This window comes from Primulina eburnea, chromosome 17 (genome assembly GCF_022965805.1).
Source record: "Primulina eburnea isolate SZY01 chromosome 17, ASM2296580v1, whole genome shotgun sequence".
NCBI lineage: Eukaryota > Viridiplantae > Streptophyta > Magnoliopsida > Lamiales > Gesneriaceae > Primulina > Primulina eburnea.
The window spans coordinates 3,650,258-3,776,197 of NC_133117.1; the positions used below are offsets into that span (position 1 = coordinate 3,650,258).

Genomic DNA, 125,940 nt, shown 5'->3' on the forward strand with positions numbered 1-125,940 from the left:
ATATTGATTGACTTTTGACGATGAAATGCATATATTAAAGATGTAATACTAAAAAATTTATACAAATAGTACCTAATTTGATCATACATATACTTTATCATTTTAAGACTCAATTTTGATTGTTTTAGCATATAAAAAAATATAGTTTCAAGTAATATTAAGTGACTTTTGATGTGTTATTTGTGAAGTTAAAATGTGATATCTAAATTGGTACTTATATTATTAATTCGAATGTACCAATACTTGATTTTACCCTCTAAATACTAAAATTCAATTAATTTTTTATGTCAAAATATATAGTTTGAAGGTAATATTGAGTTGTCTTTGATGATGATATTCGTGAAGTAAAATGTGATACCTAAATTATTACAAATAATACCTAATTCGAGTCACGAAATACTTGATTGTACCATTTAAAGACTCATATTTGATTATTGTTCAAAAAATATAGTTTGCAATTAATATTTTCTATGGTGTCATTCATGAAATAAAAATGTGATACCTGAATTGGTATAAAAAATACCTAATTCGAGTTACAAATAGTTGATTTTACCCTTAAATACGCATATCCGATTATTTGGGGAGTTCAAAATGAATAATTTGAAGTTAATATTGAGTGACATTTGATAATGATATTCGTGAAGTAAAAATGTGATGCTTAATTTAATAGTAATAGTACCTAATTCGACTCCATGGATATTATCGAGTGGCCTTTGGTAATGACACCAACAAAAGTTATTAACTTCAAACTATATTCTTTTACATTCCTCAAGTAAAAATGTGATGCCTAAAAATGTGACATATTATTATTTGATAATGACATCCGTGAATTATAAATGTGAAAATCTAAAAATGTGAAATTAAAAATGTTTAATTTGACATCTCAAATAATAGAATATGAGTATTTATGAGGTAAAAATCAACTATTTGTAACTCGAATTAGGTTTTCATTATACCAATTTATGTATCGCATTTTACTTCAAGACCATAAAAAATATTAACTTCAGACTACATTTTTTGACATCATCAAATAATCAATTTGAGTTTCTAAATGGTAAAATCGAGTATTTCGTGACTTGAATTAGGCATTATTTGTATTAATTTAGATATCACGTTTTTACTTCACGAATATCATAATCAAATATCACTCAATATTATCTTCAAACTATATATTTTGACATAAAAATAATTGAATTTTAGTATTTAGGAAGTAAAATCAAGAATTCTACACTCGAATTAGATACTATATGTATCAATTTAGGTATTATATAACTTCACAAATGACACATTTAAAGTACTCAATATTACTTGGAATATTTTTATATGCCAAAATAATCAAAATTGATCTTCAAATGGTAAAATCAAGTATATGTATTAGCGAATTATGTACTATTTGTACCAATTTAGGTACCACATCTATAATTCACTAATATCATAATCAAATATCACTCAATATTAACTTCAAACTATATATAATGGTAAAATCAAGTATTTGTGGACTCATATTATGTCGTATTTTGTATAAATTTAGGTATCAAAATTTTTTTCCATGAATGTGATCATCAATGACACTCAATATTAACTTTTAACTGTATTTTGATATCTTCCAATAATTGGATATGAGTATTTAGTGAGTAAAAGCATGTATTTGTAAACTCTAATTAGATACTCTTTGTACCAATATAGGTATCACATTTTAACTTCACAAATGACAACATCAAAAGTCCACTTAATATTATTTAAAATTAAGTATTTTCTTACACATTTGAAGTATTCAAATAGCCAAATCAAATATTTGGAACCCCAAAATAGGTACTTTATTGGTCAAAATAGGTATTTTTCCCAATTCAATGATTAGTGAGAACCTGTGTTTTTTCAAAAATTAGATGACATGAATAAGTCATTCTAACGCAATTTCAATGAAAATAGTAACAATTACAGAATTTATGGTGATTGCTCAAAAATTCAATATTTCTTACACATTTGAAATATTCAAAAAGCCAAATTAAGCATTTGTAACTCCAAAATAGGTATTTTGTAAGTCAAAATAAATATCTAATTTTATTTTAATATGAGTGGTGAATTATGTTTTTTTTATATAATAAAATGACATGAATAAGTTATCATAATTGATTTTTCATGAAAAGACCAACAATGACCGAATTTGTGGTGATTACTCGAAAATATTGTATTTTCTTATATATTTTGAGTATTCAAAAAGATAATCAAGTATTCGAAACCCCGTAATAGGTACTTTGTATGTCAAAATAAGTATTTACTCTAATTCTATGATAATTGAAAAACAATTTTTTTAAAAAAATTATATTTTAGATGAAAAAAAATGTGTAATTTTTGTGGATAAAATTAAATATTTTTTAAAATAATAAAAGGGTAAAATTGTAACTTTTGGTTTGTAGGTAGTTGAAACTAAACTTATATCATTGTCAGGTACTAAATATTAAAAAAATGTGATGAGGTACTGAATTTGAATTTAAAGATGTGCAGATGGATTTTTCACTAATTTACCCTTAAAATAACACATATAATTATAACGATGAAAGTATAAATATATAATTAGAATGTAAAAATATACATATATGGACCATATTATTCTTTCTTTCAAGATATTATAAAACAAAATATATTTGTCAACAAAACGATATATTTTTCATAAAAAAACACACACACACACACACATAGATATATATATATATATATATATATATATATATAAATATATATTTATGTATTTCTAACAAATAAAAAAATGAAACATTTTGTCACCGAAAATTAAATTGTTGTTATATATATACTTTTACGATTTTGATATTTTATATTGTTAATATATAATTTTAATATGTTATATATTTTTTTTTATAAAAATTTTAATTTTTTTGAAATCGAAAAAAATGGACACAATACAAACAGAGGACGAGATCAGGGGTCAATAAAAAATATACGATCCATTTAAAATTTAATTAAATAAAAGAGATTTTGACTTTTTTAAATCGAGAAAAAAGGAGTTGAATATGTTAGTTAGATAAGATCATTAATTAGCTCGTTAAAAAAATAAAAGTGGGCCACTCTTCTACTTCTAATTTTTTATTATTTTTTAAAAATAATTTTTTAAAAAAAAATAAAAAAATGGAAGAGATTGTTTTTGTTTGATGCCAACTGGTGGGGGAAAGTCAATCTGTTATCAGATTCCAGCACTAGCAAAGGCAGGAATAGTTCTTGTTGTGTAAGTCTACTAATTTTAAAAGTGCGGATTTTTTTTTATAAAGCTCGCATTTAAAAATGACATTGAAAATAATCTTTTTAATTGGCAATAAAATTAATGTAGTTTAAAATAACTACCATCATCCAAAAGCAACGTAAACGTAAACGTGTAAAAATCCTAAAATGATCAACGTATGAAAATATTCATCTCATCTCAAATCTCATAAATCAAAATGCGGAAAACATGTGGTCCTCGGGTCATGTCGCCGCACTAGATCTGCCTACTCAGAGTTCGGCACCTCCAGTCTCCTCATCATGAAGCTCACCTGCATCACACACGTCTAGTGAGTCTAAATACTCAGCACACCTGTACCAGGAATAACAAGTACATATACAGGCACACAACAGTGAAAAATATCATACTCAACATATCTTTCATGAACTTAAAAACATGAACATAAACATTTCGTATAAAATCATGCCGTGTCGAATCATATCATCTCATATCATCGTATACGTAAACATTTTCTTTTTTATTGAATTCAGTTAATTAGTTGTGACTTTCGTATCAGCTCTATCGATGGATCCATCTACGTATAACCACAGTACTGGGCGACGGAGACACCAGCGACACTCTCACCCGTCAACTGGGCCTTGGCCTACCATATCATCATATCATGTCAATAGAAATACGATCGTCGGGCTCCCTCTGGGGCCTTCTCCCGTAAACGAGCTCTCTTTGGGGCCTTTTTCCTCACGATATCTCCAATCATATCATCGTATTAGTCACAACCAATTCCCATCATTAAAAAAAAAATCATCATATTCACCACTTAATAAAACATGCATATACGTAACTTTTTTTTTAAACCAAGCATGCAACGTATTTATCATAATTGCATAAAAATCGTAAACATGATGCATAAACATTTAAAACATGATAAAATGTGCTCAGAGCGCTGCCTTGACCAAAATCTCATCCCGGGTGCAAAATGACCATTTTGCCCCTAGAAACCCAAAAATTTCCTTTTTTCCCCTAGACGTAAAATTTCACGGTTTTGACATTTTCTTAATTCCATTGTCTCTAACATGTCCCAAATAATTATTTAAGCCTACAAGATTTTTTTCATATTTTTATTTGGCTTAAATCGATGAGTTTTAAATTAATCTTTAAATATAACATATTAACGCGTTTTTAATCCCGAGTTAAACCAAACCTTAGCATAAAATTCCCAAATTAAAAACTTAGACTTCTAATAATTATTTGAGCTTAAATATAATTTTTCATAATTTTATTATGCTTAAATCTAGGCGTTTCAATTAATTCTTTAATTAACCTTTCGTGCGTCGACTAAATCCCGGATAAATCCAAAACTCGTTATTTTGATCCGAAACTTACCACACTCTTAAAAATGTCCCAAAACATATTTAAAATCATCCCTAGACGTAAACTCGAGCCTATTTAATAACTTGACCGAATTGTTTTAAAACTTAGACCGGGGTCTCGATTTTAACCCGAATCGATCCGAAACTTAACCAAATTTTTCCCAACTTCTTACCACCCATTATAAACACTAAAAAGGTCCTAAAACCATCAAGACTCAGCCCTTAAACATCTCTGAAAGGACCTAAAAGTTGCTGGTCTGTTTCAGCTATCCTCTTATCAAGTCCTCATAGCACCAACCAGGGGTGGAGCTATGTAAGGGGCTGGGTTGGGCTCCAGCCCCACCTAGTTTTTTTTTTTAAAGAATAAATATGTTTTATTTTTTAAAAAAAATTGATTAGTCCCAAGGTTTAATCTTTTTTTTTTATTATCTTTTTTTCACTTATCTGCTGCGTCATATCTATTCTTCTATATCAAACTATCACAATTTTCATTACTTTAAATGCTCGTAACTTCATCATCGATCGACAGTTTCCAAAATCGCTTGTAGATTCAGAAAGCCCACAACATAAGCTTTGTTTTAATACCAAATTTTCGAAGTTTCTTTGTCGTCTTGAAATCATCCGTCGCCCATCGGTCGTCGTTTCACCGAAAATCATGAGGAAATCTTAGTGTTAGACTTTCTACAGCTCGTTCTTGTTGTTCTTAGTTAGATTTCGAATTTAAAGGTAATTTCATATTTTAATGTTACGAAATTTGGATATTTTGTTTTTTTTTGAATTTTGATAATAGATATATATTAAATTGTTGATTGCAGGTACTATATTTGAGCTGATTGATGATATTGATAATTTTTTGGAATGTATTTGAGTATTATTTCGAATTTCCAGATTTTGGGGACTGTCGATTTTTAGTGTTGATTATTTATTATTTGGATATTTAAATGCTATAGAAAATATAAATGAGAATTTATGGAATTTTGTAGGAATTTTTTAGCAATGAAACTTGTTAAAACAGCTCTTCGTAACAAGATGGAAGCAGAGTTTTTCGGAGATACTATGGTAATCTACATCGAACGAGATTTGGTTGAAAAAATTGATAGTGATTAATAATTTACGAGTTTTATTCTAAGAAGAATCGCATGGCACAACTTCAGTAGTGTTTTAGCTCCATGTTTTTGAAGGTATGCAATATTAAATACTTTTATTTTATGTTTTCATTATGTCAATGTTTACATAATTTTTATTTTAAATTTTTTAGTTAATTATTTATTTTATTAAATACAACATGAGACGGAGCCAGACCCAGGTAATTTTGAATCCTGGCTCCGCCCCTGGCACGAACCGAACTCCACCAGCCCCATGCTCGCACCAGTTCGCACCAGCCTTGAACTAGCCTACCATGGACCTAGACTAGACCCTAAAGAACCTACCTGACCCACGGACCCGCCTCCATGCAAGCTGGAAATCGCGATCGACCGCTCATCCTCAAGAACCACAAAGCGCAACTCTTTCTCCTAAGCTCGCTCGATCGGTTTCATGGGTGGCTCCAGCAGTGTTCAAGCCATCCTCAGCCATGACTCAGACCCCACATGGCCTGGTTTAAGCCTTGGATCGCCCCTTGTACCGCCGGCTCCAACCATTCACGCGATCTCCTCAAAATTTAAGTCAACCTAAAGCCAAACTCCTCTCGGCTCTCTCTAAGACCAGCACTCCAAGGATTCCAACCTGTTGACAGCATGCTCAACGACACTAACCCACCAGCAACAACACAGCACAGTCATCCCTTTGCACAAAACGTGGAAATGTGAGTGGTAGAAACAAGAAATACATATACTTGTAGCAAAACCGAAAAATCTCCTTGTAACTCGTTGGATCGAGACTTTCACACCCAATAAAACACACAACAGCATGTATATGACGTAAATGATGCAGAAATAAAAGTACGGGGCGTGCCTTGGTGATTTCTACGCAAGAACATTGAAGAACGGACGTCGGGAGAGCGCCAGATGAATTTTCTCTTGAAGGAATGAGCTTGGCCGAGCTTCTATGGAGTTTGCTGTTGGAAACCATTGAAATTGTTGAATGGAAGAGGGGTTGTCGGCTGGTGATATAGTAATTGATGTAGGGTAGCAATTATAATATTTAATTAATTATTAATCAAATAGCTAATGGCCCTAAATGGTTTAAATAAAAGATTAAAAGAGTTTTAGGTCCAACGAGCTTAAAAGTTGGCTCATCAAATTCAAACACACTCTCGAAAAATATTTCGTGTTGGAAAGTTTTTGAAAATATTAGCTGAACCCTCAAAAGTTCCCCGATTCGCTAAAATTTGTGTACCGTTAAAAATTAAAATAACGCGGGTAAAAATACCTAAAAATTCCCAATTCTTGAAAAATACCTTTAAAACATCTTATATTAATTAATAAAAATTAATCTTGTAATAAAAATAATTTTTCTGAAAATTCTCCGATCTCCGTTCCTCGTTCAAGCGCGAAATGAAACTTAAAAATCTTTAATGCATGAACCTTTAAAATTTCATGAATTAAATTCTACCATGTATGAATTATGCATAAAATATTTAAACACAAATTAATGAAATAAAAATGCGTTTAAAACTTTGAAACAAGTTAATAAAATAATACAAAAGAAATTTAATAACTTGCATGCATGTGATTTACGTGACTCTTCAAATTTTCGGGACGTTACATGTTGTCAGTCCTTTGATAGGTGAATGTGAAAAATGTCACGCCCCGGGACGGAGGTTGGTTGACACCGGCGTTGTTCTCCAATTTACATTCGAAAACAACAAGCCTCAGAAGAATTACAAAATTCAGAAACCAGTCTTTTATTCATAAATACTGAATATTTCAATGTCTGATACAAACTCGAATAATTAATGTTTTACAGCGGAAATGTAAAACAACCAGACACCACAATGTCTTACAGACGCAGCGGAAAACAGCATAAATAAAACTGAGAATTAACAATCTTCTTCACCAGCCCCAGAACTGGATCTGCTCCTCTTCTTCTAGCCTTTCTTCATCGTTCTTATCTGAGATGTTTTGGTGGGTGAGTGATATGGTTGTCACTCAGTAAGCGGGGGGCGGGAATAACTCCTAGTTTTCGAAGTCATTTTCATACAGAACAGTAATACGAAAATATACAGAAATTCTTATTTTTATAACAGAAATCAGTGTTCAGTATTCAGGAATCAGTAATCAGTATTCAGTAATCGGAAATCGGTAGTTTATCAAATAAGCACTGAGCACGTTCGTGAATTTCATGGCTAAAATGATATCAGTCCCCTATATGTTCTCTCCTCTAAGGGGTGAGGCCAGTAATCAGTAATCAGTAATGTTCAGAATATATATTCCTACCATTAGTTCACTAAGTTTCAGTGCTTCGAAATCAGATATCAGGAATCAAGAATATACTTTGCTTTAAAACAAAGTCATCAAACAGTTTTTGTCACGCCCCGAGCCCAGACCCGCGCCTGCGTGACTGCACAATGAGCCCCTATAGCATTTACTTCGTATTCGTCCTCGCTTTACGAAAATGATTAACCCAAGTTGCTATAGAAGTCCATTGTAAGCCATTATAAACTCATTTTAATTCTTTCATTTTTAAGATGTGGGACAAGGTATCACATTCACCCCTCCTTCAGAACGCGACGTCCTCGTCGCGGCCTGAACCCTCGATCCACCAGCACCGAGAATCTAGAGGTGGCTCCTACAGGTTCAAGAGGTGGCTCCCGTCATGTAGCACTTTGCCCCGCAGGTTCAAGAGGTTGCTCCCATGCACGTAGCACTTTGCCCCGTATAGCACTTATTTCTCGGTGTTCCATGCTGGTGACCGGCTCTGATACCATTCTGTCACGCCCCGAGCCCGGGCCCGCGACTGCGTGACTGCACAATGGGCCCCTATAGCAACTACTTCGTATTCGTACTCGCTTTACGAAAATGATTAACCCAAGTTGCTATAGAAGTCCATTGTAAGCCATTATAAACTCATTTTAATTCTTTCATTTTTAAGATGTGGGACAAGGTATCACAGTTTTCAAGATATTTATATATAAGCCCACTTACAGTAATTTGCTACAAGTGTTTCGGTTGAAATCTGCTTGTTCTTGCTACTGGTTTCTGCTGCTCGAAAATCAGCACACTCTTAGCTCAAATATTTCAAGTGACAACTCAAGATTTGGTAAACCAATTCAGGTGTTTAAGAGTGTTATTTATAAGCCAAACTCTGACTGTTAGCCTCCCAATTAATGACCATAATCTGACATTAACAGCCTTTATTCCATGTTAATGTTTCAGTTACAAGTCCAAGCTGAATCAGTAACTGACTGCTGCTTCCTCGCTCTACTGCTGCTAGATTCTGTCTGCTGGATTCTAATCTGCTGATTTTTGGTCTGCTGAAAAATGCCATCTTCTGAAATATGAGTTGCTGGCTTGCTGATGATATTATGCTGCTGATAGTATGCTTGCTACTGCTGGAATTTCAGGTTCTCACAAAAAAACCCTTGTTGATATATTTCTTCTAAGCTTAGGGATCATATTATTCTTTCTTGCGTTCAAGATATTATAAAACAAAGCATATTTGTCAACAAAACGATATATTTTTCCATAAGAAAACACATATATTTATTTATTTTCTAACGAAATAAAACAAATGAAACCTTTCTTTTTAGGAAAATTAAATTTATGTTTATGATTTTTTTTTATCAAAATTCAGTTTTAATATATTATATTTGTTTTTTTAATGTATTATTTTTTAAAGTAACCTATTTTTATAAGGATTAAAATTGTAAAAAAATGGACACAATACAAACGGAGGATGAGATTAGCAACAACGGGTGAGTTAAAAGGGGAATAATTTGTTTGGAGAAATTAAGGAACCCTAATTTCCGAATTGAAAATGCATAGGGAGAACGACTATGGAAGAGAAGAAAGTTTCTGTCTTTGTTTTGTGAGACATTTAATTGTCGTTGGCTGATATACATACATTTTGGGGTTTTGGGTTTCAAACATCCGCTGTCGCTGGACTCTATTTGCGGGGCTGCGAAGCAGGTGTTCAAGAAGTAAGCATTTGTTGATGGGCGTTGTTAATGGAACGTATCTGATCGTCATAAGTAAAATTTGAGGCATGGATAGTAACTACTTTTTGCCTCTCATGGCATACCAATTTTTCCCCAAAATACCCATTCCTCATAAATATTTTTGAAATAAAACAGAGCATAATAAATTATTGATCGAAAAAACATAATGAATTAGAAATTCAATTAAATAAAAATACTCTATTCTGATTATATTTCATACAAAATTTAGTATATATAAATATAATACTATATTTTAGATAAAAAAAAATTAATTTACATGCACAAATTATGTGTTTACATTGTGTGGTGCTTGCATTAGCTGGAAATCTCAATTACAACACATTGTTGCTCTTTCAACCACCGAATCTGAGTATGTTGCTGTCACTGAAGCTTTAAAAGAAGCTATTTGGTTGAAAGGTCTTATTTCTGAAATTGGTTTTCTTGAAGGTGAAGTTGTAGTATTTTCTGATAGTCAGTCTAGTATACAACTGTGTAAGAATCCTGTTTTTCATGATAGAACTAAACATATTGATGTTAGATTCCACTACATTCGTGATGTGATTGCAAAAGGCATAGTCTATCTTGAAAAAATTCCTTCTCAATTTAATCCTGCTGATATGGGAACTAAGTGTTTTTCTGTGGATAAATTCAGATCTTGTTTAAAAATTTTAAATTTTGATACTTCTGATTGATGTGTTCTGTTTCTGTTATTTGACGTAGCTTACTTGGTGTTTGCTATAAATTGACACTTGTACTAACTTTGTGTTTTCTGCAAGTGGGGCGATGATGATGACTGTAGGTGACTCTCCTGATACAGTGAACCGGCGTTGGGCCGAAAGGTGGAGAATTGTTGGGTTTTGTTTTTGGCCCAACTCGTATTTCCCTAACCCACTTACCTTAGCCCAGCCCATTAGGTATGATTGCACCCTTGTTTTATTACCCTTATTGTTTCCGGCAGCCATATATACGAGGAGTGAGAGAAATCAGTTGTAAAAGAAAGGTAGAGGCAGAAAAAGCTCTGTGCGTGCTCTGTTCTTTCTCTCTGGACCGTGTCTTCTTGCTTAGTGTTTGAGCTTCTCTAATCTATCCCCTTCCTCTCTATTTTTTCTCCAGTGAAACATTAGAGAGTTTTGTGTGAGTTGATAGGTGCTGCTTCGGTTCTCTGTGGTTCTGAAACAGTGCACGCCTCCAGCTTTGTGTTGGGTGCTGCGTGGTTATAGAGATGGGGTTGTAATCTGGAAATCTTTGTGGTCTTCGCCGTGGTTCATTGTGTTCTTGGGAGAGGCCGTATCAGTTTGTCTGAGCCTCGTTCAATTGCATATATCATAGCTACATATATATGCTGCTGTATTTTTGTTGCTAGTTGGTTGCAGGTTGCTACGGAGCAAAAAGGCACGAACTAGACGATCGATACTTAACAGTGGTATCAGAGCCATTGGTTACTGTCCACCTTGCTGCCGCCGCGCCGTCAGTTCGTCGGAATCTGAAACTCTTACCTAGAGTTTCGCTCTGGTATATTGACTGGAACCTCTTTTTACTGTTTTCGTAGCGTAACCGCTTGCCGCGGATTTATGTGCTGGGATTTGCTGCTGGTAGAAACCTAGGATTTAAGTGCTTGTTGGTTACTGTTGTGTTTCCATTTTCGTGGCTAAAATATGTTTCCGCTGTGTTTGTTTTGATTTTGTGTGATTTAAATTTTTCTATGTGAAAATTTGCTATTTTTGAGACTAACTGTGGTGTTTTTTGGAAATGGCTATGACTGGATATAATCTCGAACTTTTTAACGGAAAAACAGATTTTTCAATATGACAACAAAAAATGAAAGGTATTTTGATACAACAAAAGGTTTTCAAAGCGATCGACCTTTCATATTCTGCTACCTAAACTGCTGAGAAAAAGGCTGAAAATGATGAGTTTGCTTATTTCATCCCGCGGTTCGCTTCAAAGACCTGTTGGATGATCCATACTCTGATCTTTGTGAGTATCTTAAATCATTTGGGAATATTTGTGCTATAGTCTACTGCCTTGAGTGGACAATTTGTGATGGAAAAGTTGGAAGTCATTTTATTTGTCACAGATGGCAAGTATTGTGAGGTGGTTGTCAACCACCAGTCCCGATGAGCTGAAAAGTAGACTGGGTGCCGAAGATACTACAACATCAGAAGTCGTTGGACCCAAACCAGATGGTTTATCCCGATCATCCTCGACACTGAATCCAGTAGTGTCACAAACCTATGATGACAATCCTGGTATCAGTATTAAATCAGATGCTCCTATTACCCAGGTGACAGTTCTACCACCGGTTCCTTCTTTCTTGGAGTTTATTAACAGCAAAAAAGCAATAGAAAACAAATTTTCGATGCTTAAAAACCACTGAAGTGATGGGGTTGGCCGAGCTATGGAGAAGAAGAGTATGTTTCAGTAGTTTTTACAGAATGTGGAACTTGCATGTTTTCTTTATAAATCACAACTGTTTGCTTCTGTTATGTTTGGGTTAGATGCAAAAGTGTGAGCCAATCACGGCTGTAAGAACACTATGCCTTAGTTCCATTTCATTCCCCAAATATTTCCCATCTTTCATATTTCGAAACAAAACATTATTCACATTTTTGTTTTCTTTCCCTGTTTTTGGAAAATATATTCTCTCCTTTCACATCTTTTTAAATAATCATTACTCCTCTTTGGGTGTTTTCTATATTTTTTCCATCTACTCATTTATTAGTCGAGTTGATAGCACATTTGTGATCTGTTTTGTTCTCTTCCAATATAAGCACGACACTTGACAAGAAGAACAAATGAAATAAAAAATCTCGATTTTAACCAAGATTTCTACTTGTAAACTTTAAGTACGCCTCGTATCGTGATGGGCATGGTGAAGAGCTTGTTTCTTCCGGCCATCACGAAGAGCTTGTTTCTTCCATTTCCGTATTCGGAAAGGGTGATACATCACATAGTAGTTTGTGGTCGCATTGTGGAGTTTAAGTCGATCCTAGCAGGTGGGCAATGGATATCTGTAAACCCACCTGCCAGATGCCAGGATCGAATTTTCAGTATCAAGGTATAGAAAAAATGATATCTCAGTGTTTATGAAAAGTTATTTGTTTATTCCATTTAAGAATACTTGTAACATATGGTTGATCTGTTCCTTTCATAGACCTTGTACAATATATCTTCTTATCATTTCCTTCTTAAAGAAATGGCTATTGTAAAGCGAGATGGCTTCTCCTTAGACAAATGCTCAGACAATTTTTATGCATACTTCTCAAATACCACATAGTAATTCATGACCCTGCTCAAATGGCTGGCCAACATTGGCTTAATCACAGCCCGAACACTATCCGCGACAAATTTTGCACATCTACATTTTTCGAAATTTTTTCGCCTTGGCTAGGCTCCCATGGGACTGCAAAAACGTCCATCTTGTCCAATTTGAAGGACCCTTCGTCGCCGATTATTGTCTCAACTTCTCGTGGGCACGGGATGTATATAGGCACGTTAAAAGAATACAGATCATCTTTCTCGACTCGTCCCTGTCATTTTATGCACATTAACACAGTGTATACACAGTGGCTCCATGCAATTCAGGAGAAAGATATACGTGCCCCGAGGGTAATAGATTTTCTTGCAACCATGGACCAAATACCAAAACTAAATCCTGCACTAAACAATCATGGCCCTATATATAAATCAAATTTAATTAGAAAACTAAATCGAAATCATACCGATATAACTTATTTTTTTTAAAAAAAAACCAAAAGTTAACTCAACCAAACTTCCAAAATAGTTCGGTCTGGTCTGTTATTTCGGTTTAAACGAACATTTTTACATCCCTGGATGAATTGCGAATCTGCATCCAATTTATGACGAAATGACTAAACCATCCCATTCTCTCCCAAAAAAATAATGAGTTGTTAAGATTTGATGTGTTTTTGGATTGAGAGTTTAAACCCCTTCAGGTTAATATTATAATAAAATTACATAGACATGTATGTGCGCGACTAGAGGTTCAATTCTTTTCCCTCAAATGAAACATATATATGTTATTTATATTTTATAGAACCATTACCTCGACGACCATTTCATGAAGTGTTTCGGCAACAATTGTGAAATGTGCATTTTCAACCATGGAAGAAGCATCTTCGATACGTCGACCCGACAATGACAACACCATACGCCCACCGCGGATCATTTCCCCACCTCTAATACTTACAAATTTGAAGAAGTCTCTTTGAAATTGGTTTGCATATGCTTCCAATACGTTCACGGGACTTGTCATGGCTATGTATATATTTTCCTTGTTATTGCTCTCAAGTCCTTCGGGAACCTGTCATTTTTAACGCCAAATATTTTCTATTATTATGCAAGATAAGAATTGAAAGATAAAGTCTAATAATATTAATGGGGGAGTGCATGTACATATAGAATTATATGATATTCGACAATACTAAGTTAAAACTATTTAAAAAACACATAAAAATTGTTGGTATCACGTGCGGCAACTTGAGATATAAATATGAAAATAACAAGCCACGTAGTACATAAAATAAAATGCTATCGAATGAGGATATGGAAGGAAAAGATTGAAGAACTAATTACAAATATAGAAATGGCGTCTTTCATTATTGTCCCGTCGCTCCGGAAAATGAACCGCTGCTGTTCAAATCTAGTTGTTTATGTCATGATTTCACATCAGCTTCTGGTTCCGCATTCGACTAAAGTATTAATTTAAATCCAAATTTTATCGCTGTAACCATGAGTTCCTCTAGTCTAGTGGAGGAAATTTTTTTAGACTATACATCAGAAAGGATAAGAATTAAGTAAGCTGTCTGTATACTTACGGATATTTTATGATTTCAGCATCTTTTCTTTTACATGGTGTTATCAGGTGAATGCTAATGTTTATAAAAACATTTTTTCAGCAGACTTAGTTTTTTGGCACTTTGGTTTCAGCTGCCAAAATCCTCATCCTCAATTACATAACTTTTCGTTTAGGGGAGATGTGTTAGGTTGTAATCTCCGTCTCTCGTATATAAAAAAGAAAATAGAAGTCAGGATGAACATATTTTCTGCGGCTGATCTGATCAATTAGAACCGAAAAACAAAAGGGTGTTTTAAAAAAGTCGAGATTATTTTGCACTATTAATATGACATAATTTGTGAACTAAAATCAACCTTTTTTCCTTAACCAACGCCATCAATGTTTAGGTTGATTTTTTTTTTTTGGGTCTCCTCTTAGACTTGGACTGACGTGATACATGCCTTGGACTCATCATATCATTTTCGAGTCTGGTTTTAATCAACTCTGATGCAATGGTCCCTTCCCCGACACTTACAATTCTGGATTAACAATGAAACATCCAAGACTATGAAACGTTTGTCTGAGGTAATTAGAAAATATTGGAGCCTCTTAAATGCTTGACCCACTTGCCAAGACTTATCTTGTCCTCAATTGAACTGAGTCCTCGTCCACGGTCGTGACAATGATGATTGCAATTATCATTACATTCATTTTTTTAAAAAGGTTACCGGTAGTGGTAAACTCCTTATATGAGTCAAACCTCTTGACTCGGATGAGAAGGTAGATCGAAATATGTGCACGAGTAGACAGGGATACGAGGGAGATCACATCAAACACCGACCCAGAGCATATCTCATCCCCGCAATATTCGAGGGAGAATATGTTCCATCCGAGAATCGATCCTGCGACGCCGAGGAATATCAACTCACGTCACATCAAACCTTACCAACTCTTCTATGCCTTGGAGCCTATTATCTTTACATTCATGCTTTTGTGTAAGTTGTATTTGTGAGTATGTACACTAAATTTTTTAGGTTATTTTTATATGTAAAAAATTAAAAGTGAGTTTTTAAAAAATTTGTCCATTTTATGATATTTTATATATATCCTGGTTATTTGTAAATATTTGGTAAATAAAAGATATCATGGTAATTGTTTCTGTAAAATAGGGGAGTATGATACTTATTTATTGAAGTAACATGTAATTATTTTTCAATAGCAAGATATACCATGACGCCAAAATTGTCGATCTTATGTGCTCGGTCTTAATAGAGTATGGAGCTTTTATCACATTTATTCCATGAATAGATTTGAAACAAACTAGGAAGGCTCGTGATTTATCATACGTAGCTCATTATTTTTGTATAGCCATAAAAATATGATATCAACTCAAAATATTTTCTTATTGCTAATGAATTCGGTATTGACATAATTTTGTAAAATACCAAAAAGGAGGAAATTATAGGAACATTTCAACTCTTGGTGATTTAACAAGGCTAGTGATTCAACGGATATATAAAGAACCTAACCTAATTGAATTCAAGAAGGAAAATTGAATATTCATCAAAAGAAGTTTTCCAAAGAGTCTAACTAATTACAGAGCCAGCCTGATAAAGCATAAGAATGATACTTATAGCCAAACCGATTCAAGGATACTGATAAAGTCCAACTGGTAGTCTATCTAAGTCGATCGGTCAATCCAAATCCAAACATTCCTCGAAGAATCAGTATAATCAGTGATAAATGATCAAAGCCTAGCTGAAATAACGGATAAAGTTTTTTGTACCAATAATCACTAAATCTTAACATAATGTTAGGTTACTACGCACTATCAGTACATGCCAGAAAGGACGATGACATCACAACAACGATATCTGTATTTGGTAACGGAAATAATATTGAAATATTATCGTTGCAACTAAAATATAAATAGATCAATTGAACAAGATCTGATTACCCAGTTATATAATCGATCTCAGAACTTTTGAAAGCCAACTGGTCTTATTTGAAAATGCTTTCTATGAGTCAAACTGAAAAACTAACACATGTTGATAAGTTATGATCTGATCATTATGATGATCAAATTTGTGCATAGAATTTTCTTGTGAAGTCTGTGTAATTGGAAGTAAGAAGTATTATTGCTCAAATAATTTTAGATTGCATTTTACTAAGAGTTTCAGTTAGACAGTGTCAAGTTCTACTGAAATGAGTGAATTCAAATTACTTGTAATTACAAAAATCTTTTAGTGCAATCCTTTCGTGATGAATAAGAAGTGATGTAGGAGTATTAAAGTCTTCAAACATTAAGAAACAACTTTGTGCCTATTTACTTATCAGTTTACCTACCTTAAATACTATTCAGTATAACCCAAGTGATTTTCTTAATAAGTCATTTGTTCGAACAATCTCAATCAATCTACTTTCGTACATTTTATACAAATTAACTTACTAAGAACGCAACTGATAAGAATATAATTTCAGCATTGCTAACTCGGACGAAATAATTTGTGGCTCTAAATTTATTTATCCGCTCTAAATTTATTTCCGATCTTAACATTATACAAAATTTTTAAAATTTTAAAAGATCTGTACTAAACTATTGTAAAAAAGGATCACTGATGAGTGATGAGATTAAATAAAATTGTTTTTTAATTTTCCAAATAAAACTTACAGTTTATATTTAATTATTATTATGTTGTAATATTATCTATTTTTATAAAATATTCTGATTCTTATTAACATGTTTTTTAATTGTTAATCTTTATTATAAAATTGTTGATATAACCAGCAATAATATGGTCTAGCGGTATGTGAAAATCGAGTCAAACTAATCCGAACCATAAAAATTGAATCAAATCGTAATTGTTTGCGTTGGTTTTTAATCAATCGCGATATTTATCTTTTATTAAAATTGGTCATTCAAACCGAAAAATTGGTTTGATTCAATTAAGGGTTTAGTTAAAAATCTTAACATACCGATTATTAATATGACTATAATATATAATTATTTATAAAAAATTGAATTAAAATCTTACATAACAAATGTTGTAACATTTAGGAAAAATTGTGATTTTAAGCATGTAAGTTTGTATATTTTACATTTTAGTCATGTAACTTGTCTAAATATGATTTTCATCCACTAACTTGGAATTTTTTGGTTCGGTCATTATTTGACTGAAATCATTAAACACATCGAATAATGACTATTTGGCACCGACATTCTCCTAAATTACTTACATGACAAGAATAAAGTCTATATGTTATACATTAAAATCTATTTAAGGTACAATCTATATATATATAAAAGCAGAGTTTTTGCCAAAAATAGTAATTTCCCGCCAAAATGTCATTTCTAGAAAAAGAAAATATTGACATATGTATACTGCAATAAATTATCACTTCAATTATTGTTTGCATTGATTTTATCAATTCACTTAATTCAATTTTGAATTTAATTAATTTTTATATTAATTCAAATGTAATTTATGTATTATATGTTTTTTATTTTTTTACTCAAATTAAAACTAAACTCTATTAAAAATGTAAACTATATTAAAATTTGTGCAGTGATTATATCAATCAGTTTAATTAAAAACTGTATAAATAAATTTAAAATACAAATGATTGCAATGTTCGATATCACTCATTAGATAAATTTATTCAATAATACATTTTGCTATTTTAAATAATTTCCTACCCGAATTACTTATTAAAAAAGAAATACAATTTTTAATTAGTTTATTTAATTTTTCTAAAAAAAATTTGGTTGAGCGTTAAAAGTTATTACTACAACAAGGTTTTTCAATAGATATTAAGTTATCATTTAATAATCATATTTTTTTTATCACAAATACATATTATTTCGAAATTACCTTAATTTGAAAGAACTAATGCATTGTAGTTTTCTTCCAAAACCATATGTCTTCTTAAAAATTCAAATAAGAGAGCACAAGAAAATTTAAAAAGATAGATTCAAAAGAGTTTCAAATAAACATTAAATTACTCTCAATAAACATGTATAGTACCCCTCAATAATAAAAAAATGTTTGATACTCAATGCATGCAATTCGAGATTTCCATAATTGGAAATAGTTAATGTATGATATAATTCTGTCAGAAGCATCCAAGTATAATTTTTGTCCCATTATGATGTCTTATTTGAATTTTAAATTATAAATAATGCAATATTGCATATTATATTAGAAATCAATTTTATTCTATTTATCTTACTAAATTTATCTACTCCAAAATTGAATTCTGAAACGACTTCTCTTTTATATGAGTTAAATCCTTCCAAGCTATAATGTTCGTTTAAATTTAGATTGTTATTTGTTATGAACTACATACATATGAAACAACGAGACATTAAGTTTGAAATCTATTTTTCATGATCGAAAAGTAAAAAATATTATTTTCTATTTGTACAAAATTTTAATTATTACATATTACTAATGTGATAATTTTCTTCTATATTACAAAGTTCACGGATACATGATAATATAAAATGTCTCATAATGGAAATGATTATACCAATTCTAAAGAAAGTAAGCATCTTATTAGAAGAAACCTTATAAAATTTATTTACATTGTGACCGACGATTTCGGTTGAGAATAATCCTAGCAAGCGGACTAGGTCAAGTTATAGTAAATGGACGAACAGTCCAAGTATCGATCCCACAGAGACTATTATTTAAGTACCAAGAATTTATTATTTGATTTAATCTAGGCAACGATAAAAAGTGATTTGATGATTATTTAAATTAATTAAATTGAACTAATTTATGATAAGTAGATGACTAGAATCAGATTAACAGAAACGCTTGGAATTCGGGGGTTTTCGAATTTAAATAAAGTGACCGGGACACACAACGGTAACAAACTCAGATTTTATCACGCACTGGAATAATTTAACCACAGGTTATTCGCTGTCACGATGCAATTCTCTAATTTAATTATAAATCTATTTCTAGAATTTATAATCCTATTTTCATTTAACAGTCCAATTATTTCTAATTGAATTTAATTAAACAAAAACGCATTTAACAATGATAGAATCGCAGCTGTCGCCTAAAATCGCACACTGAAATCGAATACTATTTCTAGTCGATTTAACCGTGTGTTGATTAATATTTTTGAAGCTAAATTCAATCTATTTTCTTTCGAGTCAAGATCAAACAACAAACATGCAATTAATTGGCCAAATTAAAAGCATGAAAATTATGCAAATATTAATCAATAACAAGAAACAATTTTATTAATCAAACGATCCAATGAATAAACAAATCAATCGTTTGTCCCAATCGTGGTCCCGATCAACAGAGAAACTACTCCATAAATTCAAAACTAAAATCAAATCTAATGTTTGAATTCATGTCTGAAATTACGAAAATAAAAGAGAAGAGAAAATCTCAGTGATGATGTGCGGGTCTTGCGTGTGAAGCGCGCGATTTCCTCTCGTCTCTCCCGATTTTCTCCCAAGCCGTCACCGTCTTCAAGAGTCAGGAAATTTTTCGCCTTTTCTCCCAAAAGTCGGCTGCTAAGGGTTCTGCCTCCCAAAAAAGTCCCCCTCAATCTCTAAATTTCTTTCCTTTATTCTTCCAAATCTTCGCGAAATCTGATCTCAAACTAGGGTACACGGACCCCGTGTCTACCTCCGGCTTTGGGTCCGTGTAGTCGCGATTTAATTATATGTCTGGGAGATGCTGGACACGGACCCCGTGTAGGGGTCCGGGTGAAGGTCCGGATGATGGCGCAATTTTCTTTTCTCGGTTGTTTCTTGACACGGACCCCTGCACGGGGTCCGTCTTTGGGTCCGGAGTGGCTCGAATAAATTATTCTCTTGGCTTCTTTAGACACGGACCCTTGCATGGGGTCCGTGTATGTGTCTGGACTTTGGCCCTTTCTCTTGTTTTTCCTATTTCTCCGGGTATTTCTGACGTGGCCTTGCGAAGTTTGACTTTTCTTTCTTTTCTTTGGCTTTTATCATCTTTTGGTCAAACCTGCAAATAGCCATAATGAGACGAATTAAGCGCAAAACCCGGAATAAAAACGCCAGATAAGCTCGAATACGACAAAATAAAGACCCTAAAACGCTATATAATTCGTGCTTATCAACTTCCCCACACTTAACCTTTGTTCGTCCTCGAACAAATCAGACAAAGATAAGGATGAGAAATATTTCAGATTCAGAATTCAAGTAACACAATCAAAACTTCTCAATTTGTCAAATCCATTCACCCCCAGTCAAAAGATCACGCTTTGCATATCACAAGATTCGTTTTCGTCACAATTCAAAATTCAAACATTTACCCAGTAAAGATCAACAGAACAAGATGTGTGTAGTGTGCAGGTCAGACTCGTACTCATCTCCAGCTACTTGGTTTCATGATCACTTATTTTCATTTGTTATCGAAACGCCCCATATGCTTGACTTTCATACCCCTCTCTACTAAATGTTGAACGACAGTGACTTGGTTAATAGGTCTTTTTAAGCTTATAACGTAAGGCCAAGGCTCACGGCTACAATAAAAGGTAGGGAATCCAAAAGTGAGATACAATAAACATTATTCCTGTAGCACATTCATTCAATTTTCGACCCGTCAACAGTTATTGTCTTTTCATCAATTCCAGAGCTCTAGCGTCTCCTTTTCTTTCTCATTGTCCACCAACTTTCACCCACAAAATTTTGTTTCGGGTGCTTTCAACACTATACATTTTCCTCCTTTTTCCTTTTCTTTCCACTTTTTTTTTTTTTTTTTTTTTTTCATGAATAAAAATTCATCGACTCCTTCACACATATCTCTTCAATCTATTGGAGTATTTCAAACATTTCAATGTGCACAGGAGTTTTATTTCTCTCACATTTAGGTAGGAAAAAGTGTATAGGCTATGATTCAGGTAGTTGATGTGGGACATTGAATAACTGACGAATGGGGGCTAACTGTGTGTCATTGACACACACCATTCGATTTTTCCAGGCTCAAAAGGGGTTGCTAGGGGCAATGAATGATGTGTCGGTCAGGCTTGAAAGGCTCAAACGGTCCAAAGATCGCCTAAATCATCCCTAAGTCACCATCGTTCGTATTTTCGCTTCGAGGGCTAATCAGACAAGTTCTAGGGATCGTTGTTCGATATATATATATATATATTTTTTATTTTTTATTTATTTTTTTTTTTTAGTTCACAATTCACCCATTCACTATCAATGAGTAAAAATTTGACCACGTGCATTGAACAAAATGTTGATACAAAACTGGTTCATGTTAGACTCTCTCCTTGAAACTACGACTCCTCTCACTCAATACTAGGCATGAAGCAATTTTCCGGGTGATCCCAAAATCTAACAAATTAATCCGATTATCAAGTGAAACACGAGTTCTTAGTCTACAAATAGTGCCATCCTACGTGAAAAGTGTTGTTAAGTGTTGTGCAACGATGTGTAACAAAACTGACTCACCCCCACACTTTGAACTCGACACTGCCCTCAGTGTAAAACAATATAAACAGAACTATAGAGAATGTGAAAGCAAAAAAAACACTTCCCTGGTTAGATGTCGAGTACGTGGTGGACAGAGGTAAAGATCAGCAACTCCTGAAAGAAAGACATCGAATGCACCAAACCCAAAAACGTAAAATGGAAAAGATAAAGCACGCAAACACTTTAATAAATTCCAAAATAGCGTACACATAAAGAGCATGTCCACAAATATCAACACAGCATACGAATGAAATGATAAAGTCCAGAAATGTGAATACAGTCCTCCACACAGTCTAACAAAATAAAGCTCCTAATCGTCGGCGGAGTCCGCATCCAAATCCTCCATGTCGTCAAGGCCAGATCTGTCATAGGGGGGCGCGGAGACATCGTCAGCAGAGGGCGGAATCCCTAGATGATGCTCAATGCGAGCCATTCTGGTGCTGAGGTTGTCCAAGGCATCAAACAATGACGAGTAAACCTGATGTCTACTCCCCGAGGCTCTCTGTCGTGGTGGCACATGACCCTGAGGGTCGGCGCGATCATCGAAGCCCGCTTCTTCCCGTGCACGATCGTCCCAAGCTCGGTCATCGATGGCGGGTGGAGGTACCGGTGGGTCACGGGGGTGCGGAGTGATATGTCGACTCGAAGGGTTACGGTACCAAGCACCCTGGCGGAAGATGAAGTACATGCCCTGCATAGCCTGGGGGGTGAGCATCTGTGTAGAAGTGGGGAGGAGGGATGTCTCGCCACTGAGATCTACGCCGTGGGCCGATAGAATCCGGGAGATGATAATCGGAAAAGGGGCATATGGCCGCTTGTTCTTTGTGGGGTCAACATGCGCGACAGAGCGCATATGACCGAGAATGATCGACGTGACCGGAATCGCAGGTATGGCCCCCAATCCATTCAGCAGCTTGTCAATAATGTACAAGTCCAAAATGCGGACCTCGTTGTTCCCGGCCTTCCTCGGCAAGATGTTCGCTCCCGTGAAATAACAGATGATGCGATCGAGCAACGGGAGGGAAGTAGGAAGGACGCTCGAGCGAGAACCCGTCGGAGAAGTGAAATAGTGAAGGCGACGTCGGGCCTCGGGGATCCGAAACGTGATGTCGGAGAAGAAAATGTCTAGCTGATTGTGGCTCACCGGAGGGCCCTCATTTGGCACATTCAACAGATTGGCAAGAGTGGCAGTGTCGAACTCGATTAGCACCCCCTTGACGAAAGTGCGGACTCGCTGCAATCCAGTAATGCCCTTGTCTTCGAAGTTGGCATAGAATTGCCACACCAATTCAGGAAAGTAGGGGCCGGTGATGTCCAACAGCGATCCCCAACCAAATTTATCAAATTCGGCTCGGATGGGTACCTCGGCGTCAATCCGTGGGTGGATGGATTTTTCAACAATCATCGCATTCTCGTGGAGTGCCGAAAACCATTCAAAATTTTCGAGGCTTGTGAATCTGGAGGCATCATAGGGGGATGAGGTACCGGCTCGGGCGCGCTTACTGATTTGTTTGCGGGGTGGCATATTGATTCCAGCGATGATATCTGAAATTCCAACAATTCAATAACAATAATCCAATACACCAATCTCAAATTCCCCGACAAACACGTACACCAATCCAATAATTCACCACAACAGAACGAATTCACTCCAACTGATCCCAACACAATGAAGGAAACCAATGCCCTTGCTAGTCAACTCACATTAAACAATGCTCAACAACAATATATCCGGAGAGTAGACCCAATGCAAAAACAACGCAAATCTCAACAATCCAAACAATAATCGAACTCAATCACACTAAGTTAACTCGTATGGATTAGCATGAATCTCCTAACACTGATAATCGCCAATTTGAGAGAAACGGAGTAGCCACGCTCACCGTAACTCGAAGATGATGACACGGTGAAGGGGTGTATTCCGGCGGTGGTCGGCGGCGGCGTGAGGGGCGGCGGCGCGACGGCAGTGGTGGCGCAAGGCGGCGGTGTGAGTGGTGGTATGAATTTTGGGGGTTTAGGGATTGGGGAGGGTCTGCGCGTTTTTATTCTGAGAATTCGCGAATTTAGAAGGCACGGACCCCGTGTAGGGGTCCGTCCTTAGGTCCGTGCTGATGCGCAAATGTGAAAATTCTGGAAATGCTAAACACGGACCCCGTGTAGGGGTCCGTCCAGAGGTCCGTGCAGACTCGGGATATTGGTTCTTTCGAAAATCTAAACACACGGACCCCGTGTAGGGGTCCGGGGCAGGGTCCGTTCAGACTCGGTATTTTCACCCCAAATTTTTTTTTTTTTTTTATTTTTTTTATTTTTTTTATTTTTTTTTTTTTTGAAAATAAATCCCTACGCACTCTAGACCCAACACATAATGCAAACCAGGAAAGAATAATTCGAGACATCTGCACAACAAAATTTAAACGCAACCAAGCACACAAGATGCAGGAATTGTACAGAAACTTCCCTGGCCTAATTGGCGTTCTGAATCCGTCGTTTTTATAGAATCCCATGCCTTATAAATCCCGCCACCGGTGAATAAGTTACCTGCACCACCAAACACTGAGATCAGCTCACGAGATAAGAATAAAACAAAACGAAAATTAAAATAAAAACGAAAATAAAAAACAAAACACTGGGTTGCCTCCCAGCAAGCGCTAAATTTATAGTCTATAGCCCGACTGTACTCCCTTATTTAGTTTGGATCCTGCAGATCCACAGTGGTTTGCACGTCGGGGATTGTACCTCCATGGTAAACTTTCAGCCTATGCCCATTTACCTTGAACGCTCCGGTAGCTTCGCTAGTGATCTCCACTGTCCCATAAGGAAACACTTGCGTGATGGTGTATGGTCCTGACCACCGTGAACGCAACTTACCTGGCATCAACTTCAGTCGAGAATTGTATAGTAGTACATGTTGTCCCACCACAAATTCTCGACCAACAATGTTCTGATCATGCCAGCGTTTGGTTTTCTCTTTGTAAAGCTTGGCATTCTCATACGCCTCCAACCGAAACTCATCCAATTCATTCAACTGCAGCACTCTATCATCACCTGTGGCTTTAGCATCAAAATTCAAAAATTTAGTCGCCCAGTAAGCCTTATGTTCAAGTTCAACAGGTAGGTGACACGATTTCCCATACAGCAATTTAAAAGGAGACATGCCAATGGGGGTTTTGAACGCAGTGCGGTACGCCCAAAGTGCATCGTCGAGTTTTCTAGACCATTCTTTCCTCGAAGCACCGACAGTCTTCTCAAGAATGCGTTTCAGTTCTCTATTTGAAACCTCGACTTGGCCACTAGTTTGGGGGTGATAAGGTGTTGCCACCTTATGTCGGACCCCATACTTAGCCAACAGACTGTCAAACTGACGATTACAAAAATGCGTACCTCCATCGCTAATAATGGCTCTAGGTGTGCCGAAACGTGAGAAAATATTTTTCATAAGAAATTGAACAACAACCCTAGAGTCATTAGTTTTGCATGCAGTAGCCTCTACCCATTTAGACACATAGTCCACAGCCACCAAAATGTACTTGTTCCCAAAAGAAACCGGGAACGGCCCCATGAAATCTATACCCCAAACATCAAATATCTCACAAACCAAAATATTATTAAGAGGCATTTCATGTCTTCTAGAGATATTACCTGTGCGCTGACAATTTGAACATTTTGTAACATATTCATGCGCATCCTTAAACAAAGTAGGCCAATAAAAACAAGACTGGAGGACTTTGGACGCAGTTCTAGTTGCTCCAAAATGGCCCCCAGACGGACCAGCATGACAATGAAACAAAATTTCACTTACCTCTTCCTGGGGAACACATCTACGGATTATACCGTCTGCACATATTCTAAACAAATAAGGATCCTCCCACAAATAATATTTCAGATCTGAGAAAAACTTCTTCTTTTGTTGATAAGTAAAATGGGGAGGTATGAACTTACTTGATAGATAATTAACAAAATCGGCATACCATGGTAAACTGTCGATTGCAAAGAGTTGCTCGTCTGGGAAGTCATCACGAATAATTGCATTACCTGAACTTGGATTCTCCAAACGAGAAAGATGGTCTGCAACCTGGTTCTCTGTTCCCTTCCTATCGATGATGTCCAAATCGAATTCCTGCAAAAGAAGAATCCAACGAATTAGCCTTGGCTTTGCATCCTTTTTAGCCATCAAGTATTTCAAGGCGGAATGGTCAGTATGCACGACTACTTTGCTCCCTATCAGATACGATCTAAACTTATCAAGAGCAAAAACCACGGCAAGAAGCTCCTTCTCTGTAGTGGCATAGTTCAGTTGGGCGGCTGACAGTGTCATACTAGCATAGTAGATGACATGAATGCATTTATCCCGTTTTTGGCCCAACACTGCCCCTAGAGCTGTGTCACTTGCATCACACATCACCTCAAATGGCGACCCCCAATCAGGTGCTATCATCACTGGTGCGGTGATCAACTTCTCCTTCAGGACCTGAAATGCCTGCACACACTCATCAGAAATATCAAATTTCACATCTTTTATCAGTAAATTGGTCAGTGGCTTAGAAATGCAGGAAAAATCTTTGATAAAACGTCTATAAAACCCTGCATGTCCTAAAAAACTACGCACTCCTCGGATGTTTGTTGGGGTAGGGAGTTTCTCTATCACTTCAATCTTAGCCTTATCAACCTCGATTCCATTTTCAGAAATTTTATGCCCCAACACGATCCCCTCTCTCACCATAAAGTGGCATTTTTCCCAGTTCAGCACCAAATTTGACTCCTCACATCTCTCCAAAACTTTAGACAAATTAATCAAACAAGTATCGAATGAAGAGCCAAATACAGAAAAATCGTCCATAAATATTTCAATGAAATCCTCAATCATATCATGGAAAATTGCCATCATGCATCGTTGGAAGGTTGCTGGTGCATTACATAGACCGAATGGCATTCGTTTATATGCAAATGTCCCATAAGGACAAGTAAAAGTGGTTTTCTCCTGATCTTCAGGGTCAATAGGAATTTGCATATAACCTGAATAACCATCCAGGAAACAGTAAAAAGGATGCCCAGCTAACCTTTCCAACATTTGATCAATAAAAGGGAGGGGGAAGTGGTCTTTACGGGTGGCGTCATTAAGTTTTCTATAATCAATGCAAACACGCCACCCTGTAACAGTTCTAGTAGGGATTAATTCATTATTCTCATTCTTGACAACAGTGATCCCACCCTTTTTCGGAACTACTTGCACTGGACTAACCCACCTACTATCAGAAATCGGGTAAATAATACCTGCGTCCAGTAGCTTAATCACCTCTTTCTTTACCACCTCTTGCATAGCTGGGTTCAGTCGTCTTTGAGGTTGGGTAGAAGTCTTGTGGTCAGTCTCCATCAGAATTTTGTGCATGCACATGGATGAACTGATCCCTTTGATGTCTGCAATGCTCCAACCAATTGCTTTGATATTATCCCTCAGAACTCGCAGCAGCTTTTCTTCCTCCAAACCTGTCAAGATAGATGAAACAATTACTGGCAGTTTATCATTGTCAAGCAAAAATAAATATTTCAAATGAGAGGGAAGAGGTTTCATCTCTAAGATTGGGGCTTCTTCAATGGATGACCTTAAAGGTCTTGGGACATGCCCAAGCTCCCCAATCCTAGAGTTTACCGTTCTCGAGATCGGTCTGCCTGCTTCCAGATAAAGCATGTATTCCTTAACATCATCATTCTCCAACTCTCCTGAACATGAATCAGTCAAACAAAACTCCAAAGGATCTTCACCGATCAATTCCTGCAAACTGCACTCAACAAGTTCGTCAGTAGCATCAATTCTAAAACAATCAGATTTATCATTAGGATATTTGATGGACTGAAAAACATTAAACACCACACTCTCATCATTCAGTCTCAATACCAACTCACCCTTTTGTACATCTATCAGAGCTTTCCCAGTGGCTAAAAATGGTCTTCCTAAAATTAGAGGAATCTCACGATCCTCTTCCATGTCTAACACAACAAAATCCACTGGAAAAATAAACTTGTCAACTTTCACCAACACATCCTCTACAACTCCCCTAGGAAATTTAATTGATCTATCAGCTAACTGTAGAGAAATTGTAGTTGGTTTCACTTCACCTATTCCTAGTTTCTCAAAACATGAATAAGGCATCAAATTAATACTTGCACCTAAATCACACAAGGCTTTAGCAAAAAATGAAGTTCCTATGGTACAAGGGATAGAGAAACTACCTGGATCCTTAAGCTTTGGAGGTAATTTATTTTGTAAAATAGCAGAACATTCCTCCGAAAGCTTAACTGTCTCAAAGTCAACCAATTTCCTCTTGTTTGATAAGATTTCTTTAAGAAATTTTGCATAAGAGGGCAATTGAGCTAAAGCTTCTGCAAATGGGATATTTATGTGCAGCTTTTTGAAAATTTCAAGGAATTTTGAAAATTGAGTATCCAATTGCAGTTGCTTAGCTCGTTGGGGAAAAGGGAGCGAATTAATATCAATATTGGAGTTCAAGTTTAGGGACTTACCTTTCTCCTTCGTGTCATTGGATCCTTGCTTTGATAATTCCTTCTCCTTCGCATAATTATCGACATCAACCACCTCTTGCTTTATAGGAGACGTCACCGTGACTGCATTGACACCTTTAGGATTCTTTTCCGTGTCACTAGGTAGTGAACCCGGAGCTCGTGTAGACATTTGTGTCGCTAGCTGTCCTAGTTGAGTCTCCACTCTTTGCATCATGGCATCATGATTTTGCCATCTCATCTCATTCCCTGCTATGTACTTTGCAAGCATGTCCTCAAGGTTTGACTTGCCATCTTGTGGCTTAAAACCGGGTGGCATAGAAGGTCCAGCACCTTGTGGAGGTTTAGGTGGTTGTTGAGGAGGCCTTTGCTGTGTAGGATGCTGTGGAGGATTAAACTGTAATGGCACAACAGCATTTTCTGACTGTCTCCACCCGAAATTTGGATGATTCCTCCAGCCTGGATTGTACGAGAAACTGTATGGATTGTTCTGCTGACGCCCCTGGTTTCCCAAATAATTTACTGAATCCCCTCCAAAACACTGTATTTCCTCACAAGGAATATCCGGCATGAATGGCATGTCGCAAGATGGGCCACCACCCATTTCAGCATTTCCTTGGATCTGATTCACTGACTTGACTGGTATTGACTTCTGCGCTTGTAACTGTGACATCTGATGTGTCAATCCATCAAGTTTTGCTGTAATCGCTGTCAAAGCATCCATCTCAAGGAATCCTACTTTCTTCTCCCTGCGGTTGTCTTGCCAACCCACATTGCTCTCGGCCATATTAGATATGATTTCGAGCGCTGCGGTTGGCGTTTTCCTGTATAGACTCCCATTTGCTGCCGCATCAAGCATAGATCAAACAGAAGGATCTACCCCATAGTAAAATGTCTCCACCTGTTGGCCTACTGAAAAACCATGTCTCGGGCACATTCTCAACATCTTTTTAAACCTCGCCCATGCTGAATTCAGTGATTCCCCATCTCTCTGTCTAAATGAAGTGATTTCATTTCGCAGTTGTGTAATCTTAGTAGGGGGAAAATACCTGTGCATGAAGAACTCAACTAGCCCATCCCAAGTAGTGATAGAACCAGCTGGAAGGTCGCGAAGCCACTCCATAGCTTCTCCTTGCAAGGAGAATGGAAATAGTCTGAGTCGTATGGCATCAGTACTCACCCCATTGCACTTGATCGTATCACAGATTGAGAGAAAATTCTCCAGATGTGCATTGGGGTCTTCAGATGGTGCTCCACCGAACTTTACTTGCATTTGGATCATCTGGATGATGCCTGGCTTCAGCTCGAATGAATTTGCCTGAATCGTAGGGCGGATGATACTAGACCCATAACCTCCAAATGCTGGCCGATGAAGTTCCATCAACGTACGTTCATCATCTTCTCCGGCCATTCCTTCGAATTCTGGTTTAAGATCTATTTCAGGTTCTGCTTCAGACTCGGACTCAAAAGACAGGTTGTTGTTCCTTCGATTTCTGCGGATGCTGCGAAGGGTGCTTTCAATCTCCAGATCAAGTGGCACTAGATTTTTGACGTCCTGAGCACGGTTCATATAACACGAGCTAACCCCTGAAATCAAAAATTTAATTGCACAATTTAAGCCCCAAAAGAGTATATAATAAGAAAAACTGAAACAAAATTAATTAAAATACTAAAGAATAGAATAACTGAAAAATTTAAAACTAAGAATAAAAGCCTAGTCTCAAACAAATAATTTATCCTAATATTAAATAAATAGTCCCCGGCAACGGCGCCAAAAACTTGACCGACGATTTCGGTTGGGAATAATCCTAGCAAGCGGACTAGGTCAAGTTATAGTAAATGGACGAACAGTCCAAGTATCGATCCCACAGAGACTATTATTTAAGTACCAAGAATTTATTATTTGATTTAATCTAGGCAACGATAAAAAGTGATTTGATGATTATTTAAATTAATTAAATTGAACTAATTTATGATAAGTAGATGACTAGAATCAGATTAACAGAAACGCTTGGAATTCGGGGGTTTTCGAATTTAAATAAAGTGACCGGGACACACAACGGTAACAAACTCAGATTTTATCACGCACTGGAATAATTTAACCACAGGTTATTCGCTGTCACGATGCAATTCTCTAATTTAATTATAAATCTATTTCTAGAATTTATAATCCTATTTTCATTTAACAGTCCAATTATTTCTAATTGAATTTAATTAAACAAAAACGCATTTAACAATGATAGAATCGCAGCTGTCGCCTAAAATCGCACACTGAAATCGAATACTATTTCTAGTCGATTTAACCGTGTGTTGATTAATATTTTTGAAGCTAAATTCAATCTATTTTCTTTCGAGTCAAGATCAAACAACAAACATGCAATTAATTGGCCAAATTAAAAGCATGAAAATTATGCAAATATTAATCAATAACAAGAAACAATTTTATTAATCAAACGATCCAATGAATAAACAAATCAATCGTTTGTCCCAATCGTGGTCCCGATCAACAGAGAAACTACTCCATAAATTCAAAACTAAAATCAAATCTAATGTTTGAATTCATGTCTGAAATTACGAAAATAAAAGAGAAGAGAAAATCTCAGTGATGATGTGCGGGTCTTGCGTGTGAAGCGCGCGATTTCCTCTCGTCTCTCCCGATTTTCTCCCAAGCCGTCACCGTCTTCAAGAGTCAGGAAATTTTTCGCCTTTTCTCCCAAAAGTCGGCTGCTAAGGGTTCTGCCTCCCAAAAAAGTCCCCCTCAATCTCTAAATTTCTTTCCTTTATTCTTCCAAATCTTCGCGAAATCTGATCTCAAACTAGGGTACACGGACCCCGTGTCTACCTCCGGCTTTGGGTCCGTGTAGTCGCGATTTAATTATATGTCTGGGAGATGCTGGACACGGACCCCGTGTAGGGGTCCGGGTGAAGGTCCGGATGATGGCGCAATTTTCTTTTCTCGGTTGTTTCTTGACACGGACCCCTGCACGGGGTCCGTCTTTGGGTCCGGAGTGGCTCGAATAAATTATTCTCTTGGCTTCTTTAGACACGGACCCTTGCATGGGGTCCGTGTATGTGTCTGGACTTTGGCCCTTTCTCTTGTTTTTCCTATTTCTCCGGGTATTTCTGACGTGGCCTTGCGAAGTTTGACTTTTCTTTCTTTTCTTTGGCTTTTATCATCTTTTGGTCAAACCTGCAAATAGCCATAATGAGACGAATTAAGCGCAAAACCCGGAATAAAAACGCCAGATAAGCTCGAATACGACAAAATAAAGACCCTAAAACGCTATATAATTCGTGCTTATCACATTGTTATGGAATACACATAGTAAATGTTAATAAAATAAATTTTCTGATTTATACATAATTTATTTATGATCACAAGTTTCATTTTCCATTTGGAATAATAGGTTGTTGTGTATATTATGAATAGATTATGTAAATAAAATCACAACACATCTGGACAAAGATATCGATGAAACAATTATTGTTATCATTCAAATGTGTCAAACACATGTCATGTCACAAAATTGTTTGTGAATGTGGATTTAGACAAAATTACTGAATTGTTAAAAAAGTATTTCTCATTAATTTTAATGAATATGATTTAAAAAAAAATTATCACATGTTAAAAAATAATAATATATAGCTTCTAGAAAATTAAATAATTAAATATGTATTAAGGTTGGTGGTCGACATCAATACACTAAACACGATGAGTATCATGTCATCGCCTTAGGCTAACACAATCTAAAATGACAAAAACTTGTGTGAGACGGTCTCACGGGTCATATTTGTGAGACAGATCTCTTATTTGGGTCATCCATGAAAAAGTATTATTTTTTATGCTAAAAATATTTCTTTTTATTGTGAATCTGGGTATGGTTGATCCGTTTCACAGATTAGGATCCGTGAGACGGTCTCACATGAGACCCACTCATCTAAAATTTTGATATATGATAGTGATTATTAGCCAAAAAATTAATCGACATACGTTATATTAAGAAAAAATTTTAAATTAACGAAAAAATAATTTTTATTTTTATTTTTTTATAAATATATTGATTTTTAAATTTAAATATCTATTCATTTTTCACCAATTTTTAATAATATCATCCCGTGCATCGCACGGGTTAAATACTAGTAAAAGAAAACAACAAACTTTTCTCTCATTTTGAAATATTGGGTAGTATTTTGTTTTATTTTTTCTTAGATTGATTTTAAAATATGTAACATAGGTTTTATCCTCACCACATGAAACAGGTAGAAGATGATCAATGTCAAATAAACAATATTCAGTAGATTTCGTAACTTCGGCTGGAAAAAAGACTAAAAAAAAAAACCAAGTCAGTGGATCAAACCAAACTTGAACAAATTACAACACTAAAATACAAAATTAGTCAACTTACAGGACTAAAATTACAATTTTATCAAATATATCTTTATACCAAAATTTTTTATGGAATTAATTCGTTTGATTGGTTATAGAGAGTTCAGAAATATACTTTTAAAATTGTAAAACCATAAATCAATTAGGATTATTAATTAAATAAGCAGTTTCATCAGTTTGATGTTCTTTTTAAATAATTATCTAATACACATTAATTAATATAACATGAAAATCAAATGAATATATATATATATATATATATATATATATATTTATTTATTCATTTATTTATGTTATCGTGAACGACTGTAGAGGGACGTCGTGAGATGGACGCGTGGATATCTTGGGGAAAATATTAAATTCTTGTGAGATATTCGTGCAAACATCTTGCGACACTCATGAAAAACATATGCTCAATATATCAAAATTTTATATATATATATATATATATATATATATATATATATATATATATATATATATATATATATATATATATATGATCAATGAAAAGTCGATAAGAATTGAACGTAGGCTACATACATCGACTCTCTAGAAACAACCAATTAAATCTATTCGTAATCAGAATTTTTTGGCATTTTAAGATTCCAACTGTAAGCTTATGGACGGTCACTTTCAATTCTGAAATATATATAATTATATAATAATTGTTGTTTCTTTGTAAAATTGGGATAAGCCAACACATTAAAAACATATATATTTTTTAAAAATTGTAGTTGCATGACTTTTTGTAAAAAAAATTCATTAAACCTATATGGATTTTTAAATTTATAATTGTAATTTTTAATTTATTTATTTGAACTAATAGTTTGACGTTAATAATTTTTATTTATTTAATTTTTTTATCTATTAATATAAATACTTTTTAATAAATATAATTTCAAATTTCACAAGATTTCGTAATCACAGCTTGATGAATTCCATGAAGTCAATAAAAGTTTATTGAAATTTTGATTAACTTTAGACTCATGTAGAAGTTTTAAAAATAAAATATGAATATCGTATAACTTTTTAAAATTCCACAAAAATTTAAATTGAATATCACTAAATTTTTATGAAATATATAAAACTTTATATTGAACATCTTTTGAATTTTAAACTCCACGAAAATCATTAAAAATCTAGAACTAACATTCTCGCCGTCTCATTTGGTTGCTTAATATTTTTCTAGTGTTAAAATGTTCCTTTGTATGTGAAGTCAACACAGGAAGGGTATCAATCATGTGACGGAAGTTCCTCATTCGACTCATCATTAAATAACACAATTATACATTCTTCAAATGCATTTCAAGATTCATACTCTGTCATCAATCAAATTTTTTGAAGCACCCGTCTTTCTGGAAATGGGCGTGAAGGGACATTTTTTTCTTCAAGCAATTTCACTCTTAAATATTCTGATGACTTATTTGGCCATGGCGTTAAGCAACATAACCACGGATCAATATGCGCTTCTTGCATTCAAATCCGAGCTCAGTTTAGACCCTTCTCATGTTCTGTCCCGAAACTGGTCCGTTTCTTTCCCAACATGCAAATGGATTGGAGTTACGTGCAGTTCTCGCCACCAAAGAGTGAGTGCTTTAGACGTTTCTGGCATGGGACTTACTGGAAATCTCCCGTCACAGCTCGGAAACCTCTCGTTTTTAGTTTCACTCAACTTGAGCGGTAACGTGTTTCTTGGCAAACTTCCCGACGAATTGGCCCAGTTGCGTAGAGTGAGATTCTTGGATTTTGGGTTCAACAGCTTCGCCGGTGACATCCCTTCTTGGTTTGGAGTCTTGGTTGAACTTCGGTTCTTGAGACTTCGGAATAATAGTTTTACTGGTTCTTTGCCGAGTTCCATCACGAATATGCCCAAGCTCGAAGTTTTGGATATATCATATAATCCTTTGCAGGGAAACATACCAGAATCGATTGGAAGTTTGTTTAACCTGAGGGAATTGCGATTACAATATAACAATCTTAGTGGTATTATACCAGTGTCGGTTTTCAACATATCCACCATAGAAAGTATTGCTTTTAAAGGAAATAAGTTGTTTGGTAATCTCCCTGAAGGGATGTGTCACAGAACGTCGAATCTGAAAAGGCTTTCTCTGTCTTCCAATGAATTGGAAGGCCCCATACCGCCAAATATTTCTGAATGTTCACAGCTAAGTCTTCTTTCCTTGGCATTCAATAAATTCAGTGGCTCCATACCAAGAGAAATTGGAAACTTAAGGTCACTTGAAATATTGTATCTTGGCTCCAACCATTTTACAGGTATCAAGTTGCGTGACTGCAAATTTGTGCTAAATTGGTTTTCATTTCACTGGATTAAAAGTATCATTTCCGCTTATACAACACACCTCTCTAACTTCAAGTAAGGTGTCAAACTCTATATGTTTGCATAAGCTTATCGTCTGTTCGGACATCAAAATTTATTGAAATTTGAAAAGATGCTTATCATATATGTTTCTAATTTCATAGCTGGAACCTCAAGAACCACAACAATTCTAGAGGGGGTGTATTGGTTCTAGACTTTTAATGACTTTTATGGAGTTTAAAAATTTAGAGTTATTCAATATAGACTTATATACTCTATAAACGTTTAGTAATATTCAATGTAAACTTTTGTAGAATTTTTAAAAGTCATGTGATATTTAAAATTGACTTTTAAAAACTCTACAAAAGTCTATAGATTTTCAAAATGTTAAAATAAACTTTTAATGACTCCATGAAATTCTATTAGGTACAAGAATTAAGATTTAAAGTACCAATATAAAATGTCAAAAAATGTCTTTGATTCAACCTAAAGACTTTGATGAATATTTAGTTGAGAAATCTCTCAAACTCATATACTCAATACAAACACTAAAATTTTCATTCTTTTCTCATCCATATATTTTTCCTTTTATTTGTAATTTTTAAAAACATATTTTTTTATTGCTAACAATAGTTTTAAATCTAAATTATTAACATAGTTCATTTTATTTTTGTAGTTCCAGTCACAAAAGTCCATAAATTAAAAATTTTATTTATTAAAAAAATTTAAAAAATTATTACACTACATAACAAAAATTATAATTTTTATTGACCTATAAGTTGAAAATTATAAATATTTGTAATTAGTAACTTTAATTTTTATTAATTATTATATAATATTTGATGTTTAATTATTTTCTATAATTTTAGTTAATCTACATCTTGATTTTGATTATAACTCAAAAATCTTGCACATGATATTTTTTTAGTAACTTGAATATATATATATATATATATATATATATATATATATATATATATATATATATATATATATATATATATATATATATATATATAGGTGATTGATATATAATTTTAGAAGTTTATCAACACACATATATAAGAATAACTATAATAAATTAAATATATTAAAATTTTATAAATTTACACTAATTACAAATATTTTAACATACTTATTATTTATTTTCAGATACAAATAATTGTCTTGTTAATTTTTTTATTTAAAATGAATGAAATTATTTTAACTTTGATTATTTATTGCTATTGAAAATTATTATTATGTATTTTTTAAAAATATTAATAATTTAAATAAACATGTTGAATTGACTTGAATAATTGAAGTTTAATTACAATAAATTTAGTATTAAATTATTTATTGTCTTTCGTAAAATCAATATGAAAAAAATATTATATTGAGAGGAAGAAATATTTGAAATAAGTAAAAGTTATTCACGTTCATTTGTTAGTTCAAATAAATTTTAAAAAACCACAACAATAAATTACAAAATTCATAGGCTTTGTGAAAAAGTTTACAAATGTTAATAAAAATCCTGCAAAATAAATCTACAAAATCATGTGAAAATCTGTAGAAATCTGTGAGATTATGCAAAAATCGGTAGGAATCTATCAACCTCATAAAAGTCTTTATTTAAAAAAATCAGCAAATATCTACAACGAATACACCCCCTTAAGCTAAATGGGATTCCCACTTGACATATTTTGGCCGTTATTTTCTATGGAGTGTCTCTAAATTTGCCAATCATGCAAGGAGGTTATGTCACGAGTTTCGGTTTCAAATCTTGCATGTTTACATCTATACTATATAATTCAGTTTGATACCCTTAGAGTAAAACACAAAAAAATTTAATTTCATAATTACAATTCTTGACATACTAAAAACCTCTTCAATTCACTCCATATTTTACATAGAAAAAAATCTAAACAAAATTCTTTTTTAAATCGAATCACTCTTCTAAATTGAAAATAATTTTGTGTTGATTGTTTAACGTTATTTGATCAAATTAAAAATAATAATAGCACATGTAACGTGTGTGCATATTTTACTAGTTGGCTTAGTATGCATATCTGTATGTTATTAACGGTCTTTTCGCCATTTCAAAACAATATCAAGTCCTTATAAGTTTAGCAATTTTGACAGGTGAAATCCCAGAAGAGTTGGGTATGCTTGACATATTGGAGGACTTACGAATGGGATATAACTTTCTTGTGGGATCTATACCTTCATCTATCTTCAATATTTCCTCGTTGCAATATGTCGACATCGCAAACTGTAATCTAACCGGTCCCTTTCCATCCGGTATGTGTTCTTCTCCTTCTCAATTGGAAAGGGTTTATTTCCATGTGAACGAAATAGTAGGTCAGCTTCCAGAAAGCATTGGCGAGTGCTCGAAACTTAAGATTCTATCATTGTCTCACAACAACATAACTGGAAGCATACCAAAAGGGATTGGAAACTTAACAATGCTGCAAATGTTGTATATTGGCCACAACAAGCTGATAGGTATAGTAATTGGTGAGATGCATGGTAGCTTGTGAATCCAAGAAACTGACCTCAAAATGTTCTTGCTTTTCAGGCACAATTCCAGAAGAAGTGAGCAATCTTTACAATTTGGAGAAATTGAATTTGGGATTCAATCACTTAACCGGTTATATCCCAGAAAAAATCTTCAACATCTCAACAGTAAACGTAATAGGTGTTACAGGGAACCAACTTTGGGGTTACCTTCCATCGATTTTGAGTTATGGATTACCTAATCTGCAAGAACTCTACCTTAATGAAAATTTTTTCTTCGGAGAAATCACTGAATCTATCTCAAATTTTTCTAAACTCACCATCATCTACTTTTCTTCCAACAATCTCAGCGGACAAGTTCCCAACTCCTTTGGCAAGTTGAATCTTTTAGAAACTTTAGCGTTATCTGGGAACAATTTTGTTAGTGAAACATCAGAACTAAGCTTCATCGGTCCAATGAAAAACTGCAGCTACCTAACAAATTTAGGTTTTGGAGATAATCCTTTCAATGGAATTCTTCCAGTTTCAGTAGGGAATTTGTCGACTACTATTCGATATTTTTATGCTTACAACTGTGGTCTTCGAGGCAGCATTCCGGACGCGTTTGGGAATCTTGAAAATTTGATTATGTTGAGCCTGCATGGTAATGCACTTACTGGAACTATTCCGAATACATTGGTAAACTTGAAAGAACTTCAAGGATTAGGTCTTTTCCGAAACAAAATAAGTGGGCCTATTCCTGATAGTCTCTGTATGTTACCGCATTTGTATCGAATGCGGCTTGATCAAAATCAAATAACTGGTTCTATCCCTGATTGCATGGGAAATCTAACTTCTCTAAGAAAACTATACTTGGGGAACAACAGATTAAATTCTGTCATACCGAGGAGCCTATGGAAACTGAATGATCTTCTCGAGTTGAATCTGTCTGCAAATCTTTTAACGGGTGTCCTGCCTTCAGATATCGAAAATCTGAAGGTTGCAGTCAACCTTGATTTGTCTAACAATCAACTCTCAAGCATCATTCCTAGCTCAATTGGAGGCTTACAAAGTGTTATCTTTCTTTCTTTGGCACGAAACAGATTTCAAGGATCTATTCCTCAGTCAGTCGGTAATTTAGTGAGTTTGGAGACACTAGATCTTTCACACAACAATCTTTCTGGAACCATACCGATGTCATTAGAAAAACTTCAGTATCTCAAGTACTTTGATGTTTCTTTCAACCAGTTGAGCGGTCCAATCCCTACTGGTGGCCCTTTTCAATCCTTTTCAAGCCAGTTCTTTGTGTCTAATGTAGGACTCTGTGGTGATTCTAAATATGGAGTTCCACCTTGTCACGAAAATACAATCACCGAGTCCAAAAGGAAAAAAGTGATTCTTCGTATTGTATATATTTTCCTAGGGATTTCAGTGCTAGTTTTTGCCATCACCTTGTCATATATACTTGCAAGATACAGGAAGAAAAACAAGACAGAAACCCCAACAAATATTTCATTCGATACTGCACCATCACGAGTCTTATATGAGGAACTTGTAAAGGCCACCGAAGGGTTCAACGAGAACCATTTACTTGGCAAGGGAAGTTATGGCTCTGTCTATAAAGGGACGCTTCAAAATGGAGAGGACGTGGCGATAAAAGTGTTCAATTTGCAGTCAGAAGGCGGATTCAAGAGTTTTGATACTGAATGTGAAGTCATGCGAAGGCTTCGCCATAGAAATCTTTGCAAAGTCATCGGTAGTTGTTCAAACGAAGACTTCAAGGCATTGGTCCTCCAATATATGCCAAATGGAAGCCTCGGACAGTGGCTATATTCGGAAAACAACTTCTTGGACATTGTTCAAAGACTCAACATAATGATAGATGTAGCATGCGCGCTAGAATATCTACACCATGGCTACTCAATACCTATAGTTCACTGTGATTTAAAGCCAAGCAACGTGCTCTTGGATGATGATATGGTTGCCCATTTGAGCGATTTTGGAGTCGCTAAGCTATTAAGTGATGGAGTCAGTGTTACGCTCACAAGGACCCTCGCCACATTAGGCTACATTGCACCAGGTAAACATGACATTTTTCACTCCAACACACCATCAATCACATTTTTTTAATCTCACTCGTCATACATTCGATGAACCTCTTTGTTTTCTTCGGTCTCGTAGAATACGGTTCAGAAGGTTTGGTAACTGTGAAATGCGATGTTTATAGCTACGGTATAATACTGATGGAAGTTTTTACAAGAACGAAGCCGAACTATTCTAAATTCACGGGGGATTTAAGCCTACGGAGTTGGGTGAATGATTCAGTGCCTAATGCACTTGTCCGAGTTATAGATTTGGAATTGTTGAGAGGAGATGAACAACATTCCAGTGAAAAATTGGAATGCTTGGTGTCGATAATGGAGATAGCTTTACAATGTTCTATGGAGAATCCGAGTGAAAGGATAATCAACATGAAATATGTTGTTGTGGCATTGAAGAAGATTATGTCTAAGCTCCTTCAATATTTTCTACAAGTTGATAGAGTCAATTAATTGTACAAATTAAATACTGTATGAAATTTAAACTATTGTTAATAATATTTCACTTTTTTATTAGATATATTATAAGTTCATTATATAAACTTATTAGTCTTATTATTAATTCCTAAAACTATATAATTTCAAATTATTAATGTATTAAGTAAATATAAATTCATAATTTTCTGAAAATTAATGTGCTATCATAATATATTTTTAATTCAAAATGTTGCTTCGTTAAAATAACACATATAATTATAACGATGAAGTATAAATATATAATTAGAATGTAAAAATATACATATATGGACCATATTATTCTTTCTTTCAAGATATTATAAAACAAAATATATTTGTCAACAAAACGATATATTTTTTCATAAAAAAAACACACACACACACACACATATATATATATATTTATGTATTTCTAACAAATAAAAAAATGAAACATTTTTGTCATCGAAAATTAAATTTGTGATTATATATATACTTTTTACGATTTTGATATTTTATATTGTTAATATATAATTTTAATATGTTATATATATATTTTTTTTAAAAAAAATTTTTTTTTTTGAAATCGAAAAAAATGGACACAATACAAACAGAGGACGAGATCAGGGGTCAATAAAAAATATACGATCTATTTAAAATTTAATTAAATAAAAGAGATTTTGACTTTTTTAAATCGAGAAAAATGAGTTGAATATGTTAGTTAGATAAGATCATTAATTAGCTCGTTAAAAAAATAAGAGTGGGCCACTCTTCTACTTCTAATTTTTTATTATTTTTTTAAAAAAAAAAATTTTAAAAAAAATAAAAAAATGGAAGAGTGGGTCACGAAGAGCACGACCCACTCTTCTACTTCTATTTTTTTTAAAATAAATTTTTTTAAAAAGAAATTAAAAAAATGAAGAGTACTTCTAATTTTTTTTAAATAAAAAAATTAAAAGTGCTCGACCCTCTCTTTTAATTTTTTTTATTTTTTTATGTTTTTTAAATAAAAAAATAAAAAGAGTTGGTCGAGTGATAATGTTAGAGGTTTGGTTTAGGGTTTTGTTTAGGGTTTGGGTCAAGTTTGGGTCGAGATGGGTCGAGTGGGTAGAAATTTTTGATATTTTTGAGTTTGGATCATTTTATAATATATAATTCACTTTATATATGATTAGAATGTAAATATATATAAAAAATTTATTTGTGTAAACATTAGTTATATGTTAATTTAAGTATGTTAGTTAAAAAATTCATAACAAATAGAAGAATGTATCTCTTATTCTAACAATGTGAGTTGAATTTATACTCACTAAAAATCTTAACAAATTTTATAATTCTACTAAAATTCATAACAAATTTTATAATAAAAGAATTAAAAAAATTCATAACAAATTTCATTACATATTCACTTTAATGAATGTATATCGAAGCATATGAAATTAATGTTTATTGTATATAAACATTAACAAATTTTATAATTCTACTAAAATTCTTAACAAATTTTATAATAATAGAACTAAAAAAATTCATAACAAATTTCATTACATATTCAATTTAATGTAATGAATGTATATCAAAGCATATGAAATTAATGTTTATTATATGTAAACATTAACAAATTTTATAATTATACTAAAATTTTTAACAAAATTTATAATAATATGCTTCTCGATCCATCTGTTACAATATATATATATATATATATATATATATATATATATACACACACCCATCTCGACCCACCAAAATTGGGTCGCGTGGGTCGAGTATAATCTCGACCCAATTTTGTGACTCGACTCAGTTTTGATTGAAATTGTTATAATCTTTAGCACATATAATTAAATTACCAAATTGAGTGTACTGCACCAAATATTATATCTCTTTCTCATTTAAAAATGATACAATCTTCTTACAGATCTCAAAAAATTAACTTATCTTGATCCTAAAGTTAACTTACATGCAAAAAACCGATTCCTTCCAAAATCGGGAAAGTAAACATATAAAAAAAACAAAAAAATTATTAGTTATATAAATTTAAAACAAAACAAAGATTATTAATTATAAAAATTTAAAATTAATGGATTGTGTCACGACCCATGGATCGTGAAATCTTCACGTCGCGACCCTGGGTCGTGAAGCCCACAACCCTGGGTCTTGTGCTTCACGACCCCCAACTTTGGGTCGTGAAGCACAAATGCTTCACGACCCAACAAAGTGCTTCATGACCCATGGGTCGTGAAGACTTGTGCTTCGCGACCCAGGAGCACAAGTGCTTCACGACCCAAGTCTTCACGACCCAGGAGCACAAGTGCTTCACGACCCATGAGTCGTGAAGACCTGTGCTTCGCGACCCAGGGTCGTGAAGCCGTGGGTCGTGATACAACTTTTGGTTTCACGATTCAGGGTTAATCTTTTCACCTCTGGCTAACGAGATCTAATAAATTTTATATCTTAAAATAATTTTTTTTTCAATATATGGTTTTTTTTTTAATTTGTTGTTAGTGGTTAATTGTTAGCAAAAAAAATGAGAGGATGGAAAGTTAAGAAGAAAAATATTTTTTGTGAAGATAAAAAATGAAATGAAATTTAAAATTGAGTCGGAAAAGATAGAAAAATTGAATCGAGTAAGTTTTTTTATTTAATTAAATTATAAATTTTATTATATATAAAATTAAAATATACTAATAAAAAAATTAGTTTTTAAACAAAAGATAAAAAAATAAATTATATTTATTCCTTTTTTCTTAATAAACTCTTCCGTGAGTCCCTTTCTCCTCATTTTCCCACGAGATCAGCTACAACGGGTGAGTTGAAAGAATTGTTTTGAGAAATTAAGGAGCCCTAATTTCCAAATGGAAAAATGCATAGGGAGAACGAGTATGGAAGAGAGAAAAGTTTCTGTCTTTGTTTTTTGAGACATTTGATTGTCGTTGGCTGATATACATGCATTTTGGGGGGCTTGGGTTTCAAACATGAATAAATCACCGCTGCCACTGGACTCTATTTGCGGGGCTGCGAAGCAGGTGATCAAGAAGGAAGCATTGGTGAAGCTTTTGAGATGGCATTTTGGGCACTCTGATTTTCGGGGGAAGCAGCTGGAAGCCATTGAATCAGTTTTATCAGGTTTTATTTTTTTTTGGTGTGCATAATGTGTGCACCATTTTTCTTTTCTAGAAGATGAGCGTTGTTAATGGAACGTTTCTGATCGTCGTAAGTTAAAATTGTGTCCCACAAGTAAAACACCATAAGGTCTATGTGATTTACGAATTATTAAATTCCAATGAAAGAATTACCCATCAATCTACTAGCAAAGCTATGGACAAGTATTATCTTTCATTTCATGTTGGAATTGCTACCTCTGACATGTAAGGTCCCTCATCATAGATGCTTGCCTTGAAGGATTTTAGTAACTATAGTCTTGTGCCTGTATATAACTTATGCGTGCATGCTTACATTATATATATGTACACATCTATGCACATATGCTTCTATGTGTGTTTTGTGTGGTCCTTTTATCCTAATGTTATAATTTAGTTTTTTCGGTGTGCTATATGAAAGTAGTCTGGAAATTGATGCAATTTGTTGAACGCAGGCAGAGATTGTTTTTGTTTGATGCCAACTGGTGGGGGAAAGTCAATCTGTTATCAGATTCCAGCACTAGCAAAGGCAGGAATAGTTCTTGTTGTCAGTCCTTTGATAGGTGAATGCGAAAAAACCCTTGTTGATATATTTCTTTTAAGCTTAGGCCAGCACAGATTCTTTTGCTCTATCATTTTTTTCAGGATAAGATTTGATCTCTTCATTCATTTAATCTCAGCCCTTATGGTGAGTACATGACACATTTCGTCCACCAGTTATTTCTGTAATTTATTAACGGAAGTGAATGTAAATTCTACTTTATAAATTCAGCTTATATTTTTATTCAGGAAAATCAAGTAATGGTGTTAAAAGAGAAAGGGATTGCTGCTGAATATCTTTCCTCTACCCAGACCGCGAGTGCCAAGAATAAGGTTGAGATTTTATAGATTTTACTTCATCCAGCACTAATGCTTTCTGATTAGACAGAATGGCTAATAATCACGTTCTAGTGGATCCAGTGAGCAGAGAGGAAGTATGGAGGAGTTTATCACACATATCAGTCGTGTTAATGAGAGCTATTTAATATTGTTTTGAGTGCGTTGTTGAAAACCCTAATTTTGATAACTACTTATAGCTCTGTAACACCTGGCATACATCCTTTACAATATTTGCGAAGACATGCAGATGGTGTGGGGAAAACCAAACCCATTTACTTGTAAACATATTTGATGTTCTTTGAGAATCCATATAAAACCTGAAACAATCGAACTCCAATCTCCTCCTTTTACTTTTAGCATCTATAGTAAGTCAATCCTGGATATTTTCTTTCACCACTTCCTGATTTGTTTTATGCTATGTGACTAAAAGTTTTTGCAATATAGGTTTTCCAGTTTTTTAGTTCCCAAATAGTTTCGTTTTTCTTATCTTTCTGTACCTTCTCTATTTCATTATGTTTATGGATATATAAATTTCAGTTTGTGTTGTGGTTAGATGCTGACTAAGAAGCTTCTTAATAAATTCAATAAGTTCTACTATCGTAGCCTACTATTTCACTGTATAAAAATTATGTACCAGAATATTATCTCTCATTGTGTATGGATATATCATTGGTGTTCATCTGTTTTACATATGCATTTGTAGGTTTATGAAGACCTTGAATCGGGAAAGCCATCTTTGAGGTTACTGTATGTGACACCTGAACTGATTGCAACAACTGGTTTTATGGCAAGGCTGACAAAAATTCATTCCAGAGGATTGCTAAATCTTATTGCAGTAGACGAGGTCTTTAACTGCTTGTGATTTTTAACGGCAATATATAAATAGTTGTCAGTTGTCAAAAGATGCTTCTGAAGTTGCCTCATAAATTTATCTGCTTTTTAACCTATCCGGAAACTAATTTACTTCCAATTTTTAAATGTTTTTAGGCACACTGCGTTTCAACATGGGGTCATGATTTCAGGTGGATTCTCGAACTTCGATGTATATTTCCTTGTTCAAACCTATTTCATCGGACTTGGTTTACCTTATTTTGCATGTTATCACTACAGATAAGTATCATGAGCTTTATGATTTTCATCAGTTTTGTGCATGCTACTGTGCACCGTAATATCAGAAAGAAATTATTTATTTGGTGTTACTCATATATTAAAGAAAGTACACATTTCCTAAATTTTTGTGTTTCATTTCATGCCGCAAAGTCTGGACAAGGGTATTTTTTCTTGCTTGGGGGGGGGGGGGGGGGGGTCAAGTATGCCCAGGCTCAAGATCTTTGAATGTGTAAGGAACAGCATATGTAGCTTTTCAATTATGAACTAGAGCTGCTTCTGGGTCTAGTTATGATATTTGTCCCCCGCTAAGCTAAGCATCTGCTAGGATGAGAATTATTTAATCCATATTTGTTATTGGTAAACTCATTTCAACTTCCTCGTTTGACTTAATCTTGGGTCGCTTATCGTGTTTGTTAACATTAATATTTTATATTATTTTAATGTGGCCTCCAGCTTCGGCAATACAATGAGAGGGAGAGTCTGTGCACTCCCTTAAGATGCTATTTTATTATCTTTATTTATATGACTAGTACTATTTTTTGTATGTTTTCTCATTTGTTGTTATGTGCTCAAACTCTCTGGACTAAAACAGAGATAATTGTTCTCCCTTTCTATGTCTTTGTGTGTGCACCTGCACTTGGGTACGTGTGTATGTTGCATGGTGTTGATTTCTTACATTCTTTCTCTGCTCTACTGTTGTTAATTGTTATTTTTTGTTGATTTTCTATTTAAATTAGGCCAAGCTACCGGAAACTTTCTTCTCTAAGGAAACGACTGCCCAACATACCAGTTATGGCCTTGACTGCTACAGCTGCTCCCAAGTGAGTGTGTCCATGTTAACTGGCAATTGCAGTTTCATGCACCAAAATTTTGAAATGCTTCTAACCTTCTTGTTATTAATATCATGTTTTCTTACGTTTTGCCACTGTGCAACCCTACTCCACTTAGATGTCAAAAGCATTTGGTATGTCTGCATCATCAAAGAATCATCTGCAAAGTAACAATATATTGGTTTGTTTAATGTCATTCTTCTGTGACAGTTTTTGTTGTGGTATCTGAAATATGGTTGAGGAATTTGAAATAGTGGTTTATTTGTGGTTGGATTAAATTTATTACTAATATTAAATTTTAGGCATGGATAGTAACTACTTTTTGCCTCTTATGTCATACCAATTTTTTCTCAAAATACCCCTTCCTCATAAATATTTTTGAAATAAAACAGAGCATAATAAATTAGTGATCGAAAAAACATAATAAATTAGAAATTCAATTAAATAAAAATTACTCTAATCTGATTATATTTCATACAAAATTTAGTATATATAAATATAAAACTATATTTTAGATAAAAAAAATTTAATTTACATTCCAAATCATGTGCGAAGTTTTACTAGTTGATATGAGGCTTCCTTTTCTCCACACTGCTGTCCAAACTCCAAAGTAACATCATTCTCTGCATAATATGTGGCAGGGAGTTATTAATATTAGATTTGGTACTTCTGCAGAGTTCAGGAGGACGTGATAGAGTCCTTGTGTTTACAAAACCCTCTCGTACTGAAGTCATCATTCAACCGCCCAAATATTTATTATGAAGGTGGAGTTCCCATAGCTTGATCATCATGTTAAAGTTTTCATGACATAAATGATGCTCATGGATATATCTTTTACGGATATCTATAAAATAAGCTACTCTTAACATAAAATCAAAAGATTCAAATTCATAAACTCCTCCCACCTCATTAAACCTGATACAGTGAAACTAATCTTAAATGCAATTCCAATAATGATGAATCTGAATGAATGAGCCACTTTGTTATGAGTGTTAAATAGAGGATTAAATAGCATCATATATGTTCTCAAACTATTTCATCCTGCAGTTCGCTTCAAAGACCTGTTGGATGATCCATACTCTGATCTTTGTGAGTATCTTAAATCATTTGGGAATATTTGTGCTATAGTCTACTGCCTTGAGCGGACAACTTGTGATGACTTGGCTGCCCACCTATCAAAGAAAGGAATTTCTTGTGCTGGTAACGGAGTTATGGTTTTTGGCAGTTTTTAAAAACATTTCTACTTTTGGATTTCTAAATTGGGTTTTTTCCGGCACATTAGCATATCATGCAGGATTGAACAGTAAATTGCGGAGTTCTACATTGGATGATTGGATTTGCTTCAAAACACAAGTAATTGTTGCTACGGTGGCTTTTGGGTATGATTTTTGTTTCATTGTTATTCTTTCAACTAGAAACGTTATTTGGTATTTCAATTATCTGTCTTGTGAATTCCATTTTTCTTAGCAAATTGCATCATATAATTTGGTGGATCATGGCGTAATTATTTTTTGCTGCTATGGTATACTAGTAGGAAATATGTCGCCATATTTGAAAGGGGCAAGAAGTAATCAGAAAGCACAAATCTATTGTGTTCTAAGCTTCGGGTCGTGGTAAATGCTTTAGACAGTGTATGGTCCTAATTTCTTCCACTGTCGGATGTAATAAAATAAAGTCCAATTTTGCAGTTTTGAATCTCGCAATCTTGTGGAGTGAAGTCATAATAATTACTTTCATCGCATAATAAATAGAGTAAGCGTTCTAGTTCTGTTTTCTTCTTCCCCTCCTTCAACCAAACCTCTAACTATTTGGCGGCAGTGGCAGATCGTCTGGAATAGATGTTTGAGACTGATGGGGTGGGGGCAAGGTGTGGTGGTGATTGTGGGATGAGAGTAGAAGCTGATGAAAGTCGTTTTGATTTGATTGTGGGATGAGAGTAGAAGCTGATGCAAGTCGTTTTGATTTGATTGTGGGATGAGAGTAGAAGCTGATGCAAGTCGTTTTGATTTGATTGTGGGATGAGAGTAGAAGCTGATGAAAGTCGTTTTGATTTCCTTCATGTTAACAACGTAAAGTATGCTGACTGATGTATGGCCTGATAGTAGGAAACCTGCTTTTACGATAGGAATTGTAGGGGTTGAACTTATTACGACCTTATCCTGTAGAGTCTAAAAGTATTTATAGTTAATTTAATTTGAAGTTATACATCATCTTCATACATAATCACTCAAGTTGCTTCCTTACTCTAATTCTATTTCAATTTTTTTCTATTTTATATATTAATGTATTTTTGGTCTTTCTAATTTTGATAATCAAATTGTCATTAATTTTCAATGATGTTTCTGTTCATGTTTCTTTAAGTTGGAAAGAACGTGAATCCTCCTTGGAGGAAATGTGTGCTATCTCATTTCAATTCTTTTAGCTCTCATTGTCCATCATTCCCAGTTGGCCTCAGTATTCTATATTTGTTGTGTAATGGTTTCTGAATTGATGCTGGAGCTGCCGTTTTTCTTGCTCATGTTTTGAGCTCTTGGTTTTACTGCAGGATGGTATGAAAATATTTTTGATAAATTGTGAAGCTCCCTATTCAGCATTCTTAATTGGAAGAGATCCACCTTAAAGGTTTGTTCACTCTAATGGTAGGGCATTGATAGGAAAGATGTGAGAGTTGTTTGCCACTTTAATATTCCAAAGTCCATGGAGGCCTTTTATCAAGAGTCGGGCCGAGCTGGTCGTGATCAGTTGCCCTCCCAAAGTCTATTATATTATGGGGTGGATGACCGTAGAAAGATGGTTAGCTATCATCTTTCCAATTGAACTACTATGTTTGATTTTCAGGTTTGCACAGTATCATTCTAAAACTTAATAAACATAATTGCAGGAATTCATCCTGGGCAATGCTAAGAGCAAAAAGTTGCATTCTTCAAGCTCGGAAATGGATTCCTCTAAGAAGTCCCTAGCGGACTTCTGTCTGGTAAGTATACATCTTCCCTGAGATTACATTTAAATCCTATTATATCAATTTTACTTTGGCTTTGTCTCCTTACAGATGATTGACTACTGCGAGGATGCGGGCTGCCGTAGAAGAAAGATACTCGAGAGTTTTGGGGAGCAGGTGTGCTGATCAATACCCATTTCACATGTAGGTTACACATCCAGTGAGAATCTGCTTCTGATGGGAAAATAATGCCATGTAATTGTCTTTCTCTGGAAACAGGTATCTGCATCATTATGTGCAAAATCTTGTGATGCATGCAGACATCCTAATTTAGTTTCGAAGCACCTGAAGGAGCTTACAACCAGTACTTCTTTTAAGTACCGAAATGGGTCGTCTCAAGTATTCCTTAGCAGGTTTCCGTTTGTTTTTCTCTATATTGATGTACTACAATTTTTTGACATGTTCGTGTTGGTGTTCTCTATGCGGATAATAGATACTCTGGCGGGGAAATGAGTCTATCTGTATTGCTGGCAACCACACCACAAAGGAAGTGTTAGAGCAAAAATATGTGGTATTACTAATTAAGAAGGCCTTGAATCATTATTGTTTGAATGGTGATGTGCCATTTTATAGAGCCATATGGAGAAAGATGATCCAGATGGCTGATCTGCTTCGAGTTGATTAATATGATGTGCGGCAAATGGTTGTTAACCATTGTGTTTAGTGAAGGGCTTGAGGGACTCTTATCTTGTGTGAGACTTTCTTGATTGATACTTCTTGTTAGTTTATAGGAATGCTAGAGGTTGATGGTTATGAAGTATCGTGTGTTATAGTAGTTCCCAGACGCAGTCCACTTTTTAAAAATTGGTTAATGGGAAAGTATTTAGGTATCCAAGGAAATAACAAATAAAGTTAGTTCTGTGTTTATTATCTATAACGCTTGAATTTGTACATGGTTACAAGTTTCTGTTTCAACCATTTTCAGTTCATTTAATAAAGAATCTGTCCCTCCCCGCCCACATAAAAAAAATTGTCCATATTCCTCACTCTTGTTTATGGTACCACTGATTAGTTTCCAGTAATTTTTTTTCTGTGAATGAAAATGTTTTAGAATGTAGTTCTTCGTTTCTTGGTTCATTGAATGAGCTTGTTCTTTTTACTTTACTCTTTGATTTCCTTTGTGAGTGAATTTGTTTTAGAATATAGTTTGTCGTTTCTGTGTTCATTAAATGAACTTGTTTGTTTGCTTTACTCTTTTGATTTCCTTGTGCGCTACAGTGCTTCAAATTTATGCAAAGAACAATTTTCAGAATTCTGGAATCGGGAAGATGACGCTAGTCAATCTGAGGAAGATATATCTGATTCTGATGGTATAAACATGAGCTAAAATATTAAAAGCAATGTTTGTATCTTAGAATGCTTTGCCATTTTATCTTCTCCTCAGCATGACATTCTATTGACCTGCTTACTCCAGAGGCTTTTGAAATTGCAAAGAGTGTGGCACATTCAAGTAAATCGTTGAAAAGAAGATTAAATGACAGGATTGAGTCATTGCAGCAGGCAGAAGAGAATTATTACCGGCATGAAAATGACTCAGAAAAGCAGGTTGGTATCGTGTTCATTTTTTTCCTGCAAGGGCTCAACTTATTTGAGCAGACTGCTATCTTTAGTCATATATGGTCCTTTTTCCTCTCTGCGCGTGCTACTAAGCATATGCTGTGTATTGATAGGTCAATAAAGTTGTCAAAAATGCCATATCTGGAACATTAAGAGACTCCGGAAAGCAAAAGTTACTAGACGCAATGAAGCAAAACCAACACATTTTCAACGAGTTAAGGTATCCTTCCTTTGACCATATTCTTGATCCATTGAGCCTTTAACCATATTCTTGATTCATTGAACCCAAAACTAATGATCATGATTCATACCTTTGATTCATCGGATATATCTGCTTCCTTAAACAACAAAATGTCAGGATTGACTTCTGCACATCTGTCGAGAAACTTGAGAATGAATGCTATCACAAGTATGGGAAAAGTGGGAAGTCATTTTATTTGTCACAGATGGCAAGTGTTGTAAGGTGGTTGTCAAGCACTAGTCCCAATGAGCTGAAAAGTAGACTGGGTGCCGAAGATACTACAACATCAGAAGTCGTCGGACCCAAACCAGATGGTTTATCCCGATCATCCTCGACACTGAATCCAGTAGTGTCACAAACCTATGATGACAATCCTGGTATCAGTATTAAATCAGATGCTCCTATTTCCCAGGTGACAGTTCTACCACCGGTTCCTTCTTTCTTGGAGTTTATTAACAGCAAAAAAGCAATAGAAAACAAATTTTCGATGCTTAAAAACCACTGAAGTGATGGGGTTGGCCGAGCTATGGAGAAGAAGAGTATGTTTCAGTAGTTTTTACAGAATGTGGAACTTGCATGTTTTCTTTATAAATCACAACTGTTTGCTTCTGTTCTCTTTGGGTTAGATGCAAAAGTGGGAGCCAGTCACGGCAGTAAGAACACTATGCCTTGGTTCCATTTCATTCCCCAAAATATTCCCCCCCTTTCATTTTTCAATACAAAACATTATTCACATTTTTGTTTTTTTTTTTTTCCATTTTTTTGGAAAATATATTCTCTCGTTTCACATCTTTTTAAATAATCATTACTCCTCTTTGCGTGTTTTCTATATTTTTTTCATCCATCTTTTTTTTCTCATTAAGTAGTCGAGTTGATAGCACATTTGTGCTCTGTTTTGTTCTCTTCCAATATAAGCACGACACTTGACAATACCTTTTTTGGAAAAACAAATGAAGTAAAAAATCTCGATTTTAACAAGGATTTCCCCTTGTTATAAATTTTAAGTACGCCTCGTATCGCAATGGCCATGGCGAAGAGCTTGTTTCTTCCATTTCCGTAGTCAGAAAGGGTGATACACATATAGATTAGTTTATGGTCGCATTATGGAGTTTAAGTCGATCCTAGCAGATGGGCAGTGGATAGTATACCCACCTGCCAGAGGTCAGGATCGAATTTTCAGTATCATGGTATAGAAAAAATGATGTCAGTGTTGTATCTCCAGACTTATCAATTATTTGAGTTATGGAACTATTTCTATTCAAAAAAAAAAAAAATACTTGTAACATATGGTTGATCTGTTCCTTTCATAGACCTTATACAATATATCTTCTTATCATTTCCTTCTTAAAGAAATGGCTATAGTAAAGTGAGATGGCTTCTCCTTAGACAAATGCTCAGCCAATTTTTCTGCATACTTCTCAAATACCACATCATAATTCACGACCCTGCTAAAATGGCTGGCCAGCATTGGCTCAATCACAGCCCGAACACTATCCGCAGCAAATTTTGCGCATCTACATTTTTCGAAATTTTCGTCTTGGCTAGGGTCCCATGGGACCGGAAAAACGTCCATCTTGTCCAATTTGAAGGACCCTTGGTCGGCGATTATCGTCTCAACTTCTCGTGGGCACGGGATGTATATAGGCACGTTAAAAGAATATAGATCATCTTTCTCGACCTGTCCCTGTCATTTTATGCACATTAACACAGTGTTTTTGGATTGAGAGTTTAAACCCCTTCACGTCCATATTATTTGTCACAAGCCTTCTAATATAATAAAATTATTTAGACATGTATGTGCGCGACTAGATCAGGTTCTTTTCCCCTCAAATGAAACATGTTATTTATATTTATAGAACCATTACCTCGACGACCATTTCATGAAGTGTTTCGGCAAGAATTGTGAAATGTGCATTTTCAACCATGGAAGAAGCATCTTCGAGACGTCGACCGGATAACGATAACACCATACGCCCACCGGGGATCATTTCTTCACCTCTAATATTTAGAAATTTGAAGAAGTCTCTTTGAAATTGGTTTGCATATGCTTCCAATACGTTCGCGGGACTTGTCTTGGCTATGTAAATATTTTCCTTGTTATTGCTCTCAAGTCCTTCGGGAACCTGTCATTTTTAATGCCAAATATGTTCTATCATTATGCAAGATAAGAATTGAAAGATAAAGTCTAATAATATCAATGGGCAGTGCATGTACATATAGAAGTTATATGATATTCGACACTACTAAGCAAAAACTATTTAAAAAACACGTAAAAATTGTTGGTCTCACGTGCGGCAACTAGAGATATAAATATGAAATTGAATAATAAAATTGAACACTGAGATTTATGTGAAAAATCCATAAAAATTATTAGGGTAAAAACCACCAGCAAGATGAAAAGAATTCCATTATAATATTTTATGATATACAACCGCTCACTGTATTTCTAAAGACAACAAACACTCTCTTAATACAAGAGAACAAACACCTCGGATATATTATAAAATTAATCACTTAAATGCTATGAGATGCGAGAAAAGAACTGATAATAGAATGAATGAAATGAGGAGAGGGAATTCTATTTGTATAGAGCTCCTCGTCCGTATGAAAACGCATATAAAAACGTGTTCCGTCTGAACATTTCTTCTATTCGAAATTTCAACAAAGCCTGTCTACCACTTAATTCTTTGTCTGCCACCAATAATTCTTCTACCAACAAAAATTTCAATATGTTATCTTTTCTTTTTTGTGATTTTATACCTTCTTTTTCTATCTAGCGCTAATGTGGTGTTGACGTATGTAGCTTTACATCAGTACTCCTATAAAAAAAAGAACGAAAATTGCAAGACAAATGAGTAAGATAGGTGATTAAATTTATTACTGTACAGAAAGCAACAAGTGTGTATTAGTACATACCCCAGAGAGCCAATGGATGCTGTAAGAAGAATAAACGAAGTGCATACTATTGCTCGGAAATAGTCTATCATAGAACGATCCCGGCGAGCCATATATAAAGCAGCGCGGTTTCGTTTTAGTTTCTTTCTTTTGGTAGAAACTCTGCACCAATTTGAACAAATTGTTGAAGTCGTTATCTACAGTAACAAAACCACACAGATTCAGTTGAGGGCTAGCTTCAAGTGTTGGAGGAACGAAATTCAGAGGAATTTTACGTTAATATATTACCTGGAAGATCGTTTAAGAAAACTTGAATTTCTTGAAATCCACTGGAGAAATCTTGTAGAGTATCCATGAGATGGGAGAGGACTAACAATGTATTCGGGCCTGATGCACAACCAAAATCCACCATCTTGAAGCAGCAATATTCCTCGAATCTCTCGGTATCAAGCATATTTTTTAGGGTTTCATCTAATATTGGCCATGTTTTTGATATTCCATATTTCTGAGAAAGAATATAGAAAAGATTGGTTCATATTTTCCACGAGAATCATATTTTCAAATGTTTAAGCTCCCGACCTCGATCCATCTATGTATGCCGGAGTTTTTCAAGTCGAGAAAAAAGTCAAATTCGTCCTATATATAAGTTTTCAGGTCAAATTTTATTGTCCTCATAATTCATGAGATTCATTAGTTAACAAATATTACATGTAGTTTTTGACATATTGAATTGATTGATCACATGCAATTTCATTTCTTGAGCAACTAACATACATGCAATACTTTCATTTCTAATTTCATCTCGCTTACCTCCAGGGGCGGAGGTAGCTATTCTTGTACCCGGGTTGGTCCAAATTTTTTTAAAAAATTTATACGTAAATTTTTGTATATTTTTGGATAAATTTGATATTAGCCATCAATTTTAAACTATTAAAAGATGTTAGAATTTAAAATTCTAGCCCGGGTAGCGCCAGATTCCTGGCTCCGCCACTGCTTACATCCCTTAATTCTTAAAGCTTAAGGATGCAGCACACGTCGAAACTAGGGGGTTATGAATGTTAATCGTTCAATTTCGGGGGTAAGAATGAAGTCACATGATTCTCATGTACTCGCTCTCAACCCTTAACGTTCGACTAACAGCTTGAACAAAATCAGTACACAATAAAATGCTCGAGGGATATACTTAGCATGTGCAAAATTAGAGGGAAACATTTGAGAATAAGAACAAAGAATATGAATTATCTCCCAATTTCTGAGTTTTCTATTTTCTTTATTATGTATAGAGGTGGAAAAGAAAAAGAAATGAAGAGATAACTCATTATTACTTGAACAATTGAATTGTTGGCATAGCTGGTTTCCCCATCTCCTGCATTTGTATGTAGAATTTTATTCAACCCCATTTTACACTAATTGAAGTATTGTGAGTGGGAAACTAAGTAGTGTACTCTATGGCTCTCTATAATCTATATATATAGAGACCCAAAAAAGAAAAAGAATTGTTCGATAGAGACAATTTTATTTTAATTTCATGAAACGGCGAACGATAACGAACAATCGAAAACGATGAAACATATATAGTTTTATTTTGATAGAATAAAACTAGTTCGATCGTCCCTTCTGTTTAGAGAGTTTATCAACCTCGCTCTACAACAAACTATTTCCGAGATATAGACGGTAAGTGAACTTTATATCGATTTGATATTTATGTATGTAATGTCATATTAACATTTTTACATTAAAAATATAAATCAAAATGCCGAAAATTGAAATATAAATGATTTAGATTCGATTTTGACAACATCAAAAATAAAAAAGACAGATATACAAAATTAAAATAGTAAAATAATGATCCATTGATTTATGGCCGACCCCATATTTGGAAGAGGTATCGAATTATTTGTGGAATCTGCCGATTACATGCTGAAAATAAATATGTCGGGACGTTGCTGATCATGCACCTTCGTGTAGGGTCGGCCTGCCGTCGGAGACAGTCTGCTATTTTGGTTTGGAGTTCCATTTTCAAACGGACAAAGGGAAAAAGGGTCAACACCATTCTTCATTAATAATTTTAATTTTTTAAAAAAAGTACAATAATTAATGTTCTTTAATTCAAATAATATGCACATAGGCAAAATAATTTTAGTAAAATCTTGTTAAGAAGTCTTTTTTTTAATCAGTATAGAACCCGTGGCTGTTACCACGGTATAAACAACTTTACTAATAGAATAGTCTGCAAATCATCGAGTCAATTAAGTTAGTTCTATTTTTGAAAGGCCCTTATTTATTTTAATACTTTTTTGAGCAATTATTTTAGTCTTTTTATGAAATTGAAAAGCCAACAGTGGTTTGGAATTTGGACAATGATGTTTGAACAATTTGTTCTAGTAATGGGAAAACAAATTAAATTTGGAGATTTTTTTTCGAATCTTTTAGTGTTTACTTGGGGGTTAAAACCACAATGCATAAACCATATGATCAGCAAATTAAAGTTTTTGTATTGTAATTTTACTACATTGTCCAAGAACAAGAACGGTGTATTGTTTGTATTAATTATATGAACATTGGTGAAAAAATTATATAAAATCTAAAGTCACATCTTGAGATATTGAATTTATAGAAGTCAGTGAATTGTTTATTGATTTCATTGATGCATTTATTATTTTATTAAAAATTACAACTAAGAAACTTTGAAAATAATGTTACGTAAAAATTGATTAGATATTTGATAATAAAAATGCATTAGAGAAATAACTTTTTTTTATACATAATTTTTTTAAAAATATTTTTGAATGAGAAATTTAAACATTTTAGTAGTATTTTCTTTAAAAAAAAATTACATGAGACAAATTTACAAATTCAATAAACAAAATTTTGTAGTATTTGAAACATCTACAAAAAAATGTTTAAGATTTAGGCATTAAGGGTCTAAAGGTAAACCCGAGCATAGTTTTCAAAAACAATATCAGAAATAAAATATTTTATTGGCTTCAGTTCCAAAATCATGTCTCATAATATATAAATTTAAAGCATAACTATTAAACAATTAGTTTCATCGTCTCACATATTGTATGACTATTTTATTTGATATTTAAACATGGTCATTGTAGTAATTTTAAAAAAATTTATATCTTAGACAAATTTATAAATTCAATACACAAAATTTGTCAGTATGTGATCTTTTGATTTATAATTTTTATATATTTTTTTAATTATTTATAAAATTTTAAGAAAATAAAAAAAATCCACAATTAAGTAAGTGGCATAAATCTTGTATATAATTTGACTATGATACAACTTTAAAACTTGATTAACAAACTATTTCAAATATTCAATATTACGGCCTATTTGATATAGAAAACAAATAGTTTGAAATGTCTAATAAACATACATATATAAGCAGTATGTGTACATACATATATAAGCACTAAACACATACAAATATATATAAAAATTATTTGTGTATGAAGGTTTGGTGAAAAATTTAAATTATATACTTTTTAAAAATTTATTCATTAAATAATTTTTATGAAAAATAATTGATTGTAAAAAAATTATGTCTTCACATTTATTTTTCATTCAGTGAGATAATAAATATCCATATGAAAATTTTATATTGCAATACATATAAAATTTAGATTTTGATTTTAAAAGATAGTAAAATTCAAAAAATAAAACAATAATTGGAACAAATATATATTTTATAGCATTGATTATTTTATTAAATTGTATAACTAAAAAGTTACATGCATTTGCTCGTCAAAATAAATCATCAATCAAAATTTTAAATATGCCATGCATGAAATATATATATTAATGAGCAATTAAAAGACACGGAAGTTATTTTCTATAAAAGACATATTCAATATAATAAATATAAATTATAATGATCATCGATTAATATTTGTCAAAATATTAGAATTTTTACGGATGATATTTTAATATTTTTATTTAATTACTTTGAAATCAAACTAATTAATTCAACAAATATAAAAAATAACATTTTTTATGAAATATTATTTCTTTGGTTATATTTCAAATTTTTATAGTGAAAATTATACTGGTAGCTTAAAATTTATATTTAATAATTATTGTATGAGTTTATTTGATTTTATTTGATATATATCATATAATCTTATTTAAATGTGTATTTCATTATATATGTAGATTTATTTATTATTTCAAAATTGTGTTTAACAAGAAATTCATATTCATCAATATAGTATACAAAAGATCGATTATGATATAAAATTAATTATCTATGATATATAATTCTAAAAACAGAAGGTAAAAAATTTTTGCATTAGGTTAAATATTATTTAAATTGAATTTTATGTGTTATATTTTATTATCAATATTATTATTCCAATAGGTGAGTGACACCTCATTGGTGCTCACAAAGGTGTGCATGGTAGGTGTGCAGGATATTAAAATTGTATATATATATATATATATATATATATATATATATATATATATATATATATATATATATATATATATATATATTGTTGGGTGCAATAATTGTCATTGCTTGGTAGAGCGATCGAACAGTTGTTCTCGTGCTGCTGTACGGTTTAAAAAATTTGAGTTTCACCATTACCACCAGTTATAACTTTTGGTAAAGCGGCAAGTGCTCGGTCCTACAAGTGGTATCAGAGCCAAGATCATGGGTTCGATTCCCATTGATTGCAAAGAGTGCAACTATTGGGAGGGAGATTGTTGGGTGTGATATTGTCCTTGCTTGGTAGAGCGATCGAACAGTGGTGCATGTACTGCTGTACAGTTTAAAATATTTGAGTTGCACCATTACCACGAGCTATAGCTTTTGGTAAAGCGGCAAGCGCTCGGTCCTACAATTGGTATCAGAGCCAAGGTCACGGGTTCGATCCCCATTGGTTGCAAAGAGTGCAATTATTGGGAGGGAGATTGTTGGGTGCGATAATTTTCCTTGCTTGGTAGAGCGATTGAACCTTGGTGCTTGTGCTGTTGTACGTTTTAAAAGATTTGAGTTGAATCATTACTACCAACTATAACTTTTGGTAAAGCGGCAAGCGCTCAGTCCTACATACATACATATATATCTATATGTATATATATGTGTATGTATGTATTAAAATTTGTTTCCGTTCATTTCGTTTTATATATTATGCTCATTATATTTATTATATAACATAAAATCAACAACTTGAATTTTAATTTGAGAAGCAATTTTGAAATTAAGTTATATATATAACTTCTTAATTAATTTATTCGTCAAATATGACAAGAGAATAAACACAGATAAATAACAAAGAGTGAGTCTCATGTGAGACCGTCTCACGGGTCATAATCCGTGAGACGGGTCAACCCTACTCATATTCACAATAAAAAGTAATACTCTTAGCATAAAAATAATACTTTTTAATAGGTGACCCAAATAAGAGATCCGTCTCACAAATATGACCCGTAAGACCGTGACACACAAGTTTTTGCCAATAACAAAATGATTCAAAATATTTTTTTATAAAACTAAAATTTTATTATATAATTATATGGCAAAAACTTATTTGAGACGGTCTCACGGATATTATTTGTGAGACAGATCTCTTATTTGGGTCATCCATGAAAGAGTATTACTTTTTATGCTAAGAGTACTAAATTTTATTGTGAATATGAGTATTGTTGACCCGTCTCACAGATTATGATCCGTGAGACGATCTCACATGAGAATCACTCTAATTATATTTACGTGCTAGTTAATCCAAACACATCCAATATTTACTTGCCAAATTTCCTCAAATCTCTCGGCCTGTCTTTTAGGACTGATTTTGCGTGATTTTTCATCCTGAATTTTCATGTGGATAACATGTCCATAGAAAGTGATTGAGGAAAGAATCCAAAAGAGTCCTAATCAAATCCACTGGTCATAATGCTCAAGGAATATTCGTTGATGTGGTACATGATGTTTTGATTAAAACTCAAATATGAGAATGAAACGAAAATATATCTTCGAAATGCCAAGATAATATAAAGTCAAGATCAACAAGGAAGATTACTGGAAATTCCTCTTAACAAAAAAATATAAGAAGAGTGAGTCTAATGTGAGACCGTCTCACAGATCATAATCTGTGAGACGGGTCAACCCTACCCATATTCACAATAAAAAAATAATACTCTTAGCATAAAAAGTGATACTTTTTCATGGGTGACCCAAATAAGAGATCCGTCTCACAAATAATATCCGTGAGACCGTCTCACACTAGTTTTTGCCATATAAGAAAGAGGAAGAATATGAAATCTAATTGAAACAAGAGTGAGTCTCATGTGAGACCGTCTCACGGATCATAATCTGTGAGACGGGTCAACCCTACTCATATTCACAATAAAAAATAATACTCTTAGCATAAAAAGTGATACTTTTTCATGGGTGACCCAAATAAGATATCCGTCTCACAAATAATATCCGTGAGACCGTCTCACACTAATTTTTGCCTTGAAACAATGAAGTTTCCTCGTGATGCGAAGGTCGTTTTCATTGAGATGTTATCTTGAAAGAATGTTGAAACAATGTCGTCTATGTTGTGAAAAAGTAAAAATTTATGGTAAAAAGTAAAAATCTCAAACACTCAAAATTTACCAAACTACACACTTTATAATATTTTTCTCTCTACTCAATTGTGATTTTCTTCACAAATGAGAGATCTATTTATAGGAAATCTTTACACATAATCCAAAAATAAAATACATCATTACCTACATCATCACACACTAATTTTCAATATTCAACACCTATTTTTCAACATTCAACATTCACATTTTCAACACAAATATTTTTCACATTTTAAATAATATTTCAACACTCCCCCTTGTGATGATGATCATGATACGATGATGTCTTCATTACGTGTTTTGTACTGTCTCGTTAAAAACCTTACTTGGAAAAACCCATTGGGATAAAAACCATAGTAAGGGAAAAAGAGTGCAGTCACGTAAACTCCCCCTGATGTTGACATGAACAATTCTTCACAAATTTCGTAGATTGCGCATCCCAATATTATATATGTGCTTTCTGAATATTGACGTAGGAAGTGCCTTTGTGAAGAGATCTGATGAGTTTTCACTTGATTGAATGTGACGAACATCAATACATTTATTCTTCTCAAGCTCCTTGGTGAATGCGAAGAACTTAGGAGGAATATGTTTAGTTCTGTCGCTTTTTATGTATCCTTCTTTCATTTGAGCAACACATGCAGCATTATCTTCATATAGTATCACAGGTTTCTCATCGAATGATAATCCGCATGAGATTTGGATATGTTGGGTCATTGATTTTAACCACACACATTCACGACTTGCTTCATGTAGTGCAATAATCTCAGCATGATTTGATGAAGTAGTTACGAGCGTTTGTTTCTGTGAACGCCAAGAAATTGCAGTGCCTCCACGAGTAAATACATATCCAGTTTGGGAACGTGCCTTGTGTGGATCAGATAAGTATCCAGCATCAGCATAACCAATCATACTTGAATTAGCATCTTTTGAATACAAAAGTCCCAAGTCTGTCGTTCCTCGTAGATAACGGAATATATGTTTAATTCCGTTCCAGTGTCTCTTTGTTGGATATGTGCTAAATCTTGCCAACAGATTCACGGCAAAAGATATATCAGGCCTTGTACAATTTGTAAGGTACATAAGGGCACCGACGGCACTTAGATATGGTACTTCTGGACCAAGAATATCTTCATCATCTTCACATGGACGGAATGGATCCTTTTCTATGTTTAATGATCTAACAACCATTGGAGTACTTAAAGGATTTGCTTTATCCATATTAAAACGTTTAAGGATCTTTTCTGTATAATTTGTCTGGTGAACAAACATTCCACATTCTTTTTGTTCAATTTGTAAACCCAGACAATACTTGGTTTTTCCAAGATCCTTCATTTCAAATTCTTCCTTCAAGTATGACACAACTTCTTGAATTTCCTTATTCGTTCCAATGATGTTTAAATCATCAACATATACAGCAATAATTACGTATCCGGATGTTGTTTTCTTAATGAAAACACAAGGGCATATTGAATTATTTACATATCCCTTTTTCATCAAGTGATCACTTAGTCGATTATACCACATTCGACCTGATTGCTTTAACCCATATAATGATCTTTGTAATTTTACAGAATAACATTCCCTGGGTTTTGAACTTTGTGCTTCAGGCATCTTAAATCCTTCAGGGATTTTCATATATATATTACTATCAAGTGATCCATATAAGTAAGCTGTAACAACATCCATAAGACGCATTTCTAAATTTTCAGATACCGCCAAGCTAATCAAATACCGAAACGTAATTGCATCCATCACGGGAGAATACGTTTCTTCATAATCAATTCCAGGCCTTTGAGAAAAACCTTGTGCAACAAGTCGAGCTTTATATCTTACTATTTCATTTTTCTCATTTCGCTTTCGAATAAAAACCCATTTGTATCCAACAGGTTTTACACCTTCAGGTGTAAGGACTATAGGTCCAAAAACATTACGTTTATTTAGCGAATCCAATTCAACCTGGATAGCATCTTTCCATTTTACCCAATCCTGTCGATTTTTACATTCACCAAAAGATTTTGGTTCATGATCTTCATTATCATTTATGATGTCGATTGCCACATTATAAGAAAATATATCATCAATTTCTTCTATATCTTTTCGGTTCCATATTTTTCCAGTATTAATGTAATTGATAGATATTTCACGATTCTCGTCAGTTTGTGGTTCTGACAGAACATTTTCATCATCATGTGTTTCTTCAGGAACATCATTATCTATTTTGTGATCATCATGTGTTTCTTCAGGAACATCATTCTCTATTTTGTGATCATCGTGTTTCTCTATGAATTTTCTTTTTCGAGGATTTTTATCCTTGGAACCGACTGGCCTTCCACGCTTCAGGCGTTTAATGACATCATGAGTATTTTCAATTTGTTTCTTTGGAATTTCAATTCGAGCAGGGGCATTTGCAGCATGTATATATGATTTAGTTACCCCTTTTGTGTCTGCAAATGCATCTGGTATTTGATTTGCTATTCTTTGCAAGTGTACAATTTGTTGTACATCATTTTCACATTGTTTTGTTCTTGGATCCATATGTAACAATGATGATACATACCACGTAATTTCCTTTTCGGTATGTTTCTGTTCTCCCCCTAACATTGGGAAGATTTCCTCATTAAAATGACAATCAGCAAAACGTGCTGTGAACACGTCTCCTGTCTGAGGTTCAAGATATCGAATGATTGATGGACTATCATAACCGATATAAATTCCAACCTTTCTCTGAGGTCCCATTTTCTTTCGTTGTGGTGGTGCAATAGGCACATACACCATACATCCAAAAATTCTCAGATGAGAAATGTCTGGTTCTTTACCAAATGCAAGCTGCAATGGGGAGTATTTATGATATGCACTTGGTCTGATACGAATTAATGCAGCAGCATGTAAAATTGCATGTCCCCATATAGAAATAGGGAGCTTTGTTTTCATGATCATTGGTCTAGCAATCATTTGCAGACGTTTAATCAATGATTCAGCCAATCCATTCTGTGTATGTACATGAGCAACAGGATGCTCAACAATGATTCCCATAGACATACAATAATCATTGAAAGTCTGGGAAGTAAATTCACCAGCATTATCAAGTCTAATTTTCTTGATTGTATAATCGAGAAATTGATTCCTCAATTTTATTATTTGAGCAAGTAATCTTGCAAATGCAACATTTCGAGTTGACAATAAACATACATGTGACCATCTGCTGGAGGCATCAATCAATACCATAAAGTATCTGAATGGTCCACATGGTGGATGGATTGGTCCACAAATATCACCCTGAATACGTTCAAGAAACATTGGTGATTCAGTTTGGATTTTGGTTGGTGATGGTCTTATAATAAGTTTTCCGAGAGAACATGCTTTACATTGAAACTTATTATTCTGAAAGATCTTCTGGTCTTTCAATGGATGACCATGTGTATTTTCTATAATTCTTCGCATCATTGTTGAACCAGGATGTCCTAATCGATCATGCCAATTGATCAGTATTGAAGAATTATCAACTACCATGTTTGATTCAATTGGACTTATATATGTATAATGCAATCCAGTAGGTAGCATTGGTAGTTTTTCAACTACATATTTCTTTCCTGATTTATATGTGGTAAGACACATATATTTCTCATTCCCTTCATTCATTGTTTGAGTATCATACCCATGGGAATATATATCATTAAAACTCAACAAATTTCTTTTCGATTGTGGTGAATATAAAGCATCATTGATCAAAAATTTTGTACCATTAGGTAACAAAAATTGTGCTTTACCACAACCTTTAATCAAGTCTACATGACCTGATATTGTATTCACCATTGTTTTTGTTGGTTTTAGTTCCAAGAAATATCTTTTATCTCGGAGGATAGTGTGCGTTGTACCACTATCAGGTATGCAAAATTCATCTTTGTTCATAGCATTTTCCATATTTGAACTTCAAAAAAATATGCAATGAAATAAAATTACTGACAATACATTAATACATATGCCAAAATATAACACACGATAAAATATTATCATACAATTACATGAAAAATAAAATGTTTTACATATTTATTCCACCCGCAAATTGATCATTGTCTGAGAAATCAATCAGAAAATCTCCAGCATCAAAATGAGTTGAATTACTCAAAGGTTCACTGTTTTCAGCGAAGTTGGTCTCCTTTTCTTTCCCCTTTATTGATTCTTTATAAAGTTTGCAAAGGTGCTCAGGGGCTCGACAAATACGGGACCAATGTCCTGGAGTACCACATCTGAAACAAGAACTTTCAAATCTTTTTGAGTGATTTTCATTTACACTCGTGTTCTCTTGATGCCTTTTCGGTGGATGATTTGGGACGTTCCTTTGAGATGAGTTATTGAAGTAACTATCTCGATTATTTTCAAAACCACGGCCGCGTCCACGACCACGACTATTTCCACGTCCCCGACCACGTCCACGACCACGACCTCGATTTCGTCCTCGACCAAAATCTTGTCTATAACTTTGATTTTGGTTGCCAGATTTAAATTCATTTTTGCTTACGACATTTGCTTCAGGAAATGCCGTTGAACCAGTAGGTCGTGCCTGATGATTTCTCATTAATAGCTCGTTATTCTTTTCCGCCACAAGGAGACAGGCGATAAGTTCAGAATATCTCAAAAATCCACGCACTCTATATTGTTGTTGTAGAGTTATATTCGATGCGTGAAAAGTGGAAAATGTTTTCTCAAGCTTTTCCAATTCTGTAATCTCATGCCCACAAAATTTCAACTGCGAGATTATTCTATACATCGCCGAGTTGTAATCGCTGACTTTTTTAAAGTCTTGGAATCTTAACGTATTCCATTCATCCCTAGCGATCGGAAGTATAACTTCCCTTATATGTTCGAATCTTTCTTTTAATCCCTTCCATAAAGTCATGGGATCTTTTTCAGTCATATATTCACATTTTAATCCATCGTCGAGATGTCGACGCAAAAATATCATGGCTCTTGCCTTTTCTTGTGATGTGCATATGCCATTTTCTTTTATGGTCTCATTTAGACCTAATGACTCAAGATGCATTTCTACATCGAGAGTCCATGGCATATAATTTTTCCCAGTAATGTCAAGAGCGATGAATTCGAGCTTTGTCAAGTTTGCCATGGTGGTACTAAAAATCACGATGCATTTTATTAGTTAATGAATATTGCAATACAAAGTAATGGATAAACAACAAGTACAAGTATTTGTAAAAATAACGAAAACGCACGAGGAGGATATTCTCCGATAAATACAAGACTCGTGAGTATGATAACCAAAATAATTAAAAATATCCTTGAGAAAGCCATCTTCTTTTTTCTTCAAAAAATTTGATGATGAATAATTTTTAGAGAAGAAGAGAAAGTTGGAGTGATTGAATGTGTTTGTGAGATGATATTTATAGGGCAAAAACTAGCCGTTTGTTACCGTTTATGACCGTTGGTGTACAAAAAATAAATGTATGTATTTGTATAATTTTATGGTAATAATATGATGTATATAATATTAGACATGTTTAAATAATTATGTATATCATATCATAATATTATAATGAGTGTCATAATTTATTTTGTTTAAAAACCTTATAGGATTTTATACTTGTCGTATCCCTTACCGGGAGTGTGGGATGTCGTCTTAACATCCTCCCAGGATTTATAACAAGTTTATGAAAAATTTATTTTTATTATTTCTAATAATAACATTATATTGTATATTAAATAAATACACAATAAATAAATAACAGTAAAATAAATATTATTACTTTTTGTTTAAAAACCTTATAGGCTTTTATACTTGTCGTATCCCTTACCGGGAGTGTGGGATGTCGTCTTAACATCCTCCCAGGATTTATAACAAGTTTATGAAAAATTTATTTTTATTATTTCTAATAATAACATTATATTGTATATTAAATAAATACACAATAAATAAATAACAGTAAAATAAATATAATTACTTTTGTTACCTTTTTCTTCTGTTTGGAGCTTGGAATAGTATGTAGGACTTTTAGAGCTTCGTGCTGATAACGTGTTGTGAAAAAGTAAAAATTTATGGTAAAAAGTAAAAATCTCAAACACTCAAAATTTACCAAACTACACACTTTATAATATTTTTCTCTCTACTCAATTGTGATTTTCTTCACAAATGAGAGATCTATTTATAGGAAATCTTTACACATAATCCAAAAATAAAATACATCATTACCTACATCATCACACACTAATTTTCAATATTCAACACCTATTTTTCAACATTCAACATTCACATTTTCAACACAAATATTTTTCACATTTTAAATAATATTTCAACAGTCTATGTATTTTGGATATTTTGCATGCTATTTTATAACTTTATATTTGGGTTTTGTTTGTGGATATTATTCACTTATTTATGTTATTTGCGGTATTTCAACCTAGAGGGTGTTCATGCTTGGTCGAACTTTTTTTGTCATGTTCCGAGTCCGTGTCCGCGCCTACGTGACTGCACAATGGACCCCTATAGCAACTATTTTGTATTCGTCCTCGCTTTACGAAAATGATTAATCCAAGTTGCTATAGAAGTTCATTGTAGCTCATTATAAACTCATTTTAAATCTTTAATTTTTAATATATGGAATAAGGATATCACAAAATAGTTCCTAAATTAGTTGAACTTGTCCAGCTCTATCAAAATTAAGCTCCTTCACAAGTGGTATCAATGAGCTACTAATGGACCGTTTTGAAAATTCTGAGCAGTAATTTATCATAAGCTATATTTTTTTGTAAAAACTGTAAGATTCTGATTATTCAATTAATATCAGATTTGATGTCAAATATTTGATTCTCGTAAGTTGGAAGGTAGTATAATTATTCTAATCGAGATTGTTGATGATCGAAAATCATTTCTACTTTAAAAACTATTAGGATAAGATATTTAATTAATCTTACAATTTAAAATATTCGAATTATCATTTATTACCTAATGTTATATCATTTGATAAAGTGAGTAACACTGATAATAAAAAAAAAATATTTTTTTCTTAAACGTGAATAATAAATATAATAATAATTTAGGAGAGGTAGCAGTATAGGAAAAATACAAATCAATGACAAGAAAAGGGTTACCAATTGGAGTGGTCTCATGTGAGACCGTCTTACGGATAATAATTTATGAGACGGGTCAACCCTACCCATATTCACAATAAAAAGTAATACTCTTAGCATAAAAAGTAATATTTTTTCATGGGTAACCCAAATAAGAGATCCGTCTCACAAATACGACCCGTGAGACCGTCTCACGTAAGTTTTTGTCTACCAATTGATGGTCCACGAGAGATTTCTGATGCTGTGAGAATCCATGACACCTTTATCTTTATTCTTCCATTTGTTGATCCTTCTTCCACTGATCATTTACAGTCAAGTACTCGATCCATTTTTACTAGCTCCTCCAATGGCTAAAATCCCTCCATTCTTCTCCAACTTCCTCTCGTTCTTCGTCGTCCTCCTCCATCTCGGCTGCTTCTTCACCACCTCCCGCCGCCACCAGGGCCGCAGCGGCCACCACCTCTTCTCCCCTGCTTCCTCCTTCTCCAACTTCAAGAAGAAGCTAACCCCACCGAGTAAAAAACTTGCTTCTCTCCTCAGACGCCTAGTCTTTTTCCTCCCTTCTTCCTCGTCTGATCCGATCCCTCATCCGCACTCGATTCCATCTCCCTCTTCCTCCACTAGATCCTTACGTTTGAATCCTCCGGCCATTGTCTTCCCCACGGAAGAAAATGACAGCGCTGTGCTGATCAATAATCCTTCATTCTTGCCCGCTGATGATATATTCCCATGTACAATCTGCGGAGAAATCTTCCAGAAGTTGGCTCTTCTTGAACAGCACCAGTCTGCGAAGCACCCGGTTTCGGAGCTCGTCGATGGCGAGAACATCGTCCGGATCATATTCAAAATGGGTTGGCCGGAGAAAGGAAGATGCCCCACCATCCACCGGATCCTGAAGATTCACAACAGCACAAAGATCCTAACTCAGTTCGAAGAGTACAGAGAGTTCGTCAAGTCGAAAGCAGCTGCCAAGATCAAGCCATCGAGGGACGAAAGATGCATTGCAGACGGGAACGAGCTACTGAGATTTCATTGCACCACTTTCATATGTGAGTTATCGGATTCCGCCATCTGCAACCACCAGTACTGCTGCGTCTGCGGGATTATCAGGTCTGGATTCTCTTCGAAGATGGACGGAATCTCCACGTTCCCGACAAGCTGGACGGCACACGTGGCGATACCGGAGGACATCGAGGAGGAGTTCCGGTTCATGAGCGTGAAACGGGCCTTGGTTGTCTGTCGGGTCGTGGCTGGCCGGGTAGGATGCGACGCGGGTATAGTGGACAAGGAGGATTCCGGGTTCGATTCGTTGGTGGGTCGGGGCAGTAGCGGGTTCGAGGAGGAGCTGTTGGTGTTTAATCCAAGGGCTGTTCTTCCATGCTTTGTGATTCTGTACACCGTGTGATTAAATTCGAGTGTGACGTGGCTTAATCTCTGCCGTCGATATCAATTACACGCACAATGTAACATAAGATGTGTCTTTTTTTTTTTTGTTATAATTAATTTTAAAAAGATTCATGTGACGTACATTTCACATTATATCATCTAACCATACATATTTATTCTGTCACTTGAAATTTTTTTTTTTACTCTAGGGCGGGGTTTGGGGTCGAACTCGATCCCGAATCGTCGCTATATTTACAACGAGACTACTGCTAGGCTAAAGACATTTGTCTCAATTCTTTAGTTGTTTTGTGATATAAACAAACTTTATATTTTGGAGATGTCAAAACCGGTTAAGTCCGGTTCACCAAATTAGAAACAAAATTAAATAGATCTGTCACACCGTCTAAAATTTGTGATCGACTCATTCAATTAGCCTATTTTGGAGTTTTCTATGATGGATAGCATTGGAATGAGGAACATAGGTCCATCGAGTTTTCTGAATGAAATTAAGAACAGAGGTATCAATGATGTTAATTATTTTTCCACCTAAATTAGTTTGGAAAAAGTTGTGTACTAAACCTTATAGTAATGTTTAGCGTGGACTGTGGGGGTCCGTATAAAGTTGGAAAATTGAAGTGTAAATAAGGCCTTTTTGCTTTATTGCCATACTATATTACACGTAGGTCTGGTTCGATACGGATGAAAAACCCGATATTTTATATTGAAAACTTTTTGTATTGAAAAATGAATACCGATACCGCATTGTTGGTATATCGAAATTTTGGTATGACATGAATTTTATACCGTTCTTACCATAAAAATTCGGTCTACCGAAATTTTGGTACGATATCAGTATAATATTGTTTATACCAAAATTTTTTAAAAAAAATGTGTTATTCACATCGAAATACCGAATTTTTTTGAATCTCATACGGAAATGTCGAATTTTTTTGAATGTCATTATGATATTGAAATTGGCATTATATTATAATGTTTAAAATATATGATTTTTTTTTACATTTCAATATTTTTAAAAATTTGTACTGATGTCGATACCAAAAGTTCGATATGATATCATACCGTACTAAAATTTACGATATATCCTTAAATACAATATATGTTGTATTTTATGGTACGATAAGTACGGAATACGGGAATATTCGATATTTTTTTCTCACCCTAGCGACCTAATGTTAAAGCCAATTATTACGTGAATTTATAATGAGAGTGACCCCTTATGTATTTCCAACTGTGACTGTTGAGTTCTTGAATCCCTCACGATTAATGTCATAATAAATCGCAAAACCCGTACAAAACCTTAATCCCTTTTGTTCGTAATGTATCAAAAGATTCGTCGACTTATGAACTACAAACGCACTTAATCTTGGATTTTAATTCATCTTTAGAACCTAACAAAAGAGGGTTCAAAATAGTTTTGATCCCAAATAATATAAACGAAAACACGGTATTTCAAGAAATGCACAATTTTGAGACAGTATTTGCACTTTAGATGCTATCTATCTCCCTTTAATTATCAACGACATTTGGTCTAACTACGAGGATAAGAAAATGGCCAAAATCCATAAAAATGTGTCCATAAGTAGGCCATGGAAGCATAAAAAGTTTTCATAAAATGGTTGGTAGATGTTACCTATTTGAGTAGTGTCATCATCGACCGAGCACATGATACATGTGTTGAGTGATAAAGTGACCGTGATTTATCAACTCGGCACACATGTCATGTGTTGTGTGAGTAAGAACACTATCTATGTGGGTAGCATGAAAAAAACCGTGAAAATGACATTCGAGCAAACCGTGATTTGTGATGAATCATGCAGGTTTCACGCTATTAATTACTTTTCATCCCAATCCTCGTGAGTCATGTCCCATTCGGTATAAGTGTACTTCAATTTGGTTTGCAACAACCAAAAAGTCGGGGAACCAATTAGTTACAACAAGCATTCACTTGTAATAACTTCTGTTTGCACTACCCAAAAACATTTTCTATTTTTTTCTACTTTGATGAATCCAGCTGATCCTCAAACTGTTTTGCCTGATAACCTATTCGAGAAATTATATTTTTGCATATATTTGTCTTTTTTATGATTTTGATGATTTATGTAAGATCGGTCACTTGTCGTTTTACCCAAAGTTATAACTGGTACAATGGTACAACTCAAATATTTTAAATCGTATAGCAGCTCAAACGCCACATTTTGATTGCTCAAACAAATAGAGACAATTATTGTGCATCCATATCTCACTCTCAATAATTGTTTTTCCTGCGCTCAATGAGAATTGAGCTTCGGCTCGGAGCTTGACTCTAGTACCGATTATAAGACATATTGATTTCTTTTTAGATTGATCTATTTTATTATGTTAGTGGTTTAATCGTAGTAGTTTTATTCGTTATTATTTTTCCTCCCAAATATAAAATCCTGATTTTTCGCCTATTAAGAGGTTGTTGGTTCATGGGCATGAGCCCTCAACTTGGGATATTAGTTCAAACTCAACGTTCAGTGAAAAGAAAAATAATCTTGGATTTCAAGATATAATTCATTCATTGAAAGAATTTTTCCTTAAAATATAATTTTTTTTATTGATAAGATTATGTGAAATATTGAATTAAAGATTTTGCCTTTCTAGATATATGATATTTATGATAATGATTTTTATGACATAATATTATTGATTTAAAAAGAGATTGTTTCTGATAGAACTCTTAATATCCATATCTTGTAGTTTTTCTTTTGAAGATAAACCCTAGAAAAGAAGGAAGCTATAAATAAGAGAACCAAGCTAAGGAAAGAGGTTCTCGGGTTGTTCGACCTTTGGTGGTTGCGTATTGTTTGCACTTTAAGCACGCCTTGTTTTTCAGAGAAAAACAATTCATAAAGACGTTGATGATTTGAAGAGTCTGTTTCACGTGTTGCCGTGATTGTTGGAGACATCTGCAGACAACAAGCGTGAAAGTGTTGGTTGAAGATCATGATTTACTATTCCAATTTTTGGCACCGTGTTATTGCTTTTTGAATACGTTTTAGTGTTGGTAGTTATTTTAGAAATCAGTTTATTTTTTCAAAAGGTTGAGAAAATTGATTTTCATTAAAGTCACTAGTAATCGGTTTTTGTAAACTAAAAAGTGTTTTCTAGTGATTATTTTGCTTTGAGGCACCGCTTACTTGTGCACAATTAATCCTGAGTTATTTTAGTTTAATATACTTGTTTGTGTTATATTATTCCACTTTGTGCCAAATGTGAAACAACATTTAAATATGATACACACAAACTCTCGTGTACTTTTTACATTTTATGTTAAACAGAATAATAAACCTCAAAAGATCAAAAAAAAGTAAAACACTATGAAGCTTTTGATTCATTTACTCACCAAATCTTACACATCTTTGTTTTATCCTATTTTTGGCTCAAACTCTATAAAGATTAGAGTTATAAATCAGATGTTATTTATGTATATTGATTTATTATTTTTATATCATACATATTTAATCATCGTATCCAGCGAGCAAACGACAAGTGTTCAGTTCCATTAAAACTATTTAAATTAAATTTAAACCTAAAAATGATTGGGCATGGAGTGTGACGATAGAAAATCAACTTCGAGATATTGTACCTTTGTTTGGGGGAAATCTTTCAACTTTAAGGTGTAAAAAAATGTGGTGGCAAAAAGTATTGCTGGAGTTTAATTTAGAGCAGTAGTCAATAGAATTTGTGAAGTTTTGTAGGAGATGATATTTGTAATTATAGGGATTTTCACGTGAGCAGTTTCCTTATGACGGTGAATATAATATTATTTGTTAAGAAAAAATATAATATAAAAAATGAGAAATGGTAAAATAGGAAAGAATGTTGATGTTTCCATAGAGCGGTTATTATTAGGGGCTCAACTATAATAAAATAGTAAATAGTAAATAAAAAAAATTAAAAAGAGTAAAATAGGAAAGAAAGTTGGTGTCGATATATAGATTTTAGGATTTTTTTGAAATATTTGAATTATTATATATCTGGATATTTTTTTTCTATATTTTTTAAAGTTTCATTTCGAATAAAATATTACCTAAAAAATTGATTTTTTTTTTATTATGGGCAAAAATTGTCTTTAAATACTGGACACAAATTTCCCAAACATTTTCCTGCTGTTATTTTGTACTTGCCCAAACCGTGCTACCCCTCCGGAGTTTCAATTACCCCTGCGTTCGTAGTGCAACGGGTGGTCGCTACCTCCATCCCTCGCCGTCTGGGCTGCTTGTGTCGTCCGCAGAAGATGCCACCTTGATAGTACTGCAGCTGCTTCCCCGGTTTCTCTAGCCCCGCAGCATCTCTCATCGTTCTAGGGCTCGTCTCGTATTTGTCATAGATTTATATTTTTGCTGATTTGTTGTTACTGATTAGTCGAATTATTATTTTCGGTTGAAAGAAGAGTCGTGTGTTACTTATCGATTGATGCATAAAACAGCTGGTGGGATTTGATGGTGTTGAAGCTCTCTGACCCTTTCCTTTTATAAAATCAGAACAAAATGGGTAGCATCGAGCCATTTAATCGGTAAACGCGATGACCACCTTGCGATTGCATTGCGTTCCATTAGTTATTCTCGCTTGTGTTGCTTCTTAGTTTTGGTGACATTTATCTATTTTCTTTGTTAACATTAATCGATAGCTTGGTGAAACTTGCTGCAAGAGCATTTTATGATGACATAACAACGAAAGGAGAAAACCAGCCCAAGACTGGAAGAAGTGACAACAGAGGCATTGCTGTGGTCATTCTTGATGCTCTTACTCGGTATTTACTCTTCTGTTTTAGCTTCTTTGGCCAAATTTTGTAATTTTTTAGTGATTTGAGTGTAGTTTATTATTGATATAATTTATGTGGTGCGCTTATTAATTGGCAAGTTACTTCACAAAATTTGGTTTGTAACTATTTTATTGTGTACCATAAATATCGTTTAACCTCTTGCTTTTCATCAAGAGGATGCTTGAAGGGAGAACATATAGAGCTATGGTGTGTTAGTATTATTTGTGGCACGTGACATCACAAATAAAAGTTTATACGTGTATCAGAATTACAAGTTATATGTCTAGAATTAGTATAAATACCATGTATATTTAAAGTTGCTAACTTCTAACGCAAATTATATGGAAAAATCGATTAGATTTTACAAATACGAATAACAGTGTACCCCTCCATTCACTGTGGACTTGTCAAATGACTCAAATCTAACAGTCGGTAGTGTGTGGGATAAGTCTTGGAGCATACTGTTTGTTATTCAAGAAGCTCGTATATCACTGGAGAACAATCGAGCTAGACGAGAGCTATTAAATTTCACTCAAGGAGGGAATAGTTGCCATTCATGCAACATTTACTAGCTTTTAATTTTTAAGTCCCAGGTTCTAGGAGATAGGACTTCTAAAGGATAGGAATTCTTGGAAAAAAACTAAAAGGGAGCTCTTGAACCTATGATCATCATCAATCCTTCATATGGTAATTGATACAAAGTTCATGGCTTTGTGATTGCCGATTGGACTAACACTTCATTCCAGTAAGACATAGTAATTTAGCTATATTTTAATTTGTTTTGATAATTTAAAATCGCTGTATCCTCAGTTATATCAATACAGATGGCTGATTTATATACCTTCTAAAAGGACCACTTCTCGTTTTTTTATTGAATCATTGATCATAGAGGTAGGTACTGGACAATCAACAGATTCAGATTATGTGAACTAGTTTTCTGGATGAGAAATTCTTCATTCTACTTAATAAATTAGTAGTTAAGGTTCTAAAATTCGCTAAGCACTAATCGGACGCCAGACCCGCGCCTAACGCCTGGGCCTGGTAGGAGAATTCTTGATTTCGATGTTTTCCTCACTGGAGTGAACATACGTGTTAGAACTAATATAAACAGTCCATTCTTTTAACTCTTCATCTGTTTTAGTGGGGACTAAGCCCATTTGTAAGCAAGCCCATTAACTGGCCCACATATGCTTGTGTATTATTACGTTCTAATCCTAAATCTCCCATCTGTATCATTTCTTCCTTCATCATGCCTGTAATTTCTTCCTTCATCATGCCTAGAGTCTCATGCCTACAGCCGGAGTTCTGTATCATTTCTTCCTTCATCATGCCTACAGCCGGATTCCTACCACCCTAAGGCTGCCTAGGCTGGCCGACTAGCACCTTTTCGATGAGGTCACTAGGCTGTCGTGTGGGCCACAATTTAGAACACTGGTAGTAGTTATCCATGTAAAAATAGAAAAAAGTTTCACCCCCTCTTAAAATGGACACCCCAGAGATACATTGAATCGTTGGCCCGTGGGTTTATTCAATATGATTGCTTCGCAAAATTGTGAATTATATAATACTTGTTCCCCAAAATATTTTATTCACTAATAAAAAAGTAATAACTTTCTGTTCCATGACTCATATACACCTTATTTTAGTCTGTTAGTTTCTATATGGTGTACATGGATTAAAAAGGGCATGATAAAGACATTGATACTGTTTCAGATTTGATATTTTAGTGAACTACTGTGCTTATTCATCTGGGAGTCTCAAAGTGTTCAATTGTTTTTTTGGTGTTTTATGGCTAAATGGAGTTTTATAACACTTACACCTGTGACTTTACTGAATTCCATATGGAATCACAACATATTACTCAAGGCCCTTAGTTGTAACGTTATTTTTTTTTGTGTAATACACCCATGTGTGTGTTATTATTATGTTTATTTATATTTAACATGAAAGTTAAAGTTAGCTGTCTTAGTAGAAGAATTTGTCGTAAAATTTTTAAAAGATTTGAGTGGAAGTCTTGATCAAAGTTATTTGTATAAAATTTTACCAAACTTGGATCTTGTTTTATGCTGCATCGTAGCTTATGTCTTCTGATTTTTCAAGCCTTCAAGGGGAAAATGAATGGTGAGTTTGGAATTAAGATTATGAAATTGGTGGATGTTGGCATTTGGCAGTTAAAATTTATTAATCCGACACTCATATTTCAATTTGTCTTACTGTATATTAGCTGCATGGGTAATGCCAATCTTAATGGGCTTAGAGTGCGTTTGGATAGAGAATCCTTGTAATCAAGCGCACCTTATTTAAAATACACATTTTTTAAGAAAAATGATGTTTGGAAGTAGAACTTGATTTAATAAAAAGCGCACGGCTTCCATGAATCGTGCGTTTTTTGCGCTTCATAGGAAAAATAGTTTTTTATTATTATTTTAAAAAATCTGACAGAGAATAACCTCTATTTATTAAAAACTAGAGCAGGGGAAACCCAAATATCTTGTTGCCTATGCCCCACCCTCTGCCCCCACATTGCCTTTGCTTTTGTCATCACATTTTAATATTTGATACTTGGAAGATGAAAAAGATGATGATTTAATATTTGATATATTTCATATTTTTTAAAATAAATTGATTTTATTTTTATATGTTTAAGTAAAGCATGCACTTCGTTTTGCGCTTTAAGTTCCAGGACACCTGAGCGCTTTAATGCACTTTGCGCTTTTGACAACTATGGATGTGACTTCTATACCTGAACTGCCTCTTGATGTGTATTCAACATCATGTTTGTTGTTTGTTTCAGACGTCAGTGGGTAAGGGAAGAAGATTTGGCCAAGGACTTGAAGCTTCACACAAAGCAACTTCGGCGAACTCTAAGATTTTTTGAAGAAGAAAAGCTTGTCACTCGTGATCATCGCAAGGAGGTTAGATTTGCTGGTTGAGTTTTATGGTCAAATTCATCCTCTCTCTACCATTATTTTTTCTTTATTTGTTCCATCCTTTTGTGATTGCGAAATCTCATTCTTTAGCTTTTATTTTATTTTTTTCCTCCCTAGGTTTTTGGCCTTCTTTTTATATGGAGAATGATTATATCCCCAACATTATGCTCACACAATCTCGCAAATGTGTGTATGTATTTATTCTCACATATATTATTGGTTATGTGCCCTTCATTGTTTTCATAGTAGATTCATGTAACTTTATTCATGTGTGGCCATTTTTTGTACACGTGCATAGAAGAGAGATGGTGATTGCACTTACTTATGTGGTGCTTCGAGATACAGTTGGAAAACTTAATTGAGAAGGACCAGAATAATTGACCACTATTTAGAATATATATGTCCATATTAGGGCCAATAGTTCTCTTTAAGTAGGTGTTAATCCAATATGCCAAATAAGAATCATGTAATTGGCCTTATATATTTGGTTTTCTTGCTTGAAATCATTTCTATGAATGCACGTACTTGTTGCTCTAGGTTATTGAAGTTCACTTCATCTAGGTAAAGAGGGATACTTGAGGGTGAATGGGACTCGGTGGATAAATATCTCTGGTAGATATGGAGAAGAATTAGGAAAAAGTTTTTTTTTCCTCCAAAAAATAAAAAAATGTCTTCCATGAAATGAGACTGACATTTCTAAAGTTTACTTCCGTTTTTTATGGATTGGATCACACCATTGATTAACCATTCATACTTGTTTGATTACATCAAAATAGCTGGTTTACTCTCTCTTTGACCTGTTAACAGTTGTCTATGATTTATATTCTGAAAGCCATTTGTTTTCTAGCCTGTATTCTGAAGTAATCTCTAAGTCAACATGGTTTGGTCTTATTTATCCTTTTTTTCTTTTCTTTTCCCTTTTTGAGTACCTAGGATTGCTTTCAATATTTTGTGAATAAATGCCCTTTTTTATAGGATATATTATTTGTCTCTGAAGCTGGAATTATGGAGTTGGTCACCGGAAGTTCATTTGCAGTTCTTTTTTGTATTTTGTTTAGGGTATTGCTTCAAACTAATATCTCTTTGATATTTGGTAGACTGCTAAAGGTGCAAAAATTTACAATGCCGCGGTGGCTGCCACTGGTGACAGTCAGCATAATGGGCGAGAAGGCGATGAAAAGCTTAAGATGCATACACACTCATATTGTTGTCTTGATTATGCACAGGTTTTTAGCTTCTGAAGCCTTCATAACTAGAACATATATTGAAACTTGTAATAAACTGATATTATTTGTAGTATGCACTCATTTTTTATTTGTATGAATCAGCTTGATATTATTCAGAGAAAAAATATGAACATTTAATTTGATATTTTTAAAGAATGAAGACATTGTGTCGAACTATTCATTATTTTAATAAAGGTAGTCATTAGTACACTTTCTTGTACCAAACTATTTTTCAGAGACTATAGATTCGCGATGGAAGTTTTTATAATTTGAGTAGGACTGTAGGAATGTTTTTAATAACACATTTGGTGTATCGCTACTTGGTTCTTAATATAAAATAATAAATTATGTTAAATATTTATATAAAGTAATAAATGTCAATTCAATAAGAGTGTCATGCGTTGGGGAAAATTATTTCCCTCCAGGACGTTTAGCTACCTTGTTTAGTGGAGAAACTAGGGCTTGCATCAAAGAGAGAAGGTTTGTTGAACAAGAAGAAATGAGAATATTTGAGGAGTGAGAAGAAAAGAACAGCAAAGAAGGTTGAAATAGACAGGACGGGTTTGTTGAAATGAAACAAAATGAAGCTTTTCCACTTGCTTTGATGCAATATTAGCAACTTGTTACAAGCTCGGGTTTGTGGGGTTTCAGCCGGTTTACCTAAGACAATTAGCCACAAAGAAGATCAGTACAAAGCCTCCTATGTTAAATGTTTAGGCTTAACGCTTGCAAGCAGGTGGGGTGGGGGGGAGTTAGTTTTTCTTTCTTTTTTTCCAGTATTCAGCTTCTAAATTAGTGTAGCTAGCATCGGTGGGAGGAAGAGGAGAATTTTGTTCTGTTAGGACATTATCTTGACTAAGTTGGTCATCTTTTTGTAAACCTTTTTGCCATTCAAATCAATATATCACATTGCAGAGGTTTTATTCTTCTATGAATCTCTTCTTGTCCAGTTCATATGTTCGGAGCTATGCTCCGTTAACTTCCAGTTGTCAGCAGCCTTTCACATCTCAACATACAATATCTTTTGAAGTTTTCTCATGATAGAGACAATGTCTAACATTTCTCGATTGAATGTTATAATGTATATTACATTGCTGATATACACTGTATTATTGTTTGGAAGGATTCATTTATTTATACAAGTTAATTCATGAAAATATTGCATGATCGCTATATGTGGCTAATGCTCACCTTTTTGTTAAATGTTTCTGATTGTTCGTACTTCATGAAATATGGTATTTCAAATTCACTTTCTTTTCCCAGAAGCATTAATCTTTTATGTTAAAGTTTCTGTTGTCTTGCATTTCATGAAAACTATTAGATGTTAAATCGAACTATTTTTGTACTGATATTACTTTCAGCCTAGTCGATCGTCAGTATTGTTTCAGAGTATTTTTATCTGCAATCTGCCTATTTTTTCATGCCACTAAGTTTAGCATGATGTTTCATGTATAAATAGGCTGTCATGTGTGCATCTACACTTTAATTTGAGTTGGTATTAAAATAATTGTTTTACTTCCAGATATATGATGTGGTAAGGTATAGATTACATCGCATGAAAAAAAAGCTAAAAGATGAACTGGAAAGCAAGAACACGGTGCAGGAGTATATATGCCCAAACTGCAGTAAGAGGTTCTTTCTCTCTTTCCCTCCCCTATTTTTTGTTGTAGCCTTTAAGCAATGTTTTTTTAGAATAATTTGATTTTTTATGTCTGAAATAAAACTCTAGATATACGGCCCTTGACGCACTTCGGTTGATTACTCCATATGATGAGTACTTTCACTGTGAAAGTTGCAATGGAGTTCTAGTGGCTGAGAGCGACAAGTTAACTGCTCAAGAATTAGGAGATACAGATGATAATGCCAGAAGACGTCGCCATGAAAAATTAAAAGACTTGCTAACAAATATGGAGGTTTGTTCTCTTCTAATTTATATTGTATCCATGTTGGCATCACTCAACCTTCCTGAGTATGTGTATAACAAAATGAAGAATCACGAACTCTTTCTAGTGCTATGAAACTTCCAAAATACATGTGGCATTTTTATAAAAAACCAAAATTATTTATTTTTTATAAGGATTAAAGTTTGCATAGTTGATTCAAATTTGTGATTGCAATGGACACACCTGTGGAGTTTCTAAGCATGCTGCAAACAAAGTACCCAACTCTTAACCAGTGCACTTGGCATATTATTTGTTCCTTTTTATTATTAAGGTGCTGGAAACTTACTCAGTTTTTTGGTTATTTAATGGAAAATCAAGTCTACTGATGCTCTGCATTTTGCAATTATGGCATACCACCATTATATCTTCTGTACAACTTGTTTATTTCCGTTATGGCATATTTAATGAACTGCACATTTAGCCCAGTCTGTTTATAGGTTCTAGTTTAAGATTAAGTGCTTGTGAACTGTTTTAGCAGGGGCTTGCCATCAAAAGCATTGCAACCTTATGAAAAATAGCTAATGTAACTGGACTCTTCTGGGTACAATTTTCAGATAGTTATCATTCTCTTGAAAACTACATAATAGAAAAAGGTATTTCGAGTATGATCTTAAAGAATGTACAAAAAACCTTTGTTTCTCTCTTGTCAGGTCTTGTGAAATTTTACTGTTGTGCTCCATACACTTGGTTTTTAGTTAAACTAAGAAAGTTTGCTGGAGTACAGGACCAACTAAAACCACTGATTGATCAACTTGGAAGAGTTAAGGATTTACCTATTCCTGAATTTGGAAGTCTTCAAGCCTGGGAACTTCGAGCAAATGCCGCTGGCCGTGCTGGAAATGGAGACCTTAATTCCAATGATCCATCTAAATCTTCTCAAGGTCTTGGGTTTGGTGGAACTCCTATGCCTTATGTTGGGGAGACTAAGGTTACTTTCTGTAGTACCTTATTTTGCTCACTTACACGAAGTTTTTTTTTGTTGTTGAAAGTATTAGGAGTTGTAATATTTGGAAGTATGGAACCATTGTTGGCATTATGCTAATTATGGGTGTAAACATATCGGTTGTACCGGATTTCAAGCCAACTCTTGCCCCCCTACCTTATACTGGGTCCAAATGATATAAAAGAATATCACACTTTGTTAAAAATTGGTATACATCGAGTTGGGTTTGGCATAGCCCTGTTTCTTTTTATTATTGTAAGTGTATAAATTTGGAGGAAACATAAAAAAATATTCAAAAAATTATCTGTTAACTCTTGTAATTGGTGACAAGAGTCAGACCACTTACCTGGATTAGAAAATACCCTGTCTGGATATAAATTGGGTTTTATTGGTCCGGATTCAATTGGATGGGATTTAATGCTTATGACTAGATGGTCGGATTTAGGGGTGTGACTCTGTATCTTCACCAAGGATTAGATATCATTCAAAAGCGTGATTTCAGATTCTGTCCAATTATCGAATTTGGATATAAAAAGGACCGACCATAGATGATAGGCTGACATGATATTATTGGTTTTATCGCCCTACTCATACCCCTGCTTAAACAAATAACTGTGATTCTAAGTTGCAACTACTGTAGGCTGAAAGGGATGATCATTGCAATATTTGTACTGCTGTTCTTTGTATTTCTGAGTGGCAATGTGAAGAACTCCTAAATATTGCACTTGAGGCACACAAGGATTTCTAGCCTGATCAACCTACTCAATCTACTCTGCATACTATAAGCCTGAACCATGATTTTTCTCATTTGCCTGATCAGTAAAAACATTACAAGAGGAACTAATGTACGGATATCTCAAAGCTTGGGTATTGCAGGTTGAAGTTGCTTTCAGTGGAGAAGATGAGAAAGGAGAAAATATAAAATCAATTAATACAAATACACCTGTGAAAATTTTGCCACCATGGATGATCAAGGAAGGAATGAATTATACGAAAGAGCAACTTGGAGAGACCAAGCCAGAGGCAAATATGGGTGGCAAGTCGTCGGTCGAATGGGAACTTTCGGATGACAAAAAATCCACAATTGTAAATAACGAAGCAAAGAATATTCAGGTGCGATCTGGCTTTTACAAGTTTTATCGATTTTCATTGAGATTTTTTTAAAATTTTCACATGGGGTTTATTCTTAAATTTTATACTGGTGTTGAATTTTTATCTCTGAAATATACATTTTGTTTTGCCAGGATGAATATGTGAAAGCTTATTATGCTGCTATACTTCAGCGCCAACGAGATCAAGAGGAAATTGCCAAGACACAGGAATCACCTAATGCTACTACCTCCGCACAAGTATCTTCCACACTCAGTGAGCGCCAAGTCGGCGTCAAGTCGAAACGTGATGATTATGAAGGAGAAGATGTTGAATGGGAGGAGGCCGCCCCTTCTACAGGTAAATATCATCATACTCTTTCCCTTTTATATGTTTACAAATTTTTTTATAGTAATAGTATTTATATAGCAAGTAGAGAATTTAATATTAAGAGGAACATAGGCAGGACGAGCTAAAGAAAGAATTTACCAATATTCTAAGCGAACTAGATGCTGACACAGATTAACTGTCGATCCTATTCCTTGAGGAACTTACTTTTATTGCTCGCTGAAGACTTTAAATAAACAATCTAAAAGTTCCATTTTTTTCGTAAATAATATTATATTCGTAGGATTATTTTGGGACTTAATTGTGAAGTTTCTTGGTTCTGGTAAGAAGTCAATATCCCTTTCTGAATTGTCTGCTCCTATTTTCTGAACAATATCTCTTCACAAACTCTCAAACCGCAATATAGTAAAACTAGGCCAAACCCCAAAGAAATTTGTAATTTTCCCCTATTGTTATTTTGATGAACCTTTGACAGCATGTGACTTAATGCTTTGTCTCAGGTAGCACATCTGTTCATTACAAAGTTGACTTAAATGTAGAAGCAGAAGCTTTTGAAGATGATGAAGACGATGACATCGACTGGGAGGAAGGGTAGATAGCGGATTGTTCCAGTGACTTCTGGCTTCGAAGTGATTTACCTCATCTTACCCCGATATTCAAACTTTAGATCTATTGTATAGACGAATTCGTCGATCATCGTTTTTCTTTCGACTTTTGCTTTTAGCTTCGTGCCTATGTGGTTGTGCTACATCACACTATATTTTTCCTGGTTACATGAGATTCTTGACACTTGTGAAGTTGAGGGTGCTTACATAAACAAGTAATGAAATAGTTTTGGTAACTTTGCTATAGATCCATTAATTCTTCTCATCTCGCTTACTTTTCCCAATAAAATTGATTTTCATTTATTTGATTTGAATGACTATAAATAAAAAGTATATTACCAATATGTTTAGTCAAACATAGAGAGAGATACAAGCAAGTTTCTGTCTTTTTTACATGTTGTATGTTGTCGTTTAGGTAAAATCTTATTAAAATGCAGTTGTTTAGTGTTGGATTGGTTATCATGGGATCAGATCCAAATACCATACATTCATTGGAAGTTTCTTTTGTCACCTGCCATGTTCGTGAGGACTAATGATCATCTTAAATTTTAGTTACCTGCTTACCTCATATAATAATACAAATTTCATCCAATCTGCATTAATATTTGTCAGTCAACCTTTTGACATGTTATTATTCTATTAATCTCTATTCTTTTGTTAAACAATAAACTTTTAGATTTGTTTATTTTTTATGTCCATCAAAGTGTATGTTGTCCCAATGCTGAGTAAATTATATTTTTGGTCATGTAACTCGTATATTTTTCATTTGTTGTCATCTTATCGATCCAATCACGATATAAATCCAATAACTTGTATATTTTAAACTATTTTATTTTATTAACGAGAATGTTGATGTGATATTGTATGTCACAGTAATGCTCGTCTCCATGTTATCTATTTTTATTTACACGTCATCGTTTTCGAATTCAAATTAGAGACGAAGATTGTAAATTGAAAATATAATTTTGACCCTCGAATTTTATTTTAAAACGTTGTATGGGCATGAGAAATGTGAAAATTTTAAATATAATTAAAATACAATACATGCAAACACATGTATGCATGCATATGTAACCATGGATGTCATGATTCCTAAGTTATTGTAAGATATCGATCATGTCTTGAATATAGAATACATGTATTCCACTTGAATTTAATGTAGAGTATATGTTTAATATTCAATGGTCAATGAGGTTAGATTATTGAACACAAACAAATATTTTATGCTAGTGTTCAATAAAATGAGTTGAGTTGATTTGGACTAAATTATATTAGTTATATTTTTCTAATCGAGCTATTTTGTTCGAGTTGGCTTCTGTGAATCGAGTTCGTAAACTCGTTCAATCTCTAATAATATATTTCAAAATTAAAGAAATTCATGTTACCTTGAAAAATATATTCTATTAAGCTGTCCAAAAAGTCCAATTATTTTAAATTCCAATTGAGTAAAGTCATTATGCTATTGGGTAAAATCATTTAAAAATAAAGGGGAAAAAAACCATCACAAAATTTATTAGTTTTATAGGAAAATTGCATTTTTGATTCGACACATTTATATCTTCGCATTTTTGTTATTTATATAATCAAATTTTAATTATTTTAAGTTGTCAAATTTCAATATTAATTCTTTTTTTATATAGTTTTCTTTGAGACGTGATGACATGTTTCATCAATGTTGCACTGATGCGACACTGACTTGTATAATATCATATCAGTATTTCTGATGAGAAATAAATAAAATTATCAAAAATCAAAAGTTACACGAATAATACTGAAATTTAATAATTTAATAGACCAAAATCCAAAATAATCAAACATACATCGACAAAATGTAATTTTCTCTTAATAAAAAATATCAATTTCTTTTAGTTTTTCTAGTATCAAAATTTTAAAATTTCCCAAATTTTAAAATTTCGAGTAGAAAACTCAATTATAACAAACGTAAAACTCCTTAGCAACACAAAAAAAAAATTTAATGAAAAATATTTATAACGTAGATAGTTATTATTCAATGCACGCTTAAGAAAGATGCAAAAAGTATGTGGCCGTTGTAGGGGAGACGACAAAATAGGACAGGTGTCAGAATATTCCGTCAAATTTGTCGGCTGTTAACTGCGGTTAAATTCTTTGACCAGAGTTCCGTTCACGGGCTGTCAAAGAATCCGTTATATCGTCATATTACACAAATGCCCCCCCAACACATTATTTTTTTTCCATTATAATTTTTTTGTTTTCTTTATTATGTAGAAAGAAAATACAGAGAAACAAAGCGTCGGTGGGAAATTAATTTCAGAGAATTTTTTGTAGAGAGATGAAAGGGAGAGGATCGCTTCGTGTATAAGCCATTGAAAAGCGCGAGGATTTCTCGATACGTATAATAAATGTGTGTGTGTATATGTATCTGTTGATTTCTTGCATGTTTTTGCGAGAAAGAATCCGGGGGAGGAACGAATAGGTAGAGGGAGATTGCTGCGTGCGTGGCTTGTGCTTTCTGAAGGGGAGGAGGCTGCGGCGATGGCTGAATTAAGCGGCTATTCCGTTTGCCTCGATGTGGAAACCATTTATCTCGGCGGGAAGGTTGCTTTTTTGTTTGTTTGGTCCGGCTTTGGGTTGAATGCGTTACGTCGTTTCTTTCTGTTGGTTTGTGATTTGGGATTCCTTATTCTCCGTCGCAGGCCGTTTTTTCGTGTCGGCATTTTTGTAATCTTGCTTTTTTTTTTTACTTGGTTCTTTTTTTGGGAATTTTTTTTATTCTTGGTAAGGAATTCATTTTTGCTACATGGTTTTTGTGACTTTAGATCTGCTTGTTGATCTTGCGAATCTGATTCTGATGTCTGCCTCCGGCCATATGAATTCTGCCATGGTTGAAAAAAGTTATCTTTTCTTCATTCATATTGCTCAGGTTTATCTGTAAAGTGGTCCTGACTATTCTGGAAATGAATGTGATTCTTTTGGAAATCAGTTGTTCAAGTTTCTTTATCTTCTCTACTTTTGAGCTCATTTATTTCGAAACTTTAGGGCGATATTGTCTTTGTTTTTATTACTTGAAATGTAAATGATGAATGTTGATCATGACAGCTGTTTTTGATTTATTTCTTGATTTTGAGAGCGTAGCCTAATGTCATTATTAGCTTGTGTTCGCTGATATTTCTTGATTTTGAGAGCGTAGCCTAATGTTATTATTAGCTTGTGTTAGCTGAAGACATTTATTATCCATTAGCATTTGATTATATATTTCTTGAAATTAAGTAGATATTTTTCCAATTGAATAGGTTTAGAAATTACTGGTTGCAAGATGCTTTGTTGGAAATCAGGACTAGATTCTATTGGCTTTCGTGACCCTTGTTTCTTTTCTTATTCTTCTATAGCAGTAGTTAAAACTGTTTAATCATCTAGAACATCTTGTGACACCTGTCACATTCTTTGTTGAACTATTTGGGCAAGTACAGCTTGGTTGTTACTCTATCTATTTTGTTTCTTTTGCTATTGTCGGAAGTTACCATCATCTTATCATTTTCACAACTTTTCAGCATTAGACTACTCATTCTTTAGCATACTTTTAAGTCTTGAATGATTGGGAAATGGAAAATTTTTGTTTGCTTTGCCCTGTAATCAATTTTTAGTGAATAAGCTAGCTAAAAAGTGGGTGAGAGCACATGGTTAACTCTGCCCTCGGATGAAATAGTTTCTTTTAATTGCTGGTCATTTCCTTCACTTGATGGATATAAAGACTTAAGAGATGATTCTTAGTACATAGCTAGTTTTATGTTTTAGGAAAAAGAATAAATGGTCACTTGATTTTCCTACATGTCAAGATTTAAACTTGTAATGATTGTAAAGCATTGCTTACTATCTGTTATGTATATTCTTGACTCAGGAACATATTGTGCGAACTGGCCATGGTCCTGTATCTGTTATAGTTTATGGAGACCAAGACAAACCAGCTCTGGTCACTTATCCTGATTTAGCTTTAAATCGTGAGTGATGAGTTTGCTTACTGGTAGCTATGTGTTCATTGTTTAACATTCTATTGTTCAGATCTGTGTGTTCATAATTCATTTCTGTCTGCAATTTAATAATATATTGTGCTTGAATCTATATTTGTTGGCAGATATGTCTTGTTTTCAAGGATTGTTCTTTTGTCCTGAAGCTGCAACTTTGTTGCTTCACAATTTCTGTGTTTACCACATCAGTCCTCCTGGGCATGAGGTTTGTAAATCGGCCAAATGATGTAGGCTTTCATAGTAGATTTTCTCCTGCCTCTTGCAGTACATTTTTGAACTTTTTGTGTATTTATAGTGATTCCAAACAGTATTACTCACAGAAAGTTTAAATGGGACTCTGGTAAGAGTTCTTGCAGTTGGGTGCTGCTGCAGTTTGTTCTGATGATCCTGTGCCTTCTGTTGACGACTTAGCTGATCAAATACTTGAAGTGCTCAACTATTTCAGGTAACCAAGTGACTGCATTTATTTCAATTGACAACCGTCACTACTTGAGAGCTTATTTTGTCATCAGCCATATGCTTCTAATCTGCAAGTTTTTATTTTGTTCAGGCTTGGCGCAGTTATGTGTATGGGTGTAATGGCTGGAGCTTATGTCCTCACATTGTTTGCAGTATGTTTTAGTTTTAACAGTTTTACTATTATGCTTGAATTTATCTTTGTTGTGTGACTTATAGAGGTTTATGTTACCAGATGAAATTTAGAGAGCGGGTTCTTGGTTTGATCCTTGTTTCTCCTCTGTGCAAAGCACCGTCTTGGACAGAATGGCTACGTAATAAGGTCTCATTTATTATTTTATCCATCATTTGACAATTTGTATGTCAAGTTAGATATCAATGTCCAAATATAATGAATTATGCAGGTCAATTTTGACAATTTGTATGTCAAGTTAGATATCAATGTCCAAATATAATGAATTATGCAGGTGATGTCAAATTTGCTGTATTATTATGGAATGTGTGGTCTGCTGAAGGAATTCTTGCTTCACCGTTACTTCAGCAAGGTATATTAATATTTCTGTTCATCCAATGCCGCTCTGCTAACCCCTTCAATGCACTTATATTTTTTCTTTTAACCCCATTATTTGCTTTTGTTTGTATCAGGAAGTTCGTGGTGGTGCCGATGTTCCAGAATCGGACATAGTTCAAGCTTGCAGGAGAGTGAGTACTCTAATTTCTGTTATCTTTGGCCCCAAGCCTACTGCTTTACATGTTTTCTTTAAATCACTGTTTTCTAGAGTTTTAAAATGTGACGATTGTGAGTTTTTTATTTTCCAGCTACTTGATGAGAGGCAGAGCATAAATGTGTTGCGGTTCCTTCAAGCTATAGATAGGTAATGATGCTCAAGGTTTTAGCTTCTCGTACTCTTCGTTTTCTTCATGGCTGAATGTTTGTCTTGTCTTGTTTAGATTCTTAAATAGTTGAACTTTTCGTCTTCCCAATATTAACAGGAGACCTGATCTCACGGATGGGTTGAAGACACTGAAATGTCGAACCCTGATATTTGTTGGCGATAATTCTCCTTTTCATACGGATTCCCTCTATATGACTACGAAACTGGACAGAAGATACAGTGCTTTGGTTGAGGTAGTAATTTACCAATTATGTGTAAAGATACGCATTTTAAAAGTTAGATGAAAAATATCAATTCCCATCTATTCCACTAAATCTGAACATCTTTGTCAGAAATATTGAGCTCCTTTGTATGATAGATATCAAATCATGGCATCACTCAGACCTCCTGTGCTCATGGGAGAATGAATTGACATTTATTTTACAGGTACAAGCATGTGGATCAATGGTGACTGAGGAGCAACCACATGCAATGCTAGTTCCCATGGAATATTTTCTCACAGGATACGGTCTGTACCGGCCGAGTCAATTCAGTGGCAGTCCTAGAAGTCCATTGAGCCCATCCTGTATTGCACCTGAACTCCTCTCTCCAGAAAGCATGGGATTGAAACTAAAACCGATCAAGACTCGTCTGTCGTCGCAAAGATAATATTAGTTTGGTTCTCACCCCTGTAAATTGGAGGTAAGATAGTTCTTTTTTTCACTCATTTGCCACATGCTACTGTTGCTCAAGTAATTAAGTAGGGTAGATATCGTTGCTATAGATAGAGACAAAATTCTTTATTGAACATAAAAGGTTGGGGAGTGGGGAATTTTGTGGCATCATTCGTTCATTTGTAGGCAGTCTTGATTTGTTTGTATGATGTGTAAATCGTGACTTGACATTTATGATGACAGCAAAGCAATAAAAAATAAATACAGAGCAAATGAGATGGCGACTCTTTTTTGCTCAATTATTGAGACCATATATAGTTCTCTATTGAATTTTCAATTTCCATCTCAAAATAGATCTTTAGATATGATAAAGAACTTGCACATGCAAACCACAAAATTTTCTTGGGTTCTTTAGATTTTATTTTATTGTATATGACATTGGAAGATTATTCATTGCCGCTACTCATCGAGTGCGTACTTGTAGCATCTAACACAATATCCTGCAAACCACGCTTGAAAAATTAGTTTTATGTGTGGGGGTCACTGATGAAATACAGAAATATGACTTCATCAACTCTTGTGGGCTGGCCCTGTCTGATTCTCATCAGCTGTATTCAACTGTAGAATATAAATTTATAAATAACTATTTTTTTCCACTTCCACATACTTGTGTACAAATATAGTGAGAGAGACCATAAGAAAAATAATTGTTTTATTTGTTTTTGTTTTTGTGTTTGTTTTTTAAAAGTGCTAGCTTACATCAAGCCGTCGATCACGCATTATTTCGATAGTATGTGATAATTAAATTGACTGTAATGTCTGTCATCCATTGATTATCTCATTTTTCTATTCTCATATTGTAAAAAAATATAATTTAATCTATTAATACCCATGAATGTAGAAAAGTATATACATAAAAATAAAAAATATTATTCGTAAAACTAGTTATTTTTAGTTTTATCATAATTTATTTTTGTTTAAGTGCTAAGTTTTCATTATTTTATATATCTTCTCATGTTTTCTTAAAGAAAAATTAATTCTATAAAACAAAAATTCAAAATTCAATTTTTATGAACTCTACGAGAATGTTTGTTTCTTAATAGTATTTGCAAATGTTTTAAAAAATGATTATTAATCTTTTTGTTTACAATTTTTTTTTATAAATTTGTAAAGAAAAATAAATAATCATTTTTTTAGTTTTCTACCTTAGTTTTGGTAAAATGCCACCAATCCTGATCTGGCACGCGCAAAGTCTTAAAAGCAGCCAAGTAAACAAAATAGTAAGAAGCATGATCGTGTTTGAAAAGAAGAAAAAATATTAAAGAATTTTTGGCCTATTCCCTAAATCAACTCGGAAATATATTGACTCTGAATATATATCAAAATATCATTATGTTCAAAATTGTTTTAGATATAATGTCACATTCGGTAAATATTTAATGATATATATGTGTAATAGGATGTAATCAATTTGTTCGAACTTGTCTCACTTATGTGTTAGAAATGATACACTTGACGAATGTTAGCTAAATAAATCGTTTATGCTCCAAAGACTGTAGATTGTGTTGGTTGTAAGAGATGTGAATCTGCCTCTCAGACCGATTCTTAAGAATTTTTCGCTTAGTGTAACAAAAATAAGTAAAAATTGAACATTTAAAAATCGTAAGTTAAGGTAGTCTCTGGTATGATGGATAAGAACCCTATCTTCGAATTAGATGGTCGATTAGAGTTTAGGTAACATCACCCTATCTAGATGAAATTTTGACATTTTACTTCGCCGCCATAATCCATATTTCGTTTTAGGTTTTTTCCTTTTTAAACAATGAATACAAGAAAAATGAAAATGTCAATTATATTATAAATGTATTCTTGTTGTAAATGATTTTTCTTGATTAGATTTGAGATATTTGTGATCGAGATAAATATGTCAATATAATATCTATAAAGATTTGTATGTTGTAATTTTTTCTTATAAATAGGGTGATTGAGTTCAATAAATTATTGATTACTGATTCTTATAAATTCTCTCTATTCAACTATATTTTTTAATTATGATTTATTATAACACGTTATCAGTACGATGTTTTAGCTAATTGAGAAAAAAAAGATACATTTCATTGTGTTGATAGTCCTGAAAAAGCACATGTTGTCGATATTCAATTCTGTGAGATATTAGTTGGTGTTCTAGAAGTTGCACAATTATAAATTTATAATTATTTATACATTGATGCCCATAAAGTATCATAATTTTATAATATGAGATCTGAAATCTATAAATATTTATTGAAATAAAACATCAAATGTCAAAGTGTATCAATATTATAAAGAAATATTGATCAGAAGATGCAAAATTTGATGACGTTAATGCAAATTATTAATTTAAGATCCAAGATTTAGTTATTTTTGAAGAATATTGATTCTCTTTTTGATTGAATGAATTTTTGAGGATCTTATAAATAGAGAAATTCATTACAATTTCTTTAAAAATATCGATATAAATATATAAAACTGTCAATATTCGATGATTAAAGATCTAAGATTTATATAAAAAAAATATTGACATGCTGATTCAAATCATATTATATTGATTGTTAATGTTTTTAAAGAAGCATGAAATATTATTTCACACTATTTCTAGTGAATTGATGTTCAATGATAAACTATATAGACTATTGAATAAAAATTATGAACGTGCGGTAGTGAGACTGCAATATCATCAATTAAAAGAAGAAAATAAATTGTAAATCAATGAATTGATATAATCATTTATATTAGATAACGACAATTATGATAGCTTATCCCCATATGTAAAATCACCCAATATTGGTGAGGTGATTTATGAAAATTTGACTAATTTTATTTAGTTAATCATTAAACTAAGTTAAGGCAATTTTGAGTCATTTAACTATTTATCTAGCAAGCCTTGAACTCTTATAGTGAATTAATTAATTCAAAGTTTTTTTTGTGTAAAAAATATTTGGATACTTTAATTCGAATTAACATTTGAATGATTTCATTCCTTGGATATTGATTAATATTTATTAAGATTTTAAAATAAAGACAAATCAAATTAAATTAAAGAAATAATCGATTTCTTTAATTTTTTGGCAAAAACTTATGTGAGACGGTCTCACGGGTCGTACTTGTGAGACGGATCTCTTATTTGGGTCACCCATGAAAAAGTATTACTTTTTATGCTAAGAGTATTACTTTTTATTGTGAATATGGGTAGGGTTGACCCGTCTCACGGATTATGACCCGTGAGACGGTCTCACATGAGACTCACTCTAATTTTTTTGGTTGTATGTGGTTAATTTCATTTAAGCAAAAACTTGTGTGAGACGGTCTCACGGGTCGTATTATGTGAGACGGATCTTTATTTGGATAATCCATGAAAAAGTATTACTTTTTATGCTAAGAATATTACTTTTTATTGTGAATATGGGTAGGGTTGACCCGTCTCACGGATTGTGATCCGTGAGACGGTCTCACATGAGACCTACTCATTATGGCAAAAACTTGTGTAAGACGGTCTCACGGGTCGTATTTGTGAGACGGATCTCTTATTTGGGTCACCCATGAAAAAGTATTACTTTTTATGCTAAGAGTATTATTTTTTATTGTGAATATGAGTATGGTTGACCCGTCTCACAGATTATGATCCGTGAGACGGTCTTACATAAGACTCACTCATAAATTATAGATTAAATATAAATAAACCCATTGATTTTATAAACTTAAAAAATAAATTAATTTTTGGCGCTGTTGAAACTTCAATCATTGAGCGGGCGGCGCCACCAGGAACGATCTTCTCTGGACGCCGGAAACAGCCCAAAAATGGCTGAAAACATAATGATTGTGTTTGATTTCGACAGAACGCTGATCGATGATGACAGCGACCGATGGGTGATAACAAATATGGGTCTGACCAATTTGTTCCTTCAGCTTCGACGCACTTTGCCTTGGAATAGTCTCATGGTATGCCATCTCTCTCTCTCACTATTAAATGCGAGGTCAATTTGGTTTCTATATTTGCTTGAAATCCTTTGATGTGTATTCATTTTCCTTTAGTTAGAAAACCCATTTGATTAAATAATAAAGTTTCGACCTTTAGCAGATATATTGAGAATGATTCTGTTGTTGTGGAATCCTTTGCTTGGTTTTTTTTTTTCCTGTTTGTATGATTTGGGTTTTTCTCTCTATTAAATGTTTTTATTATTGTTTTGTTTGCTCATGATTGAAGTGGCATGCTAGGTGAGGTTTTGAAGTGGTGGCAGTTCTTGAGTTTGTATTGTTAACATGGAATACTCGTGGATCCTTATTTCAAGAACCCAAGTTCTTGTGGTGAAATAATCTTGCCAGCACGGGTATTCGAAACAGCGAAAAAACTCGGAAAATATAGCCGGAGAACTGGATGTGATTTTAAATATATTGATAAACTCCATGTCCTTCACATCCTTGATTATACAGATAACTAAAGAAGATCACATCCGTATCAGTGGCTACCTTCTAAATCTTTCATTTCTAAGATATTAATTAGTGAAGAAGAAGAAAGAAATGTCTAATTTCAATATGATAAAGATGTTCATTTAGTCATCAGAATGAACAAAAAAGTCACAAAAATTGTGAAGTGAAGACACAAAAATTAGCGTATAAGCACATCATTCAATACATGGGACTTTTTAGCATCATGTTACTAACATTATTCAAGTCCATTCCACTTAAGATATTTTCAGTTAATTTTGGACTCTGCTCTACAACGTTTCTTGCACAATTGGATTGTCACAGACCCTCTATTCTTGTAGGATAGGATTTTGGAAGAGCTTCACATTCAAGGGAAAACAGTTGATGATATTGCTCAGTGCTTAAAAGGGATTCCTTTGCATTCTCGTGTCATCTCCGTGATTAAATCAGCTCATTCTCTTGGGTAATTACATTATTATTATTGAACTTTTTGTGAATGGTGTGACTTTAGATCTTGGATTCTATTCTTCTCTTGGTTTGAGATAGAAAGTGTGATGGTCATATTTGCATGGCCACAGATGTGATTTAAAGGTGGCTAGCGACTCGAATATGTTTTACATCAAAACTATTTTGGAACATCACGGAATATACCATTGTTTCTCGGAGATCGTAACGAACCCTGCTCTCGTAGATAGCGGAGGTAGGCTTAGAATCTTCCCATGCCATGATGTAGCTTCATCTCATGCTTGTAACCTCTGCCCTCCTAATTTATGTAAGGTAATCTATATTGGAATCTATCAACAATCCATTTATTGCCTTTTGATATTGGCATGTCACATCTTGTTTAATCAGTATTAAAATCGTCTAAATGTATCACTTATAGTGAAATTGTTGTTTTATGCATTTTCTTGTCATACAATCATTACGGTGTTCTAAGTTCATATCAGCACCAGGACAGCTCTCTTGTCCAAATGGTGTTCCGATCTCCTTTTCCTATTGAGGCAAATGATTCATCCACATAAATGGAGAGATGTGTTATTCGATTAGATCACGGAATAAGAGATAGGAACATCATCTGGAACATAAATTGTAGATGGATGTCATTTATCTAAATATATAAAGTTTCAGTCACCAAAATATATGAGACAAGATATCGAAACAATATATTTGGAAATAAAAAGTGGAATGTATCAACATTACTTTGATTTTCTCCGGCAATGAAGTAAGTATACTTTCCTCAGGGTGTTGTAATCAAGAATGTATCAGGGGAATCCAAACTTGTTATATATGTGTATTTTTCTCGATAGTAATTTTGGTGGATTATGCCAACTGATTCTAGAGTATCTTCAAATGTTCGAAAATAAAGTTCCAATGATATCTCTACTAAATTTAACTTGCGTGGAGACTATGTATGATCTAACTATGATAAAAGTATACGACCATGTTCTTCTGTGTCAACACTCGGGCTGTAATCTTTGTAATTTCTTCTGAATGTAGGGTCGTGTGATTGATCGAATCCAATCTGAAACTGGGAGCAGGAGATTAATATACATAGGAGATGGCATGAATGATTTTTGTCCAACTCTGAAGCTTCTTGCAGCAGACTGCGTTATGCCAAGAAAGAACTTCCCTTTATGGGGTCACATATCCAAAAATTTGGAACTTGTCAAAGCAAAAGTTTGTGAATGGAGCGATGGGGAAGAGTTAGCAAAGATCCTATACTCGATCTTATAATTGGTATCTAGAATGAAGACAGAATTATTTTGCTGCGAGCCAAATTTATTTGTTAAAGATAAACAACTGCTTAAGCAAGATGAACCTCGACGACTCATGTTGAGTTGTTCTGCGAACATGGACTGGCATAAAACACAGGCTTCATGTTGTTTGTGCTATTCATTCTAGAACAGATAGATGCACATGCTTGTGTGTTTAGCTTTCAATTAAATTTCGTAAGCTCAACTCTGTTAATGAGATAAATTGAAGTTATATATGTGCTTAATCCAATGGATAGTTGTAAAAGATAAAGATCTCTCATGTCAAATGGATTTCATTATAGACTTTGGAGTTTGAACAACTTTGAATAATGTCATGTAAATTAAATTATTTTCAACCATTTTCCATTAAAAAAATGGAAATGATTCAACAAATTTTAGCTGGCACATTGTATTTGATGTGCAAGAAACCAGTGACGATTCACCACTCAAGAATGTATCACACAGAGATCAGAAAGCAAACATCAAGAATTTATTGCCCCTCAATGCACCTTTTCCCGGCTTTGACATAAATCTACTAATTAGGTTAGATGCACAAGCAATGTCTGGTTTTGAACAGACTCCCCGTGGCACTTGCACAAGGAATCCTTGAAACGTAAGATGGATAGTGGATCCCTTTGTCTTAGTACTCTTTGTGGTAATATCAGACCTATTTCAATACCATTATGGAGCACCGAGTACCTTACCTTTAAAACACCGAGCATTATGGTGTTAATACCAATGTTAACACACATCCACTTGTGTAACATAATGTGGACATTCATTACTTCTTTTTTTGTTATTATTTTTTGAAAGGAGAGTGAAAGGAGCGGGCTGCTTGGCTCACCCCATTAATTACATATAAGTTTTATAAAAAAAATTAGAAAATTTTTTTTACGTAATTGTTATTTATTTTTATATTTATTTTTATATGTTATACTGTTTCATTTTAAGTTTATAATACAATTTTAATTTTAAATAATTGACACTCATAAAATAAAATAAAATAAAATAATTTTACATACTAAATATGTAAGGCCTTGTAATTAATTATCCGGTAATTTTGGCATAATTAGAATAATTATTGAGTTGTAAATTAAAATAATTAATTATGTCAAATAAATTCAAGAAGTGTGTTAAAAATATGTATTTTAGAATATCGTAGAATTTAACGATATAAAATACATATAGAGTTTAAATAATACGAGAGAACAAAATAAATACAGACCGGGATAAATGAGCTTGAGTTACTATTTTAGTAACCAAATACACAATATATAAAAATACATACATACACACAACTTACCAAATAAGAGAAGGAAGAATCGAGAGAAAAGAAAAGAAAGAAGAAATAAGCTTTCCCCAACTCCATTCCTGTCACTTGTGTAGCGACTGTGGGAAAATCGCGACAACTCCTCCGTCCAGCGTCCAAATCTCAATCGGTCTGAAGGGGTGTCTTCCTAACATCCTAGGCTTCGATTCAAGTCAGAAATCGCGAAGTTTAAGCAAGGATTCGGGTAGATCGAAGCTGCTGTTCTGGTGCTCTGTTTCTGCGCGAATTCTTCCAGTTTTGGGTGAGAGTTTTTGGGTTGCTGCGACTTTTGTAGTTTGAATCTGTAGAAATGACCTGAATAAACTTTGTAGTGGTTTAAGTTTTCTGTTTCTATCCACTGAAATCATCAAATTTCGATAAGAAACAGAATTGTTATGATTTTTCTACCAAAACGTGTCAAATGGAATTCTGTGTTAGAGCTGTGTACAACACCTACTGTAATTCGGGTCTATGGCATATATGCACTCGGATTCTGGGTTTTTTTGTTAAAAATAAAGTTGTAGAGCTATGTGTTGTCTTCGTAATGATATAATATTCGTTAAATTCCATTAAGAATGGAGAAAGTTATGCTTGTTTTTCTGGAACTGCTCAGTGTGTGTGATTTTGTCCGCGAATTCGTAAGTAGCAGTGTGTTCCTAGAAATTCTGAGAATAATCTACTGAGATTCTGAAGATAGTTTCAACTGGAGAAACATAGATAATTGAGTTATCTTTCATTTCCAATTGGCGGATATTGATTTTAGTTAATTTTGAGCGAGATATGAATTTTATGTTGTTTTATGCCAAATCGGACATTGATGTGGAATGTAGTTTTCATGATCGACTTATTGTGGTATTGTTTAGGCCGACAGTCTTGAAGAGAAGTTGATATTAGAGTTTCAAGTTGGTATAAGTATGTTATAGCTCGGTAACATACGACGGTAAAACATAAATTATGTTTAATTGCCATTCTGTGTTACATTGAATTGTGTGTATGACTTGTTAGCTGTTGTAAATTGTTAAATACCTTCGTTGTGATCTATGTTTATTATTGTGACATATTATTGACATTTAGCATCGGGCATACTGTTATGACATTTATGTTGAGCCCTATCGTTCTTGTTAGCCCATTGTTGATATCCGTTGTTATCTGGAACTGTTGTTTATCTCGGGGGATCATTGTGTGGCTGATACGCCTATACACTTGAGACCGTAGATGTGATTGAACAATCCCGTGGTTAGTTCAGCCTTTTGAGGTGAGCGCTGGGATTGTGTCATCTAGTTCGTTTTGGTTGTGCCATCCTGTTATATCGTATCAGCTGTATGGAAGCCGAGTCAGGGGTGTTATTCAACACAACTTGGTATACCTCGCATACTTGGCAGGGCGGTTTAGCTGCATGACGATGTAGCTCCCCTGTGTTGTTGCTCGAGCATTATTCCAGTTGTTATCGTACCGTTTGTTTGCTCCTGTTATCTCGGTTATTCGTTGAGCCTTTCATGCATTGCACATTACATTTTATTATATGATTATGCATGATTTATGTTATTGTTGAACTATTTTATACCAGAATCCTAACATCAGTTGTTTATTGGGGGGCTGCGGTGGTAGCTATTGGGCACCATGGTAGATCTCCCGAGTCGTTTTGCAGCATCAGGCCGAGGTTCCGCCTGTGGAGCTCAGGATTGAGGTTGGATTGCTTGGTTCTGTTCAGTGGAGTCTCTCAGTTAGTCTATATGTATATCTTGAGTTTGTTTCAGACTTGTATTGTATTTTATTTGCCGGGGAGATGTCCCGTGTATTTGTAGTGTTATTTGGTTGTTTGAATGATGTTCTGAGTCGATTCTGTGATTCGTATGATCTAGCGAGTATTTGGTAAGTTTTAAATTCTGTTTAGTCCTGACCAGTGCGGCTATAGGTTCTTGACTTTGGTTTTGTTTTAATGACTCTAGTTGGAGTATATTTTGATATAAATTGCTGCTTGAGTTTTCGGAATGTCCTACTTACGTAGATGTCATGTCGAAATTTTTCTAGGTCCTGGGGTCCGTTTTAAAATATTTTAAACATTTTTCTGATGCAGTTTTAAATCAAACCATTATTGTTTGATCATTAATTGTCGTTAGAGTAAATTGACCTCACAAAATATATAAAACATATTATTATTTATATAAAATAATAATAATTTAAATTTTGTAAATAATTTGAAATTGAATTAATGTAATGTTAAATAAGAATAAGATGAATGAGTTGAGAATGAGCCCTACAAATAATTAGTGTTAAAGTTAAATGAATGTGGTAGAATATATGTGTTAATACAATGTGTATGTGGTATGTGGACTTTAAGATTTTTGATGAGGTGAATGATGTTATGAGACAGTCTCTTGTGAGACGATCTCACGAATATTTATTTGTGAGACAGATCAACCCTACCGATATTCACAATAAAAAGTAATATTCTTAGCATAAAAAGTAATATTTTTCCATGAATGAGCCAAATAAGAGATCCGTCTCACAAAATATGACTCGTGAAATCGTCTCACATAAATTTTTACTTAATATTATAACGATAACGAATGCAGATGACTAAGAACATAAGTTACTCGAAATTAAGGAATCTTGAGTGAACACGTCCATCCAGATGAACATGTGTTCCTTCAATATTCTGGGAAACAATAATAATAGAGACGTGAGGATATCCGACAAAAACCGCTCGAATTATGTGGGTCCAATTGAGGCTTTAATCAATTATGATTTTCATACTTTTAATTTAATTGACTTAAATTAAATATCATAAAAGAGATTATTTATCCATGAATAATTGAGCTCGAATTTTGTATATTAATTCATTAACAACTTTACTTCTTAATACATTTTTAAAAATACAGGCAAAAACTTGTGTGAGACGGTCTCACGGGTCGTATTTGTGAGACGGATCTCTTATTTGGGTCATACATAAAAAAATATTACTTTTTATGCTAAAAGTATTATTTTTTATTGTGAATATGGGTAGGATTGACAGTCTCACATGAGACTCATTCAAAAATACATTGTCAAATAAATAAATAATAATAATTATTTTCTGAAATTGACCTGAATTAAAATCCGATAATAATATTTCTAACACCGCAAATTCCTGGTCTAATTTTCGTCGCTGTTGAAAATTTTTCTGATTCGAAGAAGTCAGGAGCGTTTTGGATTCCGCTTCTTTTCTCCTTTCCAAGGCAGCTTCTGCTTCTTCAACATCTGTGTCTGTATATATATATATATATATGGAGAGAGAGAGAGAGGGAGACTTTTATGCCGTATATGAATCCTGATTCAGAAAAGAAGTAAAGGGATTCTTTTCCTGTGCGTAATGGGAGAGAAGAGTGATGAAAGAGAGAAAAAGGGGTTGGTGTTGAATGGGTTAATTGGGGAGATGCCTGTTTTCGCAAAGGAGTTGGTTGCTGGTGGGCTGGCAGGTGGGTTTGCCAAGACTGTTGTTGCGCCGCTCGAACGCGTCAAGATCTTGTTCCAGGTCCTTGTATTACTGTAATTTTGGTTGATCGATTGGCTACATGCTATTTCTTTTGTTGTTTTCTTTGAAAAATTTCGGCCTTTTTCTTTGCTTTTAAGGGATGGGTTTGGGGGTGGGATTTGTGATTGGTTGTTTCGAAGATGATCACTTGTAGGTACGGTGAACTAGATGTTATGAGATTAATATGTGAACAGGGTGTTTTGCGAGTTTGTTGATGGTTAACAGAGTCTCGATCTTTTAATTGTTTTGCATTCTTTCCGGTTTCGGTGCTCCAATAGTTCTTGGCATTCTTGATTATCGATAGCGTTGCGCTGGAATTAAGAACTTGGAAGTTGGAACTTGGAAGGCATTGTTATTGCATCCACTTGTATAGTTCTCGAAAAGCAAAATATGTATATTTGTGTAAATTTTGTAGTAACCTGAGATGGAGGACCAATAACAATTTTGTATCAAATGGAGCAGCATTATGTAATTCCCTTCCAATTTTGGCTTTCTTGAATGATTTAGCGGTCGGATTAATTTTCATAATGGAGTGTCAATTAACTCGGCTATTGTTTTTCTTTTGATATTGCCGGCATTTAGGAAGTGCTACCCCATAGCATATTAGTGGTTTTCTTACTTGTTTTTAATTTAGGAGATACAAACAAATCCAATATCATTCCGAGTGCAATTTGCTGACGAAGACGATTGACCTCAACTTACTGATCAAGCCTATGAACTTTTACTAAAAACTTGGAGATGGTTAGGCTGTTACTGAAATCAGTCTGTGCATAGCTACTGATGCAAGATGCAACTTAAACTTCTCTACTGGACAATACTTTTTGTTCCTCCTTGAACATTATTTAGAGTCAATTTGTTGCGTAATTGGGGGCTTGTTATTGGATTAATGTTGCGTGGAACCAGATTGTGTTACAAATATTATCCCCTCAATACTATGTTCAATGAAGAGCGAAAATGGTGACTCTTCTGCAATCTGTCTGGAAAGTTGAAATTGTTTTCTTTGCTTTATGTGTAACTTCATATTGGAAGAGTTTTTGGCTTTTGCTGATATTGAATCTTGACTCCGTTAATTTCCATTTGTGCATTTATATGATCTTCAAATGGTTGTATTGTAAAGGGACTCAAGTTTGTTACTATTCCTTTATATTTTTCAGACGAGACGAAATGAGTTCCATAGTCTTGGCCTTTTGGGATCCTTCACAAAAATAGCAAAAACAGAAGGATTACTTGGTTTTTACAGGTACAACTTTTATCTTTTCTTGGTTTCTGAATGTATGAATGTGAAATGCTTACTTTTGTTGTTTATATAAAAGAGTATCATGTGATTTATCGTTAGAGGGAATGGAGCAAGTGTTGTGCGTATTGTGCCTTATGCAGCTTTGCATTATATGGCCTATGAAGAATACCGAAGATGGATAATCCTTGGTTTTCCTGATGTCGGGAGAGGTCCTGTTCTTGATCTCGTTGCTGGTTCATTTGCTGGAGGAACGGCTGTGCTTTTTACTTATCCACTTGATTTAGTTCGAACTAAACTGGCTTACCAGGCAAGTGTTTATAAGTCATCAATCTCAGCTTTCCTAAAATCTGTCTCAGGATTATCCACAATAAGGCTTCAAATTTTTTATGATCTTTTCCCAATAAACCCACAGTTTCAAAAAAATTGAGCTTGATTTTTATAGGATGGTGCAGGTTGTTGAACCCTTGAAACGAAGTGTTGAAGGGCTTACTATGGGGGAATCTGTATATAAAGGAATCCGTGATTGCTTCTCCAAGACATACAAGGAGGCCGGAGTACGAGGTCTCTACCGTGGTGCTGGTATGTTGTATTGATCCTCTTGTTTATTCGAAAATTTCATCGGTTGTTTTCTGAACCTTCATGTTGAATTTTCAGCTCCATCGCTATATGGAATCTTTCCCTACGCGGGATTGAAATTTTACTTCTATGAGGAAATGAAAACCCACGTCCCCGAAAATCACAAAAAGGATATCACAGTTAAACTTGTATGCGGCTCCATTGCAGGTTTATTGGGTCAGACTTTCACTTATCCTATTGATGTTGTCCGGAGGCAAATGCAGGTATTATGCTTGTTGAATCAGAGATTATTAAGTTAAATATCAATTTTATAATATTGAATGTGTTCTGGTGTAGCCAAAGTAAGATGTGATGCAAACATGAAGCAATGAGGGCAATTCCGCCTCCCCTTACTCAGAATCGCTCGAACTTCTAACTACTGAGTTTTTAGTGCCTGATTTTTGTTCAGATACTATTTGTAGATTTTTCAAGAAAAGTTATCTATTATCAATGATAACAGTGGAAATAAAATCTTTTGAACCATGCAATAGTTCATATGCTACATTTCGATAACCGTGCTACACAGGACAGCAGGGGCAATTGCTACCCTGTAACTTTTCCTGAATTCAAATAGTACAAGGAAAAAGTAAAATCTTGGATTCACAGGTCCAGAGGCTATCGACTTCAAAGAGCAGTGAAATGAAAGGAACTATGGCAACTCTTGTGATGATTGCACAAACACAAGGATGGAAGCAATTATTTTCTGGCCTTAGCATCAATTACTTAAAGGCGAGCATAAACTTTTACTTATATTTTGCTCCTCGACTCATTTTCATTAATCAAAGTTTGAAAATGTGTATCTTTACGAATTTCAGGTTGTCCCCTCTGTCGCGATTGGATTTACAGTGTATGATGTTATGAAGGCATTCCTGCAGGTTCCACCAAGAGACGAATCTTTCGCGGAGGTCGCTGCTAACCGAAGAAATAATCAGGCAACGTCTCTTCCTTCTTCGCAGCCATTATCTCAAACTCAACCATAGCAATTCTTTACCATAATGGTATTGATTTCCGTCGTTGCATATGGGACCATCTCCCTTATCTTGGGGCCATGGAGGTCTCATATCTTATTCTTTACCACGCAAATGTTCCATCAATGGCAATAATAAGTGCTGCAACCTTAGTTAGAAGATCTAGATCTTGTAAATAAATCATTAGAATATCAAGATTGATGCATTAAGAACTTGTATATTATAACAGGTTCTCAATAATTTGAAGTTATCTCAATTTAAGGTTTTCTTATGACTCGCGAATCGAATCTGGTTGAATATTATCCATATTTTATATTCGAGCTCGAGCAGAAATGTTATTAGCCTTAGCAGAAGCGTTTTGAGTTTTATGACTTCAAGTCTGTTATTCGATATTACTCAAAATGTTGGTGAGCTACTCGGCAAGGGGCTCGAAAAGTTCGTGGGTCGGCTCAGTTTGTATGAAACTTTGTATACACCTGATGCGATCCTGGTGAAATGGGTGAGCTGGGTCGGTTGCTCCACCGGATCGAATCAATAATGTTGTTCAGGAAAATGAGCACAATAGATGGATCTGTGAGCTATAGCTTCCACTGTGACCTGCAGACAAGGAGATGAACTCGTGAATGGGCGCCGGAGGGGTGTCCGGCGTGACCACTCCGATGCTTAAGTCAGCAGAGTACTCAAGCAAGAAACCAATGTAGCCAAGTGATGGCTGTGTGATTGGTGTAAATGAATCCCTCGTAAATGTAAAGAGAGAACCTGGTATTTATAGTATGAGAAGTAATGATTACCTCGTTCTCCGTGCTACCTACTAATTATAGTAGGACGGCTGAGCACACCCTATATTCTGACATGTCAACTCATCAGCACGGTGTCAGAGATGGGACAGTCGCCCACATCCTATTCTGCTAGTATACTCGAGTGCGGTGCTCATATCGAGGTGGCCGGGTAGAATGCCTCCCTGGAGATTTATACAAGAGCCCGAGCCTATGACTGCCCGGAGAGTAGAGCATGTGCCTTCACCTGCCCGGCTCCAGAAGAATCCATCTATAGACTCACTCGGATTTGGGAATCCATTTGATATTCCGGGTCATCCATGACCCGGGCTCTTACAGGGGTATCATCACACATCCCTTAAATAGTCGGGCTAGAGTCATACTCGCTGTCCCGATCAGTCATGCTTGGATTCCCAAAGAGATAATCAATCTTGTTCTATAAAAGCATCGAGGGCTTCATGTCTCCTAGAAATGAGATGAAATGCCGGAGTCTCGTGTCTCATGGACTTGAGATAAGATGTCGGAGTCTCGTGTATCATGGACTTGAGATAAGATGCCAGAGTCTCGTGTCTCATGGACTTGAGATAAGATGCCAGAGTCTCGTGTCTCATGGACTTCGGAATGGTCGAGGTGCGGAGCCCCGAGCCAGGGTACGATCCCTGGACTTAATAGATAACCAGGGTGCGGAGCCCTGGCCTTCATAAATGGTCGAGGTACGGAGCCCCGAGCTAGGGTACGGATCCCTGGACTTAATAGATAACCAGGGTGCGGAGCCCTGGCCTTCATAAATGGTTGAGGTACGGAGCCCCGAGCCAGGTTTGAGAACCCTGGGCTTATAAATAACCAAGGCGCGGAGACTTGGCCTTCAAGAATGGTCGAGGTATGGAGCCCCGAGCCAAGGTACGGGTCCCTGGACTTGGGAATGGTCGAGGTGCGGAGCCCCGAGCCAGGTTACGGATCCCTGGTCTTAATAGATAACCAGGGTGCGGAGCCCTGGCCTTCATAAATGGTCGAGGTACGGAGCCCCGAGCCAGGTTACGGATCCCTGGACTTAATAGATAACCAGAGTGCGGAGCCCTGGCCTTCATAAATGGTCGAGGTACGGAGCCCCGAGCCAGGTTACGGATCCCTGGACTTAATAGATAACCAGAGTGCGGAGCCCTGGCCTTCATAAATGGTCGAGGTACGGAGCCCCGAGCCAGGTTACGGATCCCTGGACTTAACAGATAACCAGAGTGCGGAGCCCTGGCCTTCATAAATGGTCGAGGTACGGAGCCCCGAGCCAGGGTACGGATCCCTGGACTTAATAGATAACCAGGGTGCGGAGCCCTGGTCTTCATAAAAGGTCGAGGTACGGAGCCCCGAGCCAGGTTACGGATCCCTGGACTTAATAGATAACCAGAGTGCGGAGCCCTGGCCTTCATAAATGGTCGAGGTACGGAGCCCCGAGCCAGGTTACGGATCCCTGGACTTAACAGATAACCAGAGTGCGGAGCCCTGGCCTTCATAAATGGTCGAGGTACGGAGCCCCGAGCCAGGGTACGGATCCCTGGACTTAATAGATAACCAGGGTGCGGAGCCCTGGTCTTCATAAAAGGTCGAGGTACGGAGCCCCGAGCCAGGTTACGGATCCCTGGACTTAACAGATAACCAGGGTGCGGAGTCCTGGCCTTCATAAATGGTCGAGGTACGGAGCCCCGAGCCAGGGTACGGATCCCTGGACTTAATAGATAACCAGAGTGCGGAGCCCTGGCCTTCATAAATGGTCGAGGTACGGAGCCCCGAGCCAGGTTACGGATCCCTGGACTTAACAGATAACCAGAGTGCGGAGCCCTGGCCTTCATAAATGGTCGAGGTACGGAGCCCCGAGCCAGGGTACGGATCCCTGGACTTAATAGATAACCAGGGTGCGGAGCTCTGGCCTTCATAAATGGTCGAGGTACGGAGCCCCGAGCCAGGGTACGGATCCCTGGACTTAACAGATAACCAGAGTGCGGAGCCCTGGCCTTCATAAATGGTCGAGGTACGGAGCCCCGAGCCAGGGTACGGATCCCTGGACTTAATAGATAACCAGGGTGCGGAGCCCTGGTCTTCATAAAAGGTCGAGGTACGGAGCCCCGAGCCAGGTTACGGATCCCTGGACTTAACATATAACCAGAGTGCGGAGCCCTGGCCTTCATAAATGGTCGAGGTACGGAGCCCCGAGCCAGGTTACGGATCCCTGGACTTAACAGATAACCAGAGTGCGGAGCCCTGGCCTTCATAAATGGTCGAGGTACGGAGCCCCGAGCCAGGGTACGGATCCCTGGACTTAATAGATAACCAGGGTGCGGAGCTCTGGCCTTCATAAATGGTCGAGGTACGGAGCCCCGAGCCAGGGTACGGATCCCTGGACTTAAGATATAGTGCCGAGGCCTCGTGTCTCCCGGACTTTAAATAGGATGCCGGGACCTCGTGTCTTCCGTACTTTCAAAATTTTGCTTCTCCTGCTATATTAGTTTAAAAACCAAATTACTAACCGGGAAATATTGAATCCAAATTCATTTTCAGTAGAGTGGAACTTCTCTGGTTGAGCTAAATTAGGTGACTAATATAGCTGTATGCTAATGAGTGCATAGAAAATGTTCTTCCATGCCAATCTGGGATAGCTGCTGAGCTTTGAGCTCATATAAAACCCACATAAAATCTGAGTGCCGAGCTGGTCGGACTTGTATGTTTGCCAAGCAGAGTTGGGCTTATTTTTGAATGGAAACCATATCTACGTCTTGAACTCACTTTCCCACAGACGGCGCCAATGATGCGATCCTGGTGAAATGGGTGAGCTGGGTCGGTTGCTCCACCGGATCGAATCAATAATGTTGTTCAGGAAAATGAGCACAATAGATGGATCTGTGAGCTATAGCTTCCACTGTGACCTGCAGACAAGGAGATGAACTCGTGAATGGGCGCCGGAGGGGTGTCCGGCGTGACCACTCCGATGCTTAAGTCAGCAGAGTACTCAAGCAAGAAACCAATGTAGCCAAGTGATGGCTGTGTGATTGGTGTAAATGAATCCCTCGTAAATGTAAAGAGAGAACCTGGTATTTATAGTATGAGAAGTAATGATTACCTCGTTCTCCGTGCTACCTACTAATTATAGTAGGACGGCTGAGCACACCCTATATTCTGACATGTCAACTCATCAGCACGGTGTCAGAGATGGGACAGTCGCCCACATCCTATTCTGCTAGTATACTCGAGTGCGGTGCTCATATCGAGGTGGCCGGGTAGAATGCCTCCCTGGAGATTTATACAAGAGCCCGAGCCTATGACTGCCCGGAGAGTAGAGCATGTGCCTTCACCTGCCCGGCTCCAGAAGAATCCATCTATAGACTCACTCGGATTTGGGAATCCATTTGATATTCCGGGTCATCCATGACCCGGGCTCTTACAGGGGTATCAACACCCATAGAGCACCAAGCGGGTATTTACGATGCTTGTTTGATCTATGAAATATCCTCGTCTAATCAGTAATTCTTGGACAATGTCTCCAATGTCTCCCCTATGTATAAATTATCAATGAAATATTTAAGTATAAGCATAAAGTTGAAAATGGGAGTCAATGCATATGTAGATAATTCGATTTTTAATAATAGAAATATTACTAAAATTCAGAATATTTCGTCTGGTAAATTTCTATAGTTTTCAAAGTTCATGGACACAAATTGGTATACGTTTTAATTTCTTTGGTCAAATGGATGAGCTTATTGTTACAAAATATATGGGAAAACAGAAAGGTATTTTGTTCACAATACTAGCTCGCTGTTTTGTTCGCTGGTATTTTGTTCAAAATACTAACGAAAATTTAAATTATGGACCAAGACCGTCTCACATAAGTTTTTGTCTGACAGAGAGATTTTTTTCTCCAGAAAAATTACACATAAAATTCACATTATTTTTGGTGATCAATTTATATATATGTAACAAATGCGATTTCAACATTTATAGCTAGAATGGGGAAGGGGAAGTAATATAAAGTTGGGAGAGGATAATATTTTTAGAAAAATTACACATAAAATTTCTCTGGTGAAATATAGCAAAACAAGAACAATTGGATTGTCAAAGGTCGAAGTCACAGATGCAAAAATCTTGTAATAATACATAAATATCCACAATTATTGCACGTACGGACGATTGATAATGTGTATAATATTGTGTAGTTGGAAGACAAGTGTACCATTAAATTCATCACAAAGGTCACACCACTATGCGACTGACTCCATTCCCAATTTTCATTCACGTTAAATATTTTCCCCACGAATTTTGTAAAATTATGGGAATTATTAATTCATGCGTGTGCATTTTGTGTGCGACATGAGTAAAATCTAGTATGATTCATGTTTGACCTCATATTAAAATTTTTTTTTAAAAAATTAGGCCAATGGGTAGCTTAATTACTCTCAGAATAGCAAGAACTCGATCATTTTCTAGTTGATAGATTTATTTGCTGTCCATTGGCCTAAAAATTTTAGGACAATGGGTAGCTATATTACTCTCAAAATTAGGCCAATGGGTAGCTTAATTACTCACATTGTTTTAAAAATCTTGTTGACTATCCAAGTTACATATATAAGTGCAAAACGAAGTTTCTCAAATTTAAAGCTCAACAAAAATTTTTCCCGATCAACCATGTCAGAAGAAAATATAGAATTGAATGATTATATTATCAATAGGGAAAGAAATTACTGAACAATTTTATTGATTTTTTATCTCTAAAACTGTGAGACGATTGTTTTATATTGATTATTTTGTATATGTTTTATCTTATTACTCAATTGTAATATAAATATTTTAATTATTGCGTATTCTTTAGTTTTTACGTTGTCTTTAATTTGAATTTTTTTTTACGATTATAAAATAATACAAACACACATTATAATTTAGGGACAACTTTATAAAGTTAAACTTATATTAAAAAATTGTTAGGATCGACTCTGAATATAACAAAAGATGAATAATTTATATTTATATACTGATTAATAGTTTAATAGTATCACATGGGATGCATAATATATAGTTATATATTGATTAGTAGTTTTGGCATAACATCTCATATCAAATTTAACAAGAAATAAAAATATGTAGGTGTTTTTGAATTATTTAATGCATGATTTGTTTTTTCTTTAAAAAAAACTTATATATGTTTTTTTTAAAAGTACACAAAAATTAATTTTTTCTTATTTAATTTGAGGTGCAGTCTAAGTAAGATCTGGTGTGCAGTGGCTAGCCACATTAATGGCCTATCGGGTTAGCCTCGTAGTCTATTTTTTTTTTTTAAAAAAAAGTTGTGGATAATTTTGAATTAATGTAATATTAATACGATTGAACAAATTTAATAAATATTATAGTTTAAAATTTTAGTTTAGATAAATTAAGAATTTTGCCTTCGTTATTGCTGATGTGAGATCCCAAACACAATCAAAGATGAATTAAAAACAAATCGAATGGGAGATGAGACCATTTAAATGAAATTAATCTAAACCTTTTTTTAGACAAAATTAATCGAATGGGCTTCCCATGGTGACACATTGGGTCTATTGAAGTCTTTATCCATTAATTCTTGCAATTACTCCTTTAGCTCATTTACTTCTATCGTGGCATTTGGTACATCTCTTTGGAAATAGGAGAATTCAAATTCTCTTTCGGAAATTGGTTCACCACCATCCTATCCATGTGGGCACTATCCTCACTTCATTTCAACAGGTATGATCTTGCCACATATACAATTTCCAAAAAAAAGTGGGTCCTATATATGCATGGGCAAATCTTGGTCATCCATGCTATCATGGGGACAATGCCCACATGGATATGATGAAATAAATCTTTTTAAACAAAGTGACCTATGAGGAGCCGTATGAGGTGAAAATATCATGTATGATTCTGTAATAGCGACATGAGCAGTAATGTTACCGTCGACTATGATTATCTAATAGTTCAAGTACAGTTGATATAGTTGAAGTCAGTCAATTCAGACTAGAATGAATTATCCCATGAAAATTATAGTTTACAACGGGGAAAAGAGGATTGAGATAAAGTTTGGGGCTTGGGTGATGGTATTTTTAGAAATTTACACATAAAATTTCAAAATTTTGGATGTGAGATCACCTCAATTCTAATAGGTGCGTCCTCTAGTAGATATAATTTTTTTTTTAAATTCAAATCCCATGTCCAATTTTTACACGAATATGCACGTGCATAAATAAAAAAATTTATTTTATTTTCTTATAGTTAATATAAGAGATTCAACAAAAATTAACATTATTCAAATAGAATTTTAACAACTAAATTTGTGCATATATGACTAAAATTTAATAGACGCACGAGTGTAGCACGAGAACGAGTGATAATTTGTAAAAAGAAGTTCATGTTTTTCACTAAGAGACCTCGAAAGATTCTTCTTGTCATGAGAAAGATTATATTATTTAATTTTTCTATCCTCATTAATGCAATTTACTATGTTCCTTTCCAGAGGTTTGAGGATAATTGGAGTTCCTCACATCATCTCAAAGAAGTTCAGATCACTGGCTTCGGTTATTCTGTATTTCCGGTGGAGTTTGCCAAGTTTTTGCTTTAGAATGCAGAAGTGTTGGAGAACATTCAGTTGTGGTTCTGTGAAATATACGTGTGCGTAGGGATGTAAACAAACCAAACCGTCTGTGATCTATTCGAAGCTCGATTCGATAAAAGCTCGTTTGAGCTCGTTTAATGAGACTCGTTAAGATAAACAAACCAAAATCAAGCTTTAACAGTGTTTCTATGCACATCGGTGGATTTCGCTCATATGTGGACCATGCACAAACAATTGTGTTGCAGAGCGTGGATTTGAAACGCATGTGCTGGAAGCTTTTCAAGAAAACGCATGAGAAGTAATGAACATATATAGTTTTTTTTTAAAAAAAACGAGAAACATTCAAGATAAAATTTCAAATTATTATCGCGATTCAACTAAAATTATAGGCATTCAAATCGGATTTCACATATACCAAGATATGTATGAACTCGTGCAAATATGTTTGAAAGATAATACTTGCACGAGTAATGTATATAGATGTGCAACTTATCTATTAGTTAATAATTTTCCAAGACCATAAACTCTTGTACTAAGAGCTAAAATTCTTTTAGAAAAATTTCACTTAAATTTTCAAATGTTATATTTATGACGAAGGATGGGAGCAAAGCAGTGAGGTGTGACATGGTTTTGGTTTTTTCGAAAAGTTACACATAAATTGTCCAATTTGTTTAAGATGAGGAACAAGAGAAAACTCTTGGGGGTGAGGCTGTTGTTTTTAGAAAAATTACACATAAAATTTAAGATTAATTTAAGATATGAAGTATTTGCACGTGTTTAGCACGAGGATGAAATTTGCAGAGTTGCACAATGCCTTTCAGGGACATTCTTGGAATCATGTGGACGAAAAATGAGGGACTTATTCTTGAAGGATTTCAAGGTAAGAAAACATAATTTCTTTAAAAATATAATTTCATCGTTACGACTAGACATGAGCAATAATCTTGGAATGAACTTGTTGCATATCAATATAAGAAGACATTGTGTAATTGGCGCATGAAGCCTCGACCTCCATGAGGGGTGAATTTCGATGTGTGGGAACACTAGCGGATTGTTTGGAGCACATCTGATGGAAGCAAAAATCGGAGTGTGGAAAACTGAACAAGTGCATTGAGACAGCTGGTCTAGTTAATAGTCTTTCTACGCACATCGATGGATTTCTCTCATATGTGGAGCATGCACAAACAATTGTATTGCAGAGCATGGATTTGATTCATAAGAGCATGTGCTGGGAGCTTTTCAGCATGAGGAGGGAACATAGTTTTTCTTAAAAAACAAAAGAAAATTAAAGATAAAATTTCAAATTTTTATTGAGATTCAATTTAAAATATAGGCGTTCAAATCAGATTTCACATACACGAAGATATGTATGAACTCTGCAAATATGATTGAAAGATAATACTTGCACGAGTAATGCAGAAAGATGAGTAACTTATGTATTAGTTAATAATTTTCCAAAACCATAAAATCTTATATTAAAACCTAAAATTCATTTAGAAAATTTTCACTTGAATTTTCAAGTGTATTTATGGAGAGGGAGGGGAGCAAAGCAGTTAGGTGTGACGTAGTTTTGTTTTTTTAGAAAAATTACACATAAAGTATCACATTTGTTTAAGATGAGGGAGGGGAGAAAACTTTTTGAGGGTGAGAGTTGTTTTTAGAAACATTACACATAAAATTTCAAATTAATTTAAGATATGGAGTAAGTAAGCCTTAAGGGTGAGACATGTTACTTTTTTTTAGAAAAACTACAAATTAGATTTCAAATAGTAATGAGATTAATCAAAGAAAATTGCGTTCAATACTTGCACATGTATAGCACGAGGATGAGTATCAAAATTACTTAAGATGAGGGAGGGTAGAAAACTCTTGAGGGTGAGATATAGTTTTTTAGAAAAATTACACATAAAATTTCAAATTAATTTAAGATATGGAAAAAGTAAGCCTTAGGGTGAGATATGTTACTTTTTTTAGAAAAATTACAAATTAGATTTCAAATAGTAATGAGATTAATCAAAGAAAAATACGTTCAATACTCGCACGTGTATAGCACGGGGATGAATATCAAAATTGTTAAAGATGGAGGGTAGAAAACTCTGGAAGGTGAGACATAGTTTTTTAGAAAAATTACACATAAAATTTCAAATTAATTTAAGATATGGAGAATGTAAGCCTTGGGGTGAGATATGTCACTTTTTTTTTTTTTAGAAAAATTACAAATTAGATTTCAAATAGTAATGAGATTAATCAAAGAAAAATACTTTTAAAACTTGCACGTGTATAGCACGAGGATGAGTATCAAAATTGTTTAAGTAGAGGGAGGGTAGAAAACTCTTGAAGGTGAGACGTAGTTTTTTTAGAAAAATTACACATAAAATTTCAAATTAAATTATGATATGGAGAAAGTAATCCTTGGGGTGAGACATGTTACTTATTTTAGAAAACTTATGAATAAGATTTCAAGTTGTAATGATATTAATCAAAGAAAACATGCTCAATACTTGCACATGTATATCACGAGGATGAGTATCAAATTTGTTTAAGATGAAGGAGGAGAGAAAATTCCTGAGGGTGAGACATAGGTTTTTAGAAAAATTACACATAAAATTTCAAATAAATTTAAGATATGGAGAAAGTAAGCCTTGGGGGTGAGATATATTACTTTTTTTTTTTGAAAAATTACAAATAAGATTCCAAATAGCAATGAGATTAGTCAAAGAAAAATATGTTCAATACCTGCAAGTGTATAGCACGAGGATGACTGTATACACTTGCACGAGGATGACTGTATAAGATGAGAGAGGGGAGAAAAATCTTGAGGGTGAGACATAGTTTTTTAGAAAAATTACTTAAATTTCAAATTAATTTAAGATGAGGAGTAAATAAGTATTAATATGAGAGAGGGGAGAAAACTCTTTGGGGGTGAGAGTTGTTTTTAGAAAAATTACACATAAAATTTCAAATTAATTTAAGATATGGAGTAAGTAAGCCTTAAGGGTGAGACATGTTACTTTTTTTTTTAGAAAAATTACAAATAAGATTTCAAATAGTAATGAGATTAATCAAAGAAAAGTGCGTTCAATTCTTGCTCATGTATAGCACGAGGATGAGTATCAAAATTGTTTAAGAAGAGGGAGGGTAGAAAACTCTTGTGCGTGAGATATAGTTTTTTTGAAAAATTACACATAAAATTTCAAATTAATTTAGGATATGAAGAAAGTAAGCCTTAGGGTGAGATATGTTACTTTTTTTTTAGAAAAAATACAAATTAGATTTCGAATAGTAATGAGATTAATCAAAGAAAAATACGTTCAATACTTGCACGTGCATAGCACGAGGATGAACATCAAAATTGTTTAAGATGAGGGAGGGTAGAAAACTCTTGAAGGTGAGACATAATTTTTTAGAAAAATTACACATAAAATTTCAAATTAATTTAAGATATGGAGAATGTAAGCCTTGGGGGTGAGATATATTACTTTTTTTTTTTTTAGAAAAATTACAAATACGATTTCAAATAGTAATGAGATTAATCAAAGAAAAATATGTTCAATACTTGCAAGTGTAGAGAATGAGGATGAGTATAAAATTTGTTCAAGATGAGGGAGAGGAGAAAACTCTAGGGGGGTGAGACATAGTTTTTTTAGAAAAATTAAACATAAAATTTTAAATTAATTTAAGAAGTAAGTAAGCTTTGGGGTGAGACATGTTACTTTATATATATATATATATATATATATATATACATACATATTTATATATACATATTTATATATATATATATATATATATATATATATATAAGTTACAAATAAAATTTCAAATATTAATGAGATTAATCAAAGAATATGTTCAATACTTGCACGTGTACAACACGATAATGAGTATCAAATTTGTTTAAGATTAGGGAGTGGAGAAAACTCTTGGCGGTGCATAGTTTTTTTTAGAAAAATTAGACATAAAATTTCAAATTAATTTAAGATATGGAGTAAGATTTCAATAGTAATGAGATTATTCAAGGAAAAATATGTTCAATACTTGCACGTGTACAACACGATGATGCGTATTTTGTTTAAGATTAGGGAGGGGAGAAAACTCTTGGGGTTGAGACATAGTTTTTTTTTTAATAGAAAAATTACACGTAAAATTTCAAATTAATTTAAGATATGGAGTAAGTAAGCATTGGGATGAGAGATGTTACCTTTTTTTAGAAAAATTACCAATAAGATTTCAAATAATAATGAGATTATTCAAAGAAAAATTTGTTCAATACTTGCACGTGTATAGCACAATGATGAGTATGAAATTTGTTTAAGATGATGGAGGGGAGAAAACTCTTGGGGTTGAGACATAGTTTTTTTTAGAAAAATTACACATAAAATTTCAAATTAATTTAAGATATCGAGTAAGTAAACCTTGGGGTGAGACATGTTCCGTTTTTTAGAAAAATTAAAAATAAGATTTCAAATAGTAATGAGATTAATCAAAGAAATATATGTTCAATACTTGAACGTGTATAGCACGAGGATGAGTATCAAATTTGTTTAAGATGAGGGAGGAGAGGAAACTCTTGGGGGTGAGATAGTTTTTTTAGAAAAATTACACATAAAATTTCAAATTAATTTAAGCTATGGAGTAAGCCAGCCTTGGGTGAGACATGTTATTTTTTTTTATTAAAATTAAAAATAAGATTTCAAATAATGCGATTAATCAAAGAAAAATATGTTCAATACTTGCACGTGTATAGCACGAGGATGAGTAGCTTATATATTGCTTAAAATTTTGGGAAAAAAACTCTTAATTTAAAAACATAAAACTAACTTGAGTTACAAATTAATAAGCATTATACAAAAGTCAAGATCCGAGAAAGTTATTTTGTAAGGGGAATGGACCTAGAAAAAATATACAGGATAAGGGGAATTGAGGTTTAATTTGGGTGATGTATGCTTCAACATGGAAATCACCTCACTCCTATACTAGATTTTTTAATTAGAATTTCTTGATTGGATGAAAAATTATATGTGGACACAAAAATTTTATGACGTTTCAAGTGTCATCAAATTTATGTTGAGTTATTATTTGTACCTGAAAATCATCAGATCTGATGGTATTGACATCCGCATAGAATAAACAAATCTCAACTGAGATATGATCTGAAAAAGATTTATCCAAATAGACATAAGAAGAATGAAAATGATGATAAATCTAAAGATCAAGAAATCCAATTGTACATATGAAATCAACATTTGTACCTGAAAAATCACAAGATCTGATACTAGCTAGCGCAGAAGAAATAAATCTCAATCAAGATATGAACTGGAAAAGGGTTATCGAAATGAGGGATACAAGAAGAATGAAAATTATGAGAAATAGAAACAAAAAGTTTCTTATAGAATTTACATATAGCTAGAGATCAGCGCACAAGACGCCGTCAAAAGTAAATGTAGAATGAATTTTAAACAACAAATGAGGAATGAGAAAGGCGGAATATATATAATAGATTGGTTAGGGTTTGATTGGGGTGGAAATTCCCTAATAAAATCGTTACGTCAGAATAAATAAACTTTTCACTTAACACCACTTTTATTTAATATTTATTTTTTTTAGAAAAAGGAAAATCCTAGTTTTTTTCACCCCCTCTAAACATATTCTCGATCCTAACACTCTATCATGTACAGAATGAAGGCATGCTAAGGTTATTGATTTCCAACACCGACCCATTAGGCGTAGTTTCCTATTTATATGCATTGCATAACTCCAAAAATTAAGAATTGGAAGCACACAAGGTCATTCATGTTATCAGCTAAAAGTTTTCAAAATGACATTTATCATAATGAAAAAAACCTAATATTTTGAAAAATTACACATAAAATTTCAGATTAATTTAATATATGGAGTATTTGCACATGTTTAGCACGAGGATGAAATTTGCAGAGTTGCACAATGCCTTTCAGGGACAATCTTGGAATCATGTGGACGAGAAGATATGTATGAACTCGTGCAAATATGATTGAAAGATAATACTTGCACGAGTAATGCACAAAGATGAGTAACTTATATATTAGTTAATAATTTTCCAAAACCATAAACTCTTGTATTAAAACCTACAATTCATTTAGAAAAATTTCACTTAAATTTTCATATGTATTTATGGAGAGGGAGGGGAGCAAAGCAGTTAGGTGTGACATGATTTTGTTTTTTAAAAAAAATTATAGATAAAGTATCAAATTTGTTTAAGAAGAGGGAGTGGAGAAAACTCTTTGGGGGTGAGAGTTTTTTTTAGAAAAATTACACATAAAATTTCAAATTCATTTAATATATGGAGTAAGTAAGCCTTAAGGGGAGATATGTTACTTTTTCTAGAAAAATTACAACAAATAGTAATGAGATTATTCGAAGAAAAATATATTCGATATTTGCACGTGTATAGCACGAGAATAAGTATCAAAATTGTTTAAGATGAGGGTGGGGAGAAAACTCTTGAAGGTGAGACATATTTTTTCTAGAAAAATTACACATAAAATTTCAAATTATTTTAAGATCGGAGTAAGTAAGCCTTGAGATGAGATATGTTACTTTTTTTAGAAAAATTACAAATTAGATTTCAAATAGTAATGACATTAATCAAATAAAAATACGTTCAATCCTTGCACGTGTACATCACGAGGATGAGTATCAAAATTGTTTAAGATGAGGGAGGGTAGAAAACTCTTGAAGGTGAGACATAGTTTTTTAGAAAAATTACACATAAAATTTCAAAATTAATTTAAGATATGGAGAAAAGTAAGCCTTGGGGTGAGATATGTTACTTTTTTTTTAGAAAAATTACAATTTAGATTTCAAATAGTAATGAGATTAATCAAAGAAAAATACGTTCAATACTTGCACGGGAATAGCACGACGATGAGTATCAAAAATTTTTAAGTTTGAGGGAGGGTAGAAAAGTCTTGAAGGTGAGACATAGTTATTTTAAAAAAATTACACATAAAATTTCAAATTAATTTAAGATATGTAGAAAGTAAGCCTTAGGGTGAGATATGTTACTTTTTCTAGAAAAATTACAAATTAGATTTCAAATAGTAATGAGATTAATCAAAGAAAAATACGTCAATACTTGCACGGGTATAGCACGACGATGAGTATCAAAAAATTTTAAGTTGAGGGAGGGTAGAAAACTCTTGAATGCGAGACATAGTTATTTTAGAAAAATTACACATAAAATTTCAAATTAATTTAAGATATGTAGAAAGTAAGCCTTAGGGTGAGATATGTTACTTTTTCTAGAAAAATTACAAATTAGATTTCAAATAGTAATGAGATTAATCAAAACAAAATACGTTAAATACTTGAACGCTTATAGCACGAGGATGAGTATCAAAATTGTTTAAGATGAGGGAGGGTAGAAAACTCTTGAAGGTGAGCCATACTTTTTTTTAGAAAAAATACACATAAAATTTCAAATTAATTTAAGATATGGACAAAGTAAGCATTGAGGTGAGATATGTTACTTTTTCTAGAAAAATTACAACAAATAGTAATGAGATTATTTGAAGAAAAATATATTCGATATTTGCAAGTGTATAGCACGAGAATAAGTATCAAAATTGTTTAAGATGAGGGAGGATAGAAAACACTTGAAGGTGAGACATAGTTTTTCTAGAAAAATTACACATAAAATTTCATATTATTTTAAGATCGGAGTAAGTAAGCCTTGAGGTGAGATATGTTACTTTTTTTAGAAAAATTACAAATTAGATTTAAAATAGTAATGACATTAATCAAATAAAAATGCGTTCAATACTTGCACGTGTACAGCACGAGGATGAGTATCAAAATTGTTTAAGATGAGGGAGGGTAGAAAACTCTTGAAGGTGAGACATAGTTTTTTAGAAAAATTACACATAAAATTTCAAAATTAATTTAAGATATGGAGAAAATAAGCCTTGGGGTGAGATATGTTACTTTTTTTTTTAGAAAAATTACAAATTAGATTTCAAATAGTAATGAGATTAATCAAAGAAAAATACATTCAATACTTGCACGGGTATCGCACGACGATGAGTATCAAAAAATTTTAAGTTGAGGGAGGGTAGAAAACTCCTAAGGGTGAGACATAGTTATTTTAGAAAAATTACACATAAAATTCCAAATTAATTTATGATATGTAGAAAGTAAGCCTTAGGTTGAGATATGTTACTTTTTCTAGAAAAATTACAAATTATATTTCTAATAGTAATGTAATGCCCGGAAATTTAATCCTAGTAATCCGTAATTATTGAAATATAATTTGATATGATTATGAAAAGATTAATCGGGACATGAAATACAAGTACGTGTGAAAAGTGTGTGTAAATGTGCGAAGGATTCACGCACATGCGCGAGCCAATGCGCGCAGCGTCCAGCGAAGTTCGCGCACATGCGCGGCGTTGATGCGCGCACCTGCGCGGAGTGTCCAGAAACTTGCGCGCACATGCGCGGCTGGAGGCGCGCACATGCGCGTGAAGGGCAGGAGGTTTGGCGCATATGCGCGGGACTGATGGCGCATATGCGCGAGGAGATAAAATGCCGAGCCGAACCTTCGGCGCATATGCGCGGTGCTGGGCGCGCATATGCGCTAGGCATGCATTATGTAAACTCGCCACTTGGCTTGTGAGGAGCGACGTGTATATATATATATACATACATACGTAAAGAATCAGAAAGAGAAAGGGACAGAAGAAATCGAGGAAAGGGTTTGGGAAATGAGTGGAAAATCCTTACGCCTTTTGTGAGAAATCCGTCCGTCTGATTTTAAATCCGACTTCAGTACCGAGTTCCTATCAACGTAGGCTACGACTGGACGTAAGTTTTGCTACGTTTTGACATGCTTTGAAATTATGCTATTGTCAGAATTGAATAGGATTCATATATGATGTTCTTGTCATGTTAGACATCATAGAATCGAAGTCAGATTAAAGAACGGATTAGTTTTGTAATTGTTATGATTTTTGGCATCGATTTGACTGAGAATTCATGTCAGATATGTATGGTTATTGAGATTATGACTAGTATCGATATTGATTATGAGTTCTGGTATTATATCTGTGATGTTCGGACTGACGGGGTTATCCAGACAGTATTGTTATGCCGTCGAAACATCAGTTGGTTGATATTGATCAGATTCGGTATTGATTTAGATTGGATTGTGATACCGTTTGTCGATTGACATTGATCAGATTATGTGTTTTATTTGAGTATTAATCAGAACAGGTATTGAATTGAATTGTGTATTGATATTATACCTATTCAATTGATATTACCAGATTGGGAATGGACCGAGACAGAGTCGGGACTTTTTCGTCTTCTGAGCGAGAAGATAAAAGTATAAATTAATGTTGAGTTGGGATTGCACAACTCGAGGGAGGTTTGACTCGAGTTTTCCTAAATCACATACTTTACCTTATTGCATTGATATTTGCATTAAGTTGATTGATGTACTTGTTCTCTTGATATTAGATGACAGGTATTAGACGAGTTATCTTGTGACAGAAGTGCCGGATAGTGGTGGTATCGCCACGGCACATTGCACAATGTCACAAGATAGGATGCTAGCGATAGAGCTACAGTCCATGACGGATAGGTCAGGACACTGGATGTATGGTTATATCGAGTAATGGAATTCATTACGGAATTCGATATAGGAACACCATATTTGGTTATATCGAGTAAAGGGTATTGGAATTCTTCTATTACGGAATTCGATATAGGAATACCAGGGCCATGGTTATATCGAGTAATAGAAATGATGGTTCCATCCTTTACGGAATTCGATATAGGAATACCACATCTGGAAACCGGGATCCCTAGACTAGGATTGAGTCTAGTCTAAAACGTAGAGTCACTAGCCTGAGTGACAGCTAGATTGGATGGTATTGATTAATACTGTTTTATGTTCCTGATATTGGTACATGCCTAGAATAGGATTTATTCTAGATATTGAATTATGTCCTGATTATGGTACATGTTTAGAATATGATTTATTCTTGTTATTGATTTATATCATGATGTTGATATAGGATATGATTTTGTTATATGCTCTTATATGATTTATATAACTGCATGTATACATGATTTATACTGGGATATTTATATCTCACCGGAGTTATCCGGCTGTTGTCTTGTTTGTATGTGTGCATGGCAACAGGTGAGCTAGGATCAGGGTCAAGAAGAGAACGAGGCTGGATTAGATAGCGTGGAGGTCCGGACTTTGAAGCAACTTAGGGTTCAGCACTGACTTATAGTTGAACCTAGTCGGATTATTGTAGATCATACAACAATTGTACGTTATGTTTAACATGTAATTTGAATTAAATTACATTATGTTCCGCTGTGTAATTTAAAAAGAAAAATTTTTAGACCCTGTTTATTATGAATGATTAATTAGTCCCAATGGTGATTAAGAATTTGATTAGCGTCCGGGTCCCCACAACAGGTGGTATCAGAGCTGTAGGTCCTTGAACTGTAGGTTCCTTAGCACTGAGATAGAAAAGAGTGAGCGGGGTAGACTGAGTTTTCTTTCCTGCTTTTGATTGCTAGCATGTGATATAGTATTATGTTGATTTACATTGAGTATGCTAGCATGCCAGCATGGTTTATTGCATTTGAATGTATGTTACCTGAATATCTGAATTGATTTGGTAAAATATCTGATTTGAAAATAAATCAGAACCAATTTTGATCAGAAGGTAAGCTGATCAGAAAGGGATTGAGATTGATTATCTCATGTGATTACTGACTTCTGTGACCATCAGATATACCTCCTAGAAGAATTCCAGAAAGGGGTAGTACTTCGTCTGATCAGATAGATGTATCAGAGACTCCGATGGAATTAGAATTGAAAGAGTTTCAGTTATTTCAGCAGCCGATTCTGAGTAGTATCGGGACGTCTGAAGAGTATGAAACTGGTTTGATGACATAGAAAGACTGTTCGATTTACTTAATTGTACAAATGAACAGAGAGTTAAACTGGTATTCCCTCAGTTACGAGAAGCTGTTAGAAGTTGGTGGATGACAACCAAAGGAGTACTAGAACTGAGAGGTTCCCGAGGATTTCAGGGAGCTGGATCATCTGGATATGGGGATCAAGGAATAGACCCAGGACCCACTTGATGATTTAGTGGCAGGTATTGTTCCTTTATGATTAGATTGCATATGTATGGATATATACGAATGCATTCTTGATGTTTATCTTTGACTGAGTTGCATTGATAAATATTGTATCTGTTGGGTCTGTATTACTGTAGTATTGATCTTTGTATCTTTTGGGGGAAAGAATTTGCTATCAGTGATATTCTGTGATATGTTGTATACTGCAGTAAGCTGAGAATGTGATTGAATTAGGACGGGGTGTACTTGTATTGTCTGATGATGACTGCCTGATTGATATTGATATATCGAACAAGTACAGATTTATGAGAGAGTCTTACCAGGAGATGGTAAGATTTGGACCTGAAATGGCCAAAGAATGAATGATATACGGTAAGGAATCTTGATTTTGAATTCCTTGATACCCGTATTATATATATGATTCGATGATTATCGAAAGGAATGGAATAATTCCTTATGTATTCAGTTGATGACTGAAGTTGAGTATATCAGGGATTGATTTACTAATAGCAGGAAGTTTGCTATAGTCTTTCAGATGAAATTTCAGATTTGTCCTGTATCCGAGGAAGTGATTTCAGCTTTGATTTGATTCCAGGTATTGGTTTCATTTTATAATTTCTTATAGACTGATACTGATTGAATTGAGAGAATTGAAAAATCAGTTGAAAGACTTATTGCTTGAAGAGTTAGAGTTACATTTGATTATATGTTCTCTATAAAATATTTCAGTTCCAATGATGGATTGATAAATCCTGTGTTCAGCAATATTCTGATGATATTATGCTCGTTTTATCTATGACATTTGGATATATTCGCAGCGTATGATTGAATTGAATATTCTGGGAACTGAGATTGTGGTATACAGAATTGTTCGGATATGAATCTCGATTGTGACAGATTGTATTCAGAGTCTATGATATCTGAAGATAGTATACTGACTGAATTATAGTACTGTTGAGACAGGGATCAGTGACTGAGAATGACATTGAATATGGTAGAATTTCCGAGATGTCAGAAATGTCAGAGATTGTGTCTTATGCAGGCATTAGATCAGCATTGTGTACTGATATTCTGAATCTGTTCAGTCGAGTTAGAACTGGTTTTGAAGATTAAAGCAGTTCAGAAGTTTGATCAGACTGTTCAGAACTTGATTTTGATAGTTAGAACAGTGTGTCAGAGCCGATTACCAGGTAGGTAATGTTTTATTTTATATGATTAGCTGATTTGTTTGTGTCAGATATTCGGATTTGAATGGCAGGTATTGTCAGAGGCACACAGTAGTAGATTCAGTACTATTCTGGTAACAGGAAATGTGTGGTAATTCGAATAAACAGTTTTGATATAAACAGATGAAATCAGTTATGTCAGAATTTATATTGGAATGTCTAAATCGTTGACTGATGAAGACAGGAAGATAGAAACCAGGAGATTGGTTATATTGATTATTGATTCTTAAATAGAAATGGGAGTACATTTCTATGGATCTGGTAATGGAATCCCCGAAATTTTTGCCAACATTGTACCAGTAGGTGGTTATGATTGAACGATTGTTCCAAATCTGCCTATGTCATATGGTACAGGATGACGTATTGATATGACCAGACGACTGAGAGGTATGTCAGAAATGGAGGTCAGCTTGTATTGAATGCCAAAGTCGATTTTATCAGACTGTGATATTCGTTTGATTTTGTATTTTGGCTGAGGGTATAGCTTGATTTTTAGCTATGATTTATAGATTGACAGATAGTCAGAGTGAACTATCCTGATACTGGAGGATATCCAGGACATGTGGTGCTGGATTTTAGCACTAGTTGACAGGATTGATTGTCATTTATGAATCATTGTACAATAATAGCTATTAAATGAGTATCGAAATAGCTCTAGTCGAGGTATTGTACAGTGAGAACTGCTATCTTCCTTCGTATTGGAATGATATTGCGGTGATGCCTGAGATTGAATTTGATTGGATCAGAAATCTGATAAGGAAAAGGAGACTGAATCCGAAGCAATGAGGATAGCTCAGAATGCATAGACTAAATAAGCCAACGTCGGACGATGACTGTTGGTATTTGAAGCCGAAGGTTGAATATATCTTTGACTGCGATTAACAAATTTGGTAGCAAATGCCAATATTGAATTGTTATGGAACTGTTGAACTGGTGATTGGTATATACGGATGTCGTATAGCCATGGTTCTGAGATTGATTCTATCTCGAGGGATTTCGTTAATATGGGATTATTGCAGTTTCTGTATATCTCCTTCTTGTATCTGATTGGAGATTTGATATGATTATCTGTATTTCATGGGTAAATTGCTTGTGATTTCGAGGACGAAATCATATCTTAGAGGGGGAGAAATGTAATGCCCGGAAATTTAATCCTAGTAATCCGTAATTATTGAAATATAATTTGATATGATTATGAAAGGATTAATCGGGACATGAAATACAAGTACGTGTGAAAAGTGTGTGTAAATGTGCGAAGGATTCACGCACATGCGCGAGCCAATGCGCGCAGCGTCCAGCGAAGTTCGCGCACATGCGCGGCGTTGATGCGCGCACCTGCGCGGAGTGTCCAGAAACTTGCGCGCACATGCGCGGCTGGAGGCGCGCACATGCGCGTGAAGGGCAGGAGGTTTGGCGCATATGCGCGGGACTGATGGCGCATATGCGCGAGGAGATAAAATGCCGAGCCGAACCTTCGGCGCATATGCGCGGTGCTGGGCGCGCATATGCGCTAGGCATGCATTATGTAAACTCGCCACTTGGCTTGTGAGGAGCGACGTGTATATATATATATATACATACATACGTAAAGAATCAGAAAGAGAAAGGGACAGAAGAAATCGAGGAAAGGGTTTGGGAAATGAGTGGAAAATCCTTACGCCTTTTGTGAGAAATCCGTCCGTCTGATTTTAAATCCGACTTCAGTACCGAGTTCCTATCAACGTAGGCTACGACTGGACGTAAGTTTTGCTACGTTTTGACATGCTTTGAAATTATGCTATTGTCAGAATTGAATAGGATTCATATATGATGTTCTTGTCATGTTAGACATCATAGAATCGAAGTCAGATTAAAGAACGGATTAGTTTTGTAATTGTTATGATTTTTGGAATCGATTTGACTGAGAATTCATGTCAGATATGTATGGTTATTGAGATTATGACTAGTATCGATATTGATTATGAGTTCTGGTATTATATCTGTGATGTTCGGACTGACGGGGTTATCCAGACAGTATTGTTATGCCGTCGAAACATCAGTTGGTTGATATTGATCAGATTCGGTATTGATTTAGATTGGATTGTGATACCGTTTGTCGATTGACATTGATCAGATTATGTGTTTTGATTTGAGTATTAATCAGAACAGGTATTGAATTGAATTGTGTATTGATATTATACCTATTCAATTGATATTACCAGATTGGGAATGGACCGAGACAGAGTCGGGACTTCTTCGTCTTCTGAGCGAGAAGATAAAGGTATAAATTAATGTTGAGTTGGGATTGCACAACTCGAGGGAGGTTTGACTCGAGTTTTCCTAAATCACATACTTTACCTTATTGCATTGATATTTGCATTAAGTTGATTGATGTACTTGTTCTCTTGATATTAGATGACAGGTATTAGACGAGTTATCTTGTGACAGAAGTGCCGGATAGTGGTGGTATCGTCACGGCACATTGCACAATGTCACAAGATAGGATGCTAGCGATAGAGCTACAGTCCATGACGGATAGGTCAGGACACTGGATGTATGGTTATATCGAGTAATGGAATTCATTACGGAATTCGATATAGGAACACCATATTTGGTTATATCGAGTAAAGGGTATTGGAATTCTTCTATTACGAAATTCGATATAGGAATACCAGGGCCATGGTTATATCGAGTAATAGAAATGATGGTTCCATCCTTTACGGAATTCGATATAGGAATACCACATCTGGAAACCGGGATCCCTAGACTAGGATTGAGTCTAGTCTAAAACGTAGAGTCACTAGCCTGAGTGACAGCTAGATTGGATGGTATTGATTAATACTGTTTTATGTTCCTGATATTGGTACATGCTTAGAATAGGATTTATTCTAGATATTGAATTATGTCCTGATTATGGTACATGTTTAGAATATGATTTATTCTTGTTATTGATTTATATCATGATGTTGATATAGGATATGATTTTGTTATATGCTCTTATATGATTTATATAACTGCATGTATACATGATTTATACTGGGATATTTATTTCTCACCGGAGTTATCCGGCTGTTGTCTTGTTTGTATGTGTGCATGGCAACAGGTGAGCTAGGATCAGGGTCAAGAAGAGAACGAGGCTGGATTAGATAGCGTGGAGGTCCGGACTTTGAAGCAACTTAGGGTTCAGCACTGACTTATAGTTGAACCTAGTCGGATTATTGTAGATCATACAATAATTGTACGTTATGTTTAACATGTAATTTGAATTAAATTACATTATGTTCCGCTGTGTAATTTAAAAAGAAAAATTTTTAGACCCTGTTTATTATGAATGATTAATTAGTCCCAATGGTGATTAAGAATTTGATTAGCGTCCGGGTCCCCACAGTAATGAGATTAATCAAAGAAAAATACGTTAAAAACTTGAACGCTTATAGCACGAGGATGAGTATCAAAATTGTTTAAGATGAGGGAGGGTAGAAAACTTTTGAAGGTGAGCCATAGTTTTTTTAGAAAAATTACACATAAA

At 34.3% G+C, this 125,940-nt stretch overlaps 8 protein-coding genes and 1 long non-coding RNA gene across 17 annotated transcripts; 7 read left to right on the forward strand and 2 right to left on the reverse strand.

Moving 5' to 3' along the window:
- Positions 1 to 13,023: 13,023 nt before the first annotated feature.
- On the reverse strand, positions 13,024 to 14,624 carry LOC140818812 (benzoate carboxyl methyltransferase-like). 2 transcript variants are annotated; one of them, XM_073178870.1, is made up of 3 exons: positions 14,300 to 14,606; positions 13,770 to 14,027; positions 13,024 to 13,233 (listed from the first exon to the last, which is right to left on the reverse strand). In XM_073178870.1, exons 1-3 carry the CDS (start codon positions 14,321 to 14,323, stop codon positions 13,024 to 13,026), a joined length of 492 nt encoding a protein of 163 aa, XP_073034971.1. In that variant the 5' UTR covers positions 14,324 to 14,606. The 2 variants fall into 2 exon arrangements, 1 of the variants encoding a protein (XP_073034971.1); XR_012115065.1 differs by lacking the exon at positions 13,024 to 13,233 and adding an exon at positions 13,665 to 13,722 and having other exon boundaries at positions 13,764 to 14,027; positions 14,300 to 14,624.
- A 19,441-nt stretch (positions 14,625 to 34,065) lies between these two features.
- On the forward strand, positions 34,066 to 52,946 carry LOC140818809 (ATP-dependent DNA helicase Q-like 3). Of its 6 annotated transcripts, XM_073178866.1 has the most exons (19): positions 34,066 to 35,158; positions 43,803 to 44,035; positions 44,137 to 44,220; positions 44,930 to 45,070; positions 45,214 to 45,248; positions 46,074 to 46,157; positions 46,842 to 46,930; positions 47,214 to 47,366; positions 47,449 to 47,545; positions 48,712 to 48,715; positions 48,810 to 48,959; positions 49,048 to 49,140; positions 49,216 to 49,281; positions 49,384 to 49,517; positions 50,383 to 50,474; positions 50,579 to 50,709; positions 50,835 to 50,941; positions 51,080 to 51,501; positions 52,819 to 52,946. In XM_073178866.1, exons 1-18 carry the CDS (start codon positions 34,183 to 34,185, stop codon positions 51,465 to 51,467), a joined length of 3,057 nt encoding a protein of 1,018 aa, XP_073034967.1. In that variant the 5' UTR covers positions 34,066 to 34,182; the 3' UTR covers positions 51,468 to 51,501; positions 52,819 to 52,946. The 6 variants fall into 6 exon arrangements, with proteins under 6 accessions (XP_073034967.1, XP_073034965.1, XP_073034963.1 ...); XM_073178864.1 differs by lacking the exon at positions 52,819 to 52,946 and having other exon boundaries at positions 51,080 to 51,775; XM_073178868.1 differs by lacking the exons at positions 34,066 to 35,158; positions 52,819 to 52,946 and adding an exon at positions 43,002 to 43,333 and having other exon boundaries at positions 51,080 to 51,775.
- On the reverse strand, positions 52,229 to 55,278 carry LOC140818810 (benzoate carboxyl methyltransferase-like). Its single transcript, XM_073178869.1, has 5 exons — positions 55,183 to 55,278; positions 54,146 to 54,362; positions 53,879 to 54,054; positions 52,828 to 53,085; positions 52,229 to 52,646 (listed from the first exon to the last, which is right to left on the reverse strand). The coding sequence occupies exons 1-5, from the start codon at positions 55,255 to 55,257 to the stop codon at positions 52,296 to 52,298; spliced, it is 1,077 nt and encodes a 358-aa protein (XP_073034970.1). The 5' UTR covers positions 55,258 to 55,278; the 3' UTR covers positions 52,229 to 52,295.
- Positions 55,279 to 67,732: 12,454 nt separating this feature from the next.
- LOC140818162 (uncharacterized) lies at positions 67,733 to 69,061 on the forward strand. The gene has a single exon (XM_073178042.1). It carries the CDS (start codon positions 67,782 to 67,784, stop codon positions 68,931 to 68,933), a length of 1,152 nt encoding a protein of 383 aa, XP_073034143.1. The 5' UTR covers positions 67,733 to 67,781; the 3' UTR covers positions 68,934 to 69,061.
- Positions 69,062 to 73,062: 4,001 nt separating this feature from the next.
- Positions 73,063 to 83,071, forward strand: LOC140818083 (uncharacterized). Of its 2 annotated transcripts, none has more exons than XM_073177917.1 (11): positions 73,063 to 73,259; positions 73,389 to 73,475; positions 73,590 to 73,712; positions 76,519 to 76,639; positions 77,752 to 77,880; positions 79,403 to 79,512; positions 79,610 to 79,793; positions 80,548 to 80,751; positions 81,643 to 81,879; positions 82,011 to 82,215; positions 82,704 to 83,071. In XM_073177917.1, the coding sequence occupies exons 2-11, from the start codon at positions 73,450 to 73,452 to the stop codon at positions 82,796 to 82,798; spliced, it is 1,434 nt and encodes a 477-aa protein (XP_073034018.1). In that variant the 5' UTR covers positions 73,063 to 73,259; positions 73,389 to 73,449; the 3' UTR covers positions 82,799 to 83,071. The 2 variants fall into 2 exon arrangements, with proteins under 2 accessions (XP_073034018.1, XP_073034019.1); XM_073177918.1 differs by having other exon boundaries at positions 73,064 to 73,230.
- A 2,002-nt stretch (positions 83,072 to 85,073) lies between these two features.
- On the forward strand, positions 85,074 to 88,987 carry LOC140818339 (protein NDL1-like). Its single transcript, XM_073178274.1, has 11 exons — positions 85,074 to 85,385; positions 86,686 to 86,785; positions 86,920 to 87,017; positions 87,169 to 87,257; positions 87,363 to 87,423; positions 87,504 to 87,590; positions 87,736 to 87,813; positions 87,914 to 87,970; positions 88,088 to 88,143; positions 88,262 to 88,397; positions 88,591 to 88,987. The coding sequence occupies exons 1-11, from the start codon at positions 85,323 to 85,325 to the stop codon at positions 88,810 to 88,812; spliced, it is 1,047 nt and encodes a 348-aa protein (XP_073034375.1). The 5' UTR covers positions 85,074 to 85,322; the 3' UTR covers positions 88,813 to 88,987.
- A 3,584-nt stretch (positions 88,988 to 92,571) lies between these two features.
- LOC140818212 (thiamine phosphate phosphatase-like protein) lies at positions 92,572 to 95,336 on the forward strand. The gene is made up of 4 exons (XM_073178100.1): positions 92,572 to 92,795; positions 93,623 to 93,744; positions 93,860 to 94,058; positions 94,779 to 95,336. The coding sequence occupies exons 1-4, from the start codon at positions 92,655 to 92,657 to the stop codon at positions 95,013 to 95,015; spliced, it is 699 nt and encodes a 232-aa protein (XP_073034201.1). The 5' UTR covers positions 92,572 to 92,654; the 3' UTR covers positions 95,016 to 95,336.
- A 1,059-nt stretch (positions 95,337 to 96,395) lies between these two features.
- Positions 96,396 to 98,325, forward strand: LOC140818559 (uncharacterized). Its single transcript, XR_012115000.1, has 3 exons — positions 96,396 to 96,549; positions 97,208 to 97,256; positions 97,972 to 98,325. It is a non-coding gene; the product is annotated as an uncharacterized lncRNA (long non-coding RNA).
- A 1,124-nt stretch (positions 98,326 to 99,449) lies between these two features.
- On the forward strand, positions 99,450 to 102,949 carry LOC140818317 (mitochondrial carrier protein CoAc2-like). 2 transcript variants are annotated; one of them, XM_073178244.1, is made up of 7 exons: positions 99,450 to 99,858; positions 101,013 to 101,098; positions 101,195 to 101,402; positions 101,548 to 101,674; positions 101,750 to 101,934; positions 102,317 to 102,439; positions 102,526 to 102,949. In XM_073178244.1, the coding sequence occupies exons 1-7, from the start codon at positions 99,697 to 99,699 to the stop codon at positions 102,688 to 102,690; spliced, it is 1,056 nt and encodes a 351-aa protein (XP_073034345.1). In that variant the 5' UTR covers positions 99,450 to 99,696; the 3' UTR covers positions 102,691 to 102,949. The 2 variants fall into 2 exon arrangements, with proteins under 2 accessions (XP_073034345.1, XP_073034346.1); XM_073178245.1 differs by having other exon boundaries at positions 101,879 to 101,934.
- The last annotated feature ends 22,991 nt before the right edge of the window (positions 102,950 to 125,940 follow it).

What these genes read in the sequence shown, in the direction of transcription:
- LOC140818810 (XM_073178869.1), bottom strand. Translation starts at nt 55,257, where the DNA reads ATGGGGTTGAATAAAATTCTACATACAAATGCAGGAGATGGGGAAACC. An exon ending in TTTCTTAAACGATCTTCCAG is followed by an intron (nt 54,055 to 54,145) that starts GTAATATATTAA and finishes TTGTTACTGTAG; the next exon opens with ATAACGACTTCAACAATTTG. An exon ending in GCATCCATTGGCTCTCTGGG is followed by an intron (nt 53,086 to 53,878) that starts GTATGTACTAAT and finishes TAAAAATGACAG; the next exon opens with GTTCCCGAAGGACTTGAGAG.
- LOC140818212 (XM_073178100.1), top strand. Translation starts at nt 92,655, where the DNA reads ATGGCTGAAAACATAATGATTGTGTTTGATTTCGACAGAACGCTGATC. An exon ending in AAATCAGCTCATTCTCTTGG is followed by an intron (nt 93,745 to 93,859) that starts GTAATTACATTA and finishes GCATGGCCACAG; the next exon opens with ATGTGATTTAAAGGTGGCTA. An exon ending in GCCCTCCTAATTTATGTAAG is followed by an intron (nt 94,059 to 94,778) that starts GTAATCTATATT and finishes TTCTGAATGTAG; the next exon opens with GGTCGTGTGATTGATCGAAT.
- LOC140818809 (XM_073178862.1), top strand. Translation starts at nt 34,183, where the DNA reads ATGCATTTCAAGATTCATACTCTGTCATCAATCAAATTTTTTGAAGCA. An exon ending in TGGCCACAACAAGCTGATAG is followed by an intron (nt 37,686 to 37,758) that starts GTATAGTAATTG and finishes CTTGCTTTTCAG; the next exon opens with GCACAATTCCAGAAGAAGTG. An exon ending in ATTAGGCTACATTGCACCAG is followed by an intron (nt 39,757 to 39,857) that starts GTAAACATGACA and finishes TCGGTCTCGTAG; the next exon opens with AATACGGTTCAGAAGGTTTG.
- LOC140818339 (XM_073178274.1), top strand. Translation starts at nt 85,323, where the DNA reads ATGGCTGAATTAAGCGGCTATTCCGTTTGCCTCGATGTGGAAACCATT. An exon ending in CAGAATGGCTACGTAATAAG is followed by an intron (nt 87,591 to 87,735) that starts GTCTCATTTATT and finishes TGAATTATGCAG; the next exon opens with GTGATGTCAAATTTGCTGTA. An exon ending in TTCCTTCAAGCTATAGATAG is followed by an intron (nt 88,144 to 88,261) that starts GTAATGATGCTC and finishes CAATATTAACAG; the next exon opens with GAGACCTGATCTCACGGATG.
- LOC140818162 (XM_073178042.1), top strand. Translation starts at nt 67,782, where the DNA reads ATGACACCTTTATCTTTATTCTTCCATTTGTTGATCCTTCTTCCACTG.
- LOC140818083 (XM_073177917.1), top strand. Translation starts at nt 73,450, where the DNA reads ATGGGTAGCATCGAGCCATTTAATCG. An exon ending in CTCGTGATCATCGCAAGGAG is followed by an intron (nt 76,640 to 77,751) that starts GTTAGATTTGCT and finishes GATATTTGGTAG; the next exon opens with ACTGCTAAAGGTGCAAAAAT. An exon ending in GGAGGCCGCCCCTTCTACAG is followed by an intron (nt 82,216 to 82,703) that starts GTAAATATCATC and finishes GCTTTGTCTCAG; the next exon opens with GTAGCACATCTGTTCATTAC.
- LOC140818317 (XM_073178244.1), top strand. Translation starts at nt 99,697, where the DNA reads ATGGGAGAGAAGAGTGATGAAAGAGAGAAAAAGGGGTTGGTGTTGAAT. An exon ending in GCGTCAAGATCTTGTTCCAG is followed by an intron (nt 99,859 to 101,012) that starts GTCCTTGTATTA and finishes TATATTTTTCAG; the next exon opens with ACGAGACGAAATGAGTTCCA. An exon ending in TTAGCATCAATTACTTAAAG is followed by an intron (nt 102,440 to 102,525) that starts GCGAGCATAAAC and finishes TACGAATTTCAG; the next exon opens with GTTGTCCCCTCTGTCGCGAT.
- LOC140818812 (XM_073178870.1), bottom strand. Translation starts at nt 14,323, where the DNA reads ATGAAAGACGCCATTTCTATATTT. An exon ending in AAGACGCCATTTCTATATTT is followed by an intron (nt 14,028 to 14,299) that starts GTAATTAGTTCT and finishes TAAAAATGACAG; the next exon opens with GTTCCCGAAGGACTTGAGAG. An exon ending in TTCATGAAATGGTCGTCGAG is followed by an intron (nt 13,234 to 13,769) that starts GTAATGGTTCTA and finishes ATAAAATGACAG; the next exon opens with GGACGAGTCGAGAAAGATGA.